This window comes from Chlamydotis macqueenii, chromosome Z (genome assembly GCF_036417535.1).
Source record: "Chlamydotis macqueenii isolate bChlMac1 chromosome Z, bChlMac1.mat, whole genome shotgun sequence".
Classification (NCBI taxonomy): Eukaryota; Metazoa; Chordata; class Aves; order Otidiformes; family Otididae; genus Chlamydotis; species Chlamydotis macqueenii.
Window position 1 is genome coordinate 74933752 of NC_141593.1, and position 117122 is coordinate 75050873.

The 117122-nt window shown below is 43.2% G+C and overlaps 7 protein-coding genes and 1 pseudogene across 16 annotated transcripts; 4 read left to right on the forward strand and 4 right to left on the reverse strand.

Moving 5' to 3' along the window:
* Positions 1-460: 460 nt before the first annotated feature.
* LOC147596430 (E3 ubiquitin-protein ligase Topors-like) lies at positions 461-1624 on the reverse strand. The gene has a single exon (XM_086771398.1). The coding sequence runs from the start codon at positions 1622-1624 to the stop codon at positions 461-463; it is 1164 nt and encodes a 387-aa protein (XP_086627524.1).
* Positions 1625-17866: 16242 nt separating this feature from the next.
* LOC147596431 (E3 ubiquitin-protein ligase Topors-like) lies at positions 17867-19011 on the reverse strand. Its single transcript, XM_086771399.1, is given in 2 exon segments — positions 17867-18606; positions 18609-19011. Coding segments are annotated over 2 exon segments (1143 nt in total).
* Positions 19012-23546: 4535 nt separating this feature from the next.
* Positions 23547-24709, reverse strand: LOC147596432 (E3 ubiquitin-protein ligase Topors-like; annotated as a pseudogene).
* Positions 24710-38245: 13536 nt separating this feature from the next.
* RAD17 (RAD17 checkpoint clamp loader component) lies at positions 38246-56261 on the reverse strand. 2 transcript variants are annotated; one of them, XM_010121759.2, is made up of 16 exons: positions 56085-56261; positions 54476-54754; positions 53275-53358; positions 52403-52559; positions 51772-51908; positions 50636-50688; positions 50417-50542; positions 50260-50329; positions 49477-49588; positions 46868-47062; positions 45603-45688; positions 44876-45022; positions 44266-44412; positions 43378-43498; positions 42009-42066; positions 38246-39585 (listed from the first exon to the last, which is right to left on the reverse strand). In XM_010121759.2, the coding sequence occupies exons 1-16, from the start codon at positions 56124-56126 to the stop codon at positions 39318-39320; spliced, it is 2082 nt and encodes a 693-aa protein (XP_010120061.2). In that variant the 5' UTR covers positions 56127-56261; the 3' UTR covers positions 38246-39317. The 2 variants fall into 2 exon arrangements, with proteins under 2 accessions (XP_010120061.2, XP_086626478.1); XM_086770352.1 differs by lacking the exons at positions 50636-50688; positions 51772-51908 and having other exon boundaries at positions 50417-50495.
* Positions 56262-56281: 20 nt separating this feature from the next.
* Positions 56282-59824, forward strand: AK6 (adenylate kinase 6). 2 transcript variants are annotated; one of them, XM_086770353.1, is made up of 5 exons: positions 56282-56444; positions 57351-57443; positions 57785-57843; positions 57930-58075; positions 58224-59824. In XM_086770353.1, exons 1-5 carry the CDS (start codon positions 56417-56419, stop codon positions 58411-58413), a joined length of 516 nt encoding a protein of 171 aa, XP_086626479.1. In that variant the 5' UTR covers positions 56282-56416; the 3' UTR covers positions 58414-59824. The 2 variants fall into 2 exon arrangements, with proteins under 2 accessions (XP_086626479.1, XP_086626480.1); XM_086770354.1 differs by lacking the exon at positions 56282-56444 and adding an exon at positions 56678-56697.
* Positions 59825-59848: 24 nt separating this feature from the next.
* Positions 59849-71981, forward strand: CCDC125 (coiled-coil domain containing 125). 3 transcript variants are annotated; one of them, XM_086770619.1, is made up of 12 exons: positions 59849-59959; positions 60231-60582; positions 62043-62122; positions 63294-63380; positions 64255-64332; positions 65048-65133; positions 67232-67314; positions 68221-68336; positions 68925-69032; positions 70009-70180; positions 71350-71483; positions 71613-71981. In XM_086770619.1, the coding sequence occupies exons 2-12, from the start codon at positions 60312-60314 to the stop codon at positions 71946-71948; spliced, it is 1551 nt and encodes a 516-aa protein (XP_086626745.1). In that variant the 5' UTR covers positions 59849-59959; positions 60231-60311; the 3' UTR covers positions 71949-71981. The 3 variants fall into 3 exon arrangements, with proteins under 3 accessions (XP_086626745.1, XP_086626747.1, XP_086626746.1); XM_086770621.1 differs by having other exon boundaries at positions 62064-62122; XM_086770620.1 differs by lacking the exon at positions 59849-59959 and having other exon boundaries at positions 60158-60582.
* Positions 71982-72455: 474 nt separating this feature from the next.
* Positions 72456-102599, forward strand: ZFYVE16 (zinc finger FYVE-type containing 16). Of its 6 annotated transcripts, none has more exons than XM_086769948.1 (18): positions 72456-72571; positions 81277-81385; positions 81575-83751; positions 86459-86555; positions 87438-87614; positions 88471-88622; positions 90410-90788; positions 91315-91437; positions 91531-91686; positions 92284-92508; positions 93372-93454; positions 95444-95548; positions 96454-96604; positions 97747-97827; positions 98394-98556; positions 99181-99286; positions 99696-99860; positions 100676-102599. In XM_086769948.1, exons 2-18 carry the CDS (start codon positions 81316-81318, stop codon positions 100835-100837), a joined length of 4572 nt encoding a protein of 1523 aa, XP_086626074.1. In that variant the 5' UTR covers positions 72456-72571; positions 81277-81315; the 3' UTR covers positions 100838-102599. The 6 variants fall into 6 exon arrangements, with proteins under 6 accessions (XP_086626074.1, XP_086626077.1, XP_086626078.1 ...); XM_086769951.1 differs by having other exon boundaries at positions 87438-87545; XM_086769949.1 differs by having other exon boundaries at positions 72484-72579.
* A 256-nt stretch (positions 102600-102855) lies between these two features.
* On the forward strand, positions 102856-115526 carry FAM151B (family with sequence similarity 151 member B). Its single transcript, XM_086771266.1, has 6 exons — positions 102856-102878; positions 103004-103129; positions 104999-105164; positions 108577-108794; positions 110562-110697; positions 112846-115526. The coding sequence occupies exons 1-6, from the start codon at positions 102860-102862 to the stop codon at positions 112994-112996; spliced, it is 816 nt and encodes a 271-aa protein (XP_086627392.1). The 5' UTR covers positions 102856-102859; the 3' UTR covers positions 112997-115526.
* The last annotated feature ends 1596 nt before the right edge of the window (positions 115527-117122 follow it).

A 117122-nucleotide genomic window follows, 5' to 3' on the forward strand; every position in this document is an offset into this window, starting at 1 on the left:
AAGCAGTGAGGTTGCCACAATTCTGCTTCCACCTCCCAGCACTTGGATGCCATCTGCAGCCACAGTACGCTGCCTGGATCTGGGGCCATGGGGATGCCTTGGACGCGCAGTGGTAGCTATTATAACTTTTTTCCTATCTTTACTTTTCCTTTTCACTCCCTTTCGCCTATCGCATGCCGCTTTACAGGCACAAGAATAAAGTTTGTGCTGTTTGATTGAAACTAACCCTGTTGGCGTGTTCGCCGTAATTTTGCACTTTGAGGTCACACTAAAAGAGCCATCACGAGTCCCGAGTGGACCGTCTCATTTTTAAATTGGTGTAGTCGCAGGATCCGGAAAGACAGAGGTGGGGCATGGGGGTCACAGAAAGGCACTGGGAGAAGGGGGTACAGCAGCAAACAGAAAGTGTTTCAAGGAAAGAGGGATTTATTTGTTTTTTTAAAGAGTTGATGGAGGCCTGCTAGCGCCGCCTCCGAGGTGGCCTCTTGCGGGGCTGTGGAGAGTCCTGGGGGCTGGCAGCCCTCCTCTTTGGGGCGCGCCGGGCCCGCGTGGTTGAGCTGTCCCTGCTCCGTCTGGGAGCAGAAGTGCTCCGGTTGCGGCCCTGGGCAGAGGGTCCTGCTGCTGCTGCCTCCCCTGGTTCCTCCTGGGGTTGCTCCTGCTCTGCAGAGACGGGCCCAGATGAGGGGCAGCTGGGACCCCCGTGGACTGCAGCCTCCAAAGGACCATTTTCCTCCTCCACAGTGGACACTATGGGGCTGCCAGAAGAGCTGCTGGAGCTGCAGGTGGGAGCCTCCTCATCGGAGGAGCTGAAACTGGAGCTGCTAGAGCTGGAGCTGGTAGAGCTGGACCTGCTGGAGTTGGAGCTGAAGGAGCTTGTGCTCCTGGAGCTTGAGGTGCTGCTCCTGGAGCTCAAGGAGCTGGAGCTGGCCACAGGGTTGTTGTCCTCCTCCTCAGCAGCACTGGACCGCAGCAGCCTCCCAGCCTCCTCACTGCACTGCTCCACAACGATGTTGATGAGGCCGTGGACCAGTTGTTCTGTATGTTCCCGGAGGGTGTCCCGCAGCGTGTGGACCATGACTTGCGCATTCAGGCCATACATGCAGAGTGTGTGCACGATCAGGCACTGTACACTGTTTACCTGCCACCAGCGAGCCCCAAATATCTGCTGCAGCATGAGGTGCAGCCAGGGCAGCACGGGATCAAGGAGAATTTGGTGTCTTCGGAAGAGTCGTGCCCAGACCTCGGGCAGGAGCCCACCCACTGCTTCTGATCCCGCAGCCCCCTGCTCAGCCGAGGACGGCATCCCCTGCTGAGAAGATGGAGGTGACGCCGCAGCATGATGGGGGCTGTTTTCGGCCAGGCTGTCGGGAGCTGCTCCTGCCTGGCTGCTGGCATCTCGGGACTCTTCAGACGTTCTGAAGAAATACTGTATGCAGTCATTTTCTCCCCGCACAGAGAACTTGACAGACTCTACTGGTCTTCTGCAAAGGGGGCACTCTACTTTCTCCGTTATCCACCGCAGTATGCAGCCCACACAAATCTGGTGCTGACAGGGCATCACATGAGCAACGCCATCTTGAGCGTCGTGGCAGATGGGGCAGCTCCACTCTGTCTCCGTGGCCATGCTGTGCTCTGCGCTGCGTTGGGGAGAGCTGAGGATGAGGAGCCATGTCCCAGGGAGGGTGGGGGACGACAATGTGCCCAGGTCCCTCATGAGGGGCACTTCCCTGGCTCCCCAAACCCCCAGCAACCGCCCCAGGTCACCCTACGGGGATGTTTCCCTGCACAGCTCACCTCTACTGCTGCAAGCGTGCACCGCAGTGCCCGGCTGCCTGAACCAGGCAGGGCCAGATAGGAACACAGGGAATGGCTCTGGGATGGGCACCGAGAGCTGCCCAAGACAACCCCCGAAGTACCACCCAAAACCAGGAAAAGACTCGCTCTACCCTCCAGACCTCGCACACACGCTCGGCAGGAGTACAGGCTTGAGCCAGACTGGGCCAGGCTCTGCCCACGCCCGAATTTAAGCCTTGAGGGGCGTGAGGTCACGTTCCATCGCTCAGTGATGTCACCATCCACCACTCAAAGATTTCACGTTCCACCAGACGGTGACATCACTGTGGGCCATCTGCCCCCACAGGCACACAGCATCAGGCACAACTAGGGAACTGGCGCTTGACATCAAGGGCTGCAGATCACTTTTCCCCCATCAGGACAGTCTGGCAGGGGGGCGGGTGGCCAGAGAGGTTTTGGCCATCTCTGTGCTTGGGGGTTTCAAGCTGCAGCTGGACAAAGCCAGTCGGCACCTGGGCTGATCCCTGGGCTGACCTTGCTTTGGCAGCAGCTTTCTCCAGACTCCTCCCAAGCTCCCCTTCATCCGCATCCCTTCTGTCATCTTACCCTGATCCCGTGCAAAGTACCAAGTCTGGCAGAGTCCATGTCAGCAACTTTCCAGGGAAAAAAGAAAATCCTCTGCATTGTCTTCATCTTCTGCATTTCCATGGCACTCACCAGTTTAGTCTCTGCCTGCTTTGCAAAGGGTAAAGTTCTCCACTCATCCCGCCTCCCTGGGACGCAGCAGTTCAGTGCCACATCCCCGCGGTGCAGAGGAACAGCTGGGCTGGAACTCCACAACTCTCTGCAACTGGTTATGCACATCAGTTGACCTGCACCTTTGCCCTGTGTTGGGTTCTTCCCCCAGCACCAGCTCTGCTGACAAAAGGGGGCTTGAGAGGGCTCCTGTGGCACAGTTTCTACAAGACACTGCTGCAGTATTTCTTATTTCATCAGCAATGGAAACTTCTCTTCCTTTCATGGAGTTACAGTTGCCGTGGGAGGGGATCGCACGGGTCTGGCTGTTAAAACCTCATGAGATGACACTCCATGTTTTTTATTCCCAATGCTTCTTGCATAGATCAATGCCAGAGATAATGCATTCAGCCATTTCACGCCAGTCTCTGACTAAATCTTTGCTAAGCTGGTTTTCAAATTGGAGTTCTTATTTTCTGCAGTCCCACTGATACTTTCGTTCTATTTGTAGGGCTGCACAAATTTTGTTCATCACTCATCTTGTAAAAGGGGTTCTCCTATTGTTATTTAGCGTTAGGGGAACCCCAAATTAAGGAATTAGTTCTGCTCAGCAACATTTTTTGCAACAGATGTTTTGTCTGCATATTTACAAGGATAGCCCTCTACCCATCCTGATAATGTATCTAAAAGGATAAGGACATACTTACAATTACAGCACTGAGACATTTGAATGAAGTAAATTTCCAGATTTACAAACCATCTGCACCGTTTAGGGTGTGGAGCTATACCTGTCTCCTCCTGCTGTCCTGTGTTATGTGCTAAACAAACTGGGCAGCTGCTGACGCCGAAGTCACGGACACTGCTGACGACCAATATGATCAAGCAAATGCCAATTTATTGTTGATACATCCCGGTTAATATAGCCCTTCTAGTTCCCTATCATGCGCAAGCTCTCTACTAATTGGCTAACTATATCATGCACGCGCTCCTAGCTAAAATACGATTCGTTAAGTCTCTTTGTTCACGCGCACGGCTCTCTCCACCTGCACCCTGCTTCACGTTCAGCCCCCAGTCACGTATGCCAGCTGTTTTCCTTCTTCTCAAGGCTGCTTCGTTTACTTTCTCACAGGAAGCTTCATTACTTTCTCACAGGCGGCCTCATTATTTTCTCACAGGTGGCTTCAGTACTTTCTTGCAGGCAGCTTCAGTACTTTCTCACAAGCGGCTTCAGTGATGTCCTTGAGGCCTGCTGCTCACAAACATAACAATTCCATTCGGTCTGGATTGTTCACTAAGTGCCCCTGGTACTCCAGGTATCCAACAGGCAGCTGCTACGTACTGTTGAGCTGTACTTGAACTATGTGGAGAAAAGTCAGAGAAGTCATTGTTTTGGGGTTAACTGAAAGGGCCTTCATTAGTGATTAAATAATGAGCCGATGAGAATTAATTGATTAATGATAATCAAATGGTAATTGAATGGTGACAAAGCAATAATTGAATGCTTATTAAACAGTGGTTTGACAGTCATTGGAGTTTTAAATGCTGAGTTAAACAGGAATTTAAACAATTATTAGACGGCAGTCAAATATTACTAGCTAGTACACTTCTAAGACTTAAGCTATAGCTGGATCTAAATAAATGTATGTCACTAGCATAAAATATACTTCAAGGCCTAATGCAGAATGTCTCTGTACCTCATTATAGATAGAAGGTACTGGGTAAAGGGTCTCTCTGCCTCAAGGGGTGACCTTGAGGGCCATCCCTGCTCAAGGGGAGATCACCGCTGTGCGGGCTGCTGCCGTACAGGAGATCTCCGTGTGCTTGGAGTGGGCTACAGATACCTGTAACATAAAGGGATTGACTTGATGGGTCAAACCCTGCTTTGATGAATGTGCAGGAGTGCAGCCGTAGCAGTCACAGTTGTGCCTAGTCCCAGCTCAGGCTGGTACTCCTAGCCCCTCATAAGATGTGGCCTAGACTCCTTGGTTCCTGAAAAGGTGTGGCCTGGCACAGTTCTTGAGGATTGCACAGCAGGGCTGGTTTCACTCAGGCCTGCTTGTCGGGATGTTTGGACCAAAGTGCTGTTCCCCCAGTGGGTGCGTGAGTCCCAGCTCCCCAGGAGGTTGGCAGAGGCACTGCACGTGGAGCTGATGCAACAAGGATGTGCCCTTCTCAGTTAGGAAGAGCTTAAAGGGAGGAAATCTGCTTTTCACCTAGGCTCATCCGCAAAGCATCTCATTGCTCTTCTTTTGCCCATGGAAAAGGGATGTCCCTCTGTCAGTGACTCTTTCTGTTGGCCTCAGCACTGCTGGTGGAGCCACGGACTTTGCTGGAAGAAGCTGTGATGTCAATACAGGAACATTAGAAAGGCAGAAAGGTGTCCAATTTCTTCTCTGGCTGTATCAAGCTTCATAAACCCCGGGCGGAAGCAGTCAGAGGTGCCTGTTGTTTGCTCAGAGCCTGTCAAAAGCAGGCCATAGATATTTCATCGAGTGCTGAGCTGCACAAATGCTCTGTGCTCTGAAGGGCTGCTAGTATTCAACCTATGCGTCATTCAGAGCTCAAACCCTCCTCACAAGTGGCTACCCAAAAAGAAGTGCAATATAAGGGTAAATGCTGGGAAGCTGGGACAAGTGCTGTGAAGCAGCAGCAGCCTGGAATACAAAGAGCATATGGTAGAAAGGGAAAAGGGAAAAGCTGGGTCGAATCTTCATACCGAAAGATAGAACAAAAAGCAAGTGGGAGAAAGCGGCAGAAAATCAATGCCTTGCATGTAGTGCAAAAGTACTGCTACGAAGGGGAAGGTACAAGTTGAGAGCTGCGGTGTTTCACATGCTATATTTATCTACTCTGTCTGCTGTGGATAAGCATGTAACACTGTAAATTCTTCTCACCAGGGAATGATGCATCATCCTTTTGTAAACTCAGCTAATGTTGCAAAAAGTGATGACTACACAATAAGAAAGTGACTTGTTTGGGCCTGATATGGGTGCCACAATTCTGCTTCCACCTCCCAGCGCTTGGATGCCATCTGCAGCCACAGCCGTTTCTCTTCCCTCTCCGTGCGCAGGCAACTCCTTCCCCGGAGGCCAGGCACACCCCACGCACCCCGCGTGGTTCTGCTGGGGCTTGGGCAGGGCAGGAGGGCTGGGACGCCAGGCACCTCCTGCTGCCTCTTCTGCCCCGGCCCAGAGCCCACAACGGGACACCGGCCTGCCAAATCCCTAGGGCGTAGCGTTCCTGAGGGCTGTCGAACACACGCAGGGAGCTCCAGCCGCGGCCCAGCTGGAGGTCTGGGCTGCTTTGGCTCCTCCTGGCACTTCCCCTGGATGACTGGCAGGAATCGGAAGAGGCACGGTAGGCTGAGCTTGTGGGAGCTCACTCTGCGCTGCTTGCTCTGTGCCGGGCTTGCAGGCTACACCCCGCTTCCGGCAGCACTACCACGTCTCCAGCAGGACAACATCTCCACAGACTTTTGCCATCAACGTGGGCACCCTGGCCACAGGAAACTTCTCCCTTGCACTACAGCGAGCACACGGTGAGCCCCCGTGCCCCCAGCCACACCGCTCCTCCAGGAGGCTCACCTGGCTCTGCCAGCTTCCTTGCCTTTAGCCCGCTTGCACTCTTTTGCCAGCTGCCTGGCTAGAGAAACCCTCCGCTGAGCCAAGAACACTGGATCCAGCACACCCGCTGCAAGCAGGAGGCCAGAGAACAGCTCAACAGCTGCTTTGGGGCCGTGTGGGCCACCACGAGCGGCAGAGCTGCTCGGTCGGGCCATGCAAGGCTTGCCGACAGTCCTTGCCACCCCTGGGAGCCACGGTCCCAGGAGCTCCTCGTCCCTGCCCCACACGGGATCTGCTCCAGCGCTGAACTCCTGCTGAGCCACCCGCCTCCCCAGGCCCTGTTTTTTCTCCTGGTCTCCCTTGCCCCTCTGCCGGCAGCAGGGACCCACCACTGCCCGCAACTGGGAGGTGCCTGCTGGGCAGGGGCAGCTACCGCAGCACAGAAGAGTCTACTTCCTCCCATTCCAGTACATGGTTGTCCCCACAAAGCAGGGGATAATGCAGCAAACAGAAAGTCTGTTTCAAAGAAAAAGGAATTTATCTATTTTTATATAAAGAGTTGATGGAGCCCTGCTAGCGCCGCCTCCGGGGTGGCCTCTTGCGGGGCTGTGGAGAGTCCTGGGGGCTGGCAGCCCTCCTCTTTGCGGGGCGCCGCGTCCGGACGGTTGAGCGGTCCCTGCTCCGCCTGGGAGTGGAAGGGCTGTGGCTGCAGCCCTGGGCAGAGGGGCCTGCTGCCGCTGTCTCCTCTGGTTCCTGCTGGGGCTGCTCCTGCTCTGCAGAGACGGGCTCAGGCGAGGGGCAGCCGGGACCCCCGTGGATTGCAGCTTCCAAAGGACTGTCTTCCTCCTGCACATCGGACACTGCGGAGCTGCGGGAAGGGTTGGTGCGGCTATAGATGGCAGTACGCCTGTGACTGCTGGAGGAGCTGGAGCTCGAGGAGCTGGAGCTGCTACTGCTCCGCCTGGACCTGGAGGAGCTGGAACTGGAGCTGAAGGAGATGGAGCTCAAGGAGCTGGAGCTAGCCACAGGGTTGTTGTCCTCCTCCTCAGCAGCACTGGACCGCAGCAGCCTCCCAGCCTCCTCACTGCACTGCTCCACAACGATGTTGATGAGGCCGTGGACCAGTTGTTCTGTATGTTCCCGGAGGCTGTCCCGCCGCGTGTGGACCATGACTTGCGCATTCAGGCCATACATGCAGAGTGTGTGCACGATCAGGCACTGTACATTGTTTACCTGCCACCAGCGAGCCCCAAATATCTGCTGCAGCATGAGGTGCAGCCAGGGCAGCACGGGATCAAGGAGAATTTGGTGTTTTCGAAGAGTCGTGCCCAGACCCCGGGCAGGAGCCCACCCACTGCTTCTGATCCCACAGCCCCCTGCTCAGCCGAGGACGGCATCCCCTGCTGAGAAGATGGAGGTGATGCCGCAGCATGATGGGGGCTGTTTTCGGCCAGGCTGTCAGGAGCTGTTCCTACCTGGCTCCTGGCATCTTGGGACTCTTCACATATTCTGAAAACATACTGTATGTAGTCATTTTCTCCCCGCACAGAAAACTTGACAGTCTCTATTGGTCTTCTGCAAAGGGGGCACTCTGCTTTCTCTGTTATACACTGCAGGATGCAGCCCACACAGAACTGGTGCTGACAGGGCATCACATGAGCAACGCCATCTTGAGCGTCGTGGCAGATGGGGCAGCTCCATGCCCTCCCCATGGCCATGTTTGTGCTCTGCGCTGGGTTGGGGAGAGCTGAGGATGAGGAGCTGCTCCTTCTCACAGGCACTGATGCTGCCAAAGGCTTTAACACTCTGCAAAATAGGGAGAGGCCATGGTCACTGTGTGGGACATCCCATGTCCCAGGGAAAATAGAGGAGGACAAAATGGACCTCTCTCCCTCAACAAGGACAGTTCCCTGGCTCCCCAAGCCCCAGCACCCATTCCAGAACACCCCAGGCAGATGTTTCCTCGCACAGCTCACCTCTGCTTCTGGCAAGCGTGCGCCACAGTGCCCGGCTGCCTGACCCAGGCAGGGCCGGATAAGAACCCAGGGAATGGCTCTGGGATGGGCACCGAGAGCTGCCGAAGACAACCCCCGAAGTACCACCCAAAACCAGGAAAAGACTCGCTCTACCCTCCAGACCTCGCACACACGCTCGGCAGGAGTACAGGCCTGAGACCGACTGGGACAGGCTCTGCCCACGCCCGAATTTAAGCCTTGAGGGGCGTGAGGTCACGTTCCAGCGCTCAGTGACATCACCATCCACCGCTCAAAGAGTTCACGTTCCACCAGACGGTGACATCACTGTGGGCCATCTGCCCCCACAGGCACACAGCATTGTAAGGCTCATCAGAAGATCAGTGTTGTCTCAACCAGGACTTCCAGCTGCACGATGGATTTGGTGTGGCCTAAAAGTTAGGCTCACAACTTGACGTGAGTTGCTGCGAGTGCTCTGCCTGAGACGCAGTTGTTTTTCTGGGGACGGAATGTGATTGCTATGGACAAGGCCCACTCTGGCCTAACAACAAAATGTACAACATGCTGGAGATGGCGGCCAGAGTGGCGCCGACGTGCCACAGCTCATCCCTGTTGTCAAGACGGCAAAGATAACCGTGCACCTGCTATCGAGGAGGATGAATCACAACTGCTGGCTCAAAAACCACGGTGAGAAAGTGCCCGTTAACTGAACTTTGCTCATTACAATGTACAAAAAACACACTTCTAAGGGCCCAGAACAGGTGGAGATACCCAAAGTAAAGGAGGAGCAGGGTTTGCTACTTGGAAAAAAAGGTCGACCCCGAACAACGAGGCCCCTGAGAGCTTTCCCCACCAAGGATCAACATCAACATCGATCGTGACGACCGGCAGTACGCTGCCTGGATCTGGGGCCATGGGGATGCCTTGGACGCGCAGTGGTAGCTATTATAACTTTTTTCCTATCTTTACTTTTCCTTTTCACTCCCTTTCGCCTATCGCATGCCGCTTTACAGGCACAAGAATAAAGTTTGTGCTGTTTGATTGAAACTAACCCTGTTGGCGTGTTCGCCGTAATTTTGCACTTTGAGGTCACACTAAAAGAGCCATCACGAGTCCCGAGTGGACCGTCTCATTTTTAAATTGGTGTAGTCGCAGGATCCGGAAAGACAGAGGTGGGGCATGGGGGTCACAGAAAGGCACTGGGAGAAGGGGGTACAGCAGCAAACAGAAAGTGTTTCAAGGAAAGAGGGATTTATTTGTTTTTTTAAAGAGTTGATGGAGGCCTGCTAGCGCCGCCTCCGAGGTGGCCTCTTGCGGGGCTGTGGAGAGTCCTGGGGGCTGGCAGCCCTCCTCTTTGGGGCGCGCCGGGCCCGCGTGGTTGAGCTGTCCCTGCTCCGTCTGGGAGCAGAAGTGCTCCGGTTGCGGCCCTGGGCAGAGGGTCCTGCTGCTGCTGCCTCCCCTGGTTCCTCCTGGGGTTGCTCCTGCTCTGCAGAGACGGGCCCAGATGAGGGGCAGCTGGGACCCCCGTGGACTGCAGCCTCCAAAGGACCATTTTCCTCCTCCACAGTGGACACTATGGGGCTGCCAGAAGAGCTGCTGGAGCTGCAGGTGGGAGCCTCCTCATCGGAGGAGCTGAAACTGGAGCTGCTAGAGCTGGAGCTGGTAGAGCTGGACCTGCTGGAGTTGGAGCTGAAGGAGCTTGTGCTCCTGGAGCTTGAGGTGCTGCTCCTGGAGCTCAAGGAGCTGGAGCTGGCCACAGGGTTGTTGTCCTCCTCCTCAGCAGCACTGGACCGCAGCAGCCTCCCAGCCTCCTCACTGCACTGCTCCACAACGATGTTGATGAGGCCGTGGACCAGTTCTTCTGTATGTTCCCGGAGGCTGTCCCGCCGCGTGTGGACCATGACTTGCGCATTCAGGCCATACATGCAGAGTGTGTGCACGATCAGGCACTGTACATTGTTTACCTGCCACCAGCGAGCCCCAAATATCTGCTGCAGCATGAGGTGCAGCCAGGGCAGCACGGGATCAAGGAGAATTTGGTGTTTTCGAAGAGTCGTGCCCAGACCCCGGGCAGGAGCCCACCCACTGCTTCTGATCCCACAGCCCCCTGCTCAGCCGAGGACGGCATCCCCTGCTGAGAAGATCGAGGTGATGCCGCAGCATGATGGGGGCTGTTTTCGGCCAGGCTGTCAGGAGCTGTTCCTACCTGGCTCCTGGCATCTTGGGACTCTTCACATATTCTGAAAACATACTGTATGTAGTCATTTTCTCCCCGCACAGAAAACTTGACAGTCTCTATTGGTCTTCTGCAAAGGGGGCACTCTGCTTTCTCTGTTATACACTGCAGGATGCAGCCCACACAGAACTGGTGCTGACAGGGCATCACATGAGCAACGCCATCTTGAGCGTCGTGGCAGATGGGGCAGCTCCATGCCCTCCCCATGGCCATGTTTGTGCTCTGCGCTGGGTTGGGGAGAGCTGAGGATGAGGAGCTGCTCCTTCTCACAGGCACTGATGCTGCCAAAGGCTTTAACACTCTGCAAAATAGGGAGAGGCCATGGTCACTGTGTGGGACATCCCATGTCCCAGGGAAAATAGAGGAGGACAAAATGGACCTCTCTCCCTCAACAAGGACAGTTCCCTGGCTCCCCAAGCCCCAGCACCCATTCCAGAACACCCCAGGCAGATGTTTCCTCGCACAGCTCACCTCTGCTTCTGGCAAGCGTGCGCCACAGTGCCCGGCTGCCTGACCCAGGCAGGGCCGGATAAGAACCCAGGGAATGGCTCTGGGATGGGCACCGAGAGCTGCCGAAGACAACCCCCGAAGTACCACCCAAAACCAGGAAAAGACTCGCTCTACCCTCCAGACCTCGCACACACGCTCGGCAGGAGTACAGGCCTGAGCCCGACTGGGACAGGCTCTGCCCACGCCCGAATTTAAGCCTTGAGGGGCGTGAGGTCACGTTCCAGCGCTCAGTGACATCACCATCCACCGCTCAAAGAGTTCACGTTCCACCAGACGGTGACATCACTGTGGGCCATCTGCCCCCACAGGCACACAGCATTGTAAGGCTCATCAGAAGATCAGTGTTGTCTCAACCAGGACTTCCAGCTGCACGATGGATTTGGTGTGGCCTAAAAGTTAGGCTCACAACTTGACGTGAGTTGCTGCGAGTGCTCTGCCTGAGACGCAGTTGTTTTTCTGGGGACGGAATGTGATTGCTATGGACAAGGCCCACTCTGGCCTAACAAAATGTACAACATGCTGGAGATGGCGGCCAGAGTGGCGCCGACGTGCCACAGCTCATCCCTGTTGTCAAGACGGCAAAGATAACCGTGCACCTGCTATCGAGGAGGATGAATCACAACTGCTGGCTCAAAAACCACGGTGAGAAAGTGCCCGTTAACTGAACTTTGCTCATTACAATGTACAAAAAACACACTTCTAAGGGCCCAGAACAGGTGGAGATACCCAAAGTAAAGGAGGAGCAGGGTTTGCTACTTGGAAAAAAAGGTCGACCCCGAACAACGAGGCCCCTGAGAGCTTTCCCCACCAAGGATCAACATCAACATCGATCGTGACGACCGGCAGTACGCCGGTACTGGATCTGGGGCCATGGGGATGCCTTGGACGCGCAGTGGTAGCTATTATAACTTTTTTCCTATCTTTACTTTTCCTTTTCACTCCCTTTCGCCTATCGCATGCCGCTTTACAGGCACAAGAATAAAGTTTGTGCTGTTTGATTGAAACTAACCCTGTTGGCGTGTTCGCCGTAATTTTGCACTTTGAGGTCACACTAAAAGAGCCATCACAAGTCCCGAGTGGACCGTCTCATTTTTAAATTGGTGTAGTCGCAGGATCCGGAAAGACAGAGGTGGGGCATGGGGGTCACAGAAAGGCACTGGGAGAAGGGGGTACAGCAGCAAACAGAAAGTGTTTCAAGGAAAGAGGGATTTATTTGTTTTTTTAAAGAGTTGATGGAGGCCTGCTAGCGCCGCCTCCGAGGTGGCCTCTTGCGGGGCTGTGGAGAGTCCTGGGGGCTGGCAGCCCTCCTCTTTGGGGCGCGCCGGGCCCGCGTGGTTGAGCTGTCCCTGCTCCGTCTGGGAGCAGAAGTGCTCCGGTTGCGGCCCTGGGCAGAGGGTCCTGCTGCTGCTGCCTCCCCTGGTTCCTCCTGGGGTTGCTCCTGCTCTGCAGAGACGGGCCCAGATGAGGGGCAGCTGGGACCCCCGTGGACTGCAGCCTCCAAAGGACCATTTTCCTCCTCCACAGTGGACACTATGGGGCTGCCAGAAGAGCTGCTGGAGCTGCAGGTGGGAGCCTCCTCATCGGAGGAGCTGAAACTCCTTTGGTGTCTTCGGAAGAGTCGTGCCCAGACCTCGGGCAGGAGCCCACCCACTGCTTCTGATCCCGCAGCCCCCTGCTCAGCCGAGGACGGCATCCCCTGCTGAGAAGATGGAGGTGACGCCGCAGCATGATGGGGGCTGTTTTCGGCCAGGCTGTCGGGAGCTGCTCCTGCCTGGCTGCTGGCATCTCGGGACTCTTCAGACGTTCTGAAGAAATACTGTATGCAGTCATTTTCTCCCCGCACAGAGAACTTGACAGACTCTACTGGTCTTCTGCAAAGGGGGCACTCTACTTTCTCCGTTATCCACCGCAGTATGCAGCCCACACAAATCTGGTGCTGACAGGGCATCACATGAGCAACGCCATCTTGAGCGTCGTGGCAGATGGGGCAGCTCCACTCTGTCTCCGTGGCCATGCTGTGCTCTGCGCTGCGTTGGGGAGAGCTGAGGATGAGGAGCCATGTCCCAGGGAGGGTGGGGGACGACAATGTGCCCAGGTCCCTCATGAGGGGCACTTCCCTGGCTCCCCAAACCCCCAGCAACCGCCCCAGGTCACCCTACGGGGATGTTTCCCTGCACAGCTCACCTCTACTGCTGCAAGCGTGCACCGCAGTGCCCGGCTGCCTGAACCAGGCAGGGCCAGATAGGAACACAGGGAATGGCTCTGGGATGGGCACCGAGAGCTGCCCAAGACAACCCCCGAAGTACCACCCAAAACCAGGAAAAGACTCGCTCTACCCTCCAGACCTCGCACACACGCTCGGCAGGAGTACAGGCTTGAGCCAGACTGGGCCAGGCTCTGCCCGCGCCCGAATTTAAGCCTTGAGGGGCGTGAGGTCACGTTCCATCGCTCAGTGATGTCACCATCCACCACTCAAAGATTTCACGTTCCACCAGACGGTGACATCACTGTGGGCCATCTGCCCCCACAGGCACACAGCATCAGGCACAACTAGGGAACTGGCGCTTGACATCAAGGGCTGCAGATCACTTTTCCCCCATCAGGACAGTCTGGCAGGGGGGCGGGTGGCCAGAGAGGTTTTGGCCATCTCTGTGCTTGGGGGTTTCAAGCTGCAGCTGGACAAAGCCAGTCGGCACCTGGGCTGATCCCTGGGCTGACCTTGCTTTGGCAGCAGCTTTCTCCAGACTCCTCCCAAGCTCCCCTTCATCCGCATCCCTTCTGTCATCTTACCCTGATCCCGTGCAAAGTACCAAGTCTGGCAGAGTCCATGTCAGCAACTTTCCAGGGAAAAAAGAAAATCCTCTGCATTGTCTTCATCTTCTGCATTTCCATGGCACTCACCAGTTTAGTCTCTGCCTGCTTTGCAAAGGGTAAAGTTCTCCACTCATCCCGCCTCCCTGGGACGCAGCAGTTCAGTGCCACATCCCCGCGGTGCAGAGGAACAGCTGGGCTGGAACTCCACAACTCTCTGCAACTGGTTATGCACATCAGTTGACCTGCACCTTTGCCCTGTGTTGGGTTCTTCCCCCAGCACCAGCTCTGCTGACAAAAGGGGGCTTGAGAGGGCTCCTGTGGCACAGTTTCTACAAGACACTGCTGCAGTATTTCTTATTTCATCAGCAATGGAAACTTCTCTTCCTTTCATGGAGTTACAGTTGCCGTGGGAGGGGATCGCACGGGTCTGGCTGTTAAAACCTCATGAGATGACACTCCATGTTTTTTATTCCCAATGCTTCTTGCATAGATCAATGCCAGAGATAATGCATTCAGCCATTTCACGCCAGTCTCTGACTAAATCTTTGCTAAGCTGGTTTTCAAATTGGAGTTCTTATTTTCTGCAGTCCCACTGATACTTTCGTTCTATTTGTAGGGCTGCACAAATTTTGTTCATCACTCATCTTGTAAAAGGGGTTCTCCTATTGTTATTTAGCGTTAGGGGAACCCCAAATTAAGGAATTAGTTCTGCTCAGCAACATTTTTTGCAACAGATGTTTTGTCTGCATATTTACAAGGATAGCCCTCTACCCATCCTGATAATGTATCTAAAAGGATAAGGACATACTTACAATTACAGCACTGAGACATTTGAATGAAGTAAATTTCCAGATTTACAAACCATCTGCACCGTTTAGGGTGTGGAGCTATACCTGTCTCCTCCTGCTGTCCTGTGTTATGTGCTAAACAAACTGGGCAGCTGCTGACGCCGAAGTCACGGACACTGCTGACGACCAATATGATCAAGCAAATGCCAATTTATTGTTGATACATCCCGGTTAATATAGCCCTTCTAGTTCCCTATCATGCGCAAGCTCTCTACTAATTGGCTAACTATATCATGCACGCGCTCCTAGCTAAAATACGATTCGTTAAGTCTCTTTGTTCACGCGCACGGCTCTCTCCACCTGCACCCTGCTTCACGTTCAGCCCCCAGTCACCTATGCCAGCTGTTTTCCTTCTTCTCAAGGCTGCTTCGTTTACTTTCTCACAGGAAGCTTCATTACTTTCTCACAGGCGGCCTCATTATTTTCTCACAGGTGGCTTCAGTACTTTCTTGCAGGCAGCTTCAGTACTTTCTCACAAGCGGCTTCAGTGATGTCCTTGAGGCCTGCTGCTCACAAACGTAACAATTCCATTCGGTCTGGATTGTTCACTAAGTGCCCCTGGTACTCCAGGTATCCAACAGGCAGCTGCTACGTACTGTTGAGCTGTACTTGAACTATGTGGAGAAAAGTCAGAGAAGTCATTGTTTTGGGGTTAACTGAAAGGGCCTTCATTAGTGATTAAATAATGAGCCGATGAGAATTAATTGATTAATGATAATCAAATGGTAATTGAATGGTGACAAAGCAATAATTGAATGCTTATTAAACAGTGGTTTGACAGTCATTGGAGTTTTAAATGCTGAGTTAAACAGGAATTTAAACAATTATTAGACGGCAGTCAAATATTACTAGCTAGTACACTTCTAAGACTTAAGCTATAGCTGGATCTAAATAAATGTATGTCACTAGCATAAAATATACTTCAAGGCCTAATGCAGAATGTCTCTGTACCTCATTATAGATAGAAGGTACTGGGTAAAGGGTCTCTCTGCCTCAAGGGGTGACCTTGAGGGCCATCCCTGCTCAAGGGGAGATCACCGCTGTGCGGGCCGCTGCCGTACAGGAGATCTCCGTGTGCTTGGAGTGGGCTACAGATACCTGTAACATAAAGGGATTGACTTGATGGGTCAAACCCTGCTTTGATGAATGTGCAGGAGTGCAGCCGTAGCAGTCACAGTTGTGCCTAGTCCCAGCTCAGGCTGGTACTCCTAGCCCCTCATAAGATGTGGCCTAGACTCCTTGGTTCCTGAAAAGGTGTGGCCTGGCACAGTTCTTGAGGATTGCACAGCAGGGCTGGTTTCACTCAGGCCTGCTTGTCGGGATGTTTGGACCAAAGTGCTGTTCCCCCAGTGGGTGCGTGAGTCCCAGCTCCCCAGGAGGTTGGCAGAGGCACTGCACGTGGAGCTGATGCAACAAGGATGTGCCCTTCTCAGTTAGGAAGAGCTTAAAGGGAGGAAATCTGCTTTTCACCTAGGCTCATCCGCAAAGCATCTCATTGCTCTTCTTTTGCCCATGGAAAAGGGATGTCCCTCTGTCAGTGACTCTTTCTGTTGGCCTCAGCACTGCTGGTGGAGCCACGGACTTTGCTGGAAGAAGCTGTGATGTCAATACAGGAACATTAGAAAGGCAGAAAGGTGTCCAATTTCTTCTCTGGCTGTATCAAGCTTCATAAACCCCGGGCGGAAGCAGTCAGAGGTGCCTGTTGTTTGCTCAGAGCCTGTCAAAAGCAGGCCATAGATATTTCATCGAGTGCTGAGCTGCACAAATGCTCTGTGCTCTGAAGGGCTGCTAGTATTCAACCTATGCGTCATTCAGAGCTCAAACCCTCCTCACAAGTGGCTACCCAAAAAGAAGTGCAATATAAGGGTAAATGCTGGGAAGCTGGGACAAGTGCCGTGAAGCAGCAGCAGCCTGGAATACAAAGAGCATATGGTAGAAAGGGAAAAGGGAAAAGCTGGGTCGAATCTTCATACCGAAAGACAGAACAAAAAGCAAGTGGGAGAAAGCGGCAGAAAATCAATGCCTTGCATGTAGTGCAAAAGTACTGCTACGAAGGGGAAGGTACAAGTTGAGAGCTGCGGTGTTTCACATGCTATATTTATCTACTCTGTCTGCTGTGGATAAGCATGTAACACTGTAAATTCTTCTCACCAGGGAATGATGCATCATCCTTTTGTAAACTCAGCTAATGTTGCAAAAAGTGATGACTACACAATAAGAAAGTGACTTGTTTGGGCCTGATATGGGTGCCACAATTCTGCTTCCACCTCCCAGCGCTTGGATGCCATCTGCAGCCACAGCCGTTTCTCTTCCCTCTCCGTGCGCAGGCAACTCCTTCCCCGGAGGCCAGGCACACCCCACGCACCCCGCGTGGTTCTGCTGGGGCTTGGGCAGGGCAGGAGGGCTGGGACGCCAGGCACCTCCTGCTGCCTCTTCTGCCCCGGCCCAGAGCCCACAACGGGACACCGGCCTGCCAAATCCCTAGGGCGTAGCGTTCCTGAGGGCTGTCGAACACACGCAGGGAGCTCCAGCCGCGGCCCAGCTGGAGGTCTGGGCTGCTTTGGCTCCTCCTGGCACTTCCCCTGGATGACTGGCAGGAATCGGAAGAGGCACGGTAGGCTGAGCTTGTGGGAGCTCACTCTGCGCTGCTTGCTCTGTGCCGGGCTTGCAGGCTACACCCCGCTTCCGGCAGCACTACCACGTCTCCAGCAGGACAACATCTCCACAGACTTTTGCCATCAACGTGGGCACCCTGGCCACAGGAAACTTCTCCCTTGCACTACAGCGAGCACACGGTGAGCCCCCGTGCCCCCAGCCACACCGCTCCTCCAGGAGGCTCACCTGGCTCTGCCAGCTTCCTTGCCTTTAGCCCGCTTGCACTCCTTTGCCAGCTGCCTGGCTAGAGAAACCCTCCGCTGAGCCAAGAACACTGGATCCAGCACACCCGCTGCAAGCAGGAGGCCAGAGAACAGCTCAACAGCTGCTTTGGGGCCGTGTGGGCCACCACGAGCGGCAGAGCTGCTCGGTCGGGCCATGCAAGGCTTGCCGACAGTCCTTGCCACCCCTGGCAGCCACGGTCCCAGGAGCTCCTCGTCCCTGCCCCACACGGGATCTGCTCCAGCGCTGAACTCCTGCTGAGCCACCCGCCTCCCCAGGCCCTGTTTTTTCTCCTGGTCTCCCTTGCCCCTCTGCCGGCAGCAGGGACCCGCCACTGCCCGCAACTGGGAGGTGCCTGCTGGGCAGGGGCAGCTACCGCAGCACAGAAGAGTCTTCTTCCTCCCATTCCAGTACATGGTTGTCCCCACAAAGCAGGGGATAATGCAGCAAACAGAAAGTCTGTTTCAAAGAAAAAGGAATTTATCTATTTTTATATAAAGAGTTGATGGAGCCCTGCTAGCGCCGCCTCCGGGGTGGCCTCTTGCGGGGCTGTGGAGAGTCCTGGGGGCTGGCAGCCCTCCTCTTTGCGGGGCACCGCGTCCGGACGGTTGAGCGGTCCCTGCTCCGTCTGGGAGTGGAAGGGCTGTGGCTGCAGCCCTGGGCAGAGGGGCCTGCTGCCGCTGTCTCCTCTGGTTCCTGCTGGGGCTGCTCCTGCTCTGCAGAGACGGGCTCAGGCGAGGGGCAGCCGGGACCCCCGTGGATTGCAGCCTCCAAAGGACTGTCTTCCTCCTGCACATCGGACACTGCGGAGCTGCGGGAAGGGTTGGTGCGGCTATAGATGGCAGTACGCCTGTGGCTGCTGGAGGAGCTGGAGCTCGAGGAGCTGGAGCTGCTACTGCTCCGCCTGGACCTGGAGGAGCTGGAACTGGAGCTGAAGGAGATGGAGCTCAAGGAGCTGGAGCTGGCCACAGGGTTGTTGTGCTCCTCCTCAGCAGCACTGGAGCGCAGCAGCCTCCCAGCCTCCTCACTGCACTGCTCCACAACGATGTTGATGAGGCCGTGGACCAGTTGTTCTGTATGTTCCCGGAGGCTGTCCCGCCGCGTGTGGACCATGACTTGCGCATTCAGGCCATACATGCAGAGTGTGTGCACGATCAGGCACTGTACACTGCTTACCTGCCACCAGCGAGCCCCAAATATCTGCTGCAGCATGAGGTGCAGCCAGGGCAGCACGGGATCAAGGAGAATTTGGTGTTTTCGAAGAGTCGTGCCCAGACCCCGGGCAGGAGCCCACCCACTGCTTCTGATCCCGCAGCCCCCTGCTCAGCCGAGGACGGCATCCCCTGCTGAGAAGATGGAGGTGATGCCGCAGCATGATGGGGGCTGTTTTCGGCCAGGCTGTCAGGAGCTGTTCCTACCTGGCTCCTGGCATCTTGGGACTCTTCACATATTCTGAAAACATACTGTATGTAGTCATTTTCTCCCCGCACAGAGAACTTGACAGTCTCTACTGGTCTTCTGCAAAGGGGGCACTCTGCTTTCTCTGTTATCCACCGCAGGATGCAGCCCACACAGAACTGGTGCTGACAGGGCATCACATGAGCAACGCCATCTTGAGCGTCGTGGCAGATGGGGCAGCTCCATGCCCTCCCCATGGCCATGTTTGTGCTCTGCTCTGGGTTGGGGAGAGCTGAGGATGAGGAGCTGCTCCTTCTCACAGGCACTGATGCTGCCAAAGGCTTTCACACTCTGCAAAATAGGGAGAGGCCATGGTCACTGTGTGGGACATCCCATGTCCCAGGGAAAATAGAGGAGGACAAAATGGACCTCTCTCCCTCAACAAGGACACTTTCCTGGCTCCCCAAGCCCCAGCACCCATTCCAGAACACCCCAGGCAGATGTTTCCTCGCACAGCTCACCTCTGCTTCTGGCAAGCGTGCGCCACAGTGCCCGGCTGCCTGACCCAGGCAGGGCAGGATAAGAACCCAGGGAATGGCTCTGGGATGGGCACCGAGAGCTGCCCAAGACAACCCCCGAAGTACCACCCAAAACCAGGAAAAGACTCGCTCTACCCTCCAGACCTCGCACACACGCTCGGCAGGAGTACAGGCTTGAGCCAGACTGGGACAGGCTCTGCCCACGCCCGAATTTAAGCCTTGAGGGGCGTGAGGTCACGTTCCATCGCTCAGTGACGTCACCATGCACCGCTCAAAGAGTTCACGTTCCACCAGACGGTGACATCACTGTGGGCCATCTGCCCCCACAGGCACACAGCATTGTAAGGCTCATCAGAAGATCAGTGTTGTCTCAACCAGGACTTCCAGCTGCACGATGGATTTGGTGTGGCCTAAAAGTTAGGCTCACAACTTGACGTGAGTTGCTGCGAGTGCTCTGCCTGAGACGCAGTTGTTTTTCTGGGGACGGAAAGTGATTGCTATGGACACGGCCCACTCTGGCCTGACAAGAAAATGTACGACATGCTGGAGATGGCGGCCAGAGTGGCGCCGACGTGCCACAGCTCATCCCTGTTGTCAAGACGGCAAAGATAACCGTGCACCTGCTATCGAGGAGGATGAATCACAACTGCTGGCTCAAAAACCACGGTGAGAAAGTGCCCGTTAACTGAACTTTGCTCATTACAATGTACAAAAAACACACTTCTAAGGGCCCAGAACAGGTGGAGATACCCAAAGTAAAGGAGGAGCAGGGTTTGCTACTTGGAAAAAAAGGTCGACCCCCAACAACGAGGCCCCTGAGAGCTTTCCCCACCAAGGATCAACATCAACATCGATCGTGACGACTGGCAGTACGCTGCCTGGATCTGGGGCCATGGGGATGCCTTGGACGCGCGGTGGTAGCTATTATAACTTTTTTCCTATCTTTACTTTTCCTTTTCACTCCCTTTCGCCTATCGCATGCCGCTTTACAGGCACAAGAATAAAGTTTGTGCGGTTTGATTGAAACTAACCATGTTGGCGTGTTCGCCGTAATTTTGCACTTTGAGGTCGCACTAAAAGAGCCATCACGTGTCCCGAGTGGACAGTGTCATTTTTAAATTGGTGTAGTCAGCAGGGTCCTGAAAGACAGAGAGGTGCAGGCTGTGTGTGGTCTGTAACAGGGGAAGGATGGTTCGGTCCAGCCGCACCTAGCCCTACATCCCTTTGGATGAGAGGTGCCTAGAAAGCAAGGGGGCCGATCCAAATTTCCCGCACACCTCACACACCCAATGGACGTGAACTCGAGCTGAGGTTTGGACTCTGGCTGACGGGAGTTAATAATAAGATCTCTTAGTGCAAAAGCGGGAGCTGTGCTCATATGAATGAGGTCGACTACTCGGGGAAGTGAAGGGCGACTGCAGAGAGACTGCATTTGTGGAAACCAAGTTGAGACTCCCGTAGTAGATTTTGGTCTCTCCAACCACTCGGGGAAGAGAACGGCGATGCAGGGGCACTGCGTGTGTGGAAACTGAGTTTAACCTCTGCAAACTGGGTTTGGTCCCTTCGTAATAAGAATGGCAGGAAAAGTTGATGATCAGTACCCTTTGTTAGTGAAAAATCAAGACTCGTTTTAGGAGCTCTTGTCACAGCATGCTGCCCGGCCGTCCATACCTGGGCAAGATTGGGCTTGAGATAATCGGGCAAATTAGCAAAGCGTAGTAGATCGAATGACTTCCTTGCCGAAGGAGGCGAGGGTAAAATCTGGCAGAGGCAAAGCCATAGTTTGGCTTATTCTGGGTGCAAGTCTGGTACCGGCAGCAGGGGACCATGTTAAGTGGTGTGACCAGGAGCAACAGATTACTGAGTTTCTCCAGCATTTCATAGAGGTCCTTCGAGAGTGAGTATCCACCCTCCAAAAGCAGCTGCAGGAAGAAAAGGAGCAAAATCTTTTGCTAAAATCTATCTAGAGGAAAAAATATCCAAAGAATCCAGAACCGTGGAGTGAGACAGATCTGAAGCCTGAGGAAAGAGGTTTTTGACAGATAAGCCAGACATATTCTCAGAAGGAGTTACAAGAAGCGAGGGATCACATTAGCAATCACCGTCGGGTGAGACCTTTCGTTAAAAAAGAATATTTTTATTTGAATGACGAGGATAGAGAACCAAAAACTGCAAATAAGGACTTGCCGTACACCGCTACTGAGCTTGCCAAACTGGTGCAGGAGTATGGGTGCCTTGCCAAAAAATCCGAGATGGAGTACGTGTGGCGTGTGTCACTAACCGGGGGAGATCACTTTCAGCTAAGGGAAAAGGAGGCCGAGGGACACTGGAGTCTTTCTGACCACAGGAGATAATCGGGGGGGAATAGGGAATGGGGGTTATGGGCAGTTCATCACATGTCGCTTTCCACTGCTCCTTCCTCCGCAGGGGAAGAACTCCTCACATTCCTCCCCTGCTCCAGTCCCTCCCACGGGTACAGTCCTTCACCAACTGCCCCAGCGTGGACCCTTTTTCCACAGGGTGCAGTCCCTCCGCAACAGGCTGCCCCAGCGCGGGCCCTCTGCTCCTGCGGGGGCCTCCGTGGGCTGCAGGGGCACAGCCGGCCTCACCAGGGGCTGCACCACGGGCTGCAGGGGAATCTCTGCCCGCAGCACCATTGCTGCTCCCCCTCCTGCTTCGCTCCCCTCGGCGCCTGCAGCCGCTGCTCTCACAAGAAATCCTTCACAATGGGCTCAGGCAGACGCCTCTCCGGTTCCCTTCACAGCTCCTCTCCTCCCGTCTCTCGGCCGGGCCCAGTCGGGCCCAGCGGGAGGCCAGAGGCTGAGGGCCACAAGGCCCAAAAGGCTCTCGCCTCCCCCTCTCTACCTCCCGCTTCTGCTTCTTCGGATCTTCTGACTTTTGGTGATTTTTTTTCCTTTTGCCAAGCCTCACAAAAGCCTCACACCTTCCTTCCCTAACACTTCATTCTACAGGGAGGGACGTTGTTCTCGTCAGAACAGAATCCCTCGCTGGAGCTGGGAAGCCACCTGTTCTGCCCCTTTCTGGATGTGGCCATAGCAGAGCCACTCCTCCAAATCTTCTTGTGTTGCAGCTTCTCTCTAACATTTCTAACTCCTCAGAGAAGATACAGACACATTTTCTGTCCCACAGGGTGAATCAAGGGCACTGGCTGTGACTACCACAACTGCTCACTGGGGACCTGGCCTTCGCAGGGGCTTTTTACCTCCATCCCATTATTTGCAGAGGACATTTGCTTCTCACTCCCTTGCATTTCACTGACATGATCAGTACCTCACTGCTTTAACTTTGCACTCTTTGTTTGCTCAGTCACGAGCTGCAAATAGGGGTGTCTCTCATGCATGTGCCCCACAGTGGGTCAGTCCTACACAAGAATGTTTTCACTGAAAGCCTTGCCGTGAACTCTGTCCAGCCGTGAGATACTGTTAGAACAGCACAAGAGATTCCGTCTGTCACTCCTAAACAGCACCTCTCTCTACTGCTTCTAGGTATTCTAGGCCAACACTCTAGTATTACAGTGTCCTGGAGACAGGAGAACTGAAACACTGGTACCTGAACACCAGCAGGCCCAGTACCTGTCTGCAGGTAACCTGGAGCTCCTCACGACACGAGCCTGAACTTTGCCCTTCGTGCGGATGTTTTCCGTGTGGTGTCTGGGTGATGGGAGGGCTGGCTCAGAGCAGCGGTGCTGTTTGAGCAGCACGTTTTGGCAAAGCAGGCAGGTTTCCTTAGCTTCCCCGTGGAGAGGGACCCTGTACTCCCACAGCCAGTGTGGAGGTACCCACCCACGTGCATGGGACGGGGCGCCTGCGTCCAGCCCGGTAACTGGAGCCACCTCCCAGCCCTCAACGGCCATCAGGGAAACAGTTTCTGTCCCCAGGAACTGCGAGGTGTCCGCTTGCAAGGGGCAAATACTCCAGTGCGGAAGAGTGTTTTCCCTCACATTCCAGTACATGGTTATCCCTACAAAGCGCTGTTTGGATGCAGAGAAGCTGTGCTCAGGAGCCCGCGTGCCCTAGAAGGGACACTGCTCTTCCAGTCGTGTGGGCTGCCCGGACTGGATGGCAGGAGCAGGGCCCCAGGCCCACAAACCCCTCCGAGCTGGGCTCTGGGGGCCTAGGCCAGCGTTGGGGCATGGGGGTCACAGAAAGGCACTGGGAGAAGAGGGTACAGCAGCAAACAGAAAGTGTTTCAAGGAAAGAGGGATTGATTTGTTTTTATAAAGAGTTGATAGAGGCCTGCTAGCGCCGCCTCCGGGGTGGCCTCTTGCGGGGCTGTGGAGAGTCCTGGGGGCTGGCAGCCCTCCTCTTTGGGGCGCGCCGGGCCCGCGTGGTTGAGCTGTCTCTGCTCCGTCTGGGAGCAGAAGTGCTCCGGTTGCAGCCCTGGGTAGAGGGGCCTGGTGCTGCTGCCTCCCCTGGTTCCACCTGGGGTTGCTCCTGCTCTGCAGAGACGGGCCCAGATGAGGGGCAGCTGGGACCCCCGTGGACTGCAGCCTCCAAAGGACCATTTTCCTCCTCCACAGTGGACACTATGGGGCTGCCAGAAGAGCTGCTGGAGCTGCAGGTGGGAGCCTCCTCATCGGAGGAGCTGAAACTGGAGCTGCTAGAGCTGGAGCTGGTAGAGGTGGACCTGCTGCAGTTGGAGCTGCAGGAGCTTGTGCTCCTGGAGCTTGAGGTGCTGCTACTGGAGCTGGAGGAGCTGGAGCTGGCCGCAGAGCTGCTGTCCTCCTCTCCAGCAGTGTTCAAACGCAGCAGCCTCCCAGCCTCCTCACTGCACTGCTCCACAACGATGTTGATGAGGCCGTGGACCAGTTCTTCTGTATGTTCCCGGAGGGTGTCCCGCAGCGTGTGGACCATGACTTGCGCATTCAGGCCATACATGCAGAGTGTGTGCACGATCAGGCACTGTACACTGTTTACCTGCCACCAGCGAGCCCCAAATATCTGCTGCAGCATGAGGTGCAGCCAGGGCAGCACGGGATCAAGGAGAATTTGGTGTCTTCAGAAGAGTCGTGCCCAGACCCCGGGCAGGAGCCCACCCACTGCTTCTGATCCCGCAGCCCCCTGCTCAGCCGAGGACGGCATCCCCTGCTGAGAAGATGGAGGTGACGCCGCAGCGTGATGGGGGCTGTTTTCGGCCAGGCTGTCAGGAGCTGTTCCTGCCTGGCTGCTGGCATCTCGGGACTCTTCAGACGTTCTGAAGACATACTGTATGCAGTCATTTTCTCCCCGCACAGAAAACTTGACAGACTCTACTGGTCTTCTGCAAAGGGGGCACACTGCTTTCTCTGTTATCCACCGCAGGATACAGCCCAAGCAAAACTGGTGCTGACAGTGCATCACATGAGCAACGCCATTTGAGTGTCGTGGCAGATGGGGCAGCTCCACTCTGTCTCCGTGGCCATGTTTGTGCTCTGCGCTGCGTTGGGGAGAGCTGAGGATGAGGAGCTGCTCCTCCTCCCTGGCACTGACGCTGCTCTCACACTCTGCATAATAGGGAGGGGCCATGGTCACTGTCTGGGACCTCCCGTGTCCCAGGGAGGCTGGGGCACGACAATGTGCCCAGGTCCCTCATGAGGGGCACTTCCCTGGCTCCCGAAACCCCAGCAACTGACCCAGGTCACCCTACGGGGATGTTTCCCCGCACAGCTCATCTCCGCTGCTGCAAGCGTGCGCCGCAGTGCCCGGCTGCCTGAACCAGGCAGGGCCGGATAGGAACAACGGGAATGGCTCTGGGATGGGCACCGAGAGCTGCCCAAGACAACCCCCGAAGTACCACCCAAAACCAGGAAAAGACTCGCTCTACCCTCCAGACCTCGCACACACGCTCGGCAGGAGTACAGGCTTGAGCCAGACTGGGCCAGGCTCTGCCCGCACCCGAATTTAAGCAGTGAGGGGCGTGAGGTCACGTTCCATCGCTCAGTGACGTCACCATCCACCGCTCAAAGATTTCACGTTCCACCAGACAGTGACATCACTGTGGGCCATCTGCCCGCACAGGCACACAGCATCAGCCACAACTAGGGAGGTAGGAGCTTTCCTGGAGGTGGCTGGACACCTGCCTGCCGATGGGAAGTGGTGAATGAATTCCCTGGTTTGCTTTGCTTGGTGATGGACTTCTGCTTCACCTATGAAACCATCTCAGACTGTGTACTCTGGTCCCGATCAGGGCTAAACTACAACAGTTATTGTGGCGCCCAACGTGGGGCTCGAAGGGTTGAGGTAACAGATCTGACTTCAGTTGCTTGAAACAATTTTGTTTATTCGCACTTATTGTATTGGTTGGCAGTTATTGGTCATGATGTTGCAGTGGTTAGTTATGTTCTTGTGTTGTCTACGCTCTTGTCTGTACTGTGTGTTTCCGGTGGTGGTGTTCATCGCCTCAGGGAAAATGATGAGAATTATCCTTTTGTTATACTATGCAATGTCAATCTATGACATGGTGACATCAGTGGCCTTAAATTGGTATTCGTATGCGGACAGCTTCCCAGGTTCTTTCACTGCCAGGGTAGTTACATCACTTTTTGAGAACTTTGAATCTCTGGGGGATATTCCAGCCACTGTGATGTTGTTGTTATGCGTCTTGATTGTGTGCCAAGTCTTGGGTAGGGTTGCAAAACCCACTTCCGAAACAGCCTCAAGGAGATCTGATTTTAGGTGAAAATAGCCAATAATTTGAATTGCTTGATGTCAGTTCCTCTATAGTACTGTATGTCATTATCTAGCTGTTGTGTGTCCCTCTTTGCTTCCTCCTGCTCCACGCCCTGAGAGACTTATGTTGTATCAAATGTATTATGGTAAAACTCACCTAGATCAACCAAGAAGGAACTTTGACCAAAGTGAAAAAAAACGCAGCAGTGATGGAACCAGAACTGCCTCTGGCAACTAACACCTAGCAACGGATCTTCAGTCTGCAGACCATGAACACGCTAAATCACTCGCACCAGATACACCACCTGAGCGACCATTGCGTTGTCTGTCCTGTGCTGAGAGACTGTTATGACAGAGGGAGCCCAAAGTTATGGACTGGATAACCTCGGCAGACATTTTGGAGGGACGGGCCATGGACTAAGGGAGTTACATCTGTGTGTATGTGCACAGGTAGATCAGAGAAAGAAAAAGTTGATGATTAATTGGAAAGTGTAGGATCTGGGCATGATGTAGACGGTATGGAATAAGGGGTGGATAATGTCCTGGTGCTGGCTAGGACAGAGTTAATATTCACCTGAGCTGGGAGGAGAACCGGAGCTGGTGGCCCCTATGGCTGGGGCACCCAGCTGGGATAGGTTCCTAATTAGCTAGCAGCTGGGGTAAGTTTTCCCAAATTAGCCAAAGGGCTGTTCCATCCCATGGGACATCATGCTCAGGATAGAAGTGAGGAGGGTGGTAAAGGGAGCCTCCTGCTCCGTGGCAAGGAAGTGGGTGTTGATGTTTGTTGGAAGCCACTGTACTCTATTTGTTTTCCATCACTGTTTTGGTTTTTTCTGTTATTGCTCTTAAATTGTTTGTTTGTTTGTTTCATCTCAACCCAAGTGGTTTTGCTGCCTTTTGTTTACAAATTCTCCCTTCTGTCCCACTGGAGGGTGAGGGGAGCGGGAGAGAGACTGTGTAGTCTGGTCCCGATCAGGGCTGACCTGCGACAGTCACACAGGAGCCCACGGCAGGACACTGATTCACAACAGTTTCTGAGATTCATGATCACATCCGCAAGTGAGAACTCCTCTTTCTGCCCCAAGTCCCCTTACTCACTGAATGCAAAGCCTGCAGCCCAGCCTGGGAGAGTGCTTGGGCTCTTTTCACAAAGGCTGCTGAGGAGAAATTTAGCGATAAGCCAGTTCTTTCTTCCATGGCTGTCACTTTCACTGAACGCTTATGGAAAGGCTGTCTAATACACACTGTCTAGCACACCGTCCCGCGGTCAAAAGCCATTTCCCCTCCAGAAATGTGCCGATGGTGGCACTCCTGAGCCCAGGAAGTCAGTGCCGTTGCCAAATGCAGCCTCTGGTGAATACAGCAGCCTGTATTCATCAGCGCGTGTAGGATCTTCATTATATCAGCAGTTATCCTAACACCCTCTATCAGCTGGGAGTTGCTCTGGGCCTGCAAGCAGAAAATCTGCATCCCTCCTCAGCTGTTCCTGATTTTGTGGTGTAGCTTTCTGTGTGCTCATTACCTACTTTGCATTAGATGAAGAAGAATTACCTCAGAAGGGATATTAACTATGGAGTGTGAGAAAAAAAGGTAGACATTGTTTATTTATGTCAGCAGCAGGAGAGACCTGCACTTCTTCTCGTGCTGCAGGTTTTGAGTCAGTTGTGAAGCAGGGAGCTTCTTTCAACCTCATCTCATTCTATTATATTATTATCTGCCTTTGTAAGGAGATCGAACAGAAAGTCGCTCTTTGTGCTTTGAATCCTGCAGCCCCCGTAAGATCCTGGATGTTTCTTTGTGAGAGACGGTGTCGAATGTTTGTCTCAACATTGTCGAAGCATCACACCACCACCTAAACAATGGTACATCAGTCAAACCATAGGACTGGAGTCTTCCTGTCTTCCTGCAAGATGATTCCCTTATCTTGCAAGCCAGTCAAGCCACAGGACTGGGAGCTTCCTGTTTTTTCCTCCTATTTTCCCACGAACCTGAATGCAGAGCTGATTCTGCAGAATTTAGCCTTACCCCTACATTTGCACCCAGACCCAGGCCAGAAAAACAGAGGGGCCCAGAGACGGTATTGGGCATGCGTATCACCACCAGGTGAGGGGTGCGGCCAAGCAAACCCGCTCTTGGAATATGTGACGTGGATAAGACGAACGATAAAAGGACAGAAACGACCAACATTGGACGGAACATTTCCCCACCAAGTCAACTGGACTGTCGGGACGCCGCAGCTCCGTGGTGGTAGCTATCGCAACTGAAACTCTTTTGCCTCTTTCCTTTCCTTCTCTCCTTTCGCTTGCCCTTGCAAACTTCTTGTCAGGTTAATAAAGTTACCTGGCACTTGACTGCGTTTTGAGTCTTAATTCTGTTCCCGAGAATACGAGCAAAACCACGCTCTGGTGTGTGAGAGGTTGGTCTAGCCGCCCTTAGCCTCCCAGACTCGTCTGAGGTGGCTAGAACGCAAGGGGGCCTTCCTCTCATCCAAAATCGGAGCGTGACATTCTTACAGGTTGAAATCTTCCTGAAAGGTCAAGGAACTTGCTTGTGGTGTGCTGCAACTTGCATTTCCACATGCGGAAAACACTAGGGAAAGAAAAGAACAAAAAGTGATCTTTAACTTTCTTTCTCAGGGAAAAGCCATTGGACTTAGGAGTGAATAATCCCTCCTTTTGCCAGATCTTTCATAATTTTTTTTTCTGACACACAAAGGTGGTACGAATAGACCAGAGACTTCCCTCAGCACTTCACACATGGTTTCACTCAACAAATCATCCACCCACCAGCCAGGCCACAGCATGAGCTTTCCCCGAGCTCCCAGCGGCCCCTGTCATCTGCCCAAGCAGAGATGCTGCTCTCCTGCTCACACAGACTGTCCGCACTGCCTGGCAGGACCAGTTTCCCAGGCCCGTTTCCCACAAAACCCTCCCAACAGGGCAGCAGGGGCCTTGGCCAGCACTGGGGCATGGGGTTGGGGACAGTCACCAGGAGAAGGTGAAGAAAGCAGCACCCAGAAAGCCTGATTCAAGGAAAGATGGATTTTTTTTTTTTTTTTTTTTTTTTAAAGAGTTGATGGAGGCCTGCTAGCGCCGCCTCCGGGGTGGCCTCTTGCGGGGCTGTGGTGAGTCCTGGGGGCTGGCAGCCCTCCTCTTTGGGGGCCGCTGGGCCCGCGTGGTTGATCTGTCCCTGCCCCGTCTGGGAGCAGAAGTTCTCCGGTTGCAGCCCTGGGCAGAGGGGCCTGCTGCTGCTGCCTCCCCTGGTTCCACCTGGGGTTGCTCCTGCTCTGCAGAGACGGGCCCAGATGAGGGGCAGCCAGGACCCCCGTGGACTGCAGCCTCCAAAGGACCATCTTCCTCCTCCACGTTGGACACTGCGGGGCTGGAGATGGGAGTCTCCCCACCGGAGCTGGAGGAGCTGGTGGAGCTGGAGTTGGAGCTGGAGATGCTTGCGCTAGTGGAGCAGGTGCTGGCTGCAGGGCTGTTGTCCTCCTCCCCAGCAGTGCTGCAGCGAATCAGCCTCCCAGCCTCTTCACTGCACCGCTCCACAATGACATTGAAGAGGTCACGAACCAGTGGTTCCGTAAATTCCCCGAGGCAGTCCTGCAGTATGTCGAGCATGACTTGCTCATTCGGACCATACATGCACAGGACATGCAGGATCAGGCTCTCTATACTGTTTACGTGCCACCACCGAGCCCCTAAGATCAGCCTCAGTACAGCACGCAGCGAGGGCAGCACGGGATCAAGAAGACTTTGTTGTCTCTGGAAGAGTCCTGCCCAGACCTCGGGCTGGAGCCCACCCACTGCCTCTGACCCTGCAGCCCCCTGCCCAGCCGAAGAGTGTACCCACTCCGGATAAGGAGGGGATGCTGCAGGGTCATGGGGGCTGTTTTGGGCCAGGCTGTCAGGGGCTCTTCCTGCCTGGCCGCTGGCGTCTTGTGACTCTTCACGGCTTCTGATGACGCACCGTAGGTAGTCATCTTCTCCCCGCACAGAAAACCTGACGATCTCTATTGGTCTTCCACAAATAGGGCATTCCGAGCTGCCCCTTATCCACCGCAGGGTGCAGCCCACACAAATCTGGTGCTGACAGGGCATCACATGAGCAACGCCATCTTGAGCGTCGTGGCAGATGGGGCAGCTCCACCCCCTCCCCATGGCCGTGTTTGTGCTCTGCGTTGGGCTGCGGAGAGCTGACGATGAGGAGCTGCTCCTTCTCACAGGCACTGATGCTGCCAAAGAGTGTCACACGCTGCAAAATAGGGAGAGGCCATGGTCACTGTCTGGGACCTCCCATGTCCCAGGTAGGATAGGGGAGGACAAAATGCACCTGTCCCTCAACAAGGACACTTCCCTGGCTCCCCAAACCCCAGCACCCATTCCAGACCACCCCAGGCAGATGTTTCCCTGCACAGCTCACCTCTACTGCTGCAAGCGTGTGCCGCAGTGCCCGGCTGCCTGAACCAGGCAGGGCCGGATAAGAACACGGGAATGGCTCTGGGATGGGCACCGAGAGCTGCCCAAGACAACCCCCGAAGTACCACCCAAAACCAGGAAAAGACTCGCTCTACCCTCCAGACCTCGCACACACGCTCGGCAGGACTACAGGCTTGAGCCAGACTGAGCCAGGCTCTGCCCGCGCCCGAGTCTAAGCAGCAAGGTGCGTGAGGTCACGTTCCATCGCTCAGTGACATCACCATCCACCGCTCAAAGATTTCACGTTCCACCAGACGGTGACATCACTGTGGGCCATCTGCCCCCACAGGCACACAGCATCAGGCACAACTAGGGAACTGGCGCTGGACATCAAGGGCTGCAGATCACTTTTCCCCCATCAGGACAGCCTGGCAGGGGGGCGGGTGGCCAGAGAGGTTTTGGCCATCTCTGTGCTTGGGGGTTTCAAGCTGCAGCTGGACAAAGCCAGTCGGCACCTGGGCTGATCCCTGGGCTGACCTTGCTTTGGCAGCAGCTTTCTCCAGGCTCCTCCCAAGCTCCCCTTCATCCACATCCCTTCTGTCATCTCACCCTGATCCCGTGCAAAGTACCAAGTCTGGCAGAGTCCATGTCTGCAACTTTCCAGGAAAAAAAGAAAATCCTCTGCATTGTCTTCATCTTCTGCATTTCCATGGCACTCAATTTCCAACGGAAACTTCTCTCCCTTTCACGGAGTTACAGTTGCCATGGGAGGGGATCACATGGGTCTGGCTGTTAAAACCTCATGAGATGACACTCCATGTTTTTTATTCCCAATGCTTCTTGCATAGATCAATGCCAGAGATAATGCATTCAGCCATTTCACGCCAGTCTCTGACTAAATCTTTGCTAAACTGGTTTTCAAATTGGAGTTCTTATTTTCGCAGGCCCACTGATACTTTCGTTCTATTTGTAGGGCTGCACAAATTTTGTTCATCACTCATCTTGTAAAAGGGGTTCTCCTATTGTTATTTAGCGTTAGGGGAACACCAAATTAAGGAATTAGTTCTCTCAGCAACATTTTTTGCAACAGATGTTTTGTCTGCATATTTACAAGGATAGCCCTCTACCCATCCTGATAATGTATCTAAAAGGATAAGGACATACTTACAATTACAGCACTGAGACATTTGAATGAAGTAAATTTCCAGATTTACAAACCATCTGCACCGTTTAGGGTGTGGAGCTATACCTGTCTCCTCCTGCTGTCCTGTGTTATGTGCTAAACAAACTGGGCAGCTGCTGACGCCGAAGTCACGGACACTGCTGACGACCAATATGATCAAGCAAATGCCAATTTATTGTTGATACATCCCGGTTAATATAGCCCTTCTAGTTCCCTATCATGCGCAAGCTCTCTACTAATTGGCTAACTATATCATGCACGCGCTCCTAGCTAAAATACGATTCGTTAAGTCTCTTTGTTCACGCGCACGGCTCTCTCCACCTGCACCCTGCTTCACGTTCAGCCCCCAGTCACGTATGCCAGCTGTTTTCCTCCTTCTCAAGGCTGCTTCGTTTACTTTCTCACAGGAAGCTTCATTACTTTCTCACAGGCGGCCTCATTATTTTCTCACAGGTGGCTTCAGTACTTTCTTACAGGCAGCTTCAGTACTTTCTCACAAGCGGCTTCAGTGATGTCCTTGAGGCCTGCTGCTCACAAACATAACAATTCCATTCAGTCTGGATTGTTCACTAAGTGCCCCTGGTACTCCAGGTATCCAACAGGCAGCTGCTACGTACTGTTGAGCTGTACTTGAACTATGTGGAGAAAAGTCAGTCTTGTCATTACCTGCAGCATCGTCTGTGCCAGTGCCTGTGCAGAGACATCGACTGTGCCAGACTCTCTTTGTCCTTGAAGAGGAAGGTTCTGGAGTGACCTGCATTTAAAAGCTGGGATCCAGCAGCCTCCAACACCACGGGAGCCTGCAGAGGATTTTCGTCAGGCCAGAGCAGCAGCCGTGGGTACCTGCTGGTGCCAGAGAGGACAAGGAGCAGCAGCTGGACCGACTGTGCCTGAGCAGGCAGTTACAGAGCTTTTGTACCTTTAAGTGACAGCATGTGTCTTTCATGGAACAGCGGTGCATGTCAGATGAGCAGGACACAGTGAGGAGTGTTTCCTATGGGTTTCATAGGAGGGAGCTCTAGACGGCTAGGTAAGGAAGCTCTGGACACATTGTCCTTTTACAAAGAGCACACTCCTTCGGTTACTGGATGGTGCTGTCTCGGAGAAGCCATTGGGTCATGCTGCAGATATTTTCTAGCTTGTGGGGCTTTGCAGGAGCACAAGGCATTAGCTATTTTACTACTGCTCTACTGAAAGGCCAGCTGGGACTTGGGGCATCTTCACTCAGTGCCTGATTCAGGCACTTAAGGCAAAAGTTCTTGCGGTATCTATAGTGCTTTTCAGACGTTTCATGGAAGTCTGGAACATTCTACAAATGTTGGTATTGTCTCATAGGAGTACCAAATTTCAAAATTGCAAGTCACCAGAAGTCAGAGTGAGAAAGATGAAAACAATTGATCCCAGCTGAGAACTGCGGTTATCTTGGCAGGACCTTGTTCTTGCACAGACTCGCAGGGGTGGATTGACTGCACAGGTATGTGATGCAGCCCTGGTGCTACAGCTGCCTCTCTTCAGGGAGTACTTCTGTACCTATAGCCCACGGTGTTGGAAGTGAGGGGGTGTGTAAGAGAATCCACTTGCGTGTGGGAAATAAAAAAGCACCAGAACTTCAGTAGGACATGTAGCTAATGTATGAGTAAATAAATGTACATGTATTCGGAGGGGAGTGCTCAGAAATGTTTTACTGAATAGAGTGCATGATCAAAATAGTTTGGAGGTCACTGCTACAGCCATCCCTCTAGGAGCATCTTTGCTTTTGGTTCTCCATGGAAGCATGCCTTGAGTAGTAAAACTCTGGAAAAACAGGTTAATTCCTGATTCCTAATGGGTCGTTCTAATTCAGCAAGTATGTGGGTGTTTCACAGACGGTTCCTATTTACTCCTTTTATTTTTCATGCCATTTATGCTGTGATCAAAGTAAGCATAAGATGCATATGAAGTATGCCCAGGCTATTTCTGCTTTCAGGAGCATTTCTCCCCCAGCTTGCCTGCATTTCAGGATGTGCTTATTAGGGTTTTCTCTTTCCTTGGTCCATATGGTTTCTTGCACAATTCCAAACTGGCATCTGAACTATGCCCTGCATCTAATTCTAAGCAGTACTAGTAAAAAGGTAATTATCAAAAAGAAGTGATCTTATCTTAGACCAATCTGGGATTTTTGTCTGAGTTAAAGGCATACTCTCCAGCTTTGCCCAGAATACCACTGCAGCCAGTTATCCCTTGGTCAACGTCAAGCTGATTGTAATGGCAAATGTGACTAAGTATGAAAGTGTCACAGCAGCAGAGAGGAAAGGAAAAAGCAGGAGAAACGGATCTGCCAGAGATAATTGCAGTTACTGACCTGGGAAATGAGTTTGAATTTCAGAGTTATAGGGATGGGAAATGTCATCTTTTATGCACAAAGAACAAATGTCCTACTGTTGTGAATTTTGCCTTTGTTGAATCAGAAAAAGATATAACACATCTGAAAACCCGAGGAGTTTTGTCCTTCCACATGTCCTGGTCTGGTTTAGAAGACGATATTATTGCATTTGACAACTATTTCTCTTCTAGCTCTCAGTTTTCACTGAGTTTTCAGGTCTATAATTTTGTGACCAAAACTAGCCCTTCCCTGCCCCAGGAGGAGCCAGCTGTCTGAGCGGGAGCTGGGTTACACAGCTGGGCGCCCAACTCCCAGCCCAGCGCCAGTGCTGGCAGAAGCCACTCTCTGAGGATTAACCTGAAACGCAGGCAAACAGCCGTCTCAAAAACGCAGGCGATTTAAAAGTGCTTAAGACTTCTGCAGGCACCCTGTCCCCAGCCAGAGGACAGGCACAGACTGTGGTCCAGTGACGCAGCCGTGTCCCCAGCGCCCCAGGGCAGCCGCGTGCTCCAGAATCCTGGGTGCTGGAGGAGACCTCAGGGGGTGGAGACAGACGTCCAGAAACCCTGGACTCCCCACCACATCCAGGACCTTGGCAGCTGTGGGGTAAGCGGCAGTAATGCACACGTACTGCGTTCGTTGTCATGTCCCACCTCTCGCTCTGGCATCCACGGCCTCTGTACCCGTACATTTATTTGGAAACCGCTATTCATTTTCTTTACTTTCTTTTTACACAGACAGTGACCTGTTTAGTATACCCTGTTGAATGAATCACAGTTGAGACTTCTCTGGCGGGATACAAATGTACACACACATTTATACTCCATAAAAAGAAAATAATACTATATTTTACTTCTTCGGCCTAACGCATTAACAAATAGTTTTGGAAAGAAAGAAAATTTTTACCTGGAAATGGGAAAGATAGCACATATACTTGGCTGCTTTCCCTTTCATTGTTGGTTTAAAGGGGACAGTGATCTTCTGCTGCCCTTAAATATGATTCATTTTGTTCAGGCCATAAGACTATGTGATTTGTGTGTACTCCATCCTTCTAGTGCAGGATCCATACCAACGAGAGGGGCAAATAACATTGAAGTGATCTGTTGAGTATTTTTTTCAGAAGCACTCCTCATTGGTACAATTTTTTTTTGTTTGCTATCGATGTCAAACTGAGTCAAATTAGACCCACAGTGAGAGCTGGAACCTCCCCCCTAAAACATCACGACTCAGCATTTAGCTGCAACTGTTTATGCGCATTGGTTTATGCACATTTACCACGGTTTTGTTGCCACTTTCCTTCAGGAAACAAAGTCACATCAGGAGCAGAAGAAATACCTGATCCTTCCTGTAAGTTCAAATCTACCTGGAGCTGCACCTCCCTAGGAGTATGTATACGAAAAATACTTATGCTTTGTGAACACAGATCAGTGAGTCAGGAAGACGAGAACAAAGTTACGCCTAACCTTGCTGTAAAAAATAGGCGAAACTGCATATTTTATGCAAAATTATTTAAGCTGGCAGTCTTCAGTCTCAGCACAGTGCTGTCATGTTTATCAATGCTTGCTCCAAAGAAGGCTCAGCCATTTATAACAAGCCCAGTTCTCGTCACATTTTCTGTAGCGGAAGAGTTGTTCTTTTCAGGGCCAATGAGAATGGGTCCACTTTAAAGAAATCAATGTCCGGGGGATGAATGAAAGCAACACAGAGCTGCACTGAGTGCTTGCCTTGATTCCAAAATGTTTTGACAGACGTGACACTGATAGGCAGAGAAAAGCTGATGTGACTGTAGATAAATAAATAATCATACATTAAAATATGCATAAAGAAAAAAACATGTATAAGCACATAAAATGCAGGTTCACTGCCTCTGGTGTGTTTGCTTACCTAAAGTCCGCCACAGCAAGTGCTGTGCATAATAATTATCCATCACCGCTGGCTGGCACAGAAATTGTCCTGTAATAGTGGAGGAGGATTTCTCCTGAGTTGCACAGGTGTTTGTCACAGTTTCTCCGGTTGTAGCACTGTACAGTGCACTGTATCCAAGTGTGTCTTTAAGCGCAGCGACCGTCTCTTGCTGATGGTAAAAGGGGACAGAAGGTACCCGATCTTCCCAACGGCATTTGGATGCAGCCAACACACAGAGAGCAGCAAAAAGTCCGTAGCAAAAGGGTGAGGGCTAACGGCCTGTAACTCTGTGCCACGGCTGCCAAGTGTGGGGCATGCTCCTGGGTGGGCGCTGGGGCAGCTGAGCCCTAGATCTCGTGGTGTCAGATGCTCTCCACCCATATTCACAGTTAGCGCTTGCTCCAAACGCAAAAGAGAGAGAGGGGCTAAAATGTCAACCAAAAGCCCAAATGGAATTATTTGCCTGATTTGCCTGACTTTAATTTTAATATCCCCAAAGGAGGTCATAGAAGACAGGACGGAAATCAGTTCCCCTTATCTGGTAACCTCTCACTGCCACTCCTGAACACTTTGCCAAAGTACTAAGAATTTTTTTGTTGTAATCTTTAGCCATTTTTCTAGTATCTTGATACTGCCAGTGGTTTCACAAGCATCTTTTTCTAATACACAGGCTGAGGGTTCTCTGTACATTTGCCTATGAAGGGAGAAATGTTTGCCTGTGTTTGCGTCTAATACCTCTTCGGTGTAAAAACATACAGGGTCCAACTCCAATTCCTGCATTCCAGTAAGGGAGCTACTGCCCTGTAAGGTGCGATCCTGCAACCTGAACCCGGCTAAGTTTTCACAAAACATACAACAGATGTATTTCTGCAGCTGGAGGAGGGAGCGTGTCTCACCAGGCTGGCTGCCCTGAAACTGAGAGTGTACAAAGGCGAGGGTGTCAGGCAATTGGTCTTACTAACGGGTTTTGTTAGCAGGGGGCAGGGAGGGAGGGGAAGGGAACTACTCATGGTAAGTTGGATGAAGATCAAGCGATGATTCCTCTTGAATGTCCCCCACAACTCGCTGACAAGAGCAAGCTTTGCTGTTCAGGCCCACAGGCTGCAGAGTACTTCAGTTCATCTCTGGAGAACTTTGCTGTTAGACAAGGTGGAAAACGTTCCTCTAAGTAATTGTTCCTCAGAGAAGCGGAAGCCTGAGAAGGCGATAACAACCAGAAGTGTGTCTTCCCAGCTGGGCGAGGGCTGATTTTGGCCTAGGCGGGTGCATCCAGCACCACGCTTCCGCTGCCTGCCTCACTTGTCGGTGATGTGTCTGCGCTGAATCCACACCCGGGATTACAACTCCTCTCGGAGGGTGTGCATTCGATGGGTCAAGCACGAGCCGTGGGGGGTTTCCAACGCTGTCATAGCTCTTGAAATTCTTTCACCACACTAAAAAAATACACGTATCTTTCCTTCTCGGGATGCTCCTAAATCACTCCTATCATTCCTCTTTCAGGGGTGGCTCTCTTCTTTCCCCTGCCTTGTAATGGGCATAACATTGCTGAGGGAATGAGGGAAGAACGGACTCTTCCACTCCCTGGACATAGGCAGGAGGGTGGGCTGTAGCACTGACACTCGTTCCTCTGCCTCCTTGCAGCTACACAAGCTTAACAGCTGTCAGCACTTCTCTTTGGCTTACCTGGGCAGTGATGTAATGTTAATTTGCCATCAGCTTTAATAAGGTGCTCACTAGCGCTCCAATAATTTGGAGCTTCCACCCAGTTCACACATTTTGCACACCACTTCAATTCACAGGCAAGAGCATAGATGTTCAACCATAAGAGGTTATTAAAGAGAATAATGCGCTTTTTTTTTTGGTGGTGATGGTTTTAGGTGGAAGAGGTTTTACACAAATTACTACAAATACTGTAGTTGATAGTGGTAAGTCTCTACTATTACTATTTATAATTAATCAGGTGAGTACTGACTACTGCCCTAGTAAGAGAAAGGCCAACAGTGACGCAAAGCAGTTGATGGGAAAATAACAGTTATTATATTATTATAACGTCATGCTACTGCAAGGAAAGCTGAAAACATATAACAGAAGTAGCTCAGAGTTTCGCTTGAGAAGTATAAACCGATGTTTCACGCTTTATTGTCACTTGCACTACAGGACCTTCTGGGAGGGGTCAGACGGCGATTCAGCGACGCACAACTGCAGGAGGCCCAAGAGCAGTGAGCTAGCACCTAAGCTGAGGAGGGGTCACCCCATCCAAAGCACCCTGGCGAGGGAGAAAGGTGGTAATGGCCACCCACAGCCAAAAACATTTTGACTTTGCTGTAATGAGTATAGCTGTACCAGAACTTAAAAATTAAGGGAGACATTTCCCTCTTCAAAATGAAAGACTAGCTATAGATAGAAATAATAAACTTGTTCCTTGAGAGAAAAAAACTGGCCTTTCTAATAGCAGCATTAGTTCCAAGGTTAGGGTGGATAAACACATATTTTCTTCTACTAAGCTTTGGATGTAAGTAATACAGAAATGCAAACATATATTACACATTCAAAGTTGTTCGGTTTGATTTCTTTTCTTATTCCTGTGGTATCACCAACCACAGCAACATATTAGATTGATTTGCATGGACCAATCCCCGTGACAGAGAAACGCTGAAGTATTAGAACAATCTATTCAGACAACAACAACAACACACTTCTTGCGTGTCAGTTACCAAACACAGGATTATTCTTCCCCCAGCACAACTGCAATTTAAGGAGAAAAACTGCAGAGTACTCCCTTAACTTCCTACAGAATACAAAGGATGAGGACTTACGCTTGACTCTTATATTCTCCCCTCCATAAGTTATGAAAATATCTTTCAAAAAGGAATCCAAAATAATCTGTTGTACAACACATGTGCAACCTACGAACACAAGAAAGTCTGAGGCAGAGTACAAAACAGCAGTAATACAGTAGGAGTTCTATTTACATCATCAGTATGGGATATCAACCTTTTTACATGTACACTTCAGTTTCTTCTTTCAGAAGGGCCAAGCTTCCAAACAGCAATTTTTTTGAAGGTATGAATTTTAATAAAACCTTCAAATGCCGACAACTTATCAAATGTGTACTCAGGAAACACACTGTACAATTAGGAAGTAAATTAAAATGTGTAAACAATAAAAATAACTTGAGTGACACTGTTTATCTACAGTCTCTTTCAAACTAATTTCAGTCCTCAATTATTCTTCTATCAAGACAGATTATTTCATGGCTCAGGAGAGGCAGGGAATAGCTTGTAATTTAGTATTCAGCTCAGGTCTGATCCCGCAACGTTAAGAGGAAGCTGAGGAGAGGTGCCTCGATGCTGACACAGCATGTTTAGACTTGGCCTCCTAGCCCACCCACATAGCTAAAGCCGTACACTTGTGCAGACCATGCTCTCTGTAGCAACGGCCTTGGTTGCATATTAATCTATTCAGCCAGGTCAGTGGTGGGTATTTTGTTGTACTCAGTCACTATCATACTCCTCTATTTTTAATTCTTCTTCCTCCATGATTGCTTGTGCTGCAATAGGCTGAGGCTGACTGCAAGGTAGTTCGCTTCCACTGCACTGGCTAGAAGAGAGAGGGAATTCATCCACTTCCTTCTCATTCGTTCTGTTCTTCTCCATCTGCGCAGCCGTCTCCATCTCACGCACATCGGCACGGTCCCCCTCAGAGCTAACAAATAAGTCTGGTATCCCCAGATCTGTGTCAGTAAGTGTCTCAAGCTTTAACCTGTAAAATTATCATTGCAACAGTAAGTTACCACGAAAAAACCTCTGCTCTCTCACACAGAAGCTGCAATAGAAAAGACTGCCCGTGTCCCACACGGGTCACCCCCCTTCACAGGTGCTTAACAGCTTGCACATTTTCTGGTAGTAATACCACCCCTCAATCATAGTTAATCCAAGCCATACACATTCTGTTCTTACGTCGCTACCTTTAGTATTATGTTTCTACAGCTCTGCACACATCTTCCAGCTACAGATACTTGTGCCCAGAACTCAACACCGTACAGCTTACCTGACAGCCCACAGGAGACACAGGAGTTCCTCTTAGGGAAACTCCTGTGCTACGTAGCCTCAAACTGCAGCTACAGCACCAGCAAAATACTACACCATGCTTGTGCCTCATCCCTTTCCCCGTACCCACTGTTGCTTCAAGTTTCTTCCTTGAAGCGACAGTGGTTTTGGTGAGCCTTCTTCATGCAAACGATCTGTTAACAATTAGCTTACTGACAACAGCCCATGCCATATTACACCCTTTCCAAGCAAAACTGAAATCCTTTAGCACAGGAAGCAACTTAACTTGAAACGGGCAAATTTAAAAAAAAAAAAATTAAAAAAAAAAAAGAGTGGAAAGGAAATGTTTTTCTATTTTGTAATTTCTTTTACTATTTGGACTCCTCAATCTTTCTAGTATCTCTGTATCTGTATGTTACCAATGTTCCTTCATCATTTTCCTCACTTTACATGGCAATAATAAAAACTTACAGTCACTGACAAAAACTCCTCCTGACACCAATTCCAGCTGATCAAATGCCATGCACTCTCCTCGATGCCAGTTTTCTTTACTACAATACCACTCCCATTCCATGAATATAATGGAAAATAAATAAAATATTCTTATTTCCATTGAAACAGCAGCCAGTAAGTTATTTTAAGGACTGCTTAACAACACAAAACAAATTATTTTAAATTAGGATTCCTCAAAGAAGCAAATGCTTACTAAAATACCTACATTTCTCTATACTTCCTTTCCAAAATAGTGAACAAATGAAAAAGGATTAACGTGTTTTCAGGAGCAAGTTACTCCTCAGATAAAACTCCAGTTGACACACACCCAACTTATTAATGCAGATACAAAATATTTATCAATATTCAAAGGTATGCTGCAGACAAAATTAATGGCATAAGGATGTCTACGATTAAGTTGTGAAGCTGTGAACATTTTGGCTTAGACTAGGGAGACTGCAAAGGAATACAGCAGTTAGGGACACTTACCTTTCTTCCTGACTAGCAACCAAAATGGGTTTTAATACAGCTGCTGGGGAACAGGGTGGTTCTTGGGTAACACAGCCTTTACCTTACAGGCCAGTATTTCAGAGTTAAACTCAGACAGCAACACCACAGCAATAAATACAAGATGCTTTGTTGGATGCCCTAACTCCCTCTCTTGCTTAAGAGATGAAAGACTTAGCTGGAATGAGACTAACTGTGATCTCAGTTCTTTACTAGAAAAAGACCATCTCATTTAAAACTCTTTATTTCAGAGACATCAAAGTTACAGAAGTGTAACCGATGTGTAAATGATGCCTATGATTCAGAAGGCTCCGTAGAACCACACTGTAACTCGTCATGCCACATCACCCCTCCAGCAATACACAATCTGTAAGCAGAGCACTACAGCCTCACAGTTGAAATAAAAAGTATTTCTTCAGTATTCAACATCTAAGACAGAGGAATTTCAGCAGCTATGGTTTTATTTTTAAAAAATGCATTCTAAACAAAGGCTTCCTCTAAGTAGTCCGACTGGCAAAAATTCCACAAAATAAAAACCAGTGCTGCTGGTTCCTCTAATTTCCGAGGAAGCACTCCTTAAAAATATTTTGTAGTTCCACAGATATACAACTGCTTCAAAGGAAGTAAGAATAATTCCCAATTATACTTTCTTTCTTACACCTCTAATATATATGTGAACACAGAATGTCCTATCAAACTTCCAGATTAATGTTTTATGTCATGATAAACAATAGACAAAGTGCACTACACTCTTTGCATCAATTCCGTTTTATTCTCACATAACTGTTTTTTATTGTAAAAAAAAAAAAAAAATAAAATTATTCATATCATCCACCAGAGAAACAAATATGTCTAGGACAGAGCTAATAGATGCTACAATGGAAAAGAAAACTGAACAAGGATTAAAAGCAAGACTACAGTAAAAATGTTGCTACTAACACTGCAGTGACAAATAGATTTGAACTGGAAAAAGTTTTAATAGGCAAAATATAAAACTATCAAGCTGCAAGTGAGGGAAAATGTCATGTCACAGATGGACACTGAAGATGTTTCTCTACGAAAGGGTTCTCTTCCTCAATGTATTAAGAAAAAAATAAAGTCTTACTTTCATTAAGAAAAGATAGAAGTCATGTTTACCTCCCAAAATGCCTTTTCAGTGGCAGCCTTCCAACGTCTTGTATAAAAGCAATCTGAGCTGAGAACAAAGAATCACCAATATTATATTGAGTAGATTACAACACACATACAATTAAACATACAGGAAAATAAGTAATTCATAAGCTTATAGTCAAGTATTCTGTATATATTTGCAATAGTTTGGATACAAACACACTGCACACCGGTGCATGTATGTATTTTTTAAAACTGTCTACCACATTACCATAACATATTTACAGACTGTCTACACATAAAGAAAACCCCTGACAATTCATCAACTGTGCATTTATGATGCGGAGTTATTATTCCATAGCCTACAAAAGTAATGCATCTTAACTAAGACCTTGACATCAGGATATGAAGCCATTTATTAGAAGTCATTAACATAGCCTAAGTGACCCAGCTGTCTAAACAGTAATTTTTGGATTACGTACCATACACTGTAAACTTTTCTGCATGACCTGTCTGCTATTGGATTACCTCAGGTTACACACTGAAAACTTGAATTTTGTTGACTTTATCTGGAAAGGCTTTTTAAAGCCTTTTGAGTCTGTTGTTGTTACTGGAAAGGGATCAGTTAGCAATGGAGATCTAGTTTATATTGCCTACTAGGTTTCCAAAAGTCTTCTCACTAAATCCTCCAGTAGATTTAAAAGAAGCCCTAAGCCTAAGAGAACAACTTAATTAGTAAAGTTTGATAAATAATTAATGAATAGGAGATGGGGAGAGGGGTATAAGGTAATAGTTAATTCTTGCAATGGAAAACAGTTGCCAATACACTTCAGCAGACATCTGTGCTAGGACCTGGGCTATCCAGTACATTCTTAAATGTAACCCTGTGAAAAAAGGGGTGAAGAGTGAGTTGAGCAAGTTTGCTAATGCCACCCAGACAGACAAGCTACTGAGGATGTAAGCAGACAGAAAAACTCTGCAAGGACCTGAAGAGACTGAGTGAGAGGGCAACATGATGAAATCCAAACGTACACAGATACTAGAAATTCATTTTAAAAAGGGAAAAATTATTTCACTGCTCTAACATGAGGACCCCATCTTATACATTTTATAAAGCATCATACACACCTCACTTATTCCAAGAGAGATACTTACTTTAATTATTTCAGTTACGTAAGTTTAAAAAATGTTCTTGATGTTGTTTAAAACCTAACAGGACAGCCTTAATTTTGGCTATGTTACCAGAAACATTTTTGTATCTCAGCTATAAGTATTTTTTTGTCTGAGGCAAAAGCACAGAAAGTATTGACATTTTGAGTTACAAAATGTTTCAGCATGCTTTAATCACACACCAAAAAAAAAAAAAGTCCAAAATCAAGAGTTATACCCATCTTACCTTGGTTTCTCATTGGATTTGCTAACATGGCAAGATAAGGCAATAGTTCTGTCTGAAGACACTCTGGTGGTAAACAGAAGCTTGAAAACAGAGATTTTGCAGCAAGGCAGTTTTCTTGATACTGTAAGAGTCAGGGGAAAAGAAATACAAGTAAAAAACTTAGTAAATCATTATTAATGTAGATATTCTGTACCATAAAAGATATATTTTCCTCTTGCCTGCTGGATAACTACACACAAGCTACTGAAAAATGAGACCAAGAAAAAAGACAGAATGTTAACTCTTAACATACACAGATCATAAAAATGGTAAATGCCTTCGTTTTTGCTTTTTGCTGAGCATTAAAATTAAAAAAAAAAAAAAAAAAAAAAAAATTATGCCCTTATTATACTCACCCATCCAGGCCGGTATATTTTGCCAGATACAGCGAAAGAAACATTAGTTCAAGTGTAAAAAATTGCCAAGAGCTTTGCTATCTCATGAACAAGCTATTTCTGAACAGCAGTACTTCATTAAACTCACACAACAGTTTAATGTTATTTAAACTGCACAAAAATTTAAACTTACTTTTAGAAATACTTCATAGTATTTTAACACTAATGGTGTCTCCATTAACTTAGGCTTAAGACTCTCCCAGCAGTATGCCAACTTGGACACACGAATCAGACTTTATCAGAGGGCTCCAATTTATTAAAGGAATAATACAAATGTAACTCTTCAAGCAAGTGCTTTTTAGAAGTAGCTTACATCAAAACAGGGTGTTTGACAACTTTAGCACTGTGAGCCTGTCTCATCTGTATTACTCAATTGTCATACCTTACAAAATAAAAATTTCTTTAAAAAAAAAAAAAAAAAAAACAGAAAGAAAAAAAAGCCACAAGCTTTTACCTTTTTATTGATAAAGAACCACTGGGGTTTATGTAAAGGCCGAAACCCTATCCCTCCTTGGTGGTGGGCAAAGGCTCTCGACGTATTTGAATGTATCACCCCTCGGGTAGCCACAGACGCACTGTATGTTTCCATCACAGGCCGTGTCTAAGAGAGAAATAGGGCATCATGTGAACGCAAGGTCTCTGTACAATGTCTCTCATTTGAGCTGAAACATACTCTATAATTGCAGTGACACGACACACCCAGAATATGTTTAGATTGCCGTGAATTTTCACAAAAGCAGCTGAATGAAAAAGCTAGCTCACTTACTTCAGGGGCAAGGCATAGAGACTCCAACACATTTTTAGCATAAATTCGTTCTATTTAAAAATACTCTACAGAATATTTTACAAACACTATAACCCACTGGAATAAAACACTGACAGAAGTTGGACAAAAGGTTGGACCTGCATCTGTTCTGTAGCTGTTGTACTTTGCATTCATTAGCAATTCACTGTCACTTGCACTGTAAGTTTAAAGTAAACATCCACAAACACTTAGAGAAAAGTCTAGAAGCTCCATGTCAGGTGCTAGAAAAAAGTATGTGTGTATAAAAAGTGACACTTACACTCCAGTTACTACAAAGGACATCAGCGGTGCTCAAATATTCACTGGCTCTCACTACATCATCTATATCACAAAAAAAGTCGACGTAGTTCTGGTGAAGGTATAAATTAAACATGCTTCCAGACATATGTGATTTTTCCACAATATCCTATTAGAAAAAAAAAAAAAGGTTCCAGTTTTACATAGCATATAAGGAAAAGCATGCTATAAAAATTATGACACCTTTAGATGGTTAAGGAGCTGACACACACGATCTACAAAGTGATGCTTCTATACAAAAGGGAGATTGGTTTGCTCCCAGAGTAGGCTAACGGTGGGGATGGAGGGCCAGAAGTTGTTTCTGTCTTCAATTCCATGGGTGGTAACCAAAAGGTGAACTCGGACTCCTCTTGGCAATGCACAGCAGAAGGATGAGAGGTAACAATCACAGGCTGCAGCAAAGGGAAGTCCACGTTTGCATTCCACTACAAGTCCATCAGTGAGGTGAGAGGATCTCTATTCCTAGAGATACTCAAAACGTGAGAGATCAAGACCCTGGGAACCTAATACATCTCTGAAGTTAGCTTCCAGAGGTCCCTTACAGATAATTCTATAACTCAGACAGACTGAATACGCATAGATTAAGATCAGCGACAAAATCACTGTGCTTGAGAATTTGCATCAATCCCTTAGAGTTTGATTTGTCTTTTTAAAACCAAACTAGAATAAAGAAGGTATTGCAGATGTACCTCAGGCTGAATAAGCAAGGTGTCTCGACGGTATTCTGATAAGTGAGCCGGCAGCTGAGGAAATTCTGATTCTGACACTGGTTCTCCTACAAAGGATTTTACAATCTTTAGTCTTTCAGTAGCAGAAATATTGTTACATTTTTGCGAATAATAAAAAAAAGCCAGGAGACACATATGTCAGATTAAATATTCAAAATCAGAATAAAAATTAGATAGATAGGAGCAGAACCAGAGATGTGTAACTGCGTGAACAGTAGTTTTCACATACATGGAGCATCATTTTTACCAACTGTCAACTCTACCAGCAACTAGATTACATCCTTTTCAGTTCTCAGGCCTAAGTACTTAATTATATACTCAATATTATACAGTCAACAACACGTAACTAGTTACATTACACACCACCAAACAAATTTTATCTAATTATTTTCCTATTCCCTCATCTCGCTATTTCTCCTCAGTTGATCTTAAAATTGATATTGTGAATTATTACCGAAATGTGGACAGTCAGTGGCATTATGGATCCTGATTTAGCGGAGTGCAGAGAGCACAAGTCTAATAAGTACCAAATGCTCAGGAATTACAGTTTTTAAATGTTAAAAAAAAACCACTACTGTAACCACAAAAAGAGAGCAGATAGGTTCTGTAAATTTACAAAATCTGAGTGTATAAAAAGTAGAACTTTCAGTAGCAGTAAGGTGGAAAGTACTTTGGAGAGGTGGAAAGGGAAGTGGAGGAGGTTTTCAGGTCAGAAAGGAGACAGCACATGTCTGTTAAAGGGAAATGAAGAGCTAAGATAAAAAGTAGAGAGGAAAAGATAGCAGAAAAGAGTTAAATCAACACACACAAACAAGGGAGGCAGCAGGTATGAGGCTGCAGGGCTGATCTGTAACCTTTAGGAATACAGACCAGCGCAGAACGTAACCATACAATGCAGAATTCTGCACAAAAGCAAAATTTGCTTTTGTACAAAGTAACAAATGTGGTGACTATCTAGCTTTGTGTGCATGACAGCACATGGACCTAATGCAACAGGGGTTACGTAATTTTATTACACACGTGTATACATCTTAATGAAATGTTTATTTACCTCACATAGGCAGCTGCAATATCAAGTTACCACAAACTTTTACTCCTGTTTTATACTGTTACTAATGACCAAACATGTGAATTAGAGTTCACTAAGCCTCACTTCAGCAAATGTAGCTGTTAGCAACTGACATGCTTTGCCCATTGAAAGGAAAAGTAAGTCAAAGTTCTCTTACTTTTGCAGTAAATTATTTTCCCCAGAGCATGGAAGAGAAAGATGGAAGCATCTTTGCCACCAATAGCTTGTATCTCCTGGTCTTCTGAAGTATCAGATTTACTTTTCTTTCTTACTTTAGATACTGCTGCTGCTTCACATTTTCGTGTGGAGCTCCTTTTCTTCTTTGACCAAAACTCCTTTTCCAATGAGCAGCCTATCAATAAAAGCAAAATAAAATAAGGATAAAGTACATGCATGCGAAGAAGTTTTCTATTATATTGCTAATGTTCTAAACAAATGATTTTTTTTTTAAATGAACAGAAAAGGTTATAGAAATAGGATCAATAAGAGCAAACTAATTTATTAGGTAGACAACCCGGTCACTTAAACTAGCATGCTTCATTTCACTTGTGTCCCTTAAGCCATAGCTCAGGTGCCAAGTACTTTTTTGAAAAACAACTATCTGTCTTTCAAAAAAAAAAAAAAAAAAGCTAGCATTCTTGTTTATTCATTCTAGTTCTGACGCATCCCCAACTTGTTTGTCTTAAATTTTTTTTCTTTATAAAGTACAAGTGCAAATAAATGTGAATTACGTTTCAGTTACATTCTGTTCACTTATTAACTTCTACTGGCATTATCTGCCAATAGAATTGGCATTATACCCTCACTGAAATATAAGGCAGCAAAGAAAACCTTTCATTTAGGTGATTCTTCCAACAGCCTAGTAATTTCCACAATGTTTTGAGCTCCAAGAAGCTAAAAATTTTTCACCTACAATTCAATTTAGTGGCAAGTGAAGGTTCCTTACGAAACTCAGAGAACTTAGCTTTTAAAGTATTTACTTTTCTCCCACGTGTACCACGGATCCACTTTACCTATTAATGCCACCAAGGTGAACATATCGCTTGTGTTTACACACATACACAAGTGAAGAAAGAAATTCTAGATCTGTATAAAAACTAACACTGCATTCTCAGGACATGAACAAGCTGGTGAGGGGTCTCCAAAATCTACAGAATATCACTGGCTGCCGATCATTTACCTAACTGAAATACCTGAACAACTACAATCAAGACGAAGGCAGATATTCTCAACCTGTTAGACCAAATGTGAAGAGAATGTTCAGTGTGGTATGACTTGAGTACGTAATTCTGAGTACCTTACTTGAGTACATGGATTTTGAGATGTCATGTACAGAAGCTGTCAGCCTTTGTTTTTCTCCCAAGTTCTTCTGACAGCTCTCATGTTTTTACATTTCTCAAGATAATTTATTAAAATTTACACAAATTTTAATAGTCATTTTAAGACTATTTTAATAGTCATTTTAAGACTACTCAGATTTTCTACAGTGTGTAGAAACTAAACATTCAGCAGTGAGCTATAGCAAACTCTTCTCAGGTAGCTCCAGCCTACTAGTTAACGTAATGGCATTAGAATCAAAATGGTTTTACTGAGAGGAATTTCATATTTTTCTGATCAACACAGAACAATGCAGGCTTACTATACTAGAAGATAACATGAGAAGAATTTCGTTTCCAATTTTGCAAGTTACACCTAGAAACCTGGCTCTCTCCCTCATGTAATTTAACAAAAACAGCTAAGTTAATTTCAGTATACTCTAAAACTCAAACTATAACACTCACTCTTACAAGAAGTACTTGAAACTACATTTAATCCCGTACTCCACGAGCACGTTTTCTGTTGGCGAGGTGGATATGAGAGAAAATGCGTAAAAGCAACAAGAACATTGCTAGCTTTATGACATACAGCAGAAGACAACTGTTGAATTCACTCCCTTATTTCTAGGTTGACTATAAATGCTGGCACCCTCTAACGGTTCTTAAAATGAACTACAGATGCCAGAGGACTGCTTTCAAGAATCACAGATTGTGTAACTCACAGACATTTGTTTCTTAACAATTATTGACCTCCAATGCTTATAAAAGACATGACGGGAAGTGTCCCATTTTCTTTCGATGTTGGAGCATCTGAAATAATCCCAAACTAAGTCTGCTTTGAGTACTATCCAAGCCAGTACTTCGAAGACTACTAAAACACAGAACTTCAAAGTGGTTCTAGAATACACTCAATTAACTTCACAATGGGTCATGGCACCGCACAGCTTTTCAATTACCAATAGCCAGAGGAACTCCAAAGCAACATCAATCATTACAGAAATGCTGTATAGAAAGTCAACGGGCTACTTCAGAAATGCTTTAAGCGTGGAGATAAGGATATGGAGAAGTATGAGGAACCAAGCCATGAAAATATCCCTTCCAAATTAAGGTTGCATCATAAAAGCTTTGAGCAGTATACACACACCAATAGCAAGGATACCAAGAAGAAAAGAGTGCATTTCATTAATTTATATCAACACACATACAGCAGATGTTACCAAGTTTTAAGTCTACATACAACACTTGTGAACTGAAACATTTTCAGCTTAAAAAAAAAAAAAACAAACCCACAAGCAAACAAAAAACCTTTGTGCCTTTTATTCCTGCTGCAGAGCAGCATGTTAAAAATCTTTTGCACAGCTCACCTAGCTGTGCTGCAACAGTGAACAGAAAACCTTTACAGCAGAAATGGTCAAAATGTCACTGGCTTAACAAAATCATAAGTATTTACCTTTCATAGAAGAAAACTGAAGACTGTTTATTGCACTTCTTATATCACCTGAACAACCTCTGCAAAGCAACTCCAGAGAAGTTCTATCAAAATTGTAATTCTTTTCTCTGTTCTACAAGGAAAAGCAGCATTCAAAGTAGTAAGGAAAAGTAGGAAAAGTAGTATTTTAGTATTATTCTAGCTGTGGGGACACACCTCTGCTACACACCATGAACAGACAATATTAGCATCCACCACGTGCTCAAGTCATTTAATATTGCTAACTCTAAAACATTTAATCCATTTAAACACATCGCCACATTTTATATAGCAATATTAAAGAGAAAAATGCACATAATACTTTGGAAGGTGTCACTCAATGTTAGACTTGGTTGTAATCAAAATAGTTGAGGAATAATACTGGATTTAGGTTTGTGACCTCTTCTGGGCTTGCTGGATACAACAAAAATTACTTCTATTCCTATTATTTTTTTAAACACACACACACACACATATATATATATATAAATGTAGTTTCTGTAATAGGCAGAAGATTTTTGAGAAGTAACTTTGAAGACTTGCAACAAAGATCAACCAGAACTAATCTTAAAAACAAGACATCTTTCCGGTTAGTTCTTTGTTTTATGCTGGGAGGGACTGGAGGAGGTTTTTGGGGGGTGTCAGGGTCTGCTATCAAAGATCAGACAAATACAGTAACAAATATAAATAACATATTTCAGATAGAAAAGTCTGAAATCTTTTGGTCCTAGCACTGCACACAAGTTATGAGTTTTGACAACTTACCATACTAGCTTCTGCGGTAGCTATTCGATTAAGAACTTTCATCATTTTTGTTGGTGCAACAGGCTTGAAACTGTTGAATTTCATTTAAAAAAAAAATTAATTAGTTTCTGACTTCTCATTTATTTCAATCAAGTTTTAATGAGATAAAAGATCTTACCTAATATTGGATACAGACAACTCCTCAAGAATTTCCGTTGGGAATAGTAACCTCTGGTTGCTGGCTCCACTGAAGTTATCTGAGATTATAAACACAAGGGGACATCTACTTGTACGAACAAATCTCCTAAATTGAAAAATAAGCAAATATAACAACAATCAAACTCCAGTTCCTTGTGAGTGTCTAAGGTGAATCATTAAAAACTTATTTGCAACTGACCTGAGAATTTCGTGTAGACTGCTAGGGTCTCGATAGAATTGGTTAGGTATGTCCTATTCAAAACAAATGAACTGCTGTCATTACATTCAGGTGTCAATGTTCTCTCCCACAGAATGACTGCTATGACACACTACGTTACTACACATTTTTTTCTTCCAAGTTAGCATGCTTTCAACTAAATCTGAATGCGGCTAACACTGCAGATAACTAGAGGGAAAAACCCAAAGCGTAGTATTTCTTCCTTTCATTATGGAAACCAATTACCTCAAAATAAACATTTCCTTTCCTAAGAAACAGCCTTCGGTGATTACACTGCCTAGTAATGCAATGTAAAACTGCTAGACAGTTTTACTCAGAGGATAAACACTCAAGGTAGCAGATCCACTAAGAAAGCAGGCAGGATGAGATATGAGCAGACCTACACCAGAAAGTGACTTTATGAAGAGAAGTCACAGAAAACTATGCCTGCTAAACCCTACAGCACATCACATTACTCAGCTAGAATTGTTATGTTGTCTATTCTTTTTTTTTTTTAAAGTTTTGCAGCCAACTTGACTACAAAACTCCTCTGTCAGAAAAAAAAAGGTGAAAAGGTCAGAAAGCATTTTGCTATAGAAACCCACTTCCGAATAAGTAAAAATGAAGTATTCTCCTGCATTGTGGCTTCTAAACCCTCAGTTTACACCTCTGCCCTAAATAACTCACCCTGCATAAGACCAGAGAATGCCAAATTTCAAAAGCTCTCTCACATATCTTCTATGCTTTCCCCTATTCTTAAGTAACAAGAATAGTGGGTTTTTTTCCCTCTTCCTGTTTATACGCATACATATTTCTAGAAAGCTAAACATACAGAAACATGGGCATGACTTTTCAACATTGACTGACTTTCTGACACTCTATTACTTATTTCAGTACACAAACTACTCTGCAATTTCTGCCTGACTACTGGCTTTCATAGTTTAACTACAGATAGAAATTGGTTCTAGACTGCTGTAGAGACACAAAAAGTAACAAAGAACACATCTGCAGTAAAGCAGACTAACTTTTGACAACACCAATCCACCAGCTAGTTAGCATGTCAATATTACAATAAAAGGTACTGTTTTCAAAACAAAATTTCACGAGTTTTCACTTACTTCAATAAGAATAAGCTTTTTATCATTTTCTGAGGACTCCCCAAGCATCTGAAGTTTGTTATACTTATTTGCTCTTAATAGAAAATCTTGAAAGATAGCTGCTTGGGCTTGACTTGGAAACGTATGAAAAGTTGAGTCTGAAAAAGAAAACTAACTAAAAATATGTATTCTATATTATACCACATAGAGCATAAGTACCCACAAGAACTAATACCCAGCCATGCTATCTTCTGACAGTAGCCACTGAACACGGGAGTCGAACCCTTTGGCAAACACATAACACATACAAGAGAATTTCTGAAGGATAGGATTCAATTGAGGACCCAGACGAAGACAGACTTACCTATTTTTATTGTATTGGCTCAAATGATATCCAGGCTATTACATAGCTCTCTATACTGATTTAAATTGCAAATTATTTTGGAGTAAACACTATGAAAAAAACCCTAAATCCTTTTTGAGATAAAAACAAAAGAAAGATTCTTATTACACTAAGGATTTGGCTTACATGGGTGTGGATCTGACGTCAAATGTGACAGAGACACAAAAGAAGTAAAAAACACAGAATACAAAAGTCACAAAAGTAACTGGAAGAAAAGGAAAAATAAAAGAAAAAAAGCAAAATACTTACCGTGGCCAAACATATTTCTTAGGTCCTCTTTTGTAAAGTCTAAAGATATTGGATTGGTCCATTCTTGCACCAGAATGCCAAGATCTTTTGCTAACATTTGTACAGTTGCAGTCTTTCCACAACCAGCAGGACCAGTTAGCAGTAAAACAGAGCCACCCTGCGATGAGGGAAGGGAAAAAAAAAAAAAAAACAAAACCAAAAAACCAAACACACAAACATTATAAATAAAGACTGAAAATTGTCTGATGATGAATATTGGTTGAATTTCTTCTATAGTTTCTCTGGTAACAATTCTCTTTTCCAAATAAAAACTGAGTTAAATATTTTGTGTTACTAATATTTCATTGAGTATCCGGATAGAAAGAGCTAGAAGAGAATGCTGAAAGCTTTGCTCTCAGATTTTAATGTATCTCTTCAGTTAACTGCACACCACACAGACTACCAAAATAATACATACTGAACTGAAGAATCAGGTCTGAAAAATACTAGGCAAGACTTGTAAATTATGCATGTGTATAAAAACGCATCTTATCAATCAAGACATTAAAAATAACCTATTACACCAAGTCAGTGCAACTGGAAATTTGCCGAGATACTTAAAATTAATCTGTGGGACATACACTGAAAAGGTACGAACTGACTGGATGCTAGAAAACAATATTTCTGAGCCAGACCAGAATCCAGAATCCTAGCAGCATAAGCCCTAAACAAATGTACAAGGTATAATTATGTTCTTAACAGATTTTTTATAACGTGATAGATATATAATCACCACCTGTAAGTTAAGGTTTTTCTCTGAAATTGAAATTAAAATTGAGTACAGCTCATTTGTATGGTTTTATATCTCTAGCTGCTAATTCTAGCAACATTACCTGCTTTGGCTGCTTCTGAGTGATGTGCATTTTTAACCAGGTTTCAACTTCTTCAATTTTCTTCTTTTGCACAGCAAGGTCATTCTAAAACAAGATTAAAATGAATGAAACACATATATACATCTCCTGGTTTCCAAGATTGTAATGACGAGCTTCAAGAACAGAATATCTGTTGACTCAAACATTAACAGACATGTACACGCGTATTCCAGTTACATATGTTTACGCTATGTAGAACCAAGTGCAACAGTTAAGGACAATCATTTCAGCCTGTTTCCTTAAACAACCAATTTTCCATTGCTTGCAGTTGGGAGATAATGAATTATTTATTATTCCTAAAGTACGAACATTACCATCTTGTCTGTCTATGACCGTGTGCTTTAGAGCTATTGCTGGAGCTCGTACTTTTTAGGCTCTACTGACTCCAATACTACATGGGTTTTTGGAACTTCTGCAAATCTCATGCACCTTACTCATCTTCTAGTCTTGTAACTCAATTCCTCTCCAGAGACGAGTTATTAAATATTTAAATATAAAATAACAAGTACTACACGAACTTACATCAACAAGCTAGGAGACAGTTAACACACGTGCTGTACCTTTGAAAGACTCTGTCAAAAAGCTGTTCCATGAGCAGAACCACTTAAGACAGGTTTACTACAGATTTGAGTCCTTCCTCCTTGAAGCCCTAAGGTACCACAGTACGCCCCACCCGCAAAGTCATGCCCAAGATGCATCAAACAAGAGACAGCACAAACCGGAATTAGCCAGGTTCTCTGAACGTGCTATCAGACCAGCTAACTGCGATCTGGTAACATCCGAGATAATTTCTGTTATCTTTGCCATAAGGAGTGCACTAACTCTTTCTTTCGCTGTGGATTTTCCTAGTACTCAGAGCTGTCAGACCTGGCTGAAATTCAGTAACAGGCTGAAAAGTTTAGGAGTGGATGGACAGGAAATAACAGCTCATCAGTAGCTTTATCACCTTACGAAGCCTGGGGGAAAAATGTGTCATTAAATAGGTCATTAAAATCTTAACTGCAAATAGTAATTGAATCAAACTGCTACTTCAGTGCTCTAATAAAATCGGATACTCTTAGAACCTGACCAATACAGATTAGGAACAGAAGCACAACACGCCTCACTGTAACGTTACGCTATAATGTTACTACTACATCAGCACTTAGAATAACTCTCACACCTGAGTTTCAGGTTTGTATCTGTCTACCCATGGCTCATCCTGAGACTGGCTCCAGTTTCGTCTGGACTTGTTACAAGGCAGATCTACTGAAGACGACTTCGCTCTTTTTCTGGGCAGAACTTTGGTTTTGCTGCTTTCTGGCACGGAAGACAGGTCTTTCTTCTGCTGCTGTTGGTTTCTTCCAGACTTGCTTTCCAGTGGCTTCACAGGAACTACACTAGAAGAAATGCTTGTGTTTCCGAAGAAGTCATCAAATGAACACGCCAACCAATCTGTCACCTGGTAAAATACAAACGTTTTGCTACTAATGTAACACTCTCCTCCCCTTAACCGGGTACAGTTGTTTCTAGAGAACTGGGGATTACCAAGTGTATGTAAGCATAACTCATAAAGAACTTCATTAGCATTGAAAAGCATACTACCAGTTAGCAGCAAAACATGGGCACCTGTGCTTTCTGAATGTGTCAATTACATGCTTCTCCAGTATTAAAAAAGTACACTTTACATGTTATGATAAAGACTCTTTTCCAGCAAATTAGCAAATCAGAAGAAGCTGAAAATTCTACAGACACTGTCAAACTAAAGAAATAAAGTTAAAGCAGAGATAAGAATTAAAAAATTGGATAAGCTTATTTATACCCTTCTTATATTCAGGTCATGTTCATATTGGCCCTGTATAGTCTTCAGTATATGGGGTTTTTTTTTCTTTTTTTTAACATTTACAGTGCAGCCATTTTGTTCAGAAGTTAGAAACTTTTGATGAAAAGCTATTTAGGCACAGGTTGCCCAGAGAGGTGGTGGATGCCCCAGCATAAAAAAACTATTTGTTTGTTGTATGAGGAAGCTTGGACTGATTCAGAATCAGACTGTCACAGGTACCAGAATTCTATCTGAAAGTGACAAAAAACAAAACTGCTAATAGCGTCAATATTTAATTTTGGATTTGAGAAAAAACCCTGCTAGGATAGGTGTACAAACTTATACCCCAGAGCCACTTTTCAGCCTACCTATGGTTCCAAAATAATATCCCAGCAGTCACATGCTGTCCACTGCTAACAACTGTACAGTAGCATAGCGAACTGTACTGGGCTACATGCCGAAACACAGTTCTACAGGAGTAACAGAACAGACACGTCATCTCCAAAAAGGTCCGTTAATACTCTACAATTTACATATCTTATAAATGAAGGCAACAGACCACTAGCAGACAAGATATTCTCTGAGAGAACGAGGCATGAGCAACTGGGAAAGAGGATTTGTCTCTGTATGGTTTCCTTTTAACGTTATTCCGACAAAGAACTATTTTTAGTTGAATTTGCATCTTTACCAGCAGGCCGTATACCACCTCCTGAGGGGGGTTCCTTTTTACGCACTGTACCAATAAGGAAAATAACCATCTCACACATGGGGCGGGGCGGGGGGGGGGTGGAACGCAACTGAAGAAGAACTGCCAAGGTAGAGACCAAGGAGCAATTATCCGGCCTAAAAACATCGCTAATCGGAGCCGCCTCACCCTTCCTGGAAGCTGCAAAGAGCTTCCTCAGGACAGGAAGCCCCTCACACCGGGGGCCCCAGAGCCCCTACTCCCACTGCCCCTGCGCGGCCTAACCTCCGCCGGCGCCGCCCGCCTTCCCGAGGAGCTTCCAGACATCCTCAGCCCAGGCGGGGCCCATCCACCGTGCAGTCCTGAGGAGAGACCTCCGCTCCCGGGCGGGGGCCGGCGCTGAGGCGGCAGCGGGACCCCGTGAGCACGACCGGACCCCTCACACCGCACCGCCGGCCTCCCGAGGGGGACCTTCTCCTCCAGCGGCTCTTAGCCGTCCGCGGCGCGCCTGCCTTTCCGCCGGCCCAGCGGGCGGCGCGGCTGACGCCATCGGTGTGCGCCGGCGGTGGCGGAGGCCCCCGCACACGTGTCTCCTAGGCGACCGGGGGAGCGGCAGCATGAGGCGGCCCAACGTTCTGCTCACCGGTGCGGTGGTAGCGGCGGGGCGGCGGTGGTGGTGGCGTCGGCGGGCCAGGTTCCCGGCCTGGAACCCGGGACCTGGCCTGTTCTATCCCGTGTTCTGTCCAGGCTGCTTGGCTCCGGCGTGGCGTGACGCGGGGCGGAGAGAGGCAGGGCCCGGCGGGCCCAGCCCTGTTGACAGCCAGGGGTAATTTGGGATGTGAAGACCCTGCAGAGCCGGTGCTGGGTTGCCCCACTTGAAAACTTGGAGTTTCTCCATGTTAGTTACGGCTTTTAATGAAGCAAATTTTACTTTTGCATCATCCCGGTTAGAATAACGCTTCTGCACAAAGTGAGAGTTTTCTTCGTAGTTCATTGGGTTTTGTGGTTGTTTTTTTAGTCTCTAGACATTGCAACACTGTTCAGCCTGGAGAAGAGAAGGCTCCAGGGAGACCTTCTAGGGGCCTTCTGGTACCTAAAGAGGGCCCACAGGGAAGATGGGGAGAGACTCTTTAACAGGGCCTGTTGTGAAAGGACAAGGAGTGATGGTTTCAAAATAGATGAAGGTAGATTCAGACTGGACATAAGGAAAAAAAATGTTTACACAGGGTGGTGGAACACTGGCAGAGGTTGCCCAAAGAGGTGGTGGATGCCCCATCCCTGGAAGCGTTCAAGGCCAGGTTGGCCGGGGCTCTGAGCAACCTGAGCTGGTTGGAGATGTCCCTGCTCCTTGCAGGGGGTTGGACTGGATGGGCTTTAAAGGTCCCTTCCAACCCAAACCATTCTATGGTTGCTCTTTTCTTTGCAACTTTTTTCCTCCTTTTTCTTATATGAACTTACCAAAAAAAGCTTCCTTTTTGGCTCCTTAGAAGGTTATTTGAAGAAGACTTGCATGCTGTTCTCTTACTGTTTTATATGGTGTTTTCTCTTTAGGTACTCCGGGCGTTGGGAAAACTACACTCGGAAAAGAGCTTGCATCCAGAGCCGGGATGACCTATATTAATGTGGGTGACATGGCCAAAGAAGGTAGGCTGTATGAACAAAGTAGTCCATAAAAGCATTTCAGATAGTTTTGCTGCGTGTAACTGTGCTTGTACTGTGTGCATTACATATTAAATGAAAAAGCAATGAATTTGCTTTGACAGAAGCAAATGTGGGATGAGTTAATAAAGCATTTCTGTAACAGTAGTGTATTTTGTATTAAGTAATAAGTAACAAACTTACACTTACATGGATTTGGAAACAAAGTTGTTCCTTGCTCTGAACACTCTCTTTTGTTTGCATCCTTCTGAAATAAACATAAAAATATAAATACTTTTAATAATTGCTGTTACTTCATGAACTTGCACAAATTGTTTTTGCTGCAGGAGAACTGTATGAAGGTTTTGATGAGGAATATGATTGTCCGATTTTGGATGAAGACAGGGTAAGTCCGACTTCAAAATCTAGAATTTTTGTATTTTGACTTTCTGTCATTTCAGATAAACTTGGCTGTCTTTGTTTCCTTTGTAGGTAATTGATGAACTGGAAGATAAAATGAGTGAGGGTGGAGTTATTGTCGATTATCATGGCTGTGATTTTTTTCCTGAACGGTGGTTTCATATAGTGTTTGTACTTCGCACGGAAAATTCATTTCTGTATGACAGACTTGAAAGCAGGTATGTGAGTGGAGTAAATAAGGAGTAAAGTACTGTTGTGTGACTTCATTGGGGATTTTCTAGGGTATAAATGACTGATTTTCTATAGAATACTTTATAGTTCTCTGCTTATCTAAGGCTGTTGTTCAGTATTGTTCTTGTTTTCTAGGGGCTACAAAGGGAAAAAGCTGCAAGACAACATTCAGTGTGAAATTTTTCAGACACTTTATGAGGAAGCTGTGTTGTCATACAGAAAGGAAATTGTACACCAGTTACCCAGCAACACTCCAGAAGACCTAGAGAGAAATTTGGATCAGATTATGCAATGGATTGAGCAATGGATGAAGGACAACAATTGACATTTGGTGAAAAAGTAACTCTGATGGATCGCTTCCTGGGAGGGTTTTGTAAATGACATTAGTAATTCTTGTATGATAAATTAAAATTAATTGTATTGTAACTTGATATGGTTGGGGACTAGAAGAAGGTTCAGAATAGCCAGGTTGTAAGGCTTTGGGACAGCCTCTGACGCACGCTGGGAGAGGCACACAGGAGAATTGACAAGTGAACATTCAGCAGTGAATGAAAATGACAATGACGCTGTTGCCCTTAGTGCCAGGAACTCAGTTCAATAACTGAAAATTTTTTTGAGCTTACAATTAAAACCAAACCTTCCTCCAGCACCACCCCAAGAAAACTAAAATCCTGGTGACTGATGGCAGTTGAGGAGCTTTTGATTTCTAAAGGGTAAAACGGTGTCCTGAGGAGTTAGTCTGTTTCTGAACTGTTAGACTAGAACCTACTATACTCCACTGTATTCTTGAATGTGTGGAGGCTAATGTAGAGTGAGGGGTGATGATCTAGTTTAAGGAGGGTGCTTTATTTTGGAAATGTCTTGGTAAGAGAGATATTTTTAAATTATTGCACGTAATTTCGGGAATTACTTACGGTGTAAGGAAACATCGGCTATATCTGCTCGGGTGTGGAGTATTAAACGGTAAGGTTTCTTTCTCCTTTTTCTCTCTGTATTCTCCACCACCCTTCCCAATCATGGAACATATTTATCACTGTAAGTTTGTCAATGAAATAGATCGTTTGGCAGGATAACAAACCTGCAGCATGGTTACACTTAAATACTAGCAGCCATCTGCTCTAGTTCCTTGTAGAGGCTGGGTTCCAGGAGGGCATGGCTGTGCAAACCAGAAAGAACCTTTCTTCACTGAAAAGGTGGCTTCTAAAGCCTTGTGAAAGATTCTGTAGAAAGTGTTTGCTAGTGAACGTTTTATATACACAAGTTTGAATAGTAAAACTCTATTTGCTTAAAATTTCTATTATAGAGAGTATTACGGTTACGTATTTAAGATTCTATTTTTCATTCCAAGTTTAGTATAGATTTTTTTGTGAGACTTACAGAGGAATACTACATCAGCAACTTGACCCTTGTATAAACCAAAATAGTGAAAAATCTGGAGTTTCCTTGCTGAACTGGGATGAAACGCTGTGGAAACGCACACATGCGTGTGTTGCTCTTGAACAGCAGCTCTCGGAGTTGTTGGTGGAACAGGAAACAAGGTGGAGGGTGATCTCTGGGGTGGAACTGTCTGGACAACACAGATTTTCGGGAATGCTTTGAATTAGCAAATGCTTACGTCTTGTAAAGTAAACTCCTGTTTCTAAAGCTGGTTGGGTTGTTGTAAATGGGACTGTGGGGGAGGCGGGGCTGTAGGCAGAACACAGACCTGTATTAAAATAAAGGAACTGCACAACTCCTCCTCCTGTCGCTCCGTCTCTGCGCTGCCAGCCACCTCACGGGCCGCCGTCGCCCACGTTCCGGGTGCCGGCAGCGGGACGTGGGGCTGCCCCCGCCCCGGGGCGGGACGGGCCGCGACAAGACCGGGCGGGCAGGTGGGTCCGGGGCTGCGGGCAGGGACCGGGCGGGCTGGGGCGTGGGGATGTCGCGGGGGTCATCGAGGCGCTTCCACTCGCGACCGGCCACCGCCGTCCCCTTCCCCGTCCCCTCGCAGCCGCAGGTTTCATCGCCGTAACGTTTTACCGTATGTTTTCTGGCAGCCCGACCCCGGATTGGAAGCGGCCGCGCACCAACAGTTGGAGATTTTTCACTTTAATGTTGTTTTGCTGCTTTTATTGAGGAGCTTTTCTGTTTTTTTTTTTCTAGATGAAATACCTGCTGCTTTGCAGGAGGCAGTGCTCACGCTGCCAGTGAGTGACGTGCCCTCGATTAAAAAAAAAAAAAAAGATGGAGGAAACAGAAGAGGATGACATGAGATGTGGAGACTTGGGAAATGGACTTGGGAGAAGACCTGGAGGTGTTTATGAAAGGGAAATTTTACAAAACTCCTGTTCATTTAGATCTAGGAAGGGATCTGGAAAGGTTTGCAATTCTCTCCTGTCAGCAAAGAGAGTGGAAGAAAGTGATGCTGCAGCTCTTCCCGGTTCAGAACAAAACAGTTTTTATGACGGATCATACAAAAAGCCTGTTACTAGTTCTGCTCGACAAAATAGCTGTGGTAAGAGTAATCTGGAAGTTAATTATTCACTACGAGAAAAATCTCTGTTAGCAAAACCAAGTGGTTCAGCAGCTTAAGAAGGTGTCATCGAGTTTAATTCAAACTGTGTGCCAAAATACTTTGCAATCTCTGGGGGATTCCAAGAAGTGCATGTGCATTGTGTGGTTGCTGAGATCTAAGGCAGCCTTGCACGTGAGTCCGCAGCCGGTGTCCCAAAAGGAGATGCTCAGTGCCACTGAGCCAGCAGAGCGGTCTCTGTCCCTAAATCTTAATCCCAAAACATCAACAGCAGAATTACTTTTCAGTGAAGGAGGCTGTGGCCCTCCTTGGTGTAAAATGACCATTTTTAAAGTGCTGAGTTTTGCATTTGAAAGTGATGCTTAGCAAAGAGCATCCTGTGGTGGGGACTGCATTGTTTTTCTCTAAATACATAGGTGAAATTGAATGGAATTGCTTGGGTTCCTGGTTTGTTTAAATATGTCAAAATCCTGTTTGCAATTTAGGTGAAATTTGTGAATTGGCATAGTTTTGAGGTTAACCAGCTGTTTTTAGAATCTGCACATCTGCGTTCTTCCAGTGTTGGCGTTCAGTTTATTCTGAGAAGACAATAAAGGCAGTACTATTCATCACAGTTTAGCTGCTTTGCCTTACATTTTTCGCCACTTGCAGTATTTTGACTGAAGTATTGCCATATAACTTGCTTATTTCTCTCATTTAGAACAAGTCCTCACTATCCTCTCCGCACACTGGAGTAAGCTAAGCAGTGTAATAATTCTTTATTCGTTACAGCAGCGTCAGAGAGAAGGTGTTATGACAGCAGCCTAATTCCTGTTCGTTTCCCTGTTCTTCTGGCAGTCTCTGTATGGTGCTTGTCCTAGAACTAGGTCTTTCACACAGCAGTATCTATGAAAGCATTACATGAAAGTAATAAAAAAAAAGTCCACATGAACCTCACTTTGATTTAGTAGGAGGCTGCATCTGATCTCTGCAATGCTCAGTTTAGGAAAAACAGTACCCATAACTGCTTGTTTAGAGGAATATTGGATCTTATGGAAGACTCCACCACCCTGCTTCATCTTAGTTTCTTGAAAATTGCCCCTGCTTCTAAATAGTGCTAGCTACTGTTATGTTAAGCTTGGTTGTTGAAAAGTTACAATCCAAAAAGGATCTAAAAAATGAAATTATTTTTTTAATCAAGGTGGCAATTTTGTTGTGGATTTTTTAAAGGAAATTCTAAAATAATTGTCCTTCTTTTAGGTCTCTTTACAACTGGTCTTTTTTTCCCATTTCATTTTTTAAACTGTGAAACAATACGTTTGCGTTTAGCCTTTATGTATTTCTTAAATGTGTTTATTAGCTCCAGAAGAAAAAAAGCCCCACAAAGATGAAAATTCACCTCTGCATGTTCCCTGTTTTCAGAGTAAAGCAAATTCACATGTTCTCTTTTGTCAATGTTTTAGTATCTCCTATCAATCCTACAGAACCTAATACTGAAGTGCCAAATGAAGAACTAAAGCAACAACTTTGGAAGGCTCTAGAGGTTAGTAACTGTGCCAAGTGTGCTGCTCTTCAAATCTGCGTTTCTTTTTAATGCAGCAGAGCGAAGCACAGCATGAGTTTAGATGACGATCTTGGCATGTCCGGAATCTTGGATGGATTCAGGTTCTTGAAATCAGAGCACTAGTTAAAGCTTAATCAAATTTTATGCCAGTGTGAGATGGAGTTTATGCTCTGGATTTTTTGGGGTGGGGAATGAGGAGAAATAGTTTTAAAGATGTAGAGAGTATTGAAAGGATTGTACTACTTTTCTAGCAGGTTTTCTTTTTTTTTTATTAAGTTTGGGGCCTGAAAATCTACACTGTAAACAGCATAGCCTTTAAGTTTTTAATCTACATTTTTGTTGAAAGGTAGTTAACGCCTACATTTTTAGTTCTGCTGTGGTTAAATCTGTTGATGTGTTGGCATCAGTCCAGGCAGAAAAAGCAGGGTGATCTCAGCTGTGGGAAATACATACTTCATCCACACTGTGTTCTTTAACCTCAGGATAGGTCATGGTAGGTCCTTTTCAAGCTGTCTTACGGTGAAGAACCTTCAGTGTGTAGACAGTTAAAATGGTCAGGGAACCTTACTCATTTTCAGTTAGACAAAACTGATAAATTGCCACTGCTCCCAGCTACAATTGACCTGCCCCTGGAGCAGGAGGCGGTTGTGGTGGTGGTGGTGGAGTAGTTTTGTTCTGGATAAATAGTGGGTTTGATCTAACAGTTCTAACATGATATTCACACTCTGGTGTATGCATATTTTGTACAATATATTTCTAGTATGTCATATTAAAACAGCATTTATATATTTGTAATACTTACCTGCATATATAAGAAAACCGTATTCTGTCTGCTTACTTATTTTAAAGCTCCAGACCTATGTTGATAAATACAACTTTTTCGGCAAGGCAGAACTGCAGTGGTTTATTTTCCAGATATACTGGCAGAGAACAGAAAGAATAATAATTGCAATTATTCTTCTTTAAGGATTTTGTGCTAGCATGCACTGTTACCATTTCTTCATTGCAAGGAAGCTATTAGTTAGAAAAGAAACATATAGGGTAGAAAAAGAAGATTGTTTTTTCAAGAGGGCACATTTATATTGCTGTTACAGTCAAGTTTTAACTTACCTTGGCTTTTACTCACCATATCTATTTTATTTTGCTTCAGGAAGTTGAAATTTTGAAAGTTGAGCTTGAAGCATCTCAAAGACAGCTTGAAGGAAAAGACGAAGCCCTAAGAATTCTGCAGAGCATGGTAGGAGTTGTTCAGAAATAATTTAGGTGCTTAGTGGTAAAGGAAGGAAAACAGAAGAAATCTTCCTGCTACTCCTTGTCAAAACCCCACAAACCCTAAGTCCTTCCCAGGACTGTAATTTAAAGCATTGAGTCTGCAAGTGTCTACAGACTTGGCTTTTATAATTAGCTGCTTTTTCTGCGTGCAACTATTGTGGTTATTTAAGAAGATGTCACTGTTGTAGCAAATTCTTATAATTTTATCTTTGAGGATTTATGTATTTAACTTGAAGAATAAGGCCTTCTTTCCAGCCCTTTAAATGATGGATTTTGCCAGTGCTTGAAATTCTGCTGCCAAGCACAGACATTTTCAGTTGACTATTCCATCTGTTGCCTTAGAAGACAGTATGCGTTAAACGTTAGGTCAGTCTTTTGTTCACAGTTTGTAATACTTGTATTTGCTGTCACAGTTAATTATGTTGAAATCAGTTCCTCTTTTTTAGCCTACTTGCTAAATTTTAGTTTCTACTCCCAGACGTTTGTAGTAAGTTAAATTTGGATCAAAGTGTACGTATGTTGTAACCAAGTTTTTTTAATAATTCATTTTTGTGGACAAGCCCTAAAGAAGACATGATTTCATTTTAAATGACACTATATTTTTCAACAGAAAAGATTTTGGGATTGAAACACGAATTTGTTTTGCAACATAGTTATTTAGTGACTTGAAATTAGAACCCACTGGGACTTAAAAGCAAGTTGCTAGTGTTTGTAATTCTGCATGCTGCTGGTTAACTAAGAATGTGGACTTCTCATGATGTAAACCTGAAAATTTGGATAAAGCCAAATTAACTAAGCTTAATTACAGTATTTGACAGTGTTGTGCTTTTTTTTTGCAGGCAGTATTTAATAAAGCCACTAGTCATACAAAAGCAATGCTTCAAAAAACTGAGGAAGAAAAGAGAACTTTGGAAAAGGTAAAGGTGCATGTTTCCTTCACACCAGTGCAAAAACGTAGAAACCAATTGCTATTAATAAGCAGTCGTCAGACTGTTCATTTAAATCAGTACAAATTTGCCATTAGTTCCAGGGGTTTTTTTTAAAGTATTCTTATTCCTTTTTAGTAGAAAGAAAGAAAGTTAATGTCTCTGTCTTTTGATCTAAATGTTTTCATACTATAGTTCGTACAAATAGCACCTGAAAGTTATTGGAGTTTTTCCTGTACTTCAGTTGGTCGTTGTGCATTTCACAGTCATTCACAGTGACTTGCACTATTTCTCAGTTATGAAGCTGGAACTTCCCCACAAGTCTAAGAAATGGGTGCCCAATTTTCATAGGGAAGATGGGGAGGAGGAGGAAAGTGGCATTGAGCTACCTTGTTAAACTGAGTTTTATGCTTTGTTTCTCTTCCTGTGTGACCTTTCCACAGAAGAGTAAGGGGACAGGGAAATGTGTGTCGTAAGTTACTATAAGCATTAGTTCATGCAACAGAGTCTGGAATCCATAGATGAGTGATGCAGAAACTTTTTGGTGTCTGGCACCGAATGTGTTTTTAACAGTATTACAGATCATCATTGTCATCATCATTGGTCACCTAGATCTCTGCCAGTGCCAAACTCAGCACCAGCAGTTCTTCTTCCTTTCAATGGGAGGCTTGTAATGAACTGCTGCAGGTTTGTTTTGTTTCCACAGGAAATAAATATTTTGCAGTGGGAAATTGAATTTGATCAGGATAGATTTAAAAACATAGAAGACACATGGACAGAAAAATATGACAGGTATTTGACTTACACTGTAATCTTTGGGGATTTTTTTTAATTGCGTTGAATGCTGTGTCATCTTTCTTGTGTTCCCAGTTTGCTTCATGAGGTTTTCTGGGTATTTTGTGTTTTCCTAATTTTCTTCCAGATTTGTGAAGATTTACTTAATTTTCATGCTAGTCACATCTGTATTTTTTAATTAAAACTACTAGAATTATTTTCTCGATTCTTTAGTGTCTGTGTATATAGGCTAGCTTTCCTAGGCTGAGTTTTCATTTTCATCTTCTTATGTTATTATATTAGCCAGCTGGAGCCAGATTGTCCTTATTTACTTTAAATGTAAATGAGGCATAAAAAATAATGGTATGTGCATGCATGTGGAAATATAATTTGCTGGTTAATCATTGCTTTATTTTCCTGCATTGTAGATATGAGCATATGTACAGATAAAATGGAATGGTTTTGAGAGAGGCGGATCGACTGGTTCTTTGTTTAAATAAGAGTTTAACTCTGGACAGACAGCAGGTGTGGTTAGGCAAGCAGAAGATGTCAGAGACACTAAACTAATAATGCACTAACAGACCTTGAAAATGTGACCAGCAGGCTCATTTACTTACCTGTAGAAATCATATCTCTGAAGTCTACATATCAGAGTTATACAGTTATTTCAGCAGAGATTTTTATTTAAAATTTTCAAACTTTGAATCAAAGAGCAAGCCGAAAGCTTGCAAACTATTCATTTGTAAGAAAAGTTTTGTTAAGATATTCTGTCTTGCTCACTTGTTAACTTAGTTACACTTGTCAAGGGACACCTTTTGAAAAACCCTTTAGCTTTCCTGACTTAGGAGATGGAAATGTGGACAAGTAGTTTGGAGCTACAAAACCAGTGGTAACTGTTGAAAGCTAGAGACGTGGCTTCAGAAGCTGTAAGCCAGGAGCTCAGTCTGCTTTGCAGAAAGGTTTTCTGGTACCTGAGACAGCAGGATGAGAAGAATGTGCATTTCCCTTTGTTTATTCAAGTGAAATAATTCAGTCTACTATTTATTTTTAAACAAAACCATGACTTTACAGTATGCTGCATTTACTGACAGCTGAAGAGATGCACCAAATAAATTGTATTGCTTTAACATTCTGGACTTCAGATAGCCACTTTTCTATTGAAGAAGGAAATACTTAAATACTTCAAGTAAAAATGCATTATAAGTGCATATTGTATGTTCTCAGGTTGCAACACCTGAAAGTACAGTTGTTCTTGAAAACAGTATTAAGACTACAGGAAGTTTACTGTCTAAAATGCAGACCAGAGCCACATTGTCACATGTCCAATAACAATTTTGTTCTTTCAAGGAAGTGAGAGATTTGTAGACAGTGTTTCAGAGGTTCATAATTATTTTTTTTTTTGTCTCTAATGGGAATGTGGTACTTAAACTCACCTCTTGTTAAAGAATGAAGTTGTTGGCACCATCTACTTATATGTGAAAGATTTTTCAAGTTATTTGTGGTTTTTGACATTCACTTGAACATACTTGGATGCATTTAAATTGGTTGTGTGAGGGTGTGGTTGCATGAACAAGGTGAGCCTTTTTGAACAGCGCACGCTATCTGGGTTGCAGGGAAAGCTCTGTATGAGTGCAGAGATTCCTGGCTTTGCTCCTTGCAGAGCAAAGCCACCTGCAGCCCAGAAAATGAGGAGTGACTCCACAGAAGCCAGCCTGGCATAGCTGGCTTTCTTAGCCTTGGTTCAGTGCCAGTCAGGCCAAGCCTACAAAAGTTCGTTAGGAGTAGTGCCAGATTGCTTACTGGCTCATGGCTAGGAGATTTGGGTCTATCAAAATACTGCATCTTATTGGTGCAGATATTGTTATGGAAAAATTTTACAATTTTTTTTCCATAAATTAATTTACAAGTAAGGAAACTGCTTGTGTAATGCTGCATGGATAATATATTTTCAAACCAAATAGTCTTTTTGGTTTTTTTTCTTCAGTCTTTTCAGTCATCCTAATTTTAATTTGCAGAAATATTAGATAGAGTGTTTTAACAAGCTGATTTGTTTTTTGAGTCCCCTTTTTAAAATATTTTTTTAAAAGATAATACAGCCTTTTTCTAACTTCTGCAGGATATATTGTGAAAATGCAGCTCTTAAGGAAGCATTGAAATTGAGAACAGAAGAAGTTAAAACTCTTAAAGCTGAAAATGCAAGTAAGCCACCAACAGCTAGTGCTCTTAATATGCTGTTTCTCTAGAATAATTCAGAATTCAGCCATGAAGGAAGCTTTCTTTTGAGATAAGTCTGTTGTTACTGGCAGCTAATATTAATGGATATACAGAAGCCCTCTTTAAACAGAAAAGTCGTGTTTGTTTTTTTCTCACATTGTCACTTGAACTGAAAAAAGAAAAAGGAAAAAATAGGAAAAAAAAAAAGGAAAAAAAGCTACTCATAGCTTAAAGAGTAGATCAGGTGTGAAAGAAGTATACCTATCACATGACACTGGCGTGGTGACACCCCGGGTGTGGAGGGACACAACAGGATTGTGCTCCCAGTCCTGTCCTGGACGGAGGCAGTGGCAGTCAGGGGAGCCACCAAGTGCTCCTGCTATGATGACAATCTGCTTTAAAGACACTCACTTTTAACATACCTACATCAAGATTCGCATAACACAAACTTTCAAGTATTCAGCTCGATGGCTTTATGGTGGAGCTTTTCACTCTACAGGCTGTGCAGACATCTGGCTCGGTCAGAGGACTCAAGCCCCTTTCCCTTATTTTTAGTTTCCAAAAAAGCTTTAAAATTGCTGACATGTAATTATTTTTCCAATATTGTGCTATTCTGAAAGAGCAGCTGCCTTAGTTGTAAGTGTACAACGTGGTAAGCACTAAGTACTGAGGTAGAATAATATGTGAAACGGTATCTCTCTAAGTGGGTCATCGTTTCTGGGAAAACACGGAAGATAACTGAGATCCGACTTTCTAGATCTGCATAGTCTCATCATATTCCCAAACTGATGCTTAAACTACAGAACAGCTTCATTTGGGTGTAGATAAACTCAGAAATTAAGAAATCAGAGCAGCAGACATGGTAATTGCTTCCTTTGTTTTGTTTCATAGTCCTGAATCAGCAGTGCTTGGAATTTCTTGCAATGCTAGATGTGAAACAACAGAAGGTTGTTCAGGAGAATATGTCCTTGAATAAAAGTGACATGACAGACTTTACAAGTCTTGAAGTAAGTATGACTTAAATGTTTTTCCAAATGGCTGGTTCAAAGCTTTGTTTATACTCAAAATATATAGATAATTCTTGCTTACTGATTATTTAACTGTGCCTTTGGACCCATTTTTAGAAAATTACAATATGCCCTTGCATGTCTGTTAATCAGTTTTCTAATTTGTGGTGCATCATGATTCCTATCTTGCAAAGAAAGAGCGGACAGAAGAAGCATCAGGCTATCTTTCATAAGCCAGCATGCTTATTTTGTTCTTCCTATTATCTTAATGCCTACTGCTTTACTTTAGGGAGTGAGAAAACCCTCTAATGAGGTCTGCAGGGAGCAGCATACACAGGCTGACAGTTTTTGCCTTTAGGTTATCTTGCAGAAAAATAAGTTCAATGTGTGTGGTTGTCAAAAGAACTGTCAAAGGGATGTGTGTGGAGTCAAAAGAAGTCATGCCTAAAGCACTGGTAGCTTGCTTTCCCTGACCCTTGCACTCCCTTTCTAGTTTCAGGACGGTTTTTTGCTAGTCCTGTGGTATCTCTCGGGTTGCATTGTGTATGCAGATAGACCCTTAACCGGTAGTTTGTTTTGGATTTTAAGTTGGCAGTTCTTGGAGCCTGCACCTGCAAGACTTCTGAAGGGCAACCGTGTCCCTGTGCTAAAATGGCAGCTGTAACTCGAAAGCAACTTCTTCATCTCAAGCAAGAGGTAATGCTGCTTGGCTTACATACAGACAAGCAGAGGTTCGCTTGTGCTCAAAACCAAATAAAGCCAGGAACACTCTACTGCAGCTTACACAAACTAATGTGTCTTAAAACAAGAATGCTTCTCAGAAATAGTGTGATGTTTGTTTGCGATGCTTCTAATGCCCTAACTTTTTCTGATATAAAACTGCAATTATGTTATCAGTCAGCTTTACTAGTAAAAAAAATTCTCTTTCTCATTCTTTTTACTTCCACCTATGCCTTTTAATCTAAAAAAAAAGGAAAAAAACACTCTCAAGTGTATGCACTCTGTAAACGTATACACAGTGTGAGGGTGGACTACCACTGACCCTTTTCCTTCCTTCCTGGCAGTGCATTCCACCCCTCCTTCCCGTTGACATCAGCACTCACAAGCCTGCTCACCCAGCTGGGTCAGGAAGCTGATCTTGCTGAAAACGATGTATTTACATCACGTTTAAATCAATACATGATTTTTGCACTCACAGTTTTTAATGTAGCGATATTATAATTTTATAATTTTTCTTCTAATTTGTATTTGATTCTGCAAATGTAATCACTGCAGAAGTTCCAGCTGACTTACTGGTTTTGAAAATTAAGTACTGTCATGTTTTGGTCATAATCAAGGTTTTTTACCCCGGCATAGATACCATTCTTTTGCTCCTGGCCCACCTGGCATGTACCCTTCTCTGGCTCTTCTGCAGAGATAAATGGGCAGTGCTGGCAGCTTGTCAGTGTAGATGCGTGGATGGTGTAGGCATGCGTGGAAGAGGAAGGGTAAGGACTTCAGAACACATTTCAAAATATATTTCTTAACATGACAATAAACCACTTCCTTGATTATATTTATTTAAAAGTTATCTGTGTTAATGGCTTCCATCTGTCTCTTAGTATACATTCTACATCTGCCATTGCTTCCACATTGCTTAATATACTTTAAATTTTCTCTGAATTAAAACCAGGTTGAAAATCTGAAGAAGAGTAAAGATGAAGCTTATATAATGGCAGATGCCTTCAGAATTGCATTTGAGCAGCAGCTAATGCAGAGGAAGGACCAAGCCCTGAGGCTTGCTGAAGTGATAAAGATTAAGAAGGAAACAAAATTTATTAACTGGAGACGTCTGAAGGATGATGGTAACTGGGCGTGCTGTATGTCTGTGATGATTTGCTAGAAAATAAGTTAGCTGACAAGTGGCACAGGCAGACCTTCTCATTGTATTACGTGTGTGATTGTGGTTTGATTGCTGACTGAGCTTTCTGAAGAGTCAAGAAAACAGGAACAAAGTTATGTCAAAACTGTAAATTCGTTAAATAGCATGTCATGTAGTTGAAGAATTTCTACCAGAAGTTTTGCATGTGTAGGGCAGGGTGTCTGTGGATAAGTGGAATATATCAATACTACTGTAGGACATTGGAGCTACCAGTCTAGCCCTTTTTTATTACACATTCATGATGGGTTTTTTTTTTCAAATGGTCTCTAGGGAAGGAGGACAAATGCAAAAAATACATCCTGAGCTTTCACTGAAATGCTAGATACGATATTTTTTTATTATGTATGTGTATCTACATCAGTACTTATCATGCTTCTTATACTTCACATGGTTGTCTGTACGCACTCTGTAAAAGAGGAAGAATTGTTATTATCCTGTTCTTCTTTAAGAAGTATTTAAGTGGTTATGTCATGCTCAAAACCATAGCAGAATATAGGAGTGGCACTCCAAGATATATTTGCGTTAGCTATTGACCTGGCGGTGCCGGGCGTAGAAGTTTGGTGGCTCTTTAGATTCCCTGAGTGCCCCTGGGATGTAATACTAAAATCGCATACATCATGAATATCTGTTTCCCCTGTACCAACACCATTGTTTCCAGGCTCTATATCCTGATGCATACATTTTATAATTGTAATATATTTTAATCTCTTTAGAAATCTTAGAAAGTTTTAAACAGCTTATGTCAAATAATCTTTTTTTTTTTTTTTTTGCGGGCTAACTACTGTTTAAAAACAAATTACCACAAATTATTGTTTAATTAGAGTATCAAAGTGTATTTTCTGTACAGCAAAAATAACTTTATTTTCAATTTGCCTATATGTGTGATGGAAGGTCTGTTTAGCCTTTAGATGATGGTGAGGGTGGTGCTGCGTGCAAGTAGTCCGCTGTGTTACGTACAGTGGGAGGAGCTGTAGCTCGCAGTATTCTTTTAGAGATAGCTCAGAATCCAGCTTTACGCATGTTCATTTTATTCCAAACTAGTTTTCCTCCTGCTAAGCAATTCCAGAGTTCATGTACTTTCGTTTTCCGTAGGACGTGTCAAGTTACAAGCGAACAAGAACAGTCTGGGGCAAAAACTGTCAGGCCTGCTCTCATCAGATGTGGACTGTAGAAAGGTTGAAGAGCTAGACAATCCTCATGAAATCCTGAAGATGTTAATAGATTTGGTTAGTATTTTGTTGAACTATTCATCGTGAATCCCTAGGGGAGCAAATATAACCACCAGTTTACACAGACTACCTTGCCCTTAGCTCATAAACAAGTTTCTTTTCTTTCTCTTTTAAATAAATACCCAGGTAAATGACAAAGAGGAGGCTCTGGCTCATCAAAGAAAGGTTAGTTACATGCTAGCTCGTGCAATGGAGATGAAAGAGGATGTTTTGGAAGAGGATAGAGGAAAAGGCACACTGGGGAGTCGTTGGCACGAAGCCCGGGGGTCATCAGGCCCCGTACACGCCTGCTGCCAAAACCTCCATTCTCAAAACAGCGTTTATTCAGTTCCCGGTGCAAAAACGTTTGAAAATCCAGTAAAAATGCTTCGGAAATCACACTCCTGGCCGTCTGAGACTACACACTGTGAAGACCATAATCCATGTGGAGAATCAGATGAAACTGTAGTGATCTCTATATAGCCATCGCTGGAATAAATTTATTTTTTAAAAAAAGAAAGATCTTGTGGAAATGCCTAAAAACATCCCGTGGTTACATCACAGGGGCCAAACTTGGGCAGTGCGTTAGCTGATGACAGAGTAATGGTGCAGTAACTATCTCTTTAGCGAAACAGCCCCATTTAATTAGTTTAACGGTACTTTCCACACAAGATGGAGCAGCTCCCGGTGACCTGAACCCTCACTGTTGCCCACCCCTTCCCTGGCTGCACGTTACCTGGTGACCAGGCTGACGGCGTCAGTGCTACGTCACCGCCGAGGGTGACGTCAGGAGAAAAGGCAAAGGGCCAGGGCACGAGCCGCCCGCGCGGGGAGAGGCGGGGGCGTGGCGGCGCCCTCTGCCGGCGGGGCGCGGGAGCCCGCCTGGAGGGATGGCGTCAGTCCGACCGCCGGCCTCGGCGCGGGGAGTGGGCGTGGCCACCGGCGCGCATGCGCCGAGCGGCGGCTGGGCACACAAACGAGGGGCGCCGCCGTCGGCGTCCCGGACCCGGCGGTAGTGGGAGGGAGGGGCGGCCGCTGAGGCCGACGGTGGCAGGGGCATCGCTGCCCGCCCTGCTGCTGGAGCGCGGCGTTCCCCTCGCCCGGCGGTGAGGATGTGGGTACGGGGCTGGCAGGAGCGGCGGGGCGGTGACGAGTGTTTTGCCGGGCCGGACGGCCTCTTCCCGCCGGCGGCCGCGGCCTGCAGGGCCGCCCTTCCTGGTGGGGAGCGCGGGGCCTCCCACGGGGCGGGGGGCGGCCGCCGTGTGCTGGCGTCTCCAGAGGGTCCCGGCCGGGGCAGAGGCAGGAGCAACTGCGGGGCGCGGAGCGGGGCGCCGGCGGGGTTTTCTACTTCAGAACCGATAAGACTGTCGTCAGCCAGGGAAACTTGGCGCAGCAGGCATTTTACAGGCTCAGCAGCATCAGGGAATGCGCTTTTTGTAGATGGGAAATGGTAACGAAACACAAACAAGCCGCTGTGGGTTCTTAGCGTGCAGTTTGCCACTGGCACACGGTATCAGCTGACTGTGTAGTATTCTTACAGCAGTTTATGCTGTGTAGCACATATTAGATTGTCTAGGTGGATTAATTGCCCCTGCAGGTTCAGAGATACTAGTGATGTTTTTGCTTCGTTGTGTTCCATGTATTTTGATACAGGGTACAGAGTATAATGGGCATACTTACACTATACTATACGCTTACAGGCATTAAGTGTTCTGAGAAATGCTTCTGGATAAACTGGGAAGCATTCTCAGTCTGTATTTAAATGCAGGCTATAATGACAGAGAACTGGTTATTAGTGCATTCTGGAGAAATGAGTAGAGCACAGAAAAGGATCCGGTTGACTGTCAGTACTAGATGCTGTTAGTATCTGGTACTGGATTGTGGAAGTTGTCTAATATGAATATCTGGTTATTAGTAATGCAGATCAGAGAAGATGAGAATATTGAGGGAACATTGGTATTTGTTGAGGAAAGATCTTTGACACCTGGTGTAACAGTAGTATTCTCATGACTCAGTTTCTAACGCTGAGTAATGAATGCTGATACAACTAATGATGGTGGCACTGTGGGCAGTAAGTGAGAGATGGATTTGTTCAGTTGAGTAAGTGGATTCTTCAGCTGTGGGTTTGGCTGCTGCTGGTACTGCTGGTGTGTTGGAGCACTACTGAAAATCAGTAATTGTTCACAAACAACTTGTTCTGTGTGGTATGAATGATACTATTTTCTGTTCAGAAGAGCAACAACAAATTACTACGGATGAAGGAAAGGAAAATCTTCAGAGACATAAGATGATGTAGGATAGAGTTGTCTGATTAGTGTTGGTGATAGTATTGTAATGCTGAAGAAATTGTGTTGAACTAACAGAATGCTGCTCTTTAAGCAGGGTAGTTTAATTTTTTGCAGTGTGCCATGTAAGCTTTTCCTTGTGTCTGAAAACTTCTGTAACTCCATCTTCAACCCCTGATTCAGCTAGTAAATTTGCAGTGGCAGCAGCCGCTGCAGTTTTGGGATTGGATAATGTTGTCTTGCTCAGCAAGAATCATTTTAGCTTTTATTTGACAACATTTCAGTTTTTCACAAAACATTTTCTCTATTGCAGTGAGTTTGCCTGTTAAGTTGATTGCTGATTAATTCCATGGGTAGTTGTACCTTTAAGTATTTTAATCTGTAGGGCCTCAAGCCTATGGGTAGGTGTGTGGCATAGGGATATTGGAGGAGAGCCAAGAGGAGAGAGCTGATAGTTAGATAATTAAATACCCTTACAGTGGGAGAAGAGGCATGCTGCGCTTGATGCAGTGCTTCACTTCTGTTGCACTGTAAACTTAGAACTGTGAACTGCCTGTGTTTCTGTCAGAGGCTTTGTTCTAGTTATGGTAGTTACTGGGTGTTAAGCTGCAAAAAAACTACTTAAATCGTGTTGTAAGGATAAAAGCTTTAGTATAGTTTTCTGCTCAGACTAAAGATAATGATGAAACACAATAATGAAGTTAAAATAATGTAACTTTGCAGTGAGCACAAAGACTTTCCTGGTAACCTAAAATTAGGATGACTACTGTGGTCACCTTTCTGGAGTGAAAACCTGTGTTCATGTGTATGTGTGTTTCTTTATCTCTAAATCTGATCTTGTATTGTTTTAGCATACTCCATATAAAAGCAGGCCTGGATTCTGCCCTGATAATTAGCTGTGACTAGCTGGAGATCCGGTAATGCCTATATATATGTTTTAACACTATAGAGAGTGTTTTTCAGGAATTCTTAAACATCAAAAGACTAAGTGTTATCAGACATTAAACTGGTTAGCTGGTAATAATTAACGTATGCATTTCATTCTACAAGTTATTACCACTGAAAGTGACTAACTACATCTTTTTAGATAGACTATATTTGAAAAAAAATGGACAGTCCATCCTGTAACTTGGCCATCCTCTTTCCTAGCAGACTTGTATTCTTTTCTCCTTTAAATAAGAGTGTACTGAGAAGTACCTAGTGGAATGTTAGTTTTGGACCCTGCAATATGTGCCTGTTACGTTAGAAGTGATTTTTAAAGGGTGTAAAAGAAGTGGCCTATAAAGTGTTCTTAAATTCCACTGACACACTTGCATTCGTTGGGCAGTCATCCAGATCACAGTATTTGCTTCCCTTAGGTAACAGTCTTTATGTAATAGAATTATTGCCTCTGTTTCTTAAACTGACTTTATGAAATTTAAAGCACAGTATTAGGAGTTTGACAGAGACCAAGTGTCATCTGATGGGACAAATAACATAAGCAAACTTGTGCTGTTCTCTTTTGTTCCGCTGAGGCTTGCCTCTTGGAGGCCTCAGGACATAAAGAAGGGCATTTCACCAGGTGTTCGTTTGACCTAAATACTAACTGTTCAGAATCCTTCAGAGATTGGCACAGAATAGCTCGCTTCAGTCCTGTCTGTGTCAGCTGTTGTAGGTATTAGCTTCCTGGGTTCACCATGGTGACGACTGCCTGGCGTAGCAGTTGAGTGTTACTGGTTTTCCACTAAATAAACCTGGGTGAGATAATAAAGAATGCTTGAAATCAGGTCACAAGTAAAAGCTTTGAAAGATAAGAGACTTAAGGTGAGCTTGTTTAGAAATGTACTAAATCTTTACCTAAAGAAACAGCAGGTACTCTTAGTGTGCTTTTTTGTAATATATCAACAAAAAGTTCTATTCTGTCTTGAAGCCAAAGGATACTCAATCGGCAAAACAAAGTTGCCTTCTAACTGGAAAAAAAAAAGGATCTTTGTCACCCCATGTACTTGGAAGCCCTTGTGATCAGTGTGTTCTGATCTTCAAGTGATGCTGGTTAAGGAAGTGAGATGTATGTAAGGACAGATGGTGTGATGAGAACTGATGAGCTGTAATGGTGTAAAATGTTCAGAATGTGACCTGTTTCTATCCATTGTTGTCTTTTTGGTGTTTTTCTGGCTGCAGAAGTAGTAAGTGAGAGCATCCCAGCACTCCTGTAGGCATGAGGGCTTGTAGTTTATTCCTACAGTAGACAGTCAGATGTCTTAAGGAAATAACAGACCTAATTAGCTCAGTTCAGCGCAGTAATCTGTGGAAAGAGATCTCAAAAACTATGAACTAAGTTACCTGATTTAACCATAACTGCAATCCCTGATCTAAAGCTGACTTTCTGAACTAAAGCTTTTTTGGATCTTGCTCTTTAAACTGAGTTTTACAATATTAGATACTAGCTGTTATCGCTGTACTCTAGTCATTTCATGCTTTGATTCCCCCTCTTGTCCCCCCTTTTTGAGAAGGATTGTTACTTTATCTTCAAGTCTCTTTGCACATAAATATTTAACCTATCTTAATATGAAAGCATATGGTCTTTGACAGTGATTTAAAACATTGTTTAAGACTTAAAGCTTTCTACTTTGGGAAAAAAAATTAGAAAAATTGAGCTGGTGAGAGCCTCAAGTTGTGTGTCACACTGCACTGTTAAAGACTTAATGCCTCAGATACAGTTACAAACATTGTGTTGTAGTAGTTTAATTTAAAAAAAAACATTAATCTATGAACCTACTTGGAGAGGGTCTAGTGAGTGTATTCAGAGCTGTAGAAAACATGTTCAGAAGACAGCACTTAATGCTGTTTAGTCAACAGCAAGTCCATGCCTTTAAATGCATGAGATGACAGCAGCAAGGAGGGAATTGATACAAGTCCTGAAGGAATCTGCTAGACACGCTGATTATGCTTCCCTGTGCTTTTCTTTCTGGTAGTGGTCCCTTCGTGCTCGTGCATTGCCCTTTTGGTGTGCTGGCATGCTTTTTGTTTGTCTATGTGAGGATCTTGTCTGGATGGAAAATAACTAAGGAAAACCTCCGTTTAACCCAGATCAGTTCTTGCTCATGCAAAACATCACTGACCAAATGTTAAACTGGCATGATGTAAGGAACGGTAAAGGGATGAGCTGTTGTCAGAACAGTTCCTTTAAAACCCACAGTGAAAAGATCTGCGTGCGTAAGCAGCTGTAGTCTCCTCTTTTACAGCCAGCACTCCTCCTATGCATGCACTCACTTTCCTTGTCCATACAAAACAATAATTTCCCTTTCCCATCTCAGTAATCTTTTTATTATTTTTTTTAATGCTTTTGTAAGATTGGGGGTGGGGGGAATGGTGGGGTGTTTCTTCTACTAAAACTTCTACCTACTTAAAAAAAAAAGTACTGCTCTTAGGTTGTTAGAAGTATGATTCTTAAAATAATGTGTTTAGAACAAACGCAGTTTGCTAAAACAAATGGTTCCTACAGACTTCTTTTGCTTAGGGAAACAAGCAGCCATTTCATAAAAACATGTTGCTAGAGCTTTTGCGGAGTTTCTAATCCACTGCTTGTTTAATGTAAATATTAGGATTGAGTGTAGGCAAATCTAGGGAGCAAAAAATAAAACTCAGACTTGTTGCTGAAAGGTGATTTGAAAAATAAGAAACCAGAAGGCTTTTAAAATTCTTTGATGCAGATACATGGATTCAGGACAGAGAGGTGGGTGAGAGATAAGGTAAGGGGTTACTGCTTGTCTACCCTGGTTTGAAGGTTTTGGAGGGCTTTGGTTTTGTTGGGTTTTTTTGTTTGTTTGTTTGTTTGCTTGGTTTGTTTGGTTTTTTTTTTCTGTTTTAGAAAAGCTGAAAACCTGTGAAACACTTGAAGAAAGAGTAGTAGAATTACAGGAATAATATGCTAGTTATTCAAAATTGTTGGTTGTTCAGAATGCTTTACTAACTCAAATGAAACCGTTTTATTTCAAAACTGTATAGATTCAACTAAATGTAGCAACATTATTGGCTCAGTAGACTGAGGTATTATGGTAGCTTTCTAAGCTCTCTGTAGAAATGATTTGATCTATTAAATAGATATAAATATTTGTGTATGACTTCAGTTCTACAGTTCTTTGCATTGAGATCTTTCCTTCTTCAGAGAGTTCAGTTTGTCAACAGCGTATAGTGTACATGCACCTTTCCCATCTACCTATTTACATTATAATGTAATAACACATATATGCCTAATTCAGAATGTCTTGTGCCACTTAAGAGTGCAAAATAATGGATACTCTTCGAGTCTTTTTAGATAAAGATAGCTGAAATGATTACTTGCCTCTTCTCAATATGTTTTTTGAAATTTGAAAGATTTTTTAATATGAGCTTCTGATGTCATTGAGATACCAAACCAAAATTTATTTCAGAGGAGATCTTTAAGTCTAATTTGATGATAGATGCTTTTTTCCCTCATCAGCAATTTGGATTTTTTTGTTAAAAAATATTTATTGCTGTTTTAAAAAACAGTTGGAATCCTGATTCCAATTGGGAGCTTAACTTCCAGGGTAGTAAATCTGTAAACAGTGTTTGGTGTAGATAATTAAGAATGAAGCAACCAAATTTACAGATTCTTGCCAGCACCTAGCAACCTATCTAAGCTGCTAGCATAGTTTTTGTTCCACTTTGGAGATCTGTTTTGGTGGAGAAACAAGTGTCCTGGTTTCGGCAGGGATGGAGTTAATTTTCCCCTCAGTAGCTGGTGTGTTTTATTTTCTCTGTGAAGAATGTTGGTAAACACCCTGATGATACCAGTCCTTGCTAAAGAGACCAAGGATGCTGTCTGGCTTTCCAAGTCTCACTAATATGCAGATGCAGGAAGCTGGGAGAAAGACAGACAGAATAATTGACCAAACTGGCCAAAGAGAGTATTCCATGCCATAGACGTCATGCTCTATATGTAAGTGGGGGTTTCTTGTGGGGAGGGGGGCATGCATCCAGTCTTCCACCTCTTGCTTGCTGGCATCGTTCTGTCTACCTTGCTGGCTCGGTTTCGCTCCTTTGCTTGCTGGTCTGTTTTGTTTGTGTGATGGCTGCTCAGGACGGGTTGTATTGGTCATTGGGACATTGGCTAGTGAGAAACCATGCGTTGTTCATTTTGTATATATTAATATCCTTATATTCTGTTATTATTCTTTGCTATTTGACTAAACTGTTTTTATCTCAAACCACAAGTTTTCCTTCTTTCCCAATTTCTGTCCCCCATCCCGCTGGGGAGGGAGAGGGTGAGCGAGAAACTGTGTGGTGACTTGGGCTAAACCACAACAGGAATGTGTGGTTGGATGGTGAGGGGCCTGTGACCACCACCCCTTTTCGTCACAGCTGTTAATCTGCATAATCGTTGTAACTTAAGTTGTACTGGAGTGCTGAAGTTGTATAATAAATCCCTCCAGAGAGTAAAAATCAGCTTTATACATTCCTTGATCCTCAGTTTTTTCAGTTTTTTCCCTGGTTTATATGATCTATTTGACTAATTTTTGACTGTCAGTTTTGTCACTGTCCATAAAGACATGCTTTAAAAACAGGTTCCGTACTTCAGTGTCTCTTAATGAATCACCAAAAGCTGTCAACTTTGTAAGGCTCTTAATTGAAATAACTTCAGTTTCAAGTTGTAACCTCCCACTTGCCAGGAGGTGGTGAAATGAGATGATTGTTACAGGCAAGAACTGTATTCAAATGAGTGTAAGAGAAATGGCGTTAAGTATGTACTTGTTGCTGTTTGCTCATTTGATAGCTGTGTGAGACTTGATGGATAATGCAGCTTGCTGAAGAGGGTTGGAGTGACTAATTCATGGCCATGGCTATTCATAAGTAGTACATTCAGATTGTGCCCATATATAAGCAAAAAAATAAAGTGCTGCATTACATTGTGATGCATACTATTTGTTTCACCTTTCTTATGCTTTGCCAGTCTCTATTTTAACTATATATTAGCTTTAAAAAATATTCTTGTCACATGCACATTAATGTGGTAGTAAGTGAATGCACCATTTGGTGAAAGGAAACCTTACACCTCAGTGGAGTAAGTAAAGCATGGAATCTAGATCTGTAGCTGCAGGGTGACGTTAGTGATATGGCAGGATTTTAAGTACTCTTTTGGGATCTAAGCTTTGAGAAGAGACAGTATGAGATGGTCAAAGTGCTCTGAATGGCTTAGGAGGTGAAGTCAGCTGGTGCAGAGAGTAAATGCGCTGATAAAAGTAGAAGGGAAAACTAGACAGACCTCCACGGGTCTAGTTTCCAGACATGAGAGTAAAGGCATCGAAGTCCCTTCAGTTTACTTTGGGGAAGTGTAAATAACATCTTGATTATATGTTACAGGTAATTGCACAGCATGGGTGTTCAGACATGAAAAAGATGTGGAATTAGAAAGCACTTCAGAGTTACCAAAAAGGCATAACATTGAGTGCCTGGAAGTATTCATTAAACAACTGAAATGAAATTATTTTGCAATAAGGAATGTGATTAACAAATAACTTTCTGATGAGTTGGTAGGTCTCTAAAAAGATATTTTTTAAAAAATCGTTTTCTTTGGGACTCAGAAGTTGTATGGGTTTTGTGTTTTGAGTAGAATAGAGATGATAAGCTGCATTACCATGGTGGATTTTTTTTTTTCCTGGCCTTGGAGGAAGTTTTAAGAGGAAGATTTAAAGGCAGCTCATTGATCATCACTGGGGAGGAGTACTGACCTCAACCTGCTTAAATGTGTTGCAGCTCTTTAAGACAATTGTCTTATACTCAGTGCTTCCGCTGATGATCTCCTCTATAGTCACTGATAGATCTTAGCTTTTAGCCTGTGTTTAGTCTCATCGTCTGGTCATAGCTGAAAGTAAATTGAGGTTAATTGGCTGGATAGCTTGGGAACTAAGAGAATCTGTTTCTTTAAGTCTCATGTTCACATGCTCAGTGTTGAACTGGTTGTCAGGTTTGAACTCCTGAAGGAGATGTTTTTCTTTCTGGTATTTCTGCCAACAGAAGGATACTTTCTGTGCTTCCTGCTGCAGTTTAAAGCACAAAATGTCTGGGATTATGCAGGCATCATTAGACAGTTAACTTGTTTTGCAAGGGTAATGATGGCCTATTTTGTTTTTTTGCCTGTGAACTTTGTGGGGTAAAATATATAGGGGGTCAAACTAGAAGATCATAGTACGCCTTCTGGCTTTAAACTTCCTGACGTTATAATGCCATAGTATGTAACTTTCAGATGCATTTGGTTTTGGTAAGACAGCCTCAATTTCCTGATTTGAGGTGAATTTTTGAGTGTGTTGTGCATAGTGTACAGAGTATGCTGTAGAGCGTATTCAGAGTACAGAGAGGCTGGCAGTCTGCAGCCCTGTTTGTACTTATATTTTGTTTACGTAAACAGAGAAGAAAGTGTTACTAAAAAGAAAAAAAACCCTCATAGAAGTTGACCTCTAATTATAACACTTTTACTTTGTAAACAGCAAAATGCTATGAACTAAACAGTGTATTTTTCTTTTTAGGTTTAAGAAGGATAAAGCTTTACTAGAACTGTAACTAGAATGGACAGTTACTTTAAAGCTGCAGTCTGTGACTTGGACAAACTACTTGATGAATTTGAACAGAATACAGGTTAGTTCCTGCGCTGCCTTGTTCTCCAGTGTAATAGTATGGTTCAAATGACTGTTACTGTGGAATTCAAAAGTAACATATGCTAAGTAAAAGCTTGTATTCATGAATGGATGGGATTTAGAGGGAGTGCACTGTGGAAACAGAAGAGTTATATAAGCTTTGCTTTTGATCTCTTTTTGCTTAAAATAGATGAATATGACTGCTACAGAACACCTCAAAGTCCACATGACTCAAAACACCTTTCTTCGGTTCTGGATTGCTTACAATACATACACCCAACACCGAAACTGCAAGAGGGTGCTAACAATTGTACTTCAGCAGAAGCGATCTCTCAAGCTAGCCACACTGGAACAAGTGAAGCACTTCTGAGTTTTTCACCACAAAATGAGAAGAGTATTGCTGGACCTGACCTTTTGTCTACTGTGGACAGTGGTCCCTTAAATGAAATTCAGGCTTCAAGCCTGGGAAGATGTAGTATACCTGTGTGTGATCTTGTTAATGACACAGGTAACTTAATCCATTCCGTGGCTACTCCTGAAGATACTAAAAAGTTGCAGCCAGATGACTTGCGGTACAGTGAAGGTTTGACTGGCTTTGGCATATCTGACGTACCTGTTCCTACTTCTGTGTCATCAGCAGGTTGCAGTGGTGTTTCAAGTACAGAGCAGAGTGATGGGGACTCAATGCTACAAGATTTAGGACATCTTAAAACAGAGGAAATTAATCATTTAGCTTTAAAGTCAGATAGTTATGCTACAGCAAAGATCTCGGATACATGTGATGATCAACACAGGACAGAATCTTTAAAGTGCAGTGAAGTATTTGATCAGCTTGAACAAACTGCTCACCTTAATACTGTATGTGTCCCTGCAACATCAAAGGATTCAAATGCATACAGTCCTGAAGATGAGAAAACATATGAAAAATTACCTTGTGAACCACGAGATCAAAGTGCATGCTCCACTATAAGCGAAGAGATGTATGGAGGAAATGCCACAGAAAAGATAGACTCCAAAGATGAGAGTGACGTTGAATCCATGCCTTCAGATCTGCCAAAGAGGCCTCCGTTGCACAAAAGCCATGCAACATTACCTGGGAAATGTGTTTTACCAGGCTCCTCATGTCAAACAGGAGCTAAAGTAGAATTGGAAAAGAAAATAGCAGAAAATGTAGGTAGTGAAGAACTTAATAGCAATGAAATACTAAACAGTGTTTCGGCTTCATGTATTTCAATTGAGGATGTCCAGACCTCACTGTCTTGTCTTCCACTTCCTGTATCTATATGTGGTTCATTAGCTGCAACAGAAGAAAAAGTTAATCCTCTACCTCAAAGTGAAATGGCAGAGGTTATTAGTGATATTTTAACTGCTCATGCTGGAAAGTCTAAAACTGATCTCTCTGGTAGGGAATCTTGTGAAAACACTGACTTGCATGAACAGGAAGGTTATATAGCTAAAATCAATAAAAGTATTGTGGAACAAAGTACAGATGGAGAGAAGTATGATACTGACAATGTGATTGACAACAGTGATTCTCAGCAAATAAAAGCTTTTGCTTCTGCTTTTCTTGAATATGAAGCTGAGCCATATGGTGTTGATATAGACTCTTATTACAATGAAAGTATGAGCCCAGTTATGGCTGACTTTATTGTTGAGGAGGATGTTATTAGAAGTGATATTCTAATAAGTGATGCTGAGCTTGATGATTTCTTGTATGGACAAAGTCTTCAGTCCAATGTGTCGAAGTCTTCAGACAATGACAGTAATTTAATGGAAGCTGATGCAAATGAAGGGAATTTAACACATGTGAACAACTTAGATTTCACAGAGACCACTGAAGAATATATGCAAGCAAACCCAGAGGAGATAACTAGCATTAATAGTAATCTTAAAGTATATCTTACTGCCAATGAATCAGAATCTGCAGTGGAAGAGAATGTGTCTCATATTCAGGAGCTGACTGAGAGTGGTAGTGAAGCACTAGTTTCCAATGTTTTTACTGAAGGTGCAAGATCAAAGCAATTGCTTGGCCTTTCCCAAGGAGCTGTTTGTCAGAAACAACTGAATACAATGGATGTACTTGAGACAGAAAAGCAGGAAGCCAGTTCTATTACTGCAGAAGCTTCCCTCTCAGGCATCAGTGTAAATGTTGGTAAAAATTCTGAACTTGTGCACTCTGGGGGCAGCGGCTCTGAAGCTAGGGGAGGTCAAACATCTGGAAATGTAGTAGAATCACTTAAAATACCTGCAGCTGTCTCACGGAAACAACCATTGTGGGTACCTGATTCAGAGGCACCCAACTGCATGAATTGCCAAGCCAAGTTCACATTTACAAAGAGACGACACCACTGTCGTGCATGCGGAAAGGTAAGTTATTGGAGAGGGATCCCATGTTACTGAAAGCAAATTAATTCTGTTTTAGTGATAACAAAAATACAGAAGGGAAAGAATATTGACAGAATTTTTCTAGGTTCAGAGCATTTTATTTAAAAAAAATATTTATTTTTCCTTCGTAGAAACTCAGACTGTTGGAAAAGACTGATACTAATTAAGGAAAGTATGAATTTTTTTGTGAAAATAATTGAAGGGAAGTAGGGAGAATGTTCTTAGTCTAGCCAGCAATGGAAGATAAAATAACATGCTTTGTATAGAACAAGGAAGATTAGACAGTGGACTACTTCATAGCAGTCATAGTGAGTCGACTTTTTGGTCAATTTTTAAGTTAAACTTAAAAAAAAATGAGATTATGGTGACTGGAATTCAGGTAAGTGGTTATGCTAGCTGTAAAACACTGCCCATGAAAAAATGTAATCCTTCCAGATTCAGGAGCTGTAACAGCAGTACAGATGCAAAGGATTTATAGCCTAAATCTGTCCTCCTGTGTGTTTAAATGTATAATTTTCCAGGGGGGTAATCTCAGGGGAAAAGTATGCTACTCTTCTGGAGTGAAGGCTACTTGCCAACTGAGCAAGTAATCTGTAGAACTTTTTACAGCCTGTGGTCTTCAGCAGTGAGTGAATAATGTCAAAGTTTATTCTTCATTCAGAATTCCCTTGTAAGCTACTGTGTCTTCAACTTCTACTACTGCATAAATAGAAATACTGACAATACTAATGAACTTATTTTTCAGTGTTCTCTGTAAGCTTTTTGGATGAGGAGATGTAGAAAATACTAATGTCAGTACTTACTAACTTTTTGCATCCCCAGTGCTGAGAAGCATCTGAAGAGGCTTGATAATTCCCCCCCCGCCTCTTCTAGCACTGTATGTTCAAAGCATTGTACCTGCTTACTTCAGTTGTAGTAAGTGTGAACTAAAATGTAGGTCTGAATTTGGGCACCAAGAAAATGAAGAACTCATGGTGATAACGTAGAAGTCATTGAACTTAGTCACTTGGCAGAATATCCTGTTGAAGTTTTGTAACAATTTAAAACACAGTTCTTCAAAGTGTTTTGTGTAGTCATAAGACTGGCTGACTTCAAGTTCCTGTTTACATTCACTGTTAAGTTTCTTGTGCCTTGTCTAGACATGGGACAAGGCACAGTCCTGTTTACAACCATCAGCTGTCAGTGCTACTAATCTTGTGTGTTAACAGAGGGGTTTTGGCAGAAAAATGGTGTAATTAGACGGAGTGTCACAATGCATGTTGATTGGGAGAATGAGTGAAGGCAGTACAGATTATCAAACGTTATGGATACTGGAATGCTGTATAGCTATGCAGCTAGCTCTTCTGAATGTGCAACAGCTTAACTTTTCTGCCTTGTAAGACTGTTTGTCTTTTTAATAATAAGTTTTTGTCTTTTTAAAAAAAAAAGGCAAAAACATGAACAAAACATTCCTTGTGGACATTTTGTGGGTTGTTGTGTTTTCAACCACTGGGACATACAGAGAAACTGGTGGGAATTCACAGTTGTCCTCCATGGACTATTCTGGAAGAAATTGTATAGTTTTCATGTGGTCCTACAGTTGTTTTGATCAGTGAAAATTACAACACGTGTGAATTCTAACATCTGTGCTAGAGGGAAGTGTGAGTTAAGTGGCCCCTGCTTTCTCTCCCATCTGCAGCACTTGTGAGCCCAGACGGTTTCTCAGTTGCTTTACTTGTTTGTCTCTTATTGTGGTATGCTTCCTAGCTCAACCAGAATAGATTTCTTTGCGGCCTCATCTTCATCGCCTTTCCCGCGTTACATTACCTGTCTGTTAGATTGTCTTCACATCTTGTCTCCTATGCATTAGGATTAAGCAGGCTCCTCCTTTGTGGGTCCCAGTGGCACCAAGTGTGAGAGGAGAACACCAATTGCAAAGGATTAGCAATTACTGCTTAGCATTTGAAGCCCTAAGGTGGATTGTAACTGATTAGCAGTTAATCTTCACCAGTTACATTCTTAACATCTTTACTGAGCATGTGCATTTTCAGTTGAGGTAAATTACCTCTGATGCTAAAGCAGAAGCAATTGCAATAGTTTGGTTTTTTTTTTTGAACTCATGTTGCACTGGTCAAGCATTAATGTTTGTACAGTGACTTCTTACTTAAAGAAGTTAAATTGTAATAACTTTTTTTTTTCCTTGGTCAATACTATTTGGTTTTTTTTTCCCCCCTTAATCCACTGTGTGTAAGAAAAATCTCTCTCCATCTGTCTTACAAACCCCTTTTAAGTACTTGAAGACCACTGTAAAGTCTCCCCGTAGCCTCCAGGCTGAACAGCCCCAACTCTCTCAGCCTGTCCTCATAGGAGAGGTGCTCCAGCCCTCTGATCATTTTCATGGCCCTCCTCTTGACTCCCTCCAACAGGTCAATGTCTGTCTTGTGCAGGGGACCCAGATTTGGATGCACTAAAACCCTTTTTAATAGAAATGGATTTAGTCTAATTACTTTGCCTTCTCGTCAAACAGAAATATATTGTAAGATATATATGCTAAAAGCTCCTTTTCTCCTTCTTTACTTCCAAAAATGTGTATACATGCTTTATATAATGCAAGCTGGCTTAGTAAAAGGAGTAAATAATAATAGGAACTTAATTCAGGAAGTACTGGGATTTTGTCTATAATATTTAATTCAGTCTTTTTCTGGTTCAGGTTTTTTGTGGTGGCTGTTGCAAACGGAAATGCAAACTGCAATACATGGAGAAGGAAGCAAGAGTCTGTACTGGCTGTTATGATGATATTAATAAAGGTAATTTTTTTTGTTGTTAGTAATTGCAGTAATCATTGAAGAATAGGTACAAGCTAGCACGTCTTTAACCTTTGCTCTTTCTGGGGAGCTTCACTAATTGGTGTATGTTTTCCTATTTCTGAGATGGAGGGAGGAAGATAATAATTGTACCTCTTAGTTTGATTTCAGTTCTTATTTTAAACTCTGAGTAACAAGCTGGTTATTTTTTATTTTTTAAAAAAGTAGGCTTGAACTCGATAGGACTAAATATAAAGTTATGCTATTGGGTCATGTGTGGCAGGAGTCTAGCAAAAGTGATCATCCCTCCACAGTAGCATTCTACGTGTTTAAAGGCTGTACTCCAACTTGTTCTGACATGTTATTTGCCCATTTTATGTAGCTTTCTATCCTGATATTTTTACAAGTCACTTAACAGGACTACACTAATTGAATCTTAAGATAACATTTCATTAACTGAATGCTAAGCATGGATGCTTATGGAAACATCAGCAGAAAACTGAGGTCCTGATTACTAATATTTAAATAACAAGTTGAAAACATACCAGATTTTTATATGCACCTCAGTGGAATCTGACTTTATAAATATGATCCATGTATTTGCATCAAGGTGCAGCAATTATATGGGTCAATGTAGTCACTGCAACAGTAGCAAGATGTACAAGGAGGTCTGTTTCTGTGTTAGAAGTTAATTATGCAAATGTGCAGGTAGAAAATCAAGAAATCTAAATTTTCTTCTGTATAGTAGCTTCAGTTAATTTTCTTGTAACTAGCTCACTAATTGTGTGAGCTGCTCTTGCAAAAAAAAAAACCTGCCCATAATATTACACTGCAAATGAAATTTAATCAATTGTGAGATCTTAAAAACTAACTACACTTTTTTAGCACAGGCATTTGAAAGGATGATGAGTCCAACTGGTCCTGTCCCCAATTCCAGTATCTCCTCTGAGTATTCTGCTACTGTTCCACCTTTGGAGGAAGCCCAGATATCTGGTAGTGCTAGCTCTTCTTCACCTTCTGCATTATTACCTATCTCAGTACTTAAACAACCTGGTGTTGAAGGTATGCTAAAGATAGTATAATATATCTAATGCTTTCAGGATCTCTTTGGAAAGAGTTGTTGTTTGTATCATGGTACTTGGTATACTGATTTTTTTTTTTGTGTGTGGGAAATAGAAATTCTGTGAACTGGGATGCTGGAAAGTTACTTTTAGTTACCAGATTTGATGCCATATATAAGCTTGACCAAGTCTGTCGTAAGTCTCCATATGAAATGTGGATGACTGATTTTTTTTTTTAATTGTTCTCTCTGTTTCTATTGTAATTTTTTTTTTCTGTTCAAGTATTACTTTAATTGGTTTTGTATAACTTAAAAGATCTCTGGCTCATGTTGCGACTGCCAGTCTTACAGTAAAAGCAAAAAGTAGTTGTTTAGGGAGAAGCTGCTAGCAGCAGTAGGAATTAGTTTTCTGGAAATACAAATTATTAGTGGCTAAGTAGTGTCTCTGTTCTGCTTTTATTAAACATCTGACCTTCAATTAAAATAAATTTTTGAACAAAGTGATAAGCTAACTTTTTAGAGTGTATTTCAACTTTTAGTTTTGGTATGAATTTCATTCTTACCTTACTGCAGAGGGATGACTGAGGAAGTAGCCTTCCTTATATAGGAATTGATAAATTTAACTGTAGCATGGCAGCTTCCTCTGCAGGTGTGTTTTTTGGTTGGTTGGGGTTTTTTGTTTTTGTTTTTTTGCATGCATTTGCCTGCCTGGAGACTAGCTAGTGTCAAGCTGTGCTTTGTTCCAGTAAACAGATTCTCTATATATTTGGAGGGAGAAGAGAATTAATTTTTGGCCCTTTCAGCTATTAGAACATTACAATTATGTGAAGTCAATGTTGTTTTCTTAACCTATTCTAGGGCTGTGCCCCAAAGAACAGAGGAGAGTGTGGTTTGCAGACGGTATTTTGCCAAATGGCGAAGTGGCAGACACAACAAAACTTTCATCTGGAGGAAAAAGGTCGTCACAGGACTTGAGTCCAGTAAACCCTGACTTGCCAGAGATGTATATGGTATGAATTAAGAAGTGTATGTAGACATGAGTTGCATCTTAAAATACTTTTGCTTGCTTCCCTTACATACCATAACAGGAATTTTGCCCCATGGCTTTTGGAATCTGAGGCAATATTTGATTATTTTTTTGGGAGATGGCTGTAAAGTCCTTGGATTGAAATATCCTGTAGACCATACTTCAAAGGAAACCATGTTTTTTGGGGGGTGGATGTGAACTTTAAAAATAATACAGTGGAAAATTTTCCAAAACAAGTTTTTCTCTACACAGCCTTTGATTAACTACTTCTATGATGGTAACCTCAGCCATAGTTCTGAAACTTGTCATTAGCAACATGCTTATAGTAAAAGTTTGTGAATTTTTTCAGTGGCTTGCAATAGTTTGCCTGTTGGATTAGACCAACTGTAAGTTGCTTAATGCCCTGGGATACTACGTTATGTAGTCCAGCAAAATCTATTAACTGCTTCTAATATGAACTAATATTGAACTGAGAGGGGGAATGGTTTTTTAGTAATAGATCATATTCATGGTGTTGAACTAGTTGCACGTGACAAGAAAAGTCCAAAGAAGTGGTGTAAGCTTGTTGTGGAAAGATTTGGAGAGATTCCTCAACTGGCGACCTTTTATAGTATAACACAGCTCTGAAGCACTGTCTCAAGTGATAACATAAATTCTATGAGCTAACAGCATTCAAGAGTTTTTAAATCTTAGTAAATTTAGTAAAAAATTAGTAAAGCTAACAACTAGGCCAGATCATTATTACTTGTATATGGAGGATCTGAACGGTTACCAGGTGTATAGCATGTGAATGGACAACAGATAGTAGTAAATGTTACTTGATTTGAACAAGGAAGGAGCATAGACAGTTAGTTGATGGTTCTTGTATGCTGCTTTAGAAGCTCAGACAAAACCACCATAGTGCAGTCTAAAGCAAAGGGTATGTTTTACTAGGTAATACATAATCATGAACTGCTGCCACAGGATGCTTTGAAGGTTGAAAGTGTAAGTGATAGGAAACACCAGCAAGCAGATTACTGAGGAAGAAGTCAATTAGAGGCCAATTTAGTAATGTTTTTCTCTGTGTGTTTGTGGGGTGGGTTTTTGGGGGGTTGGTTGGTGTTGTCTTTTTTATTTATTTTTCTGTCCTGTCTTGTCTAAACACAGGCATACCCTAGCATACCAGAGGAACTATTACAGGGCAAGCATAGAATTAGATTTTGTTGTTGTTGTTGTTGTGAAGTCTCCCCTATTAAGATAGGATGCAAGCCTAACATAGTGGAAAGATTAAAGCACACCTCTTAATCTGTTTTATTTTTTTATGACCACTCATATCCTAATGTGTCTATGCTTGTAGCTTGTCATATCCTTTTTGCTGGGGGAGCAGCATAAATTTTACTCCACACTAGAAATAAATTGGACCATAAGATGCTAGACTCAATACTAGTACGTACTGTAGAAATAGAAACACACTTGTGGTACTGAACTGCTGATGCAAACAATTGCAAATTACAGTGATGACAATGTTTCAGTAGCTATGAGTGAGGGAACAGTAATACTAAAGAGATCCTGGAGGGGTACTTGGTTTATTGTTGATTGTATTACATCTGATTGTTGTATGCTAAAATGACTAATCTGCAGCACTTTAAGAATTTCTGTTACTGGACAAGTAAAAATGTGTTCTTGGTATTTGCGATAGGTTTTTCTCTTTTTGCTTCTAGAATGTTGGCAATGAAAGTGTAGCGTGTTGTAAGAGTGTAGTTTTTGTTGTTTTTTTTTTCTTCTTCATAGGCTGCAAACCCAAAGGAAGATGACGTATTAACTGATGTAAATCCAACACCCAAGGAAGAAATCGGTATTTTTACCAGAGTGGAGGAATTATGTCCTTCTGTTTCTTCAGATGATGTACAGCAGGCTGTTCCAGGCCAGAGTGAGGTGGTACATAGTTATGAATCTGTAACTCCAGAAACTAAAGAGTGTTCTCCTACTGCAGAAGCCAAGAAGACTAGTTCCAGTTCAGCTGATCAGACTACAAGTGATATAGCTGTTAGTCCTTCAAGTTTCAGAGCACTATGTGGTGTTGAAAGCTCTGTTCGTAAAGAGATCAGCCTTGTTCCTGATGGTGATAAACTGCCACCACTTTTGCTTGCAGTGGGTGAAAAAGGAAAAGGTAAAATCTGAGAAAATTGTTAATATTTAATCACCTGATGCAAGATTTCTAAATATGAACCTGTGTATATATGATGTGTATTTTAATGCAATTCTAATATCTTATTTATTTGCTGCACATTGGGTTCTTGGATAATGGCATGTGTATTACTGACAAGATCAATATGTTATGAAAAGAATACTTCATCATTTAAATGCGCTACACTAGTGACTGTGCTCTTTGATGGTAACTAGCAGTACCAGTATATAGATGAGGGGACAGCATACACAATTAGTATTTAACCACATGAAGGGCAGCCCTACTTTGCATTTTTGTTGCAAGTTGCTGTTTCATTTTTATATGTTCCTTGAATCTTAGGATAAGCTGTTCATTTGTTGATCTGTAGCTATTCTAAGTTTGAGAATAATTACCACTCTCAAGATAGGAGAATGGGAGATAGGACACTCTTTCGTATGCTATAACCTGTAATTCTTGGTTTAGGTAGTTGGCTTACATGTTGAACTAAATCAGGTGTTAATTTATTTAGGTCCTCTAGTGGAAGAACATCCATCTCACCAACAGGTCACCTTGCTTCTTGTGGAAGGAGATCCTAATCCATTAACTTTTATCCTAAATGCAAACTTACTTGTGAATGTCAAGCTGATAACTTGTAAGTAGCACACGTTTTCTTTTCTAGTAAATCCGACTTGCTTTTTCTGACTGTAAAAGAACATTACTGTGGTATCTATCTTTTGAATTGGAGATTCTTCAGAAAAGTGCTGGTACTTCTCAACAAACGGACTTCATGGTTTGGGCCAGGCAGAAATTCTCATTCTGTTGCAGTGTTTGCCAGATGAAGAGATTTTTCCTTGTGAAATATTTAAATTATTCATTGACATCTATAAGGATGCAATGAAAGGTATGTGATTTTAATGTCTAACTTCTTACTTTATAATGTCTTCTTGCTGATCTTTAAAGCTGGCAGTTGATACGTAATTTTTCTTGAAGTATTTGTAGATATCTAATGATTCTATTAAAAAAAAAGAAAAAAAAAGTTTCTTTGTTTCATACTCTTCTGTAAATTTCCCATTTGCATTTTTTTATTGTTATTCAGTCATACTATGTTGGAGATTCTGGGTATAAGTCCTTGAGTCTGTGGTTTAGGACATCGGAACTTCATTTGTAGAAGTACAATGCTCTTATGTATATAAAGATTTGAGGCTGTTAATTGAAGTTCATCTATTGGTGTATGCTTGTTTGCTAGAACATTGTACACTTCATAGAGTTTTTGGTATTTGGGAAAACCAAGTTTCATGTACAAGTTCATTTAGTTCATAAATACAGAGCACTTATTCTGTGGGTTTAGATGTCTGTCAGACTTTCAGTAAGATATGAGATTTAATACCATACGGCTTGGCTTAGGAATTGGTAGGAGACCACTGACTGGCGTAGTTTTCTTGACACTAACGTATTCCTTCTCCAGATGTGTAAAGACTCTCTGTCCCTCTTTCTACAGGAAGGTCAATAAGAAACATGGAAAACATCACTTTTACTGAAAACTTTCTTGGTAACAAAGAGCATGGAGGATTCCTGTTTGTTTCACCAACTTTTCAGAAACTTGATGATCCAATTCTACCAGATAACCCTTTTCTTTGTGGCATTCTCATCCATAAGCTGGAAATACCCTGGGCAAAAGTTTTTCCAATCCGTTTAATGTTAAGATTAGGAGCAGAATATGGGGGTAAGTTCTAGCACTTTAAATAACAGTAAATGAAGAATTTCCTTTGGAAAATATGAGGTCTTTTAGAGAAGCGAAATATTTTAAATAATATTTAGAGTATTTTAATATTTTATGTTACACTTGTGTAAGGCTGAAGTTCATACATGGGAAGCCACCTGTTGAGGCACTTGGGAATTTACATTGTGTGCTAGACTTCCTTCTTTTTTTTTTTTCTTTCTCTTTTTAGCTGATAAGAAAGCTAAGAAACTGAAACTGACCATAGTAAACTATCAAAATGTCTGACTTCTGTTGTCATAGGAGAAATGTTCAAAGGGAAGTTCATAAGCCCAATTTACAACTCTGGCAAATCAGGTTTTTGAATGAAATTACTGAAATTTAGTATATTGGCAATATATTACTGCTTCATGAAATGGCTGAAGGTATTCGTTACTTACAAGGATAACTTGCTAATTAATGCCTTTGAAACCTCTAGGGCTGTAAAAATGTAGGAGGCATTCTTTCAAAGTGAGGTGGATGTAGAGCATGTAAATGTGCTCCACCACAGGTCGTGTAGTGACACAACCTCCATGTGGGAATTACCATCCACAGTCTGTTGCAGGCTAATGTCAGCATTTTGTAAATCCCCCAACAAGATTTACATTTACTGTGCCCCAGGCTCACCAAAGGAAAATGTTTATGTGAATTCCCATTGCCTTGAACAGATAAAAGCTAGCATGAGCAAGACCTCTAGTTCCTTTGGCTGGCCAGACACTGAGATGAAGAAACATGGCCTTTAGCTGAAAGTAAAAATAAATGCTTGGATTAACAAGTTTTACAGTTGGTGATAGGTAAACCTAACCTTTTTTAATTTTCCTCCACCCTAGCATATCCAACTCCTGTGGTAAGTTTCAGGCACCGAAAGCCACTCTTCAGAGAGATTGGACACACAATTATGAATCTGCTTGTAGTGAGTAAATGTTTCATTCTGTTCCCTTCCAGTTGTAATTTAGGTTATACAAAATATCCTCAAAACTCTTAATTCTTGAAAGCTTGAGTTATTTTTGACAAAAGGGTGATATTTTGTTTTTCATGCTTGACTTGAAACTGTCTTGCTGAAAAGTATTTATATGTGAGTTAGGAAAGCGATCTTTCACATTACGTTATTACGCATTAGTTCTGCTGATAAGAAGTGGCTTTAAATCAACGAGAAAAACCTTAATATTTACCTTGGAGCAAAATCATTGTTCAGTTGCTTTTTCCTCTTCCAAGCATTCGGTATGGTGCAAGCATTCTAGTATTAAATTTGACAATTTTTGGATCTGAAGAAAAAGAGTTGACGGGCAGATGCTGTCATGTAAATGTAACAGTAATTACTTTGTCAGACAAACACGACCATACCAGGATTAACCAGTCTGACTGTCTTATACCAAGAATTTTAGATTTTGGCAAAATCATCAGAGTAAGTCTGGAATTTATGCACTTCCCTGAGGAAGTTTTTCCCTGTTACTCAAATAATTTCCTTTAAACCTCAGTAATCATGTATTCCTGACCAGTAACCTCCTTCTAATACTTAAAGAGAACTTATCCTTAATGCTGTGATAAAAAGTGCTGTAAGGTTGTGGAGTGAATTGCACATATTATTTAGGTTATCACAGGTATGATTTAGGCGATCACTAAATCCTCTCAAGAATCTAAAGACCATTACAGCTGAAATGAAGCTGCAGTCGTCGGCCCCTGTTGATGTCCGTGTCATTACATAGAGTCAGCCAGAGGAGTTGCACCATCTGAAAAAGAGTGTGTTTTTTCTTAATAGAGAAATGTTATACTTTAATTGAAGAGCCCGTACAAATGTGGAATTTCATGCTCAGACTTTGAGGAATCTTAATGTTGTGCTGCTGATGAACGGGGCTTCTATGGAGTTTATTTTGGGCTGGATTAAGGTTATTCAGATTCCTTCATAGCTGTGATTTGTAGTGTCAGCTTGAAGCAGGCAGAGGGAGTATGTGCTCCTTGCTAGGACTCTCTTGATGCAACAGGTGTTTTAACCATTGTAAGCTGATTGTAGTATGTTCTCTTGGTGTTACATTTTTAAATACACATGGTGCAAATCCTTAGTTAAGATTGTATAAAATCTAGTACTACACAAGTGACTGAAGTACTGGTACATGATGAAGGCAAGGGCATCTGTGATGTATATCCTTAATATCGCTAAAACAATGCCAGCTCAATTAAAACTTGCCATGCAGTGAGATGTGTGTTCATAAATACCCTTCTTGCTACAGCTGTGCTGACTGAGGCAGATACTGATTACTTGGCTCAGCTAGTGACAAGAGCCTTCTCTAACCTTTCTTCAGCTCAGTTAGTAAAGGCAAATGAGACCATATTACACCTGATGTTGTTCTTCTGGAATAAAACAGAATAGAGCAATCTTGCAGAAGTGGCTGTGGTGATGGACAGTAACTTCTGTCAGAGAAAGGTACAAGAAACAGTACTGTATTCAAGCCGGAACTCAGAGGTGTAGGGGACAGGATGTGAGCCTGGAAACAAACTAATGTAGGTGGTGGCTTCCATGCTTTGTTTTTCTGTCAGAGAGGGAGGGCATTGACCTATTTTGTTACTTAAAACTGTAAGATCCTAATGTGCATAAAGTAGTTGTAGTCTAAATAACCCACTGGTAAATAGTTAGAGCTACCTTTTCAGTGTGTTAAACTTGTTTATATATTCACTAAGGTACCTTTCACATACATCACCATAGGAAAAAAAATACCACTAACTCTTTAGCCATCCTTAACATCATTACTCTTTAGAAGTGTTAAATATGTATGTAAAGTACTTTAGGTGATATTTTTCTATTACGTATTTTAATATTTTTGTAAAATTATATATATGATACATTATATACATAATATTAAAATGATACTTCATTTTCTACTACCATAAAAATTTTCTCTTGCAGGACCTTAGAAATTATCAATATACTTTGCATACCATAGACAACCTGTTTGTTCATGTGGAAATGGGTAGAAGCTGTATTAAAATACCTGTAAGGAAGTATAACGAGGTGAGTAAAACCATCTCAACTAGCTTTCTAATCCAAACTGCTTTAGTTTTTATTTTTCATATAATACTAGTCACATCTCCCTCTCCCCCCCACCCTTTTTTTTTTTTTTTGAGATTATAATGTATATAATGTATATACAATATATAATGTATTTGCTCTGTAATCACTTTCCCAGGCAGCTCTGCAAATGAGTTCTCCACTTGATAGGAGCTTTCTAGATTACTTTGCTACTTGCTCTGCAGTAGACTTTTTGAACTTTAAATTGATATGAGCATGTGATTGGGAAGGCATTAAATTACCCAAACACCCATTTTCTTCTTTCTGGGTATATTGGAAGATAGATAATGATAAGTGAAAAGTCAAGCTTTAGAATAACTGTTAAATGCTGAAAAATCAGCAGTTTCTTCAAAATCTTTTAGCGTGTATTTTCAAGGATTATTTCTTACATTTTTACTGATGGTGGTGGTTTGGTTAAAAATAAAAAAAAATAAAAAAAAAAAAAAAAAAAAACCAAAACCAAACAAAAAAAATTCATCTTTCTTGCTATTGTAATTTATTTCCTTCAGCTTTAACAAAAAAAAAAAAAACCCTGAATGGTAAACTTCGCAAGGTTTAATGCATATTTTAGCCTTAAGACCAACAAAACCCCTATAGCTCTGGTATTCTCCATTGTCCAGAGGACTCAAATTCATTCATCCCTCTCTACTTAAGTAGTATTTTTGATCATGCTTAGTGTTCCTCCAGTTAGACCTGGAATATTGTGGTGTTCAAACTCTCTGGAATTGACATTAAGTGGATAACTCCTGGTATTTGTTTCGAGACCTGGGTTTTTCTAATGTCTTGTATTTAGAATAAGTAATACATAGTGAGATTTGTCAGTTTAATGACAAATTTTGTATTGACAGGTGATGAAGGTGATAAATTCTTCTAATGAACATGTAATTAGTATTGGAGCAAGTTTTAATACTGAAGCAGATTCTCACTTAGTGTGTGTGCAGAATAAGCATGGCCTCTATCACACACAAGCAATCAGTGCTACTGGACATCCGAGGAAAGGTAAGCTGTCTAGTTTGGCTTGTAGAGAAAAATCACATTTCTAGAGCAGAAATGTAAGTTGATTTTTAGACTGCAAGGAAAATAATGTGTTCCCAGTAAGTTGTTGAGGCAAGAAGTTCAGTGTTCCAGCAGCAAAGTAATGTAAATGCAAAATAAAATGCTGCTGTTTTATATCAACACTTACATACCTTTTATAAGTGTTATATTAAATGGAGATTAATACTTTTGTCCTCTTTGTTTCCAGAATTTTATTAGGATAGCTTACATTTTCAGACATAATCAGATTCCTCACATATTTCAAAATCTAAATTTAGTGAATTGGACAATATATTGACATATGTAATCAAATAGTAACTGAGTGTATGGAAATACAGTAAAGTGAGTACCTCTATACAACACCTAGCAAACTGATACAACCACCTGCACAGAGAACAGTGCAGAGGTACCTTTTACATTCTGAAAGCAATACAGCTGTGCAGCATGGCAGTGCATCTGCCCGAGTCATGCTTTTCAACAGAGCCCATTAGCTGGGGGGAGATCCTTATTAAGAGGGCTGTACTTCTGCTGTCTCCAGTGTCAACTTGAAATGTTCTTCTGTGCTCCATTAAGCCTAGCTACTTAGCATGTTTTTGTTTGAAGCGCTGCGTGTAACCAGCAAATTTATGCAAAGGTTTGTAGCATCTTTTCTTTCAGTTCCTTTTAGTACTTTAGAGCTTTTAGAAAATACTCTAAACTTCTGGAGTATCTTCTGAAATAAACTATTTAAAAGCGGAGTGGCATGTCTGTTTTAAAGGACAAAAAAAACCCCAAACAAACAACAAAAAAACCCACACCACTGTTTATTCAGCCATGTCTCCTCTTTGTATACAGAGCTTTTTTGGCTTGCCTTTGTTGGCTTGCTGCCAGTATACAGGATACTGTATGTACTCACAAAACAAGTGAACAAAGCTGGTCTTTTTTGCCAAGGTCAAATTGGAAAAAATTCTTTTCTCTTTAGAGAATTAGGTTTCATATCATCCTGTCAGTAAGGGATTTCCGTTAGCACTTTCAGTATTGTACCTTGAAGGAAAGCAAGTTAAATGTTAGTAATTACAAACTCGAGGGATATGAAGTGGTACTCACTTTATTCCTACTTTTTCTAGTTACAGGTGCAAGTTTTGTGGTGTTTAATGGAGCCTTAAAAACATCTTCAGGATTTTTAGCTAAATCCAGTATAGTTGAAGGTAAGAATTTAGTCGTATGTGGTTCCTTATTAAGAGAACTTAAAAAAAATTAAATAAATAATTTTAAAAATAGCAGCAGTCTTGTGGAAGTTGTTTTTTCCTCCGGTAATTTTTTTTTTTTCAGGATTTTTAACTTCATAGACAAACTGTTAGAAACAGATGCTGTATAAAAAACATAGCGCAGTTTACCTACTTGTTTTAAAACATGCTAAGTGTGAACTCTTTTTGCTTTAGTCAATGCAAGTCTTTTCCTTTACGGCTGCATATATCTGGACCTGTTTTCATTGCTGTATTGATAAAATACATATATTGACACATAAATGCAAAAACCTTCTAAAGTTAGTCTGCAAATGATCTTTTAGTTCTGTTGACAAGAAAGGTTTTCATTACTTCCTCATTATTGTAACAGTTAATGCTGTAGTTGGGGGATGGAGTGCATTTGATATGCATTTATTAACAGGCTCTAGGAGAGGGTTGGTCCCACTAGAATTTAAGCCAGGATGCCACTAAAAATCTGTGCTACTCTTTCTGTAGATAAGTTGGAATTTTAACTGGTTTTCTTCTAGATGGACTAATGGTACAAATAACACCAGAAACTATGGAAAGCCTACGTCAGGCGTTAAGAGACAAGAAGGACTTTAAAATAACTTGTGGCAAAACGGATACAGGAGACGTAAAGGAATACGTAGATATTTGCTGGGTAGAAAATGAAGAAAAAACAAACAAAGGGTAAATGTATTACCAAAGCAAAACATCTTAGAGAATTCTTGTTCCCAACTTTCAAATATCCACCTTCAATTTCAATAAATAAATCTGTGGTATTTTTATTGAAAGTACTTGATACTTAAACCTGAAAGAAGAATGGTAAACTGCCTCCTCTAGATGTCACTAACAGAATGATTATGCTTGTAGTTCACCAAAATTAATACAGTTTTCTCGGTCTGGGAATTTGCCAGGAAAAGCCTGTGAGCCCTCAGTTTCGTCTGGAAGTCCTCTATCAAATCAGTAATCAGTTTGCGTGAGGATGCAATTAATGTCTTTAAGCTTCCTTGGTATGCCTTTTTCTGTGGCTTCTCTGACCAATTAGAACAAACAGTGGCTTTACCCAACATGGTTTATAGCTTCTGATAAAAAAAAAAAAACAATCTTACCATTTTAAGTGTTGTTTGTTCCCTATTCAGGATATTTCTTTTTGTAGCATCTGTATTTTCATGATGCAAGTCCTGTATTACATTTTGTTGTAAAGCTGTTTAAATAGCCTTTAAGGATGGCTAAACATTATTTCATACAAGTTATTCAATCTAAATCATGGAATGTTGGTCTAATTATTAACCATACTATTATTGTCCATAGAATTTTAAGCCCAGTTGATGGAAAATCAATGGAAGGAACTCAGAGTGAAAAAGCACCACAAGGCAGAGACTTCGAAAGAGAGGGAAAAGTTATGAAGTGTACCCAAGTTAGTAAATTACATTATTCTTGAGCCTTTTTTACTGCTTTTTAAAATAGTTAAGTGGTAAAGTGATCATACTAAGCGATACTACTAAAGAAATTAACTTCTTTGATGTATAGCCATACCCATAGGCAGAATGTTTTCTGTAGCTCTGTGGTAAGTTTACATACTTTTCATCTTTCTTCTCTGAAAAAGACTAACAGTCTGTTAGCATTGATTAATTCTATAAATACATAATCCAGATATTCCTATGGTCACTTAAGTATTTTGATTGAATAGGTGAAATACTAAAATATTTTTCCAGCAAACAAGCCTTATAGATTGCTCTGTTCTGTATTATGTGTATACTGAATTATTCCTTAATTTGTACTATAAACCAGGCTGCTGACTGTCCTTATCCTTTCTATAATTTCAGGTATATTATTTTCTAAAGGACCATGAGCTATCCACTCCTGTTCCTCACCAGTTTACTAAAGAAATTGCTGTGGCGTGCAGTACTGCTCTTTGCCCACACCTTAAAACCTTGAAAAATAATGGGATGAATAAGATAGGCCTAAGAGTTTCTGTTGACTCAGACATGGTAATCTTTCAGCTTCTATTGCAGACACTCCATTTTGACTGAAATCTTTCTTGTAAAGACCTTGGATCTTTTTCTGAATGTTTTTATTTTTTATACCCTAACCCACATCCAGACTTAGGATGAAATGTCATGAAGAAGCTGTCTTAATGACTAGTTTTTCTGGAAAGGAACAGCCCTATTTCCTTATTCTGCCCAAATTCCCTAATCGCTGCTTGCAATAAGCTGTCAGTCCTTCCCTAGTTCTAACTCTCTCTTAGCACTCATCTGCTTCCAAGGTGAGTCAGTTTAGAGAATCCTAGAACTAATTTTCTGATGCCTTTCTGCCTGTACAGCAGAAAAGGACAGGTCTGCCCAGCTGAGGATGGCAGGGAGGGAAGCAATCCAGCATGCGATGCCCCTCAAAACTGTAAAACAGTTCAATTCCTTGCCTCTGAAGCTGTTCTGTGTTATGCTTGCTTATCTTTTTTGAGAGAAGCTGGAAATACAATCCTGAAAATCTAATTTTCAGTAGTACATTTTGAAATTCGTAGTAACTGATACTGGGATATAATTGATCGCTCTTGGACATCAGACTGAAGCAGTCTGGGACACAGAGGATATGTGGCCCTGTAAACCCAGGGGGAATGTTGCATGCTTCTCAATGGCAAGCCTAATCATTCATAATTGACCTCAAAACTAATCCATTTTCCCGTGCTTGAATGTTATTTTGTCACTTCATGCTAGCTGAAATATTCTTTTATCAAGGTACTACACTTTTGCGTTCTCCGGTTAATATAAAAAGTGTTAATATCAACATCGGTATGTTTTCCTTCTAGGTTGAGTACTTAGCCGGATCTGGAGGTCACTTTCTTCCCCAGAACTATCTGAAGGAATTGGACAGTGCTCTGATTCCTGTGATTCATGGTGGAATGTCAGATCCTACAAGTCTACCACTGAAAATTGAACTAATATTTTCCATTATAGAACATCTGTTTTGATGAGGCTGATTACAGGCAATATACTGATTTGCTAGATCTGAACACCAAAGTTATAATGCTACAAACACTAAAAAGTTTCTAAACCTGCTATGTTTTAATAAATCTGCAAACTGTTTTTTTAAAACCCTCAAATCCTCTCTGGTTAATTTACCACAAAAGAACTGTAGTTTGTAATGTTTCCTGAAGTTGTGAAAGTTTACACTTAATACCGGTGCAGAAGAGGGCAGGTTTTGTTACCTCTTTGCACAGTTGTAGCATTTACTATATGTAGTGTTAACTTCAAGCCATACTATCTTGCCTCTTAACCTCAAATAAATGTGTTACTAAAAATTGCTATGGTTAGATCTAATCTCTGCAGCATGTGCTTTCCATGTGCAATTGATCTAAACCTTGAAGTAGAAGCTGTCGCAAAACTTTTCTTGCCATTTGAGATTCAAATATGAGGTGGTGGATGCCCCATCCCAGGCTGGACAGGGCTTTGAGGAACCTAATTTGTTTGGAGAAGTCCCCGCTCCTTGCAGGGGCGTTGAATGGGATGGCCTTTTAAAGGTCCCTTCCCACCCAAACCATTCTGTGATTCTGTGATCTCCTGTAGCTGACTGCAAACTTCATGTCAGTGCAAAATACAAGTGCACACCTTCTGACACTTGTTTATGGTCAGCACAAGGAAGAATTCTGCAGGTGTGTTTATGAAAACTTTGTAGTTGAAGTCCTTAATACTCGGATATTATACTGGTGCTTCAGGAACATATGCTCTGAATTAATTTTTTTACAGAGTAACCAATTTCTTTCTTGTGCTTACACAGATTTAGCTAACTTAAATGGATGCTATTTTTATAAATACTTCTATCTTGTTCTTTACTCTCTGCTCAGAAGTCCTGATACAATTAGACTTTTCAAGGATTAATAAAAAACAGATTACCCTTGACATAATTGACATTTAGCAATAACTCAGAAGAATTCTGCAATATCATTTCTGCTCCTGTCTACTTTTTTCTGCCCCCTCTTAGTACCTACCTTTACTTTCAGGGAGAATTGATGTATTAAGTGTGAATTTTCATGAACAGATTGACTTTTAGTAAACCTGACGTTCTTGTATAGTTTGTATTTTTGATACTGGGTCATTAAGATCTATTTATGTATTTGTGATGCATGTGATTTGTACTGAGGTTCAGCAAACCATAATTGGGGTTTGGTAACTTTCACACAACTGTTTATCACGAAAAGAACCAAAACTAAATATATGAGATCTATATTGTTTTCAGTAAAAATGCTTGTACAATTTTATAATGAGACTGTTAAAACTTTGCCTTTTAATGCTGATTGGGGATATTTTATGTTTTTGTATCAAAAACAATTTGTAAGTTAACCTAATCTGCTCTGGTGTTGCCTGTGCTTCAACATGCCGGTTCTAGAAGGGCTCACGCTTTGGCATCCTACGCTGGAGGAATTGAGCTAATTCATGTAAGTTCTTCAGAGAAACTGCAGTTCTGGAGAAGAGCTGAAGACCACACCAGCTGCAGTATGAACAAAACACATCCTTGCTTGAAAACAGTCTGCCACGGGACAGTCAAGGAACCGACCGTCAAGGGTTGAACAGTATTTGAGGACTGACTGGTTGTGTGGGTAAACCAGCGTGTCCCGTCTCCTCTTTGTTTGTGGGGATAACCAAAGGAACAGCTGACCCTTGCCACTCGCCCTTTACTAACTCCAATTCTCGGTATCTTATCTCTGTTATTTAAAAATAAAAGACAACCTTTCAGTGGATGTTTGGTCTCTGCAACTTTCTGGGGCTTCCCATCGCCGTCCCTTTCCCGCCGTGGCCGTTGTGCCCGTGGCCGCGCTGCCCGGCCTGTGCCCCAGCCATGCCCCAGCCGCCCACCGGCTCCACTTCCCCCAGAACCGGCTGGGGAGCGGCTGCAGCCCGGCCCGGCACCCGGCAGCACTCGCCCCGCCTCGGCAGGTGGAGAACCACCCCTCTCCCCGCCCCTGCCGCAGCGGCGGGCGGGCCGCGGCGAGGCGATGGCGGACGAGGCGCAGGGTAAGCGCTGCGCTGCGCGGACCGGGCCTCCCTCCCGCTCCCTCCCCCGCAGCGGGGCTGAGGGCCGGTCCCGCCGAGCGGCCGTGCTGAGGGTACGGGGGGGCTCTTCCTTCGCGCCGCCGCAGACCCCTGGAGCGAGGAGGCGGTGGATCACTTTCTGCGGACGCAGCGCATCGGAGCGAGAGACGGGGCGGCCGTCAGGTGGTTCCACGCCGCCAACAGCAAGGCCCGGGCCGGGGAGGCCGCCAGAAGTAAGTGCGGGCGCTGCCCGGCCGCCTCCCCCGGCACCTGGGGGGTTGTTCGTGCCGTCGGGCGCTCCCGGTTTGTCTGGCAGGCAAGGCCCGTCCCAGGATGGGACGGCCGGCAGGACGAGGTCTGGAGGCGGAGGTGGTTCCCTTTCCTTCGACAAACTGGTTTTGTTGCAAAAAGACAACCAGCTTCCAGGCACACGGGCCCTCCCTCAGGTCAGACCTTCAGATTAACGAAGCCCTCCATCCCTGCCAGCAGTTTGCAGCCATGGTTAAGGAGCCTTCCAGTTTCACACACACAAACTAAGCTCGTCTGGAGTGTTGTTCAGTTTATGTGTTTGTGCAGGGGAACACAGAAGCTTCTGCTGCTGGTAAAACTGGTTTCTCTGATGTGGCCATACTGAGGTTAGCCCACAGCTCCCTGATACGCCAGCCTGGGCAGCAGCGGTCAAGATGCCGCTGTTCATAGAACCATAGAATAGTTTGAGTTGGAAGGGACCTTCAGAGGCCATCTAGTCCAGCAGGCACATCTCCAACCAGATCAGGTTGTTCAGAGCCTCATCCAGCCTGGCCTTGAATGTTTCCAGGGACGGGGCATCCGCCACCAATCTGGGCAACCTGGGACAGTGCTTCCTCACCCTTATCGTAAAAAAATTTTTTTTCCTTGTATCAAGTCTGAATCAAGTTATATCAGGTTCTTTCCTGTGTGATCTCATGGTAAGTCTCCCATCCCACTGTCCTGAGACTTCTGTGGATCCACTCTGGAAAACAGAAAATTGAAATTACCTGATTAAAAGTCCAGCCAACCATCTCTCCCTCCCTCCATCAGATGAGGTTCAGGACCCGTGCTGTTAAAAGGCCAGTAGGCAGTGGAGCAGGACCTCATGGGGCACTTACCATAACGGTCCGGCTGGCTTTGCTCCGGGTGCCTGCCTGCTGAGCAGCAGCTGCAGTGCTGGAGGAGCGGTGCTTGTGTCAACTTGTCCCGTCTTCCTGAAACAGTTCAGGTTGTCCAGGTAGTTTTGGCCTTATATGGATGAATCTTCTTCTAGGTCTTCTTAGGACAGTTTGAAATTGTGTAATGTTGTAACACGCTGGGTAGTATTTCCTGGATTCTACAGGACAGCTTTGTTCCTGCTTTCCCCACCCCCCCATTTTCTTCAAGACAATTGAAGTATTTCAGGTTATTTGTGAGCAGTTTATTTAAGTGAGTTTTAATTAAATCGATGTGAATATTAGGGATCTAATCTATTCATGTAATTTTATACGTAATTTGCTTTCTATTGACTGTATAATTATTATTATCTTTTTATTGTTATTTCAGTCTAAGTAACTATGTATTGAATTCTCTGCAAAGCTGGTAGCACTGCCGAGGCTCTCAGATGCTTCTCATTATAGGAAGCTGTTTTCAAGACTTTACGGCATTCCTAAGATTTCCACTCATTTGGCTTGTGTTTCATCCAGTTTTGAGAATCAGACAAGGGGAATACTCAGTCTCTGCCAGTGTTAAAATCTTCTGGTGACTGCTCCTCTAAAGTGCTCTATCTGGAACCCTGTTTTAAGAGAAAAAGATTTGAAATTTAGCAAGAGTGGATTCACGTTTTGGATATTCACTTTAATGTTCCTCTGAAAAAAAAACGTGATTACTTAGCCAAATGTGTCTACAAATATCAGTTTTCATGTGCTTGTAGATTTCTGAAGGGTTTAGTGACTAAAGTACCCAAAGAAGTACATCTGTGTTGCTTCACGTACAGCAACTCATACTGAGTGATCTTTGTGCGGAGTAAGTGTGCACAGTTGAATGTAGAAAGACTGGAGCAGGTGCTGGAACTATTGGATTTGCTCCTGTTAGAGTGTTTATTTTTTCAACAGGTGATGTTCACATGATAGAAGCAGATGTTCTTCTTCGTGGTGGCAAGGGAGGAAATGGAGACCCTATCATGGCTCACCCACCTGAAACAGACAGTGATAACACATTGCAGGAATGGCTAAAAGAGATCGTCAGCACAAATAAAGGCATCAAGCTGGATTTTAAGAGGTATCTCAAGACAAAAAGATTTCTATATTCTTTGTGGTTTTACTAATTAACATTTTTTTTCCAGTAGATTATGGTAGACCATTTAGTGCAATGTGTTCCTTCCTAAACAGAAAATGCCGTGAAACTTGATCAGTGGTACTAAATGCATTTCAAAAATAAAAGCTTTAAAAGTGTTTCAAACAACAAATAATGTTTTCATATTCAGTCAGTTTGTTACTGCCTTTCTGTTGAGTAAGGTTTTCCTGTTGGGAAAACTGAAATGGTGGTGCCTATCTGGGAAGCTCCTCTGAGTTTTCTGCTTGCGCAAAGCAATTGGGAAAGACAACCTTCCGACTGGACAGTCAGATGGGGCTGAGCCCCATGGGTCTCTCTGCCTGCCAGCACGCAGGTCTCTCCTGCTGTCATCTAGTTTTCCTGGTGTCATTCTCTACCATGGAAGGGGAACTAAAGTGTCAAGTTTTTTCAAGAAGCTCCTGAAAAGTTTGCTGAAAAGCCGACTTCTGTTCCAGATCTGCTGAAGTTTATAATAATTTAGAAACATCATCCCATACCAGCATGAATCCTTTAATTTCCCAGAGCCTATTTTTTTTCTTTTTCCTCACAAGGAGAGAAATTTTGTTTCCTGATCAGCTAACAATCTATTGGGAATGTCTCAGTTCAAGAATTAGATATACTTCTTTGGGTATCTGATCTCTCATACCACATATGATGTGGTGGTACATTTCTTCAGCGTGGTTTGTAATACAAAAAAAGGTGTCTCGCTTTTTGTGTAGTAAGGTGCATGTATATTGAGGTCAACTTAGTTTCTTTGGCCTAACTTCTTAATTAAATTTTCAGAGGTTCATTTAGAATTTTAACCATTAGCTGTTTCATTGTCTTTAATGGAAGATACACCTGAGAACCCCATGAGATTGCCTTGAAAAGTTTGAAAGGGGAATTCAAACTGAGCTGTGATTTTCAGACGCACTCCTCTGCAACTCCTGACTAGCTTTGTCTGAATTTGCATGTACAATGTCTATTTTTGCAGCAGGTGGAGAATCCACCTCCACATTAAAAGGAGCTTCATCAATGTCTAACTATGCTATAGAAATGAAAAAAAAAAAAAAAAGCGAGGTATTTGCAAAATGTGATTTGTACCTGTTGTTCTGTGTAATGCAATCACAGTTTTCCTGTGAAAGTTCATGAAAATACAAAAAATGTGGGCAGGCTAAATCCTTTTATTGTTAACAGAATCTGTAGATGTCTGCCTGGACAGAGAAGGGAAGGGACAAGAGGAGGAGACATTTATTTGGGTTTGTTTGTTGTTGTGTTCTTTTTCATTTCAATTATTGTTTAATTTAATTTTAAAACACATACCTCTTATTTTTGCACAAGGAATTTCCAGCCAAGTGCAATGATTTTAAAAACACTTTTAAATTATGTTGCATTTTAAAAGTTTAATTGCGTGAAGGCATTTAAAAAATACAAGCACACAGTGCAGATATAGTGAAGTGAGTGATTCAGATTATGATGTTCTTTTGAATAATATTTCTTTGGATACCATTGCTGAAGTTCTGTAGATTATTTCAACAGCACTTAAAAAATTTCTATATTTCTACTCTTTCAGCTTGATTGGCCACATAATCCCATTTCCCACTGGCTTTTTCCACAGAAATTAATGTATTCTGCAAAAGGGCTTCAGAGTCCCACTTCAAAAATGCCAGAGTCATGCAACATGGAGTCAGTAACACATTTGAATTTTCCCAATGCTATGCAATAAAAAAAAAAAAAAGTGCTGTATGGGTTTTTTTGTTTGTTTGTTTGTTTCAAGAGATGCTGCTTTGGGCTTTTTTCCGTCTTCACATTGCCTTGTACTTTGTAGTAAAAAGGGAGGCATTCCGCTGGCTTTGACCATCCCTTTTGTATGGGAAAATGTGAACTGTTCTGGCCTCGGACAATGTGAGGAGCACTTAAGCCAGTGATGTTAACTCAAGCCATCACTACCTTTTGTCTAAGAAGATGTGAGCTAATACTGACTGAAAGTGTTGAAAGGAATTCCTGCCGCTATGAAGCTTTCTCAAAAATACAAAAGTTAAAATGTACAAAATGACTTTTTGCAGGAAATAACACAGCCAACTCAGGGTGTTTTTTGACCTTAGAGTTAACCTAATGTAACAGCTAGCTGCCATTCCCATTTTTGGCTGCAGATCCTGAGATGATTCATCTGACCTCATCATGAGCCAGGTTAGGGAATGAGTTGGTGCAGAACCATCCCTACAAAATACTGAATATAGTTGTTTACCACTTTATGTCCCTAAATTCACACATTGCTGCTAGGGCAAGCATCAGCACTGATGTAAGAGGCTGGAGATAAGATGGTCTTGGAATTGGGAAGACATGGTAGCAGTGAACCATCATCTCTTTTGTTCAGACAGGCACCCATGGAGTGTGGAGCCTGTGGCTCATATCTGTGTAAGCTGGAGCAGTTGTGGTCCTTTCCTTGCTCTTCACAGTGCCTTCTCTTCCCCTTGCTTTTCCTGGTGCTCCTGTGACACTCGGAGGGACCGGTTTAGGGTGCTGAACAGGGAAACTAACTGCAGAACAACATGAAGAATTTCCTATTGGCTCAGCCCTGTATCAGGTCACTGCAAGATTTTGAGGAAAAGCTAGAGGATGGCTTATTCAGAGCTTTTCATGACTTGCAGGAGAAAACACGGGTCCTTGCTGTCAGTAAGGAAATCACAACTCTGATGATAATGATTTTAAATTCCTGAACGTTAAATAGAAATGTTCATTAACATGAATAATACGTATTTTCTTGGCATTAATTCCTTTCCCCCATTATTCCACATTTCCTTTCCTTCCACGATACTGCTGTTTCAAAAGTTTTGGTAGGATAGGGAGAGGTTACTGTTTGCCTTCTAGTTATGCTTTTTCTTTGGATTTGAGAGAACAGTGAGAATATGTGACTTAAGATATTTTCTTAAATGCTCACAAGTGATGCTGCATTGACTCCTCAAGTGACTGCATCTCATACTTAATAATGAGCTGTAGGATGAACGCCTGATGGGCAGACTTCCTCGTGCTGCCATTACTGTGCCACTATGGGAACATCCACTCCAAAAGCCTGCAGGGGCTTCCTTGATTAAAATCTTTTCTCAGGAGTTCATTAGATCCAAGTCTGAAGAGGTCTGGAGTTAGAAGAGCCATGAGATAAGAGCTGTGAAGCAGTTCACACTGGGTAGCACGGAGACAAGAGCCTTACGCTACTTTACACCAACAGTAATAAGCCAGCTTATGGTAGAAGGGGTCCTCAGCATTTGCTCTCTGGCTTAGAGGGAGCCACTAACATACCCATCGATATGTCTACTGTACATGTCCCATCCTCAATCAGAATGAGGTGTCTCCTCTCACCCATGTGTTACTGGTACAGTCTAGAAGCTGTACAGCCTTCCTTGGAGCTTCTTGACCACGTGAAGGAACATCTGAGGCAACCCGTTTGGATCAATGCAGACATCCTGCCGGGACCCAACGGAAGTAATGCTGTGGTGGATGCAAATGGCTTCCTCGACACTGTCACTTCGTTTTTCCCAAACGTAACCTTATCGCTGGGATGGACAACTGGCTGGCACCCTGACAAACACAATAAAGGTAAGGATAGAAAATTTAATGCTTACACTACATCATCTGTTTCCTTCAAATTCATTTCATAATTGATTCAAAATAAGTTGTATGCCACCTAGTCAGTTTGAAAATAACAGTGAATGTAAGAATTATTTTCTTTGTGTACATTTGGTAGTGGTTTATAGCAATTAGTTCAGTGTTTGAGTTCCAGCAGAACTGTATAAAAACCTGGTATTTTTGTTGTTAGAGTTTTGTTCTTCAACTCGTTCACACATACTGAGGAATTTTGAGGGACAAATTGCTTACCTCCTATTTCAGGTAGTCTTCCCCTGGAATTCTAGGGAGATTGGTTTGATGATCTGAATTCTGGCACGTTTCCTGAGGAAAAATAGATTAGCTGGAAATTTAAAACCCTATCAGTGTGCTTTTGCAGTAGATAACTGAAATCGAATTGCAGGTCAACGTTATTTTTAACATTTAATTTCTGTTGAATACTTGAATTTTTGCAATAAATTTTCCATTTTATTGATGTTAGTAACATTTTTTAAATCTCAGTTTTGAGAATCTAATTGCAGTTTCTTGTTGTTGATACCTAACTTTAATTTAGATCCCGAACAAGTAGCCGTTACTTTAGGGTCCTTTTCACAGGCTTCCTCTCGCAATTCTCACAGCTGCTTTGTTAGGGTGTTTTACTCCAGTGCACATGAATTGGTGTGCAGTAGCGTAGTCCCCACCAATACAGTCTGTGACTACAACGGCAAAATTTTACACCTTTCCAAATTGCTAATTGTTAATTACCAAGATTTAATTTGTCTTACGAGGATTTTGTTGTATGTTATACATACATATACATATTTTGTTGTATGTTATTGAACTCTAGTACTTTGTCCAAAGTATTTTCAGTTCTGTAAAAAGTTGCTGGAAATAATGCACTGGCAATACTGTACTCAGTGATCTTTTAACTAAATGTAACTTTATCTCCATTATAAATTTCAGTTGATGGTGATGCTAATTAAGAGTATACTGTAAGACAAGCAAAACAGCCTGTTGGACTGATTTAAACTACAAGTTGCTGTTTACCCAAGAAAATCTTTTTTTTTTTTTAGGATTTGGTGCTATAAGTCTTTTTTCACTCACAACATTGCATATGAGTACTTGAGAAAAAAAAAATGACTGTTACTACTGAAGTTACTATTTTCATAGCCTGTAGAAGTAAGAGAATATTAAATACTGTTTTAACTAGCTCCAGTGATTGTAAAAATCTCAACAGCAGGCACTTGAAGCATTTTAGATTGTTTGACTTCAGCATTTTTTAAGTACAAAATGTTTTACATGCTTAATTTCTTTATAATTTGAAGTCTTCTATTGCATTCATTCTATTTTTTTTCTAAAGTTTGCAACATGTTTCTGTTTCTTAAGGGTCACTGTCAAGTGAAGTCTAGTCCATATTGAAGTCAGTGGCAAAACTGTTTTTAAGAGAGAGCAGAGATAATTTCTTGAACATTAGAAAATGTCACAGTCTATAGCTATATGTAAAATAGCACTGCGATTAACAGAAACAAAGATTTTCAAAATAAGTTTATTTTTCAATGTTAGTGTTGCTTTTCTCCTCTGGGACAATGGCGTTTTTTATTTATAATGATTCAGCGATTTCATTTTAGAGTTATGTCATTTTCACAACACCCATGTTTGCTCTTCTGTTGTCTTGCAACCTAACCATTCTAGAGTTTACTGTGTCTTGCTAGAGATTGTGTTTGTGAATAATTCTTTTTAATCAAATGGTCTTTATTGTAGGCTATGATTGGATGATGGTGAAAGAAATGGCTCAGATATGCAGTACCCTTTCCCAGCCTGTAACTTTCCCTGTGAGAGCAGCATTAGTACGACAGTCAGCATCTGAGCTATCTTGGTTAGTGCAACAGTCAGATAGGTAAGTTTGAGGGCCTTTATTTTTAGCTGTCTTTATTTCAAAGGCACATACTTGTTTATATTAAATGCAGCACTTTTACATGTACATACTTATCCAAATTACCTTGAAAATATTTTTTCTTCTAGGTTATCCCTTCAGTTCTTTAATTACTTCAGTTCTTACATTGTGTTGTCATACAGAAGTGGTCACTGTTCATTGCTTCAGAATAATAAAATTCCAAAAGCCTCTTTTAAAATTACTTATTTTAGGTAGTCAGTCTCGTGAAGGTTTGTAATCCTGTTGCACTGTAAAATTTCATAAGACTGTTGTAGTTAAATAGACAAAGTAGTTGGATGTTGCACTTTGGAATTCATTAAATTTAAATACTTAAATTTTATATGTAGTTGTTATTGGATTCAGTATTTATATTTTCTCTAATAATGTGACGTAAAAACATTCAAGGTGACTTTTAGGTTGTGTGCTATGAACCTGATTTTGCTTATGTGCTTGAAATACATACAGTGGTTTCCAAACACTGACTTAATATTTCCTTTTAAAAACAGTTCTTACAAACTCATAACAATTTGCTAGAAAACATATATTTACATGTGGTAGAATGAGAATAAAACCTGCCCTGTACATGTTGTCTTTTACTCATCTTTTTCACCTACTCTCCCTACCCACACTTCCATAAAGTTGTTCTTTAAGCACCAGCCAAAGTCAAAGCCCAAGATAGAAAAGTTAAGACAGTGACTTGTATGGAAAATTTCTAAGTAATTAGAGACAACAGTGTGGGAAAAAAAAAAAATAAGGCTTTTTTTTTTTTCTCATTTACAGTGCTGAATTGAGAGAGAAATTAGAATCAAACATTTGAAACTGGAAAATTAATTTCAAAATATTGTTATGTTAAGAGTATGTCTCGTGAATTTTGCCATTCTCAAATATGTCCTCATTGGATACAAGCATTATTCCCACTGCAACACCAGGATTTTCTCTTTTACCTCAGCATGAAAATCTTGATTTTTCTTAGCAGCATGATTAGACAGAAATTCCTGAGCCAGTTTGGCTGGCATACAACTAAATTCTGATTTACCTGTATTTTAGATTAATGCTGTTTTAATAGACAAAGGGGAAGAATAAAATATTTGTCATGTGGAGATGGTGGAGCGTAATGCTTTTAACTTTAAGTGATACTTCAAAGTTTTTCAGGTTTTTTAAGAGTTATAATAAAGACTGTGCAAATGTATGTGATAAAGTACAGAAGCCACATTCAGTTAATCATACGGCATCAATACACATCATGTACGCGACAAAACGTGGAGTATGAAAATCACCTGTAACTGAGATTGCCACATATTTTGTGTTATAACGCTCTGCTTGTACTATTTATTACTCTCTCAAACTTTAAATGCGAGCCTGGTAAATTTCTTTGCTGGATATCTGGCTAAGTTTGTTTATTTCATTCCTTGCTGGCTTTGGCAGAACTGTTCACACAAGGACCTGGCTTCTGATAATTGTTCTGGGTGGTGTAGGATTGTCCGTCTTAAAAATTTTGCAGTCATCCTTGGAAAGTTCTAGAAAGTTTAGTTTTAGGAACAGGAACGTGAAGTTTGACTGGAGCCAAACTGCGTGGCTTTACTTCATAATGAGGAAAAAAAAATGTGTCAAAGGAATGGACCTCTGCAAATTTTAGTTTGCGTGTGTCACACAGAGGTTTATTTGAAGACTGTCAGTCATACTCTTCAGCTGATCTGTCTGTACCGAGCATTCCATGGGCCCTGTGTGCAAACTGGGATGTGTTTGATTGCGCCTGTTTCTGGGGGTGGCATTTTGATCCAGGAAGATTGGAGAGACGCTCGGTGCTGTGGGTTGTGGCACAAATGCAGGGCAGGGGGTGATGACTCGCCTGGATGTAGAGGGGTGAGGAGGACAGGGACATATAACATTCTGATAGTTCATAAATTGTGGTTGCTTAACTTTGGAATCTAAGGGACATTAAGTTTTTTGTATTTAGTTACATTCCTAATATTAAGATACTATAGTCCTGAATATTTTCAGGAGCTTATTAGTGCAGTGTCTTTCTGTCTTACATGTTGTATCTTTAAGATAATAACATATTATTTTTTTTCTCCTTCTCTCTCTTTTTTTTTTTTCCTTCTTTTGATATAGATACAGCCTCACTGTTTGGACAGGAAAGGAAGATGTGTATTCAGTAGAAGATTTGCTTTACATCCGAGAAAACTTTGATAAAAGTAGAGTTTATTATGATGTCTCAGAGCCTCAAAATTCTGAATTCAAAAAAGCCATAGGAGTAGAATAATAAATACAAAGCAGGCAATCTTTGACCTTGTAATACTTAGTCTCTTTAAACATGAAGATTTCTTGTTCAGGGCAATGTATTTTCCTTCACAAAAGATTTATATAGAACACAGCTGTGTTACTGAAGGAGTTTTTGTGTAACACTTTATTGAAAGGCTTCTCAAATAGAAGTGTAATGCCTTCTTTAATACATCAGAATTGTTACTTACTCATCATATGCGTGTTCCTCTCATTCACCCAGTGGCAAGTAGTACAGGCTATTCATGCTACCTAAATATTCAAGTACTTCTTCCCAGCAAGCGTATAAAAGGGAGAATGGCCCTAGCAGATAGCAATGGACCAAGGTAATTTGCTACTTAACTGCTTTTGTGTAAGACAGAATCTATGGGACACTCAATCTCTACCAAAGCTTGTTTTCGCTTTTTATGGGGGAGAACAAGGGTCAAGACTGTATTAAGTACGGAACTATGCAGTTTCCAAAGGAGTTACTTATAGCTCATCTCGATACACTCCATTTTTAATGCTATTGCAGTGGATAATGTTCTGACTCCTAGTCAACAGAAGATTCCGTTAGCTAGATGTGAAGAATGGGATCTGTGATGCTACACACTCCAGGAAGAAAGTGGTTATTTTTACCAAATTAAAAGTAAGGAGGGTGGTAGTTCTGCATTCCACACCATGACTTGCCTCCGTGCTTTCTGAGCAATCAGCATCATAGTCCTTGGATTGTGAGAAGGCTTAAATTGGAGTTGTAGCTGTGCTGCAGGAAGTGCTGGGGCAGACAGAACCCCCAAAACAGGGGGGTTTCTTTGAGCTTTGCTTGCACACTTTGCTATACATGTCAGGAGAGATGAACTCTTTCCTAACTGATCATAGCTACAAAAAATACTGTAAGTACTTCAAAGACCCTTTCCTAACACAGACATTTTGACTGGAACAGATCCAGCAGCTGTTGCGTGAACAGGCGTGCTAGCAGATCGGATCACGTGGTATCCTTTTCTGAATGGTGACCCTCTCACCTAACTCCCCTTCGGGGAGAGCAGAATGTAGGCATCGCTTTGAATCTCTAGTACACACAATAACTCAGCAGGAAACAGTATAGTTCAGAGGTTTTGTTTTCTGGGATATAGCATTGAACAAGAAGCACTTAGGGGACATCAGCCAGCTTTTGGAATCAAATGCAACTTAGCTGCATTAGCCAAAATGGATCAGGCAAGGGTCGGAATAACAGAATTTGGCTTTGAGGGACATAAAGGAAGCAGCCTGAGGACACATCGCTGTAGCCATGTTCATTTATTGAATGAAAGGTGCCATTAAAGAGCATTCAGTTTTTTTAATTATTCTTGCCAAACACTTCAGTAGTTCTAGGCTTAGTGTAGCCTTCACGATATTCATGGTCATTCAGAAACAGCAGTCCTTTCTAACCCATACATTTACTTCTAGTAGGTTTAAAGACAAGAGTATCTCCTTGTCATTTTGTTCCACAATTTATATAAATGTCTAGGACTGGAATGGATTCTTACACCTCATTCAGCTCCTTGTTGCAGGCAGTTACAATTATTGACTTGAGGGATTTCATCTTTCAGTTGGTTAGGCCTTTTTGTGTCCACACTGGCTAACTTTTCTGTTATTTAGGAGCCTTTACCCCACTTATCAATTCACACCTAAAGTATTAGGATTTCTTAAACTAGTATTTGATAAAACTGGTTAAACCTATTAAGTAACAAACATTATCAGTAATTGCCGGAAGTATTTTTAAGGGTGCAGACATCATGGAAGAAATATCACTGAGCTATATATGTGAGTATGAATAAACAGGGATATTCAGGTAAAATAAAAAGATGGCATGATCTAGATTACTAGAAAAAATAATAAGGTAACAAGATATGTAAAACTAGATTAAAATGCTAGAAATTAATTCTGTTAAGCGTTTCTGCAGTGACAGACGGGTTTGACTATATGGTGCATTTGATTATTCTGTATGGATTGTCCTATGTATCTGAATTTCTATGGGTATTCTTTTTTATCCATGGATCTCTTAGTTTCCTGTGAAGTTGTTTATGTTGTTTATGTCAGTCTGATGTGACTTGCACGTAAGTAAATCCATTTAAATTTATTTCTCTGTTATCATGCCAGTCTTCATACAAATGCTCTCCTAAAATAAGATGTGTTAACCGTGGGGCTGGCAACAAGAAAATAAAGGTGAGGTGAAAGCCAGCTGTTTACTCTGTTGTAAACAGGAATTTGTGTAAGGTCAGTGTTACTCTAGCTGTTGCTGTCTTTTTTGTCAGTCAGTGATCTATTCTTTGTACTTAGAAGTTTTTTTTAGGAGCTATAAATTCTGAAACCTCTCTGTGGAATCATTTTCTCTTATCAGTGTTGCTCCATGTCTGCTGATGCCTTTCAGACAGGTTTTTAGACTTAATTGTCTTTGTTACATGAGAAATCTGGTTGACTTTAATGGAATTAGGTGTTGTTCAGGATGTCCATGTGAGTTAACTGATTACTAAAACATTTCTGTTTTACTGTAATTGTAGTTCAGGGTTTGTATTTTTCTGTTAATTTAATGGAACTTACTAAATAGATAAAGTAACATGTTACAGAAGAGAATTGACATCATTAGTCCTGCACAACTACTGAATAATGTCCTGCAGTAACATGTAAGTATACTGATGAAAGCAAAACAGAAGCGGATTTTCTGAGGTTTGTATTGTTTAAATGTGCTGTGGAATTGAAGAAAATGCCCCCAAAGACACATTTTTCAAAAGCAGTTTTTCCTATCTTCGTCTTCAGCGTTCATTTGAAGGATTATTCAGTTTTGGCCTGCTCTCACTGAAAAGAGCCCCAGTCTCTTTCTTCAGTTAAAACCTTCAAATTAAAGCCTTCTGTGTTTCACATATCAGACAGCTCTGTGATCAGGCCATTTGCTGTTAATACAGATTTATTTCTGCACTGTCTGTTAAATCCTATTTAATATTTTGAGTCCAAGCATTGTAAAGCTTTCGCTTGTGATTTTTTTTATGCTTTGTTTGGATACTGAAGAACTTTATTCCAGCACCTAGCACATGCTGTCTTTTGTGCAGCCACCCCAGGAAGCTGTGTTTGAACCTTCCAAGCTCCTTTGTGCAGCATCAGGTTTACAGAAACCTCCATTTCTGCAGCCTGCCATCGGGAATTTGTTACTGGTGATAAAGAAGACAGAGCTAGTTAATTACACAGGAGGTCTTTATAACTAATTTAATAACTTGGTGATGAAATGAGCCTGTCCTTTTCTTTAAGAAAAAATACAGAAATTGTTGCAGAATTAAAAATGTTTGGGCTGGTTTGGGTTGTGTGTGTTTTTTAAAGGTAAGGGAGAGCCTATTATTACTTGCGTAACAGCCAAGACTCAGGAGCTTTTCCATAGATTTCAGTGTTCTTCTAAAACTTCTTAATTACTTGATTTAAAAAGTCTTTCAATTTCAGAGAGTATTTATTTTGATAAAATACATTAGGGGGTGTTTGTTTTTAAATCATTTTTTCCATAAGCTTTATGTTAATTAGAAACATTTTTCTATCACAAAACTACTTAATTTCTTGAAACTTTAATAGACAACCAATTTGTTGTTTTGTTGCTGCTATGACTTCTGATGTGTCTTTTTGCTGCAAATTACTGTAATAATTACTGCCCTTGTAGTAGCAAGGAAAATACTTGCTCTACAGTGCAGTGTCTGCCAGCCTCGCTGGGGCATTCAGGTCTGTATTTCCTTCTACAGGAGCCATGACTTCGGCAGATTGGTGCAATGGGCAGCTGAGGAGAACACCTTGGACTGCCGCAGCAGAGCTTACTCGTTGAAAATCCATAATAAAGCATTATTTTTATTTTGCTTCCAGTAAAATTCAAGGTATTATACTCCATTGTCTTCTGAATTATGAACATCTAAATTTTTGAGGGAATTATATGTTGTTTTTTAATATCCTTGTACTTTGGCTTGGTTCTCTTGAATTTTTCAGTGATTCTTCTGTCATAGCTGTTAAAATCACTGCCTAATTGTGATTCCTCTCATTGTGGGAACAGAAAAAAAAAATCTGTATGCAAATTCACAATCTCTATGGGTATCTGTCCAAGCAGAATTAAAATGTGTTCT

What these genes read in the sequence shown, in the direction of transcription:
- LOC147596430 (XM_086771398.1), bottom strand. Translation starts at nt 1,624, where the DNA reads ATGGCCACGGAGACAGAGTGGAGCTGCCCCATCTGCCACGACGCTCAA.
- RAD17 (XM_010121759.2), bottom strand. Translation starts at nt 56,126, where the DNA reads ATGTCTGGAAGCTCCTCGGGAAGGCGGGCGGCGCCGGCGGAG. An exon ending in TCAGTTTTCTTCTATGAAAG is followed by an intron (nt 47,063 to 49,476) that starts GTAAATACTTAT and finishes TTTTATTGATAG; the next exon opens with GCTGCTCATTGGAAAAGGAG. An exon ending in CTGAAAAGGCATTTTGGGAG is followed by an intron (nt 39,586 to 42,008) that starts GTAAACATGACT and finishes ATAATTTTACAG; the next exon opens with GTTAAAGCTTGAGACACTTA.
- AK6 (XM_086770353.1), top strand. Translation starts at nt 56,417, where the DNA reads ATGAGGCGGCCCAACGTTCTGCTCACCG. An exon ending in GGGTGACATGGCCAAAGAAG is followed by an intron (nt 57,444 to 57,784) that starts GTAGGCTGTATG and finishes TTTTTGCTGCAG; the next exon opens with GAGAACTGTATGAAGGTTTT. An exon ending in TATGACAGACTTGAAAGCAG is followed by an intron (nt 58,076 to 58,223) that starts GTATGTGAGTGG and finishes CTTGTTTTCTAG; the next exon opens with GGGCTACAAAGGGAAAAAGC.
- CCDC125 (XM_086770619.1), top strand. Translation starts at nt 60,312, where the DNA reads ATGGAGGAAACAGAAGAGGATGACATGAGATGTGGAGACTTGGGAAAT. An exon ending in TGGACAGAAAAATATGACAG is followed by an intron (nt 65,134 to 67,231) that starts GTATTTGACTTA and finishes TAACTTCTGCAG; the next exon opens with GATATATTGTGAAAATGCAG. An exon ending in GAGACGTCTGAAGGATGATG is followed by an intron (nt 70,181 to 71,349) that starts GTAACTGGGCGT and finishes CGTTTTCCGTAG; the next exon opens with GACGTGTCAAGTTACAAGCG.
- ZFYVE16 (XM_086769948.1), top strand. Translation starts at nt 81,316, where the DNA reads ATGGACAGTTACTTTAAAGCTGCAGTCTGTGACTTGGACAAACTACTT. An exon ending in CAATTATGAATCTGCTTGTA is followed by an intron (nt 93,455 to 95,443) that starts GTGAGTAAATGT and finishes TTTCTCTTGCAG; the next exon opens with GACCTTAGAAATTATCAATA. An exon ending in GAAGAAAAAACAAACAAAGG is followed by an intron (nt 98,557 to 99,180) that starts GTAAATGTATTA and finishes TATTGTCCATAG; the next exon opens with AATTTTAAGCCCAGTTGATG.
- FAM151B (XM_086771266.1), top strand. An exon ending in GGCCGGGGAGGCCGCCAGAA is followed by an intron (nt 103,130 to 104,998) that starts GTAAGTGCGGGC and finishes TTTTTTCAACAG; the next exon opens with GTGATGTTCACATGATAGAA. An exon ending in CCCTGACAAACACAATAAAG is followed by an intron (nt 108,795 to 110,561) that starts GTAAGGATAGAA and finishes TCTTTATTGTAG; the next exon opens with GCTATGATTGGATGATGGTG.